Raw genomic sequence first — 144,179 nt, 5'->3', positions numbered from 1 at the left:
TGGTGCTCATTATTTCGATCATTTACAGTTTTTTAAAGTACAAGTAGTATTTAGAGTGTTATTTTCGGGGTGTATATAGTATATTTGATGTCTGGGTGTGTAGTGTGTTTATTAAGTTATTTTGTAAACCAAAAGGCTTGGTGTTCAAGTAGAACGAATAGAATTGGGGGATGTAATTGGGAATTTTTAATAGTATTTATTGGTTGGTTTATTACCTTATGTAGTGGGCTACAAATTATTTTTGGGGGTGTTGAAATTTATAATACTTGGAACCCCAGATGTATGTATTTTTACTAAATATATCTTGAATACCAGCTAGAATAGTAAATTAGAACCCCTCTGAACACAATACTCTTTCTGCAATGTTTTTGGTACATCAGTTAGATTAGTACACCTAACCATCCCCAATTTAAGCACAAAGGGGCATTTTTAAGATCGCCCACGCCATTCCAATGCCACGTTAACATTGTTTATTTTTATGCTAATGTGGCATTAAAAGGCAAAAAGCGCTGCACCATATTTACAAGGTGGCCCAATGCATTCATTGTACCACTTTGTAACCCTTTGCGTTACATTATGCCTGAGTCAGACATAATGTATGCAAAGGGGGCGTTCCCCCTTTAGGGGGGCCCAAAAAATGGTGCAAGGAAATCTAAGTAATTTCCATGAGCCATTTTTTGGGCACTTTTAATGCCTGCTCAGAGGGGGCGTTAAATGGAGGCTTCCATTGGTTACAATGGGCCTCTGGGGGTTCCAGGATTAGCATCAGAATTTTTTAGGCTAATCCTGCAAAACGCCGGACTAGCATAAACAATTCTGGTGTTACTCCCCTATCTACCACAATGGTGCATCATATTTGAAATACAGCGCACACATGGTGGCATTTGGAGGCGCTAAGGGGCTCAAGTAAAGTTGCGCTGCCTTGTGTGCAGCACCATTTTTCTTAAATATGCCCCCTAATTTTTCTAGGCCTGGAGTTAGAAAAGTAATATCGCTAGGGATGGGAGAATATCAATTTTATGAAAAGTAGAAGGTTGTAGCATGTTTCAAAGCATCTGAGGGTCATAGCTATGACCAAAAGAAAGTACCCTATACTGATCTTTCACTTTAAGTTGTACATTTTCCAAGTTCACTGCAACCAGTTCAACATCTGTTAGGGCAATAAACCGGTTAAGGAAACCCTACATGTCTTGAACCTACAATCACAGGAAACCCATAGGAATACAGAATGAGTTCAAGTCCTGTCAGGGAAAGGGTCCTATGCAAGGTATGCAGCGGATAATGACCATGTTCCAAAAAGGAAATACTGACAATCTGACAAGCGTCATGTTCAACTTCTGGCCATCAATCAGAAGCAGGGAGGTCTGGCAGCAAGTGATATAAACCATAGGATGAAGATGTATTAGAAATATATGGTTGAGCCAGGTTTCCTTAGAGCTAAGGGTTGATTCCTGCAACCAAAATGCAGGTATTTGTTTATCCGTTTACGACATCAGAGCACTGTGAACAGTGGGGCACACCCTCATTCTCACAACACAGGGATGCACCATTTTAAACCCAATTTGGTGCATCACTGTATTGTCATGAATATGAAGGACTGGGCCGGCAATTGTCCCCCAGCATGGCGCTCCATATTTTGCACTCCATGTACATAACACTTATGTGGAATGTAATTGGTGTGCATGCAGATCAAGGACAAACGTGTGCTGGCATGGAAGTGGTGTGTAAGGAATAGTATTGGCAGATTAGGTATTGATGGGTGTCTACACCTGGACACATGAATGTAGATGTGGCAGACCTATGGATACCAGCTTCCTAGTTGTCAGCCCTCCTAACATACGGTCCTCTCCCTGACTCCATGGATAAGTGGGCATGGCTTGGCGGGTGACCGGGACAGTTGAGATAATGGATTGCATGTCCATCCCCCCTTAGGCACGGGGAGAGGAATACCGAATTTGTAGGTAGATCTGATGCTCACAGTGTAGGTGACAGTCATATTGATCAGGCTTGCATGTGTACCTATCAGCACTGACCCCTTATGGTTACAAGTAGCATACCATCCTCCCAATAACATGTTCAAGTTACTGGTGATGTATGGTTGAAAATTTACACAGATGATGAGGAAGACTGAGCCTGATCTATGTGAGGTTTACCCTGCCTTTGCATCATTAAATATAGCAGAAAAAAATGCAGACCTCATTTGGTTTGGTTCACAATCTTGCTGTGCGTTGCTTTAGTGTCAAAGAAATTATGCTACGGCAGCGTTGTCGTTGCATTTATCAGGGCCATTGTCTCTTCTGGAATGTGAGTTGGAGTGCATGTGTAATTGGATGTAGAGTGTAAGCCAATAATCTGTACAAACTCAACACAATTCTGACACTAATGGTTGCCAGTCTCAATTTAACAGCTGCTAACATGAGCAATGAGGAACTGCATGCATCCCAAAAGAGACTTCTACCAACATTTCCTGGTAGTGGAATCTGGGTTCCAGAGAATGACATGCTGCTATTGTACTGAGAGATCAACCGGGGAATGTCAGGCATTCACACAATCGGGCCCCACACTGGCAGTGGCCACACAGAGGAGACCCAGCTCCACAGCAGTGCAGGGGGCACAGCTGCCTCCACAACAGCCACAAAGGAAACAGCTCCAAACTCGGTGCATCACCCTACACAACCTGCTGCCATGGACCAGAAATTGCTGCAGGATCTGCAGAGGGACGTCAGACTGGTATTGCAAAGGTTGGACAGTTTGGAGAAGGGGGTGGCAACCAATAATAAGAGACTTAAATACATAAAGAAAACCCTAAAGAAGGCTAAGCTATGATTGTCTTTGGAATTCTCATCTCCCTGTTCTGTCCCCTTCCTCCTCATTTGTATTCATGTTTTATAGTGGTTTAGGGGATTAGCGTTAGGTTAGAGTAGGTATGTAGTTTAGTTAGGATAAGTGGGTTTGGGGGTGTGATTTCTACTTTTACATGTTAATTTGTGGATGGGTTGGTGGGGGGTCATGTTGGGGTATATATATATGTTGAACAAAAATACAAAAAAATATATATTTGTATATATATAGTTAGTTTATTTGTAGTTTAGTATATGTTGTCCTGCATGTGTCTCTTAACTAATGTTTAGAGTGTGTTGTTAAATATGTTTGGCCCTCATTACAACCCTAGTGGTAAATGCCGCCTACCGCTGTGCTGACGGCTGCCAATATACGGTGACCGCGGCGGTATACTGCTACGGGTATTATTACCCACACAGAGAAATCCGCAACTATACAGACACCCACACAACTACTCCAGACCAAAGGTCAGTGATAAATTGGCAGTACCAAAACCCACACCATTACGCCAACAGGAATACGGCCACAGTATCTGGACCCATGAATCACCGCAGTGGTCTTTCAACCGCGGTAAACCATTGGCGGTACATACCGCCACTCTCAAAATACACAAACACACCAACAAAACTACACCACATTGGACAATTCAAACTATACACACCTGACACACTTACACACACCACACCCACATACTCAGGCCACTATAAAACACACACCCACATTACCCACAACCCTGTTAATGAAAAAAAAGATTGTCAACAGAGAGACACAAGCCAGGAGCACCCACCCAATCTGAGCCACAGAACACCATCACCCATACACCATCAACACACCTCACAGCACACACCACAGCACATCACCCCACACATCACCCCACACAACCTCACACATATCACTTACACCACATCCATGGCACCCGAAAGACACCCTATGTTTTTATGAGGAGGAGCTAAGGGTCATGGTGGAGGAAATTATCCCGGTAGAGCCACAGCTATTCTGATCACAGGTGCAGCAGACATCCACTGCAAGGAAGATGGAGCTATGGTGGAGAATCGTGGACAGGGTCAACGCCGTGGGACAGCACCCCAGTACAAGGGATGACATCAGGAAGAGGTGGAACGACCTACGGGGGAAGGTGCGTTCCATGGTTGCAAGACACCAGGTAGCTGTACAGAGGACTGGCGGTGGATCCCCACCTAGTCCCCCACAACTAACAGCATGGGAGGAGCAAGTTCGGGGGATCATGCATCCTGAGTGCCTCGCAGGAGTAGCAGGAGTACTGGACTCTGGTAAGTCAAAGCTTTACTATTATATCCCCCACCCTACCTGCATGCCATCACAAACTCCTACCCCTACCCTCACCTCCATCACTCCATCACCTCAAATATACCCCACTATCACAACACACCCATCCCAATACCAAGCCCTGCATGCCACACCAATCCATGGACCCCCATCACAGACCTGCATGGACACCCATCACCACAGCATGCACACTAGTGGCAATCACTTAGCCAACCAAATCACAACTCACACAAGCCAAAGCTGCCTTGGTAATAACAACCATAGAGGGGAACATACCCATGCACAAGATGGCACACACAGATACAGTACACTGCATTTGCATCCCCACTGGACCCGTACTCAATGTCACCAGAGAGGAGTTGCCAGCAACATCCAGTCCCCCCCAGAAGAGGCCCACAGTGATGACAGCAGCTCTGCATACCTGGATCATGATGACCAACCTGGCCCATCAGGGATCTCTGGACAGTCAGTTGCCCTGCCACAGTCCCATACCACCACAGACCCTTCCCCCTCAGGAAACACTACCACAGCACCCACCCAGCAGGCCCCAGGACACGTCAGTCAGCAGTGTGTCCACCACTACAGGGACCCCAGGCAACCCCACAAACCCAAGACAATCATGGACCTGGGGTCAGTGGCAGTGGGCACACGGTTCAGGGGACAGAGGCACAGGACTACAGGGAAGATGGGAGGACTGCTGTGTGACAGGAGGAGGAAAGGCCCAGGGAACCAACTCCCCTGGAGGCACTCACAAACATCCTGGCAGCATACCACCATTCCCAGGAGACGAAGGGCCAGATTCTGTCCAGGTTGCAGGAGACCCACCGGTTGCAGAAGGGACAGTACCTGGGGATCAGGTAGGACCTCAAACACATCTACACCATCCTGGTCACCATTGCAGGGGTCCTGGCTGACATGGCCAACACCATGAGGGAGGCAGTAGTACACCAACGGGCCCCTGACACTAGCCACACCGATGAACAGCCCTCCACCTCCGCCGGCGCTAGTGGACGGGAGGCCCTGCCACAGGACCAACAGGCCACCAGAACCCCACCCCCTGCAGAAGGAGAACCACCCCGCAAATGGTCTCTGCGATCCAGGCAGAAGCCAGAGAACATTGCTAAGACCCCGCCAGGAAATAAGACTCTCCTGATTGTCACCCTTGTGTCCCACTCTGTCACCCTGTCCACCTTGAACTGACATTACTCCCCTTCCTATGCCCCATTGGACAATGCACCTGTGATACCAAGAGACTGGACTCTAACTGGACAGTCCTCCACCATTACCCCAGCCCATTGCACATCCCCCTCTACTTATTAGCACTTAACTAAACACCCTTGGAACAAATACAAATCTGGAGTCTGTCAATTGAAATATGTATTAGTACAAAATTCTGAAAACATTGCAATTCATATGTACAGTAAATGATACATTGGTATGACCTTTAGTGGGCAGCAGTAAACATACCAGGAGCCAGAGTGGGCCACAGAGATCTGAAAATAGAGATGCCAAAGGGTACAGTAAGTGGCCATAGACATAGGGAAATCAGGTTGCCATGTACAATGTCCAACAGAAAACTGAAAAGTAAAGTGAAGTTACAGTGTCTTACCTGTGTGACACTGGAAGTACCACTGTATGATATTACTTCTGTTGACCACATCTTCTTCCTCTGCCTCCTCTTCCTCACTGTCCACAGGCTCCACTGCTGCCACAAGACCATCTCCAGGCTCATCCTCCTGCAGAAAAGGCACCTGGCGTCTCAAGACCAGGTTGTGCAACATGAAACATGCAATAATGATCTGGCACATCTTCTTAGGTGAGTAGTACAGGCATCCACCTGTCTGATGGAGGCACTGGAACCTGGCCTTCAGGAGGCCGAAGGTCCACTCAATAATCCTCCTTGTTCGCCCATGTGCCTCATTGTAACGTTCCTCTGCCCTTGTCCTGGCATTCCTCACTGGGGTCAGTAGCCATGAGAGGTTGGGGTAACCAGAGTCACCTGCAAACATCAAGGGACAACTGTTAGACACACACTAACCCTTAGGGACAACCTCATACCCAGACACCAACATGTATTGTGTAGGAACCTTGGGCTCACCTATTAGCCACACCCAGTGCCTCTGGAGTTGAGCCGTCACATATGGGATGTTGCTATTCCTCAAGATAAAGGCGTCATGCACAGAGCCAGGATACTTGGCATTCACATGGGAGATGTACTGGTCAGCCAAACACACCATCTGCACATTCATAGAGTGATAGCTTTTTCTATTCCTGAACACCTGTTCATTTCTCCGGGGGGGGGGGAGACAAATGCTACATGTGTACCATCAATGGCACCAATGATGTTGGGGATACGTCCCAGGGCATAAAAGTCAGCTTTCACTGTGGCCAAATCCTCCACCTGTGGGAATACGATATAGCTGTGCATGTGTTTCAGCAGGGCAGACAACACTCTGGTCAACACGTTTGAGAACATTGGCTGAGATATCCCTGATGCCATGGCCACTGTTGTTTGGAAGGAACCACTTGCCAGGAAATGGAGCACTGACAGGACCTGCACTAGAGGGGGGATACCTGTGGGCTGGCGGATAGCTGACAATAGGTCTGGCTCCAATTGTGCACACAGTTCTTGGATTGTGGCTCGATCAAGTCTGCAGGTTAGGATAATGTGTCTGTCGTCCATTGTCGCAAGGTCAACCAGGGGTCTGTACACTGGAGGATATCTCCATCTCATATTCATCCTCAGCGGTCGAAGCCTAGGGAGGAAAACGGTGAGCAGAGGGTGATATTCACACATCTATTGCAATAATAATGATGCGTCTCTTAATTTACAGAACCAGTATGTGAATCCGAGAGTCAGTTGATGTGCCAATGTCTACTGTGACGCAGTTAGGTGCCATGGCATTTGCCCCCCTGAAATGGCGGCTGCCTGACCTGTGTGGAGGGACAAGTGGAAATGAGGTAAGTCCGCTGGCGTCGTGCGCCATTGTGGTAGGCGGTCAATGACCGCCGCGCAACTTTGCATTGGTTATCATTTGACCCTATGGGTTCCAGGAGCCAATGGCGATGTACACCGGCGGTGACGGTATGCACCGCCGCGGACGTGACCGCCATTTTCTATCTGTTCACTCACTTGCTACCTGACCTTTCACAGGAGAGGACCTACACTGCAAGTGCTGCTGTGACCTGTGTCTGGAAGTGACAATGGCTCATGTGTCTGGGGAACGGACCCTTGCCTTCACTGCGGAGGAGTTGGAGAGACTTGTGGATGGGGTCCTACCCCAGTACACTTTACTCTATTGTCTTCCAGACAAACAGGTGAGGACACTGTGAGCATGATGCGTGGGCCATGAATGTATGAATTGCTGTATGTGGAAGACCCGTGTAGGGGTGGGTCTGAGGGGTCCTGGGCAGAGTGCTGCATGTATGGTGGTCAATGTATGTGCGATAGTGGATGGGAGGGATATGGTGGGCCATGAGTGTGATGGTCCGGACTGTATTACTAATCCCTTTTCTGCTTTATTTTTCCTGCAGGTCAGAGCCAATCAGAAAAAGGGTATTTGGTGTGCCATCACCAAGGAGGTGCGGACTCTGGGGGTCTTTGACAGGCGGGGCACCCACTACTGCAAACGGTGGGAGGACCTGCGCCGCTGGGCAAGGAAGACGGCGGGGGCCCAACTGTGGCTGGCCTCCCAACGAGGAAGGGGTGCCTGTCGTACCCTGACCCCCCTTGATGTTCCACATCCTGGCGGTGGCCTATCCGGGGTTGGATGGGCGCTTGAGGGCATCACAGCAGCCACAAGGGGGTGAGTACAAATTCAGAATCATGAATTGGCACGCGTTAAGGTTTTACCTGGGTGGGGGATGTGGACTGTGGGTGCCCCTAGGCCAGGGCGAACATGGCAGGGTTAGTCCATTGTTGGGAAGGCTCTGAAGCACTCCAAACCCAATGGTGTTAGTGGGCTTGTACTACTAGGCAGGGTCCTGTGGGTTTCAGGTGTGCAGCTGATGGCATTATGCCATGTCTCCCATGGGCTGGTGACTAGCATTGTAAATGGTAGTGCATGGCCTAGTGCATAGGGCAGCTCCTTGTGTGTTGCGTACACCAACGGTAGTGGTGTTACTGGCATTGACCAAGTGTATCCTCTTTCTCTCCCCCCCTTTTTGTTTTGTCACCCTGTCCTTGTGTGCATTAGCATAATCTGATGGAGGAGCAGAGGCCTCAGCGACAGAGGGAGCTGCATCCCACATGGGCCTGGAGGCCAAATCCACCGAGGGTGAGGGCACCAGTGAGATGGAGGGCGAGGGAAGCACCACGACGGAGACAGCGGGGTATGCAGCCACTTGTGTAGAGGCAGGATACAGCCTATTCAGGTGTAAGTGAGGCTGTGCCCAACTCCTCCCTCCCATCTTGCTTGTAATGGCCCATTCATGCACACATAGGCTCCTTAATTGTGTGGCTGAGGAATACACAAAGCTCAATTGTCAGCTATACACACTAATGTAACCAGAGACAGACTACATGCCCAAAATGCTAATTTTCTAAAAGTTTCATTTTCAGAATTGCAATTTAAAATCTGTCTTCTCCATAAGTAAAGATTTGCAATTGTGATTCCAGAGACTCCAAACATCAACAGTTGACAATTATAACATGTAATAAGGCACCTCCAATGTCATCCTATGGGATATATAGACCTTGCAGTAGTGAGAAACAAATTTGAGAGTTTGTCACCACCACCACATCTAAAGCTTAAAATTACAAGTCCTACGTTTTAAATACATGTCACCCTGGCCTCTGTGCTGTCCAGGTTCTACTATAGGGGTATCTATTATGTATTAAAACCGAAAGTTTGGGCCTTGCAAAAGCCTTATTTTGCCAGGTCAAAGTGGCGGTTTACACTGCACTCACGTGCACCAAAGTGGCAGGTCTGATACATGTTTAAAAGGGCCACTTAAGTCAGCAGTACTATCAGTAGTGATGGCTCACTAATATTATTTAATTTACAGGGCCTTGGCACATTTAGTGACATTTTACTAGGATGTAAATTAAATATGCCAGTTGGGTATAAGCCAATGTTACAATGTATAGAGGAGGGAACACAAGCACTTAAGCACTGGTTAGAAGGTGGAAAGATGACAGTCATAAGGTCAGCAAAAATGAGATCAGAAAAAAGGAGGAACAAGGCAAAAATGGGATATTAGGGAGGGATGCCACACTAAGGCTGACAGGTCTAAAATCTACACACCCACAACCCTCAGACCTCCAAGTTTGGTGAGGTTGATGACATTTGCAATCTTGAAAATGCTGTGGCACATGGCATTTTGGAACTGTTTGCAGTAAGGCAAATATGATCTACTGAAAAAGTGGGTAGGGTTGCCCCCAGGAACTTTTCAATGCATAGGTTAGAGAGTAGCAAGGATCACTCCCACCCACTAGTTAGTGTTGGGCAACAATGTGGTATCCTAATGCACCCCATGAGAAAACCTTGGGTCTGTGACCTATGAGGAGCTCAGCGGAACTGGACCTGCTCCTCTTTGCACCTAGGACAAATACGTGAAATTCAAGGATCAATTGGCTGCAATAACAAAAAATGTTGAATGAGCCTTTTTCTCTTCAATTCCCAGCTGGCCAGTGGTAACTGGAATTTTGAGTAGATTTTACTGGTGTACTCCGCTTGGCATTCTCAGAGTTTCTGTGTGTACCCTCCCAACCCCGAGCTTAAAAATATGGTTGATTGTGCATCTTGAAAAAGTTTGGGAACATTTCAAAACTGTTGCTCCAAAGTCAAGGGAACCCACCACAAAGGGTACTATTTGCAGTTCCACTGCAACACACTAACATTAGGATTTTTCCTCCTGAAAACCTCTAGCATATCTGAAAATACAACAAAGTCTCTGAAAATTGCATAATTATGTTAGTTGATGTAATTATGAGGAAAATGCCACAAAACATCAACTACAGGAACAACAAACTGAACAAGCGGCTGCTGACTGCTACTGTTTGTGGTCCTGTGCACATAGCACTATTTTGTTAATGCAAAATGCATCTTCTAGTACATTTCTGATGGGACTGTGCATTTTGTTCTAAGAAACTAGTGCTAAACACTGGGTTATGCTCCCCATGTTATCTCACATAATCTTACATACTTTTGATGTAGTTTCACATTATTATGTTGCAACAAATTACATGAGATTTGTCCACCCCTACTGAAATGCTGCAGAGCCTCACTGAAACCATTCTGTGGCAAATATTTGACCAGCAGCAATATTGTATTTGTCCCAAAGAGCGACAACCTTTTGTTAAAAAAATGACAAAATCTAATTTTGAATTTGGACTTTGAAAGTTTTTGAACTTTTAGACTTCCAGACTTTCACTAGGACTAATGTACTGGGTGTAGCCAATCAGGGCTCCATGATGGCTGGTCTCAAATCACACCTAGGCCCCAGTCCACTGCAGCCATTTTGATTACCATTGGTGCTTTGTACTTTTTGGCACTATTTTCACTTAAATATTTGAAAACTCATATCTAAGGTTCCCTTCATTAGATTTTTCTCATGTTGTTGTCATTTTGTTCATTGAGTGACTATCCATTTTTGTAATTGAGTTCTATTTATTAGTATTTTGACATTATTACTGTTCTCAAACTGCATAAATAGTTTACTGATTTTCTAAGGTAAACCTATCTGCTCTGTGAAATAGCTATGAGGGAGTTGATCTCAAGTTAATATAGTGACATTAAAGGTTCACCTTGACAAGAATTATGATTTTTCCATGAGGTGAAAGTAATCCACAATCCAGTAAAAAAAATCCAATTTCTTATCGGAGGTAGTAGGGATCTCGCATTGTGCAGAGATTGTTAGGTACATACACACTGCACACTCTAACTTTCGGATATGGAAAATTGAATTTTTCAAGAACTGCTTAAATTTGACACTGTCATTGAAAAGAAGCCTTGTGCTCTTAACCGGTAATAAAGTAAGTAGCTATAGTCCATAAGAGTATTAGCAGCAACTATCTTGACTGTTTGTGGTATGCCTTTACGTGATCTCAAAAAGTGAAAGATCAAGCCTGTCCTCCATGTAGTTGAATATCAATGCATTAACGCTATGGCATTATAACATGTCTTTTAATCAGCAGAATTAGCACACCCTCATCCCTTTCCATTTTGGTTTTATATATGAAACAATGTGAAATGTCAAGACTGACTCTAACTTAGCTTTTACCAGCCATCATGAACAATAATCAAAATAATCAGAATCAAAAGGGCCACCATATCAAATGCAGCATATATGTCTATGTGAATGATAAAGGATGACTAAACCTTGCCTGCTTGCAACAATACCCCTTCACAATTTTTTATTAATGTTCTCTAACTACCACACTAGAAGCATGATTGAAAAGTTAATAATACCTGGATTACTGAATTGGTATGCCCCTGCATATGAACATAGACTAACTTTTTTGTATTTTGCATAAATAATTGGTATAGCAGTTGCAGTTAATTAATGCCCCAGTTGGTTAAGATTAGGTGGTGGTTTTTTGGGAGAGGTTTGTCTCATTTAGTTTACAGTGAATTCATTATATTTACGGAAAGAAAGTAGGCTCCTAATGCGATTTGTTTGCTTTTAAAATTTGTATGTTTTTTCAAAAGGTTTTGAATCTGAGCTTGTTCGCACCAGGTGGGTAGGTAGTTTGCTAGGCTTACTTCAGAGATATGCGTTCAGTATTTTAATTGGGTTCCATTTTGTGATGCCATCTTTGGAACCGTATGCTCTAGTGGCTGGAACCTGCATGAAGTCTTTAGACTTCCCTTAGACATTTATTGCCTGGCTCCACTTGGGCATGCAGCGGAATGCAAGTAGGTGCTAAAGTCTTTTTAGTTGCTTTCAAATTTTCCAAAAATCTTTTTAAAAAGTTTTGAATCTGAACATGTTCACACAGGATGGGAGGGTTGTCGGCTAGACTTACTCTGGAAGTCTTCTCTCAGTGTTTTAGTTGTGGTCCATTTTCCAATGCCATTTTAGGAGTGTACGCTCTAGTGGGTAGAAATTGGTCTGGGTCATTATATCTCTCTCATACAGTTTTGGCCTGACTCATTGTGTGGGAGCCACCAGCGCACCACTGGTGTTCCAAAGGCAGTCCTGTCTGTGCCCATCAGTAACCTGAATGCAAACAGGACCAGCCATGCTGCCCCTTTTTACGTCAAGCATGGCAGTGCACAAGAGCTTCTTTTCAGACGTGTAGGTACATATCTGGGATTTTAACCATGCCCACCTCACGCCCATCAGTACTACTCGTTCGTGGGCTTGTCCTTCAAAAACCTTTTGATGACATTGGTAAATGGTTTACATTTGTCCCTTCTTGGGAGGTTTTGTTACAGACTTGGCCATTGCCCCTGTTATATGGCTAATTGCACTTTTGTGATAAGTTTGACTGTGAGCAAACTTCTTTTTTCTTTTGTGTGTCTCTTCATGATGGTGCTTATGGCGGTTGTAGTGCTGTGAATCGGCTCACTTATGTGAAACTGTTTTACTTTTCATTTTCAATTCATGTGGCAAGAAAAGTCTGGTTAAGAGGTTACAACGCTAATAGCTGTAACTGGAGCAATTGCGAGACCCATTGCATTGAAAATACTTGTTCTTCATGTAAGCCTCCAAGGTTAAATTGTGGTAACAAGACTTCATTGTCCCTCCGCCCACCTGGCTGTGAATATCTCCTACTTAAAACTTCTGAGTTAGGCATAAAGCAGCAATGTATTAAGTGTAGCTTTGAACTGCAAAAACGGGTAGAAACTCCTAAGGCAACTTACAGGGAGTATAACATTTTGTGCCCTAAGCCTTAGGATAGGGATTTTTAACAAGGGCTGCTTAGAGTTAAAAGCCTGTCTAAATAACTGCAGATCCTTAACTAAATACAAAACAGAGATCTGGGACATGCTCAACGACAATGAACTGAATGCTGTATTTTTAATCGAAACATTGGCATTGGCAATAGCAGAGGGTTGTGCTATCCCCCCTCTGGCCTGGAATGGTAGTGGCATTGCCATAATCTATTTGTCAATATTCATGCTCTCTTCTACAAGGTTAGAAGACCTTTAATTGTTTAAGGGATTTGTTTTTCCTTTAAAATGTTTCATCATTTTTCATTTCTAGGTGCTTTGCTCTACCATCACCCTAAATTGTCTCCTAAATTCAGCAAAGTATTAGCTAAAGTGCTTGCCCCTTTTTACCTACAATACTTTAATTTTACTGTAATAGGTGATTTTAATTTACACATGGAGGACTCAAATTTCAGATTGGCTGATGCTATAGCCATTCCTAAATTAGTGCAAACAGGCAGAGGCCCCACTCACAAAGGAGGTCACATGCATGACCTTATTACCTCTAACTGCCCTTATCTAGTTATGGAACAACCTTTCTTGTTAGTTTGGACTGATCATTTCTTAGTACCTTTTCACCGTTCCTATGCTACCACTAAGTTTGTTACAGCTAGACCAGAGGGAGTTTTTAGAGTTTGGCATTCTACTCCTGCCTACACTACAGCCAGCTGCAGGTCATTAATTCTGTGCTCATTTTATATACAGTTGATTTGCAATGGTTGTAGCTGTTTCAATCAATATGTATTTGCAATACATGAAATACTCGAAGTCAAATTTTATCCAAGGGTGTTTATTGTAGTGCTAATATATAAAAGGTAAAGTGCAATGGGATGGGGTGATGATGGAGGAAAGTCCAGGGTACTGTTCCAGTCTGTTTGTAATACAGGTGCTTTGTCCATGGGGACATAGGAAGGGGAGCACTGGCAGTTCAAGGTGGACAAGGTGACTTGTGGGACACCAGGGGGACAATCAGGAGAGTCTAATTTCCTGGCGGTGGTCCAGGCAAGTGTCTCTGGCTTTTGTCTGGTTCTCAGGGAACGTTTGCGGGGTGGTTTACCTTCAGTAGTGGGAGGGGTGCTGGTGGCCAGTTGATTCTGTTGCGGAGCCTCCTGGCCACTAGCGGCAGCAGCAATGGAGAGCTATTCAGATGACTGGCTAGTGGCAGGGGCCCGCTGGTGTGACACTGCCTCCCTCATAACATTGGCCATGTCTGCCAGCACCCCTGCTATGGAGATAAAGGTGCTGTTGATTGTAGGAGGCTGGCCTGGTTTGTACTGGGTACCTTGGGTACTTACACCTTACACCAGGTCCAGTTATCCCTTATTGGTGAAATGTGGTAGTGTTCTAGCAGCCTAGGCTGATAGAGGTAGCTATGGCAGAGCAGCTTAGGCTGAACTGGGAGACATGCAAAGCTCCTGCAATACCACTTATATTTACACAGTACTTATTCAAAAGTAAAGACAACACTTAGGCCCTCATTCTGACCCTGGCGGTCGGTGATAAAGCGGCGGCCAAGCCGCCAACAGGCCGGCGGTCTAAAATATGCAATTCTGACCCTGGCGGGAACCGCCAACACAGCCCGCCAACTTAACACTCCGACCGCCACAGCGGTACAAACAAACAGCGCGGCGGTTCCCGCCAACAGCCCGGCGGCAGACAAAGTACCGCCCACCCTATTACGACCCACCAATCTGCCACCTTTTCCGGGGCGGGAGCACCGCCGATAAGAACACGGCGGAAACAGACTACGAACGGGAAAACGCTCACCTCTACGCACTCCACGCGAGATTCCGGCAGTATGGAGCCAGAGTTGAAGGTCATCCCCGCACTCCTATTCCTGCTCATATACCAGGAGCACGCCCGGCGGCGCGGAAGACATCGGTGAGTACGGCACCTACGACACAGGGGAGGGAAAAGATTACCGGCACACACCCACCCACCCACACCCACTACAACACACACATCAATGCATTCCCACAGATCACTGTCACAACCCACAAACCACCCCCCTCCGAAATAATGCAAAGACCAAAAGAAGAGATCATAAACGGGCAGATATATTGAAATATGTACACCAGTAATCCCAATTAATAAATAAACTATGTACAAAATATATACAGCTACTAAATGTAGTCCAACCACTGTCCGTGGATCACAGGGGTCCTGTGCAAAGGGGCAAGGCCCAGTCCCACGACAAGAACTCCACGGAGAGAACACTGCAGGGGCATCAGAAAGAAAATAGGACAGGCACCTCAGGGGGAAGGGAAGGGGGGGCACCTCAGCCACTTGAGTACACGACGCCAGATCCACGAGGGGACTCCATGACCACTGGGCCATCCTGGGGAGAGCAAAGCCACAGTCCATACAGTCCATACAGTGGGTGGCCTGCCCAATGGGCCATCCTGGGGAGAGCAAAGCCACAGTCCATACAGTCCATACAGTGGGTGGCCTGCCCACTGGGCCATCCTGGGGAGAGCAAAGCCACAGTCCATACAGTCCATACAGTGGGTGGCCTGCCCACTGGGCCATCCTGGGGAGAGCAAAGCCACAGTCCATACAGTCCATACAGTGGGTGGCCTGCCCACTGGGCCATCCTGGGGAGAGCAAAGCCACAGTCCATACAGTCCATACAGTGGGTGGCCTGCCCACTGGGCCATCCTGGGGAGAGCAAAGCCACAGTCCATACAGTCCATACAGTGGGTGGCCTGCCCACTGGGCCATCCTGGGGAGAGCAAAGCCATAGTCCATACAGTCCATAACAGACCCCACTGCCACTGGAGGAGGCAAGTTGGCCAGAGGACATCCTGCAGCCCTGCCCGAGATAGATCCTGCCCTGCCACGTCTGCCAAAGGGCCAGCGGTTCTTGCCCTGAAGGGCCCAGTTCAGCGGTTCTTGAGACGGCGGGGCCCAGTTCAGCGGTTCTTGAGACGGCGGGGCCCAGTTCAGCGGTTCTTGAGACGGCGGGGCCCAGTTCAGCGCTTCTTGCCTTGAAGGGCCCAGTTCAGCGGTTCTTGAGACGGCGGGGCCCAGTTCAGCGCTTCTTGCCTTGAAGGGCCCAGTTCAGCGGTTCTTGAGACGGCGGGGCCCAGTTCAGCGGTTCTTGAGACGGCGGGGCCCAGTTCAGCGCTTCTTGAGACGGCGGGGCCCAGTTCAGCGCTTCTTGCCTTGAAGGGCCCAGTTCAGCGGTTCTTGAGACGGCGGGGCCCAGTTCAGCGGTTCTTGAGACGGCGGGGCCCAGTTCAGCGGTTCTTGAGACGGCGGGGCCCAGTTCAGCGGTTCTTGAGACGGCGGGGCCCAGTTCAGCGCTTCTTGCCTTGAAGGGCCCAGTTCAGCGGTTCTTGAGACGGCGGGGCCTAGTTCAGCGGTTCTTGAGACGGCGGGGCCCAGTTCAGCGCTTCTTGAGATGGCGGGGCCCAGTTCAGCGCTTCTTGCCTTGAAGGGCCCAGTTCAGCGGTTCTTGAGACGGCGGGGCCCAGTTCAGCGGTTCTTGAGACGGCGGGGCCCAGTTCAGCGGTTCTTGCCTTGAAGGGCCCAGTTCAGCGGTTCTTGAGACGGCGGGGCCCAGTTCAGCGGTCCTTGCCTTGAAGGGCCCAGTTCAGCGGTTCTTGAGACGGCGGACGGTCTATGGCCAACTGCTAATTGCCTGGTGGTGGCCTCCTGGGCAGCGGGGATGGTGCTCCTTCACTGCCCACCTGGGCTGTGGGTGGTGGGGCCCTCCTGGCCAGCTGGGCTGGGTCCTCCCTGGGCAGCGGCTATGGGGGTGGTGGGCTCTCCCGGGGCAGCTGTGCCGGTTCCTCCCGGGGCAGCGGCTATGGGGGTTGTGGGCTCCTCCTGGGCAGCAGGCCTGCTGCCTGACCTCTCCAACTTGCTGCCCTTGCCCTCCTTAGTCGTCGGCCTGTGGCCCTTTCCTCCCTTTGGAGCTGTGGCTGGTGACTGTCTCTGGGTGGTGTCCGGGGGGGATGTAGAAGGCGGGCTCCTGCGGCGGCCCTTCCGCCTTCTGCTCCTCTTCCCAGGGGGTGGGCTGGCTGTCCCCTTGCTGCTGGGCGAAGATCCAGACATGCGGGCTGGCGGGCTCCAATACCCCTGCACCCTTGTCAAGGGGGCTGCAGGGCTGGTGGTGGCTGAGGTGCTCTTCTTACCCCGACGGGAAGGAGGGGGGGGCTCAGGGTCAGGAAAGAAGTTAGTAGTGGCGAGGAAGAGCTTCTTGGGACAATGGAGAGTGGTAGGTACAGTGGGAATGGGAGTGGAGGGAGAGGATGTGGTTGTAGGTGAGTCACGTTTGCTGTCTTTGGGTGCAGGTGCAGGAGGGATAGGCTGTCGTGAGGTGGATGGCTGTTGGGTGGGTGGGTGGCTGCGTTTGTGTGGTGTGGAAGAGGGGGTGACAGACACAGTGGGAGAGGACACAGGGGACGTGTAAATGGCAGTGGGGGTGGTGACTGCACATGTGCGGACTGGAGTGGAGGGTGTGCTGGTGATGGAAACACTGGCTGATGGTGAGGTGAATGGAGGTGTGAGTGTAGACGTCACAGGGAGGGAGGAGGGAGACGAGGAGGTGGGGGTCACAGAGGTGGTAGTGACTGTTGGCATGTCTGCATCGGAATGTTGCGTGTGTGAATGTCTGCGTGATCTGTGGTGCTTATGTTTGGATGAGCTTCTCTTGGGTGTTGAGGTGTGTGCAGGCTGGTCTGATGGTGTGGGTGGGACAGGCAGAGGAACAGGAGACTGGGAGGAGGGAGTTAGTAGAGGCAGGCAGGAGACAGGGACAATGGCTGCCGTCAGTGCTGAGGCCAGAGCCTGGAACGATCGCTGATGGGCAGCCTGACCCGAATGAATGCCCTCCAGGTACGCATTGCTGCGATGAACCTCCCTCTCCACCCCCTGGATGGCATTCAAAAGGGTAGTCTGCCCAACAATGAGCGTTCGGAGGAGGTCAATGACCTCCTCACTGAGGGCAGCGGGGGTAACAGGGGCAGGGCCTGAGGTGCCTGGGGCGAAGGAGATGCCCGGCTTCCTGGCAGAGCGGGCACGGGGCGAACGCGGAGGGGCTTCTGGGTGGGCGGAGATGGTGCGCTGGGTGGCGGCTGTACCTGTAATGGCGGGGGGCACGGATGGTGCCACCCCCGCAAGGGAGCCCCCTTCCGAGGACGTGTCCGTGTCGCTGCAGGGTCCAGTCGTCCCCGTCGTGGAGCTCCCCTCGCCCTCCGTCTCACTGGTCCAGTCTGACTCTGTGGCATGGCCCTCCTGGGCCATGTGAGATGCAGCTCCATCCTGCCCCGATGCCACTTCTCCTCCGCCTGATGATGCTGATGCACACAAGCACAGAAAGACAAACAAAAAGGGGGGGGAGAGAGAAATAAAGGCATATTGAGTACATGGATCTCCGGTACAGTTAGCGGACATGACAGACACAGATGCCCCCTGCACTAAGTTGCGCACTTGGGGTACGCTACGCATTCCGTGGAACATGGCCTACACGCCTAGAGTTGACAACTGCACCCATGGATGACACGGCCCAGGGATGGCTGTACTGACAAACTACTGAGGGTGGTGGCTGGGGACACAGGGGCTTACGGGGGTGCCCAGCCTACAGATATCGCCCTGGCCTAGGGGGACCCCCAGCCCTCCTCCCCCACCCAGACACCTCCACTGCGCGACAACAGAGTAGATAATGCTTGGACTCACCCCCTTGTGTCTGCTGTGCTGCCCTCACGCGCCCATCCAATTCAGGGTAGGCCACCGCCAGGATCCGGAACATCAGGGGGCTCAGTTGACGGCAGGCACCCCGCCTACGTTGGGAGGCCATCCCCAGCAGAGACTCGGCGGTCTTCTTGGTCCCGCGGCGGATGTCCTCCCACCTCTTGCGGCAGTGGGTGCCCCGTCGATGGTGGACCCCCAGGGCCCGGACTTCCTTGGCGATGCCACGCAAAATCCCGATCTTCTCATGGGCGCGGACCTATGTGACACGTACAGGGAGGGAGAAATACCACATTCAAGTTTCTCAGCATTTTCCTTTCCAGTGGCCCAACGCCCCCCATCCCCGCCAGGCCCCCCGCCATGCCCAACATGCCCCCCATCCCCGCCAGGCCCCCCGCCAGGCCCCCCGCCATGCCCAACATGCCCCCCATCCCCGCCAGGCCCCCCGCCAGGCCCCCCGCCATGCCCAACATGACCCCCATCCCCGCCAGGCCCCCGCCATGCCCCCCGCCATGCCCAACATGCCCCCCATCCCCGCCAGGCCCCCCGCCATGCCCAACATGCCCCCCATCCCCGCCAGGCCCCCCGCCATGCCCCCCGCCATGCCCAACATGCCCCCCATCCCCGCCAGGCCCCCCGCCATGCCCAACATGCCCCCCATCCCCGCCAGGCCCCCCGCCATGCCCCCCGCCAGGCCCCCCGCCAGCCCCAACATGCCCCCCATCCCCGCCAGGCCCCCAAGCCAGCCAGTGGCCCCAAATCCATATTGAATTAAACTCACTTGTTGGTCTGGAGGACCGTAGAGTAGCACATACTGGGGGAGGACCCCATCCACAAGTTTCTCCAACTCCTCTCCAGTGAAGGCAGGGGCCCTTTCCCCATTCGCAGCAGCCATTGTCCCTTCCAGACCGAGGTCACAGCAACACTTGCAGTATAGGTCCTCTCCTGTGAAAGTTCAAGTCGCAAGTGGATAACTAGATAGAAAATGGCGGTCACGTCCGCGGAGGTGCGTACCGCGGCGGTGCTTCCCGCCACCGCCGGCGCCCTTCGCCATTGGCTCCTGAAACCCATAGGCTTCAATGTTAACCAATGTGGCTTCGCGCCGCGGTCTTCGCCCGCCGCCCGCCGCCCGCCGCGGTGTGCCACGCCAGCGCATTGACCTCACATCCCATTGTCACACTTCACAGGTCAGGCAGCCGCCATTTCCAGGGCCCACATGGCTCAATTTCAACTGCGTCACACAGGCCTAGGCCTTGCATAGCCACTCAGACACGCCATTTACTGCATAGAGAATCGTATACTGTGCTAGCTGTGAGTACGTACCTGTGGGTTGCTTGACTGTGTGCTCCATGTTGTCCTTCCTAGGCACCGTCCGCTGGGTTGGGCGAGGAGACGGATGAATCCTCCCGTGTACCGACCGCTGGTGGACCTGTCGACAATGGAAGAACGCCACATTATCCTGACCTACCGTCTTAACCGTGCCACTATCCATGAACTGTGTGCCCAGCTGGAGCCCGACCTGATGTCCCCCATCCGCCAACCCACAGGGATTCCCCCTCTGGTGCAGGTCATGTCAGTACTACATTTCTTGGCAAGTGGGTCATTTCAGACAACCGTGGGAATTGCTTCCGGAATGTCTCAGCCCATGTTTTCGAAGGTGTTATCCAGAGTGTTGTCTGCCCTGATGAAATCCGTGAGGAACTACATCATTTTCCCTGAGGTGGGCGAATTGGCTACAGTGAAGGGTGATTTCTACGCCCTTGGACATATTCCCAACGTAATTGGTGCCATTGATGGGACCCATGTGGCTTTGGTTCCCCCAAGAGACAGGGAGCAGGTGTACAGGAACAGAAAAAATTACCATTCAATGAACATTCAGGTGGTGTGTTTGGCTGACCAGTACATCTCGCATGTAAATGCCAAATTCCCAGGGTCAGTGCATGACGCCTACATCCTCAGGAATAGCAGCATCCCTTACGTGATGGAACAGCTACAGAGACACCGTGTATGGCTAGTGGGGGACTCTGGGTACCCCAACCTGTCGTGGCTACTGACCCCAGTAAGGAATCCCCGGACCAGGGCAGAGGAACGGTACAATGAGGCCCATGGGCGTACTAGGAGGGTGATCGAACGCACCTTTGGCCTCCTAAAGGCCAGGTTTAGGTGCCTGCATATGACCGGTGGATCCCTAATGTACTCACCTAAGAAGGTGTGTCACATCATCGTGGCCTGCTGCATGCTTCACAACCTGGCTTTGCGCCGCCAGGTGCCTTTCCTGCAGGAGGATGGTCGAGACGGTGGTGTTGTGGCAGCGGTGGAACCTGAGGAGAGTGACGAGGAGGAAGACGACGGGGCTGAAACAGACACCAGGGACAGAATCATTGAACAGTACTTCCAATAGGACACAGGTAACATTTCAAAGATAATTTAGTAAATGTTAACTACTCTGCAGCATCTCTGCTGCCTGTCTATTTGCCCCAGTGTATGATGACTGAGTTTTGGCTTTTCCCTCCCTATTTCAGATCTGGGGTCCCCACTACGAGTCCTGTGCTTCTTTTCCCCATGGACTACAGCTTTGTGGCAGCTGTTTGTTGACTTCACCATGTACAAGGACATATTTGCACTGTCATGTCAATTACAATCTATTGAAATCACAGCCAGACTCCTGATATTTTGGTGCAAAATAGGTGTTTATTGAAGTGCTCAAAATGGGATGGGTGGTTTCAAGTGGGTGGGGGCTATGGTGAAGGAATGTCCATGGCAGAGTCCAGAGTAACAGTCACACAGGTGCATTGTCCAGAGGCCTGTGGAGAGATGGAGCATGGGCAGTTCAAGGATGGACAGGGTGACAATGTGGGACAGTGGGATGACATCAGGTGGTATCCTTTGCTGGCGGGGGTCTTGACATCCTACTCTGTCTTCTTGCGAGATCTCAGGGCCCTCTTGCGGGGTGGTTCTTCTCCTGCAGGAGGTGGGGGTCTGGTGGGCTGCTGCTGTGCGGGGGCCTCCTGTCCACTAGCGCCGGCGGAGGTGGATGGCTGTTCTTGGTCCAGGCTAGTGGCAGGGGCCCTTGGGTGTTGTTCAGTGTCCGCCCTGCTGTTTACGAGGTCCTGCAGCAGCCCTACCATGGTAACCAGGGTGGTGTTGATGGCTCTGATGTCCTCCCTGTACCCCCGATAGTGTTCCTCCTGCAGCACCTGGATCTCCTGGAACCGGGCCAGTACCGTCGCCATCGTCTCCTGGGAGCGGTTGTATGCTCCCATGATGGTGGTGAGGACCTCGTGGAGAGTGGGTTCCCTGGGCCTCTCCTCCCCCCCCTGTCGCACAGCTGCCCGCCGAGTTGCCCTGTTTCCCTGGGCCTCTGCCCCCTGGCCGGTGTGCCCACTACCACTGCCCCCAGGTCCCTGTTGTTGTTGGGGTGGTGGGTTATCCTGGGTGCCCTGTAGTGGTAGACACACCGCAGATTGACGCGCCCTGGAGACAGAGGCATGGGCCCGCTGGGTGGGAGCTGTGCTGGTGTTCCCAGAGGGGTTTGGGTCTGTAGTGGCCTGGGCCTGTGTGAGGGGAACCGACTGTCCAGAGGTCCCCGATGGTCCGGGCTGGTCATCGGTGTCCAGGTCGACAGAGCTGCTGTCATCGCTGACGGCCTCTTGGGTGGGGGGTGTGGAGAATTCTGGCCCCTCCGCCGCGGTGTGTTGACGGTCGGGTCCTGCAGGGGTATAGAGGTATGGTTATAGTTTAAATGTGTCGCATATGGGTGTATCTGTGGGTTTCCGTGTCCCCAAGTGCTGGCATTCGTGTGTGGGGGCTTTGGTGAGGGTGGCTTGTGGGGGGGATGTGTATATGCATTGGGCATGCTTTGGTGATGGGTGTCCATGCTTAGTGGACGCATGCAGGCCTAGGTTTTGGGATGTGTGGGTTGTGATGGTGAGACATTGGCGGGGAATAGGTGTGCTGGGGGTGGGGGTGAGGATGGTGGTGGGGGTGAGGATGGTGGTGGGGGTGAGGGTGGGGGTGACGATGGGGGTGGGGGTGAGGGTGGGGTTCGAGGATGGGGGTGAGGTTTGGGGTCTGATTTGGCATGCAGGTGGGGGGGAAGCAGCATTGAAGCTTCAACTTACCAGTATCCATTCCTCCGCCGACTCCTGCGAGGCCATCAGGATGCAGGATGTTCAAGACTTCCTCCTCCCATGATGTGAATTGTGGGGGTTGAGGTGGGGGTCCTCCGCCAGTCTTCTGCACGGCGATGTTGTGCCTGGATACCATGGAACGCACCTTCCCCCGTAGGTCGTTCCATCGCTTCCTGATGTCTTCCCGATTTCTGAGGTGCTGTCCCACTGCGTTCACCCTGTCGACAATCCTCTGCCATAGCTCCGTCCTCCGGGCAATGCTGGTGTATTGTATCTGTGTGCCGAACAGCTGGGGCTCTACCCGAACGATTTCCTCCACCATGACCCTGAGTTCTTCGTCTGTGAAGCGGGGTTGTCTTTGGGGTGCCATGGGGTGGTGTGTATGATGTGTGGGGTGGAGTATGTGTATTTAAGTGAGTTGAGTGTGGTGGTGTGTGTTGTTTTGTGTGTGGATAGTGTGTGGGTGATGGTGTTGAGTGGCTGTGGCTGTTATGTTTTGGATGCTGGTGTCTCGCTCTTGTCTTCTTTACGAATTTTTAAGCGTAGGGGTTTGTGGGTGATGTGGGTGGGTGTTTTATATTGTATTGTGTGTGTGGGAGTGGTGTGTGTATGTGTATCAGGTGTGTGGGATTCAAACCGTCCAATGTGGCTGAGTTTTGTTCGTTTGTGTGTATTCTGACCGCGCCGGTGTGTCCCGCCAATGGAATACCGCGTTTGAATGACCGCCGCGTGGATTCGTGGGTCGTAATGGGATGGACGTATTTCTGTTGGCGTGGCGGTGGAGGTTTGGTCACCTCCACCTTTCCGCCGACCGCTGGTCTGGCGGTCTGTTGTGGCGGTCGGATTTTCGGAGGTTTGCCTTCTGCGGGTCAGAATGACCGTGGCGGGTTTCCGCGACCGCGGCGGGATTATGGAGGATTTCTGACCGGCGGTAGGCGCCTTTTACCGCCGAGGTCAGAATGACCACCTTAGTGTTACGAAAAATAAAGTTAGCTTATTTGGGTGAGACAGTACCAAAAATATCTTAGAGGCAAATCTCCTTCTGAAGGTAAGTATTATACACAATATATACTCTAGACACCAAAATAAGGTAAGTAATTAGACATAGGATAGTGCAAACAATAGGAAATTCTATAGAATACAATGGGAGAAAATAGGTCTAGGGGCAACACAAACCATATACTAAGAAAGTGGAATGCGAATCACGAATTCCCCTCTAGACAAGTGTAGTGTGTGCAGAATTGCTGGGAGAGTAAGAATACAGCAAAGGTAAGTAAAATATCCCACCCCAGAGCCCGGAAAAGCAGGAGTAAAGTACTGCAAGATTCCTTAGGACACACTACAAGTCGTGATTATAGTTATTGCAAGAACCAAGCAAGATTGCAAACAACAAATAGTGGATTCCTGGACCTGATGACTTGCAAAAGAAGGAGACCAAGTCCAGAAGTCGAAAGAAATTCCAGGAAGGACAGGAGCCCCTGCCAACCCAGAAGAGGGTGAAAAAGAAGAGTCCCTGGTTAGACAAAGACTGCAGAAATGCACCCTAGGAAGATGTCAGCAGGTTCTTGCATGATGCACTGGATGTCCAACGGAGAGAAGTTGTATGCAGGTGATTTGGCACTGGATTCTTCAAACAAGCCTTGGTTCCAGCAAAGTCGCGTTTTGCATAAAATAGGTGCTATCTGGATCCAGGTGGGGCCTGGGGCCTCAGCTCTGAGTGAGGAGGAAGAGGGGGCTCTCAGTACTTCAGAGAGCCCTCAGAGCACTCGATAGTACCAACGGGAGTCCCAGGACACAGGGACAAAGGAGGTGCAAAATGCAGTTTGTGCAGCACTACAAAGGAAGGTCCCATGCCACCTGAGAACAACTCAGTGAGTTGAGCATCGCTGAATAGAGCGCTGGGGACCTGGGCCAGGCTGTGTACAAAGGAATTTTGCAAATAGAGCACAGAGGCCTCAGAAGGTGAAAAAGACGTGGTGCACAGGGGTACTGTCGTTCTTGGGGAAAGCAAAGTCTTACCTCCTCCACATTTGGACAGCAGGACCTCAGGACGGTCTGTGTCGATGGGGTCCACCCTCTGTGTTCCAAGGAGCAAGCTCATCACCAGGAGAAGAGTCCAAGAGAACCAGTTGTTGACTTAGAAGGTGCCTGCTTCAGCAGGGGAGTGACTCCGTCACCCCACAGGAGATTTCTTCGGTCCTTCTGGTGCAGGGTAAAGACTGGGAGTCCTCAGAGCGTGCACAACGTGGAAACTGCTGCAATTGTTGGCTGAAGCTGAAGTTGCAGAGGAAAAGTATCCTTCTGGATACTTTGTTGATGTTACAGCGGTTGCTGGAACCGGCTGCGGTTGATCCAAGGTCAGAGGATGAAGTAGTAGTTGCAGAGGATTCCTGCTGGAAACTTGCAAGTAGAATCTCAAGAGAACCCACATGAGAGACCCTCAATAGCCCTGAGATGGGGATTGACTACCTTATCAAGTATGGACCTATTAGGAGGGGTCTCTGACTTCACCTGCTGGCACTGGCCACTCAGAGGACTCCAGAGTGTCCCCACACCTTGGGAAACAAGATGGCTGAAGTCTGGGGCACACTGGAGGAGCTCTGGGCACCACCCCTGGGGTGGTGATGGACAGGGGAGTGGTCACTCCCCTTTCCTTTTTCCAGTTTCACGCCAGAGCAGGAACAAGGGGTCCCTGAACCGGTGTAGACTGGCTTATGCAAGGAGGGCACCATCTGTGCCCTTCAAAGCATTTTCTGAGGCTGGGGGAGGCTACCCCTCCCCAGCCTTTAGCACCTATTTCTAAAGGGGCAGGGTGTAACACTCTACTCCCAAAGGAAATGCTTTGTTCTGCCTTCCTGAGACTGAGCTGCTCAGACCCCAGGAGGGCAGAACTCTGTCTGTGAGGTGGCAGAAGCTGTAGCTTCATTGCAAGCCTCAGATAGCTGGTTTGGCAGTACTGAGGGTCCATGGTGGAGCCCACAGGATGCATGGAATTGTCTCCTCAATAGAAGATTTGGAATGGGGGAACAATTCAATGATCTTAGACACCTTACATGACCATATTCAGGGTTAACATTGTGAAGTTAAATATAGGTATTGACATATATGTAGTGCACGTGTGTAATAGCGTCCCTCACTCTCACAAAGTTCCAGAAATTGGCCCTGAACTATGTGGGGGCACCTTTGCTTGTACATGGGTGCCCTTACACTTAGTAACTGTGCACCTAGGCTTCATTAAATGAAGGTTAGACATACAGGTGACTTATAAGTTACTTAAGTGCAGTGAAAATGGCTGTTAAATAATGTGTGCACTATTTCACACAGGCTGCAATGGCAGGCCTGTGGAAGGGTTTGTCTGAGCTCCTTTTGGGTGCCAAAAGAAATGCTGCAGTCCATATGGATCTCCAGGAGCCCCAATGCCCTGGGTACCTAGTACCATATACTAGGGACTTATGGGGGGGCAGTGTGCCAATTGAAATTGGTAAATGAAGTCACTATCCCATAGTGACAATTTTAAAAGCAGAGAGAGCATAAGCACTGAGGTTCTGGTTAGCAGAGCCTCAGTGAGACAGATAAGCACTACTGACAACACACACATTAGGCCACAAACTATTAACACTGGGGCCCTGGCTAGCAGGATCCCAGTGAGACAGGCAAAGCACAGTGACATATAGGTTTTTATGTATGAGCACTGGGCTCCTGGCTAGCAGGATCCCAGTGACACAGTAAAAACACACTGACACACACTCACAAACAGGCCAAAAGTGGGGGTAACCATGCTAGAAAGAGGCTACTTTCTCACATAACCCTCCCCCCCCAAATGAAGGACAATAAGGCAAACCTTGGCCAGTTGAGATTTTATTGTCTAAGTGGTGATAAGTGGAGAGTATAACTGCAATAGAGTGGTTACTCCCTTTATCATCCACTGTACAGTTAATTCCCTGTGGGGATGTAAACTGCCCTGTTTGGAGATTTTTACCCAATCAACCGTGTGAATGCAAATTCTCAGAGTTCCTATTAGTATGTTTTAAAGTTGGGCAGTGGGATTGGTCCACTGGGCCTTTGTCAAAGGCAGGAAATGCTAGACAGGGATGCTGTCTCAATAAAGCCATAGCCGGGCAAAAACGTTGTCCATATCACTGTAAGAGAGAACAGGGTTGCTATTTCTCTTGAGTTGGAGCAGGGCAGGGCTGCTGTCCTGTAAGCTCCACACTAGGACAGGGCTGCTGTCCTAAGTGTTTAGAGGTAGTGCAGGGCTGATGCACTAAAGTTTCTCTGAGAGGGCTGGAGGGATGGTCTATATTTACTAAAGTAGTGAAATTTTGCACATCTGGATTAGTAGTTCCACAGATAGGTACTTTTACCTCTGTGAGTCTAGTTGTGGTAGCCGAGGGCTCATTTGGTACAGGATCCATCCCAGGAGAGGTTTCTCCCACCACAGGAATGGTATCCTCAGTGGCAGGGTGGGGAAGGGATACTTTGATACCCTTCTTACCTGTTGGTGGAGAGGGATCCTGAGATTTCAGGCCTTTTTCTCTCATTTGCTATTTCTTTTCACCAGAAATGAGAGGAAGCAATTCCTCAGGGATACCCAGCATGGATGCATGGGTCCTACACCACACTACCTCAGCCCAATCTGAGGCCTCTAGGTCATTCCCTAAGAGACAATCTACAGGTAAGCTAGGTGATACCACCACCTGCTTAGGGCCAGTAACTACACCCCAACTAATATGAACTACAGCTAAGGGGAGAGACTGAGTGGAGTTATTGACATCAGTAACCTAGTACTTCGGTCCAAGGATGTGTTGTGCAGGTGACACCAAGTTTTCAGTCACCAAAGTGGTACTGACACCTGTGTCCATGTAGGGCTGGGACTCAACACCATTTATTAAGATTGACTGCCTGTACTTATCCACTTATCCATGTTAGGCGACAGCAGCCAAGGTGGCAAGGCCAATGCCACCAGGTGTGAGAGAAACTGTCTTGGGACTGTCTACCCCAGTTTCTATTATGGCCCCAAAAGTGAACCCAACTACACCTTTAGTTTGACTATTGCCAGTAGTCTCGCCACTATTACCACTACTGCCAGGGGCACTAGAGTTTGATGTATTAGTGGTGGTAGGCTCAGGGGCTTTACCTGGGCAGGACTTGCCCCCTGGCCAATGGCCTTTACCTCTACACACATAGCATCAAGGCTTTTTCTGATTGTGTGAAGAGTGAGAAGAAGATGAAGAAGTTTTATACCCACCCCCAGAGGAGTTTGATGGACCTGGAGAAGGATCTTTGTGTTTACCTGTATCCCCATGCTTGTCCTGAGATTTTTCACCATCTTTCTTTTTGCTGTCTTTGTCACCCCCTGTATGAGCTTTTATGCTCACCCTTGTTCTGGCCCATTTGTCAGCCTTCTTTCCCAATTCTTGAGGAATGGTCAGATCTGAGTCCACAAGATAGTGATGCAACAAATCAGACACACAATTATTCAATATATGCTCTCTCAGAATTAAGTTATACAGGCTTTCATAGTCAGTCACCTTACTGCCATTTAAACAACCTTCTAGGGCCTTCACTGAACAGTCTACAAAATCTAACCAATCCTGTGATGACTCCTTTCTGGTCTCTCTGAACTTTATCATGTATTGTTCAATGGTTAAGCCCAGAACATCTAAGAGTACACTTTTAAGAATTTGGTAATTATTTGCATCATTCTCTCTAAAAATAAGGAGTCTGTCTCTCCCCTTGCCAGAGAAGGATAGCCACAGGATAGCAGCCCCCTGAACATGAAGGACCCTCTGAACTTTACAGGCCCTCTTAAGTGCAGCAAACCACCTATATATGTCATCTCTATCCTTGTAAGGAGGGACAACTTTATGCAGATTCCTAGAGTCAAATGAGGGTTCCCTAACATTTGAAATCCTGAAACTGCTGCTGCCACCATGGGGAACTAACTCCAAACCCTGCCTTTCCTTTCCACAGCTAGGGATTCCCTGTATAAGGCCAACTGTTGCTGCAATAGACTCAGTCTGGCCTCCTCTAACCTCAGCTTTCTGAGTTCCCTGTCTAGAGACTGGTCCTCACGGTTAGATGGGTGGGATACCTCTGAAACAGAGGTAACAAGGGAATATGCAGAGGCTGATCTTTTTCTAACTGGAGTCACTCTATTGACCTGGCCTGTAGGGGTAAAGGGAGCCCTATGAGTGTGGGAACCCTTCCGACTCCCAGTGATACTAGGGGGGCTGTTAACAGAAACATCCGTGGAAGGACCCTCCCCAGGATTATCAGTTTGCTCCTCCAAGTCTGCCTGGTTGGAATCATCCTCTAGACCCACCCTCCTTTCTTATCTGGACCGGGGGAGGGCCCTGGTCATCTTGGAGGAGAAGATTAAGGAGGAATTCCTTATTGGGGTTCTTCCCAATCCCTAAACTTCTTTCAGTACAGAGACCCCTCAAACTTTTCAAGTTTAAACTCTCATAGGTATTTTTTACAACTCTAGGAGTAACTTCTACAGAAGACATATTGAAAGAGAAAAAGTTTAGGAAAGTGAGTAAAGGTTAGTTGACTAACAGAGCTAACTTTTTAGAGAAAAGAAGAAAAACTTTCAGAAACTTTATAAAACACTTGCAAAGTTTAAATAACTTTTTAGAAAGTTATACAAATACTTCTAGGTATATATTATATATGCTTTAAGTATTTGAGCAAGCTTTTTTTTGTGAAAAGCACTAGTAACAAAATGGTAAAGAAATTGCAAGTACTTATCCCACCGCTGTCACCAATGTAGGAGGCTGGCCTACTTTGTAGTGGGTACCTTGGGTACTTATACCTTACACCAGGTCCAGTTATCCATTATTAGTGAAATGTAGTAGTGTTCTAGCAGCTTAGGCTGATAGAGGTAGCTATAGCAGAGCAGCTTAGGCTGAACTAGGAGACATGCAAAGCTCCTGCAATACCACTTATAGTTACACAGTACTTATACACAAGTAAAGACAATACTCAGTGTTACCAAAAATAAAGGTAGCTTATTTGGGTAACACAGTACCAAAACAATCTTAGAGGAAATACTCCTTCTGGAGGTAAGTATCATATACAATATATTCACTAGACACCAAAATAAGGTAAGTAATTAGACATAGGATAGTGCAAACAATAGGAAATACTATAGAATGCAATGGGAGAAAATAGATCTAGGAGCAACAAAAACCATATGCTAAGAAAGTGGAATGCAAATCACGAAATCCCCCCTAGACAAGTGTAGTGTGTGCAGAATCGCTGGGAGAGTGAGAATACAGCAAAGGTAAGTAAATTTCCCCACTGCACAGCCCAGAAAAGCAGGAGTAAAGTACTGCAAGTTTCCTTAGGACACACTACAAGTCGTGATTATAGTTATTGCAAGAACCAAGGAAGGCTGCAAACAACAAATGGTGGATTCCTGGACCTGAAGACCTGCAAAGGAAGGAGACCAAGTCCAGAAGTCGAAAGAAGTTCCAGGAAGGACAGGAGCCCCTGCCAACCCAGAAGAGGGTGCAAAAGAAGAGCCCCAAGTTGGATGAAGACTGCAGAAATGCACCCTAGGAAGTTGTCAGCAGGTTCCTGTATGATGCACTGGATGTCCCACGGAGAGAAGTTGTATGCAGGCAAATTTTGGCACTGGAGCCCTCCAACAAGCCTTGGTTCCGGCAAAGTCGCATTTTGCATGAAGTAGGTGCTATCTGGTCCTAGGAGGGACCTGGGGGCCTCAACTCTGTGTGAGGAGGAATAGGGGCCTCCCACTACTTCAGGGAGCCCTCAGAGTACCAGATAGCACCCATTGGAGTCCCAGGACACAGGGACAAAGAGGTGCAAAATGAGGTTGGTGCAGCACTACAAAAAAGGTCCCACACCGCCAGAGAACAACTCAGTGAGTTGCGCATAGCAGGATAGAGTGCTGGGGACCTGGGCCAGGCTGTGCACAAAGGAAGTTTGCAAATAGTGCACAGAGGCCTCAGGAGGTGAAGAAGACGCTGTGCACAGGGGTACTGCCGTTCTTAGGGAAGGCAAGGTCTTACCTCCTCCAAATTGGGACAGCAAGACCTCAGGATAGCCTCTGTCAAGGGGTCCACCCTCTGTGTTCCAAGGAGCACGCTCGTCGCCAGGAGAGGAGTCCAAGAGAACCAATCGTCGACTTAGAAGGTTCCTGCTTCAGCAGGGGATTGACTCCGTCACCCCACAGGAGATTTATTCAGTCCTTCTGGTGCATGGTGAAGACAGGGGGTCCTCTGAACGTGCACACCATGGAAACTGTTGCACTTGCTGGCTGGAGCTGAAGTTGCAGAGGAAAAGTATCCCTTCTGGATACTTTGTTGCTGTTACAGCGATTCCTGGAGCAGGCTGCGGTTGATCTGAGGTCAGAGGATGAAGTATCAGTTGCAGAGGATTCCTTCTGGAAACTTGCAAGTAGAATCTGAAGAGAACCCACAGGAGAGACCCTAAATAGCCCTGAGAGTGGGATTGGCTACCTTATCAGGTAAGGACTTATCAGGAGGGGTCTCTGACGTAACCTGCTGGCACTGGCCACTCAGAGTCCTCCAGAGTGCCCCCAAACCTTGCAAAGCAAGATGGTTGAAGTCTGGGACACACTGGAGGAGCTCTGGGCACCACACCTAGGGTGACGATGGACAGGGGAGTGGTCACTCCCCTTTCCTTTGTCCAGTTTCACTCCAGAGCAGGGATAAGGGGTAACTGAACCAGTGTAGACTGGTTTATGCAAGGAGAGCACCATCTGTGCTCTTCAAAGCATTTCCAGAGGCTGAGGGAGTCTACCCCTCCCCAGCGTGTAACACCTATTTCTAAACGGAGCTGGTGTAACACCCTGCTCCTAGAGGAAATGCTTTGTTCTGCCTTCCTGGGACTGAGCTGCTCAGACCCCAGGAGGGCAGAACCCTGTCTGTGAGGTGGCAGCATTGCAAGCCTCAGAGAACTGGTTTGCCAGTACTGGGAGTCCACTGTGGAGCCCCAGGATGCATGGAATTGGCTCCCCAATACCAGATTTGGAATGCGGTGGACAATTCCATGATCTTAGACGGCTTACATGGCCATATTCGGGGTTACCATTGTGAAGTTACATATGGTATTGACCTATATGTAGTGCACACGTGTAATGGTGTCCCCGCACTCACAAAGTTCTGGGAATTGCAAGTGCAAGGGTGCCCTCACACTTAGGCCCTCATTACAACCCTGGCGATCAGTGATATAGTGGCGGTAATACCGCCAACAGGCCGGCGGTAATAAATATGAAATTGTGACCACAGATGAAACCGGTCTGACATACAGCCACTTTAACATACTGACCGCCAGGGTGAAATCAACAGGCACCACATTGGTAACCGCCTACAGCAAGGCGGAAGACAACGTTCCACCTACTGTATTATGACACACTAATCCACCACCTTTTCCTGGGTGGTACCAACGACATCAAAAGCCTGGCCGAACAATGCACAGAAGGGAAACTACTCACCTCTGGAGACTCAAGGAAGAACCACGCTGCCATGGAGCCCGAGTTGCATGTGTTCCTCATGCTCTTCTACGTTCTGCTCCACTACGAACACCAACGCCGGCAAGGACGATCACAGTGAGTACTGCCACCTAGCACACAGGGGAGGTGGGGAGGAAAAAGAGAGTCACACACACACACACGCAACACAAAACATGCCCACTCGCAATACCATACACACAAGCAGATGCAGTAACATTACATATTCACACCGCACCCCTCAGGAATAATGAAAGGACAACCAAATTAGAGTAAAAAAATTGTAATAAGATAAATATAGTAGTAATACGTACATCTAAATCAAAAAGTATATACATATTCACTAATCAAGGGACACTGCCCAGTCCTCAATGTTCGTGGGCCACAGGGCCACATCACACAGTCCAAGACCCCACCTCACTCTTGCAACAACACATAGAGAACACTGCAGGGACATCAGGTTGAAAATAGCCAGGTACCTCAGGGGGTCGGGGAATGGGGGGGCACCTCAGCTGGAAGATGGCACAACACCATTGGTCCTGGAGGGGGCATCATGCCCATCACTCTGTCCTGGGGAGTGCAAGGCCACAGTCTCTCAAGTGGGTGACTTGCCCACATGCTCTCGAGGGGGGGCAACATGCCCTGTGCTTGGTCCGGGGGAGTGCAAGGCCACAGTCCCTCAAGTGGGTGACTTGCCCACATGCTCTGGAGGGGGCAACATGCCCATTACCCTGTCCTGGGGAGTGCACGGCCACAGTCTCTCAAGTTGCTGACTTGCCCACATGCTCTGGAGGGGGCAACATGCCCTGTGCTTGGTCCTGGGGAGTGCAAGGCCACAGTATCTCAAGTGGGTAACTTGCCCACATGCTCTGGAGGGGGTAACATGCCCATCACTCTGTCCTGGGGAGTGCAAGGCCACACTCTCTCAAGTGAGTGACTTGCCCACATGATCTGGAGGAGTCAACAGGCCAGTTACTCTGTCCTGGGGAGTGCAAGGCCGCAGTCTGTCAAGTGGATGGCTTCTCCACTGGTTCTGGAGGGGGCATTGTGCCCAGTGAGCTTCATCCTGGGGAGGATGGGGTGAGTGGATAGCTTCTCCACTGGTTCTGGAGGGGGCATTGTGCCCTGTGATGCAGATCTTGGGGAGTGTAAGGTTACAATCTCTCAGCTGGGTGTCATACCCACAGGATTTGCAGGGGTCAGGCCGCACAACAGCCCATGGACGCAGGACTACACACTGTCTGCCGGCAGGGACGGCTGCTCAGTGGTGGCAGTGGTGCTGCCGCTGGTGGAGCTGGCAGTGGTGGGGGGAGGCTCCAGCCCATCCCCTGCACCCTCGGACGGCTGCCCAGTGGGACTGCTGCTGCTGGTGGCGGTGTTGGTGGCGGTGCTGGCAATGGTGTGGGGAGGCTCAAGCCCATCCCCTGTAGCCTCGGACGGCTGCCCACTGGAGCTGCTGGTGCTGGTGGCGGTGCTGTCAGTGGTGGGGGGAGGCTCCAGCCCATTCCAAGCAGCCTCGGATGGCTGCACAACCATTGTTGGTGTTAGGGGCTCCCATCACCAGGACCCTTGTATCTACTGCCTTTGTATACCTTGGGAGGAGGCAGCACAGACACAGTGGGAGAGGACACAGGGGACGTGTGCATGGATGTTGGGGTGATGATTGTCAGTAAGGGCGGTGTTCTTATAGGTGTGCTGGTGATGGTGGTAATGGATGAGGATGTGGTGCATGCAGGTGTGAGTGTAGCGCAACTGGAAGGGAGGTGGAAGACGAGGAGGAGGTGTTGTAATTTAGTAGTGATTAGATTAAGCATTAGCGGAAGACATCTTGTATTTAGCAACTATTGTGAACAGTTAGCTGAAAACATTTTGTATTCATGGCAGCCATTATCTCTGCCACATGCTGCCATGTGCTCGCTATGTGCTCTGTCCTACCTTCCTGCTAACTACTCTTGAAAATCTGTCTAGTGACAAGTTATATTTAGCATCTCCCACTTTGCACATGCCCAGTAAGGTCTGCAGCTGTTAGTAATTAGTAACCAATAGTAATGTGTCTACTAGCCCTTGAAAATTGTTAGTCCCGCCTACCTGTTGACTGTGCATTTCCATATGTCCTTATATGTATACAAGTCTTACTTCTATAACTGTACCACCTTCTTTTTAGCCCCTGCGTGGGTATAAAAGGACCATGCTCTCTTAGTTCAGTGTGCTACTTCAAACATTACCGAAGGGTGCTGTTTGAACTGTAGTACCACCTCATGAGGTTTAATAAACTTTGTCTTTTATTTCAGTTTCTGTGCCAACTTCTTCCTATATGGTCTGAGGACTTTGTGCAGAGAAGGGCAAACCCCTTGCACTGGTAGGCCTTGCTGAGGCTTACTTCGACAAATTGGCGCCCGAACAGGGACTCATCGGTGACTCGGACGCACAACGGATGGGTCGCGACAAACGTTTGGGATCTCGCTGCGGATGATCAATGCCTGAGGAGACCCGAGTCTTGGCAACCACAGCGCTTTTCCCTTCTTTCTGATTTGACCATCCAGGTGGCGCGGTCCTCGACTGAGATCATTTTTGTTAATTCATCATGCAGTGACCATTTGGTCGATTTTAGAACTTGTCAGTTGGAACCTGGACGCCCTGTGATTGGTAAGAGCTGTTTTACGTCACTTGCTGTGGGTTTTGGTGCCTTTGTTTCACCACTTACTGTGGCTCTCGTGTTTTGGGTGACTAGTCAATTTGTGTCCTTTGAATTGATATATAAATTGCAATTTATATAGGCAGGAAATGAGGAGAATTTTCTCCAATTTAATTTTGATCTGAACGGCACCTTAAGTGCTACTTTGATTATAATATTGCATATTCTGCACTATTTTTGGCATGCCTGTTTTTAGCGCACTTCGTAGGATGTGTTGCTTTTGTAATGGTACCAATTTGAGACTGGAAGAATCGCAACCGGCACCCCCAGAGGGGACGCCCAATAGAGATATGTATGTTAAACATGGTCTTTCTTCTATAATGTTCAGCACATTAAGGAATAAATACACTTGTGCGGATCCTGAGTTACGTTGGCCTATGCATGGGTCACTTTATTTGCGAAAGATTGAGTATGTGGAACAATGTATGTGTAAGCGAAGGTCTAGGCAAGATATGTTTGACTGTGTACGAATGTGGGAGAAAGAAGTGCGTGGAAGAGTGAAGCGTGAGCAAGCCTTGCTTGAGAAAGAGCAGCGGAAGAATGTATTTGTGAAAGCATTGGAAATGAGAAAGAAAGAAATAAATGACTTAAAAGAGATAGAAGAGAAAGAACGTAAATTACAGGTAACTGGCCAATACACTGTTCGGCAACCTCTCTATCCTATCCTTAATAAACCGCATGATAATTTTTTGTTACTAGATCACCCTCCACCTCCGTATGTCGTTCCTTCTGCCCCTCATGAGTTAGCTGAGGTCTCCGGTACGGAGCAACAGAAGATACGAGACAGTTTCTCTATGTTGCCTGCTGACCGTGCGTCTGAGCTTAGATCTATTGCTCGTAAAGCAATACGTAGCGTTGTCTCTGCTTCTGAACTTTTAGACAACATGAAAGGGTGGACGGAAAAGGAGAAGCTATATTTTACTGAGGCATTTGGCACAGAAGTTATTGAACTATTTCGGAAATGTTCTAATGAGTTAGAGCCCGATGATGTAGCAGCTGATCGTAAGCAAATGCGTGATGGTCTTTTTGTTTTCTCCAAGGTGGCTGATGCAATCAGGCGTTTGGTGAAATTATGTGTTGCAGCAGACCGTTTGCGAGAGGAGAAAAGGGGCGTGGACGTAGTTGCATGGACATCTCAGACCGGCGGGTGCAAGCTTCCATCTTTGGAACAGATAAGGCTATGATAGTTCACACGAAACCAATGCGGAAAGCCGCGCCTTTGTATGTTACTCCTAAAGGATTGGGGACAAGTGATGATAAAACTTCTGTTGATGGTAAGGGTTATTTTATTTATAATTGGGTGTATACTCTTTGGAATAGGGCAGATGTAATGGCACTTAAAACAGCATTACCTGACCCGCATAAAAATCCAGCTGCCTTTTATGAGGAAGTTGAGAGAGCAATTAGTTCTTGTACTATGACTTTGGCTGACATTGATTTATTTTTCGGATTGATATTACCGCCAGATATGTGGGGAACTGTTCGTAAAGTTGATGATCGTGTAGTTTTTGGGGCGTCATGGAAAGAATTAGAACAGATGGACGGGGATAGGGAACCTGCGAAAAAGCTGTATCAGTTGATTCTAGATCTTCCCGCAGCCATATTAGTTAAGTTAAAAATGATTATTCCCCCTAAAAAGATAGATTGGACTGTTTTAGCGTCTTGTAAGCAAATGGCAGATGAATCTGTTTCTGATTTCTTTACACGCTTTGAAGAAGCATTTCATGATGTTAGCGGCCAGTTATTGTCAGATGATACGGGCAGACATTTGTTCGTCGATAAATATGTAGCAAATCTGTTACCAGGAACAGCTAGTCGTCTAAAAGCTAGTGAAAGTTCATGGACTACCTCTACTCCGGTTTCTCTTTTGACTATGGCTCAGTATTATGAACATCAGGAATTAGAAGCAAAAGGTAGCGAGGATAAAAAGATTAAAGAATTAAAGGCAAAGGTTATGTTGGCTCAAGCTTATGGTCCGCCTTTTAGAGGTAGTGATAGAGGTGGACGTGGATCTCATGGTTCTTCTTACACTCGTTCGAATTTGTCTGTTGATCAGTGTGCGTATTGTAAGACATTTGGGCATTGGGCTGCTGATTGTCCAGCACTATGTGTTCAGCAGTGTTCACTTGGTCGGGGACAAATGAGAAATCGCTCAGGATATTCAGGGCCTAGAAGAAGCACGAATGATCATGCTAGGTTTGATGCTAATGTACGAGGGCAGGATGGGTTTAACTTTGATAGACGGAACCAATACCAGATGTCTAACTATGTGCAGCCTGATTTCCAAGATTCTGCTTATGCATAGGTTTGCCTAGGATGGGGTAAGGAATCAGTTGAAGTTCCAGTAGATCAGAGGGGTCCCTATGTCACAGCACATGTTTTGGGTTCTACTGATCAGTTTCTGGTTGATACAGGAGCTACTCGTAGCGCCTTGCCTAAACAATTGATTCCAAGGGCTCCCCTGTCTGGCTTAACCATTACATCGATAGGTTTCGATGGAACACCTTCCCCTAGCCCACTGTCACAACCACTTGCATTCCATGTTGATAAATTTACTGCTCCATGTCCGTTTTTGCTTTCTCCAAATACACCAGACAATAATGTGGGTCTTGATATGCTCAAGTATTTCAGGGCTACAATGCGATGCTCTCCTGAAGGGGTGCGTGTTATTTTGAATGATAATCATACTGTGATGGAAAGAGTTTTTCTTGTTAAAGAGGATATTGCATTAGCTTCACTCCCTAGTACTTTGTGGGCTACTTCAGATAGTGATGTGGGACAAATGATTATTCCACCAATACATATTAGTGTCAAGGAGGGAGCTGTATTGCCATGTTTGCCTCAATACAAAATTTCACAGGAGGGCGAAGAAGCACTCACACGAATTGTGCATGATTTTATTGCAGTTGGAGTTGTTGAGGAAGTTCCGTATAATGTTTGTAACAATCCGTTTCTTCCTATTGTGAAAAAGGATACTGATACTAGGATTTAACGATTCATTATTGATTTACGAGAAGTGAATACGATTGTGGTACCACAATATCCTGTGGTATCTAACATCACAACACTTCTTACTTTGGTTCCCCGACAGCAACTACGTTTTCTGTGATAGACTTGAAGAATGCTTCCTTTTCGATCCCTATTCATCCTGATAGCCAATATTTGTTTGGTTTTACTTTAAATAAACGATCATTTAGATTTTGCAGAGTTCCTCAAGGCTATACTGAGAGTCCTAGTATTTATAGTCAAGCGTTAAAACGACAACTTGATTCTTTTGTTTTGCCTGAAGGTGTGGCTCTCATGCAATATGTCGATGATATTTTGTAGGCAGCTGATAACCCTAAGCAATGTGAAAAGTGCACTTCGTCCTTACTTTCTTTTCTTGCTTCACACCATCATAAAGTGCCACGAAAGAAATTGCAATATTGTAGACCAAAGGTAACCTATTTAGGTCACCTTTTGTCTAAGGAGGGCCGTGCACTTACATCAGATCGTATTCAAGCAATTTTAGACACACCAGTACCCTCTACTCAAAAAGATGTTCGTGCATTCCTTGGTCTTACTTCTTTTTGTAGGCAATGGATATTAGGGTTTTCATACATTGTGAAACCTTTGCTAGCACTTTTGACTAAAGATACCCCAATGCCCCTCCCATGGACAGATGAATGTGAGACTGCTTTCCGCCAGCTACGACAAGCCCTTTGTTCAGCACCAGTGTTAGGTACTCCAGATTACATGAAGCCTTTTGCGCTTTACGTACATGAGAAAGATGGATGTGCATTGTCAGTTTTAGTACAGACACATGGCGATAAGCAGCGTCCCTGTGCATATTTTTCAGCAGTACTTGATCCTGTCGCTCAAGCGTTGCCTGGGTGTTTTCGTTCAGTTGCAGAAACAGCTGTGTCAATACGTCAGAGTGAAGGGATAGTTTTTTCACATAAGCTGTTGGTGTTAGTACCCCATGCTATTGATTCTCTTTTAAATCAAACAAAGACGCAACATTTAACTAGCGCTCGCCTGACAGGATATGAATTGACATTGCTGGCTCCTCACATTACACTGAAGAGATGTGCAACACTAAATCCAGCCACTTTGTTGCCATATCCGGTGACTCAGTCTCAGTCACAAGAAACACATGATTGTATATTCCTTACCGAAGAACAGACAATGGGTTGTATTGATTTGCAAGATACGCCCCTTCCAGATGTAGACGGGGAATTGTGGGTTGATGGGTCTTGTTTGAAGTTGCCAGACAGTACGACCTCAGCTGCATATGCAATCAACACAATACACACGGTAGTGGAGACAGCTCGTATACCACAGAAGTCAGCTCAAGCAGCTGAACTAATAGCTTTGGCACGAGCATGTGAGCTTAGTACTGACTTATATGTGAACATTTATACAGACAACCGCTATGCTTTTGGAGTGGCTCATGATTTTGGTTTGCTTTGGAAGGAGAGAGGTTTTCTCACATCCCATGGGATGCAGATAATGCACGGAGAATTAGTGCATAACCTCTTGACTGCATTGACATATCCAAAGAAAATAGCTATTGTGAAATTTAGTGCACACAAGAAAGTGACTGATAAGATAGGGCAAGGTAATGCCCTTGTGGACCGCGTAGCACATGAGACTGCGATGCAGCGAAGTACTACTTCTATGTATGTAGTGAAGTCACAAGCTGAATGTTGGCATAATGCTAGACAAGATGTATTAAATATACAGAAATCTGCTTCTGTGAAAGAACGTGAGCAATGGTCTGAAGAAGGAGAATTGGATGATGAGGGCTGTTGGCGGAATAAGCAGATGGATAAATGGAAATTGCCTATAGCTTTTGTACAACCTATGGTTCAGATGGCACATGGGCTGGCACATGTTGGAGCTTCAACAATAACGAAGTTGTTTACGCAAGTTTGGGAGCATTCAGAAATTTCCAGTACAGCTAAGAGAGTAGTACAGTCTTGTTTGATCTGTTTACAATACAATCCTGGAAAAGGGACATGAACTCCTGTGGGAGGGTTTGCTACACCAACTGCACCTTTCGAAGTTCTACAAATGGATGATATTCAGCTTCAACGCTGCAACAATTTAAAGTATGTCTTGGTGGTGGTATGTGCCTTCAGTAAATGGATAGAGACATACCCCACAAAGGATAATACTGCCATTACCACAGTGAAGGTGCTTTTGAAATAATTTTTCCCTAGGTTTGGTGTTTGCAGACTTTTATGGAATGATAACGGACCTCATTTTGTTGGGGAAGTTATTAAGTATGTCCTGAAAGGATTAGGGATCAAACAGAATTTCCATGCGGTTTTCCACCCACAATCAGCAGGGTTGGTGGAAAGGTATAATGCTACTATGAAGCTCAAGTTAGCGAAGATACAGGCTTCCACATCTTTAACTTGGCCGGATGCAATACCATTGGCATTATTGTCTATAAGTCAGTGCCACACTCTCGAAAAGGCCTTATCTCCTATGAAATAGTATTTGGAAGACCAATGAATATTTGGGGAGTTCCTAAGCCAAATTCTGTATATGATGTACCTTGTGTCCTGATGAATGATTATTTGGCACAGTTAACCGACAATTTGGTTTCTATTCATCAACAGGTTCGAGAAGTACTTCCTGACAGATCTACAGGTGAAGGCTAAGAACTCCGACCTGGTGACCCCGGGATGATTAAGTCCTTTGAAAGATAAAGCAGCTTGGAACCAAGGTGGCGAGGCCCAGAGCAGGTGCTCCTTACGACAAGGACAGCAGTGTGAGTGACGAACCAAAAGAATTGGGTCCATAGTACTCACTGCAAGAGAGTGCTATCTACCTTGGTGGAACCTGCTGTGCTGACCGATCATCGAGAGATCTTGACTATGGAGAAAGGCCGTGTTATATCACCTGACGAATCTGCGGAGTTCTTCCCGGACCATATGATTTCTGGAGTGTCGCGATATAATTTGAGACCGAGGAAAGAATCTGTTTTTTTTTTTTTTAAACTGGTTGAGCTACCACCCTGGGTTAGTGAAATGGAGAGCCAATGTGGCATCAGCGGCTGCCCAGGGATGAGAGCTCCAACGATTGTTTTGAATTAATTTCTGGAAGGGTCGCTTATCACTGTTGCTAAAATGAATAACAAAGTGATCATTAGTACTATGGGGTTTGTTGTTGTTTTGGTGGTTACAGCAATAATCACCTGGTTTGTTGAAAAGATGGATCCTGCTCGTGAGTTTTTTGTTGCCACTACTCCAGTACCAGAGGATCACTATTACTTTACGCTTCCCTGTCAGGAGCAGAAGCACCTTCAATCGTACTTCAATAATACTTTCATTCAGATGTTGCATCATACCCATAATGCTACAAATACTACTAACTGTTGGGTATGTGGAATGATACCTGTGGATCAAAAGAAAGGAGGAACACCTTTCATTCCTCTTCCTTTTTCACACAATGGTTCTTGTCAAGCTTGGTATACGCTTTTGTTTGCATGTGGAAAACATACAGAGGGCGGGCTTCTTTATTGCCTTAATAAAGTATGCTACCAAGACAAAGATGGGTATCCCCAAGCCAAAGGAACTAAATGGGAATGGGAAGAGTATCAACCGGACAATGTTTCAATACCATATGTCTTCACAAATATAAGAGACTCTGACAAGAAAGAGCAATTTGTGATTTCTGTTACAAAAACTAAAGCAGATTTATGTATACGTAGCATTGGGGGAATTCCAGTGGGGACAAGCGATTGCACCTTGATTTTAACTATTGAGGGTGTAAATAATAGTAGTTTTACAGCTTCACATAATACATATTTTGTTTGTAGTAACTATGGATATTACCAACTACCTGTTGGGTGGTCAGGTGTGTGTTATGTATCTTTTCTATTACCCCCTGTGATTTTGGCACCTGCATCATATCACCAAGACTTTAAACTGTTCAATGACATCATTAAAAATAGATATAAAAGGACAATAAGTACAAATGAGGTAGACCAAACGGACACTAGCCTGCAACAATATATTGTTTTTAATTTAGGGTTGTTCTCCTTTGTGGGTGCTGCGTTAAACAGTAGGAAAGTGAGACGATTGACTAGGGTTGTGGAAGATGTTACCAATCAGGCAGCTCTGGCACTTGGGAATATTACAGAGGAGCTCCAAATTGCGAGGATTGTAGCGCTCCAAAATCGTAGAGTACTAGATGTGATATTAGCTGATCGAGGTGGTGCATGTCACATCATCGGTAGTAGTTGCTGCGTTTTCATTCCAGATCACTCACCTTCAGTATAAGATGCAATATCTAAATTGCATAAAATTGCTGCAGAAATCCACACAGAGACTGGTACTTGGACTTTTTCTGGATGGTTTTGGGCTCTTGTTTCCGCCTGGGGCTGGAAACTACTGACTATCCTGTGTGTAATGATTGCAATATTTTTCACATGCTGTATCTGTATTCAGTGTGGTCCAATGTTCTGCTCTATGTGTTTTACTGCTTGTATGCCTACCAAAAGAGATACAGAAATGAAGCACAACACATGTTAGATAAGGAAATAGCTGAAATGATGAGCATAAATATACAAGATGAATATTTGGATTATCCCAGAAAGACGAATGTCTTTAGCTGATGCTGAAAGGGTCGTCTGTTGTAATTTAGTAGCGATTAGATTAAGACATCTTGTATTTAGCAACTATTGTGAACATTTCGCGGAATATCATTTTGTATTCATGGAAGCCATTATCTCTGCCACATGCTGCCATGTGCTTGCCATGTGCTCTGTCCTACCTTCCTGTTAACTAGTCTTGAAAATCTGTCTAGTGACAAGTTATATTTAGCATTTCCCACTTTGCACATGCCCAGTATGGTCTGCAGCTGTTAGTAATTAGTAACCGACAGTAATGTGTCTACTAGTCCTTAAAAACTGTTAGCCCCTTCTACCTGTCGACTGTGCATTTCCAGATGACCTTATATGTATACAAGTCTCGCTTCTATAACTGTACCACCTTCTTTTTAGCCCCTGCGTGGGTATAAAAGGACCATGCTCTCTTAGTTCAGTGTGCTACTTCAAACTTTACCGAAGGGTGCTGTTTGAACTGTAGTACCACCTCATGAGGTTTAATAAAATTTGGTGGTCATTACAACCCTGGTGGTTGGTGTTAAAGCGGAGGTAAGACCGCCAAAAGGCCGGCGGTAAAAAATTTGCAACTACGACCGTGGCGGAAACTGCCAACAAAGACAGCCACTTTAACACTCCGACCGCCACAGCGGTACAAACAAACAGCACAGTGGTCACCGCCAACAGACAGGCGTGAGACAATGTACTGCCCACACTATTATGACAGGCCAATCCGCCCCCTTTTGCGGGGCGGATTCACCGCGGATAAAAACATGGCGGAAACAGGAACCCCGAAGGAAAAACGCTCACCTCTACACACCCCATGAGGAACGAGGACGCCATGGACCCAGAACTCCAAATTCTACCTGCAATAGTCTTCCTGCTCCTCAACCAGGAGTATGAACGTCGGCGGCGAAGACCACGGTGAGTACTGCTCCTACGACACAGGGGAGGAGGGAGGTAAAAAACAGGGACACACACACGCAACACCCCCACACTCAACCACTACAACACACACACTAATGCATATCAATACATCACAGTTACACCCCCAAACCCCCCGGAAGAATGCAAAGACAATAGACAATGAGTGTAACCATTGTAATATATTAAAAGCAAGTAGGCAGAAATATATATATATATATATATATATATATATACACCATGTACATAATATATACCAAGCATAGTAGTCCAGGTAGTGCTCTAAGAAAGTCTGTGGAACACTGGGACCACACGGTATGGGCGAGGCCCACACAAGATCCCTGACCATGATGGAGAGAACACTGCAGAGGCATCAGACAGCAACTAAACAGGCACCTCAGGGGGAGGGAAAGGGGGGGCACCTCAGCCGCTTGAGTGCACGACGCCAAATCCACGAGGGGGCCACATGCCCACTGTTCAACCCTGGGGAGTGCAAAGCCACAGTCTCTCAAGTCTCTACAGTGGGTGGTTTGCCCACTGTTCAATCCTGGGGAGTGCAAAGCCACAGTCTCTCAAGTCTCTACAGTGGGTGGTTTGCCCCCTGTTCCATCCTGGGGAGTGCAAAGCCACAGTCTGTCAAGTCTCTACAGCGGGTGGGTTGCCCACTGTTCAATCCTGGGGAGTGCAAAGCCACAGTCTCTCAAGTCTCTACAGTGGATGGTTTGCCCACTGTTCAATCCTGGGGAGTGCAAAGCCACAGTCTCTCAATTCTCTACAGTGGGTGGCTTGCCCTTTGTTCCATCCTGGGGAGTGCAAAGCCACAGTCTCTCAAGTCTCCCCAGTGGGTGGGTTGCCCACTCTTCATCCTGGGGAGTGCAAAGTCACAGTCTCACAAGTGGATAACAGTCTCCACTGGTTCTGGAGGGGGCATGGTGCCCAGAGTGCTTCATCCTGCTAAGGACAGAGGTAGTGGATGACAGTCTCCACTGGTTCTGGATGGGGCATGGTGCCCAGAGTGCTTCATCCTGCCAAGGATTGGGGTAGTGGATGCTTTTCTCCACTGGTTCCGGAGGGGGCACGGTGCCCAGAGTGCATCATTCACCCCGTGACGGACTCAGTTGCGTCAGTGCCCTTTCCGTTCATGGGCCAGCGGTGCCCTGTTCAGCGGTGCTTGAGATCCTTGAGTTGGCGGTGCCATGTTCAGCGGTGCTTGAGACGGCGGTGCCCTGTTCAACGGTGCTTTAGATGGCGATGTCCTGTTCAGCAGTGCTTGAGACGGTGGTGCCCTGTTCAGCGGTGCTTGAGATGGCGGTGCCCTGTTCAGCGGTACTTGAGACGGCGGTGCCCTGTTCAGCGGTGCTTGAGACGGCGGTGCCCTGTTCAGCGGTGCTTGAGACGGTGGTGCCCTGTTCAGCGGTGCTTGAGTTGGCGTTGCCCTGTTAAGCGGTGCTTTAGTTGGCGGTGCTCTGTTCAGCGGTGCTTGCGATGGCGGTCTCCATTACAGGGTCTCAGCTGCTGGCGGTCCTTCATGGCCCAGCGGGGCTTGTGCTGGTGGTCCTTCATGGCCCAGCAGGGCTTTTGTTGGCGGTCCTTCATGGCCCAGCGGGGGCTGGTGCTGGCGGTGGCCTCCTGGGCAGCTGGGCTGGTGCTGGCGGTGGCATCCTGGGCAGGTGGGCTTGTGCTGGCGGTGGACTCCTGGGCAGGCGGGCTGGTGCTGGCGGCGGCCTCCTGGGCAGCTGGGCTAGTGCTGGTGTGCCCCTCCTGGGCAGGTGGGCTTGTGCTGGATGTGGGCTCAGGGCCATCGAGGATGATGGCGGTCTGCTCTTCCCAGACTTTCTGGGTTTCTTGTGGCCCTTCCCCACCTTGGAAGGTGTCACAGCTGACTCCATACTCCCACCAGGACCCCTGGGAGCGGGTTTGGTGGCTGGAGTCTTCCCCCTCTCCCGCCGGGCACTGGCCAACTTCTGATGCTTCACATGTGGGGGACTGTCTGTGCTGTGGCTCTGTGCCACACTGGCTGCCCTGGTGGCTGATGCACTCCAGATTCCGGTGACTACAGGCACCACTGGTCCCGGAGATGTTGTGGCTGAGGTGCTAGTTCGGGACCTAGGAGATGGACGGGGTGGGGGAGGTGTGGGAAATAGGTCAAGGGTGGACAGGAAAAGTATTTTGGAGATACTGGGACGGGTAGCTGGAGGGGGTTTGGGAGTTGAGGAAGAGGTGGTGGTTGCAGGAGGTGTACGTTTGGTGACTTTGGGTGAAGGTGCATGCGCTCGAGGCTGTCGTGAGGTGGACGGCTGTTGGGTGGGTGTGTACCTGCGTTTGTGTATCTTGGGAGGGGGTGTCACAGACACACTGGGAGAGGACACAGGGGACGTGTGAATGGTAGTGGGGGTGGTGACTGCACGTGAGCGGGGTGTGGTGGTGGGTGTGCTGGAGAGGGACGTAGTGGCTGTAGAGGTAGTGCCTGCAGGTGTGAGTATAGACGAGACTGGGAGGGAGGAGGGAGACGAGGAGGAGTGGGACACAGTGGAGGCAGTGGATGTTGGTGTGTCTGCATGTGTGTGATGCTTGAGTGAGTGCCTGTGGGATGTGTGGTGCTTATGTTTGACAGACCTTCCCTTGTGTGTTGATGTGTGTGCATGCTGGTCTGTAGGTGTGCTTGGGATAGGCGGAGGTACAGGGGATTGGGTCTGGGTGGAGGAAGTTGGAGGGGGGAGGCTAGAGACGGGGACAATGGCCCCATCAGTGCTGAGGCCAGAGTCTGAAAAGCTCGCTGAAGGGCCGCCTGACCAGAATGGATGCCCTCCAGAAATGCATTTGTTTGTTGCAACTGCCCCTCTACACCCTGGATGGCATTCAAAATGGTAGACTGCCCAACAGTGAGGGACCTGAGGAGGTCAATGGCCTCCTCACTGAGGGCAGCAGGGGTGACTGGGGCAGGGCCTGAGGTGCCTGGGGCGAAGGTGATGCCCACCCTCCTGGGTGAGCGGGCACGTGGCAAAGGCTGAGGGGCTGCTGGGAGGGCAGTGCTGGTAGGGGGGTGGCGGCTGTACCTGTAGATGCGGGGGGCACAGATGTTGCCACCACCACAAGGGAGCTCCCATCGGAGGACTAGTCTGTGTCGCTGGTGTCATCTCCTGTCCCCGCCGTGGAGCTCCACTCGCCCTCCGTCCCACTGGTGAACTCTGAGTCCGTAGTCTCGCCCTCCAGGGCCATGTGGGATGCAGCTCCCTCGTGCTCCCGTACCACTGCTCTTCTGCCTGATGATGCTAATGCACACAAGAACAGGGAGACTACAAAAAGGGGGGGATGACAGAAGAAAGACATGTTGAGTGCATGCATTACTGCTACTGTTGCCGGACACAACAGTCACAGAAGCCCCCTGCACTACGCCACGCTCTTGGGGTCCACTGTTCAATTCCTGGGAAATGGCCTACAAGGCTATGGATGACATCTGCACACATAGATGACACAGGGGCATGACTAGGTGTACTTGGCATTCTACGGAGGTGGGGTGGGGTGCCACATGGCCTGCCTTACTGAGGGACCTTGCCTATGGAACTCGCCCTGGCCTAGGGAAACCCATAGCCCACCTCCCCCACCCAGACACCTCCACTGCACACAAAGTCAGCAGAATGAGAGTGTACTCACCCCCTTGTGGCTTTTGTGATGCCCTCAAGCACCCATCCAACTCCGGGTAGGCCACCGCCAGGATCCTGAACATCAGGGAAGTCATGGTGCGACGGGCACCCCTCCCACGTTGGGAGGCTTTCCCCAGCTGAGTCTCCGCCATCTTCTTGCTCCAGCGGCGAATGTCCTCCCATCTTTTATGGCAGTGGGTGCTCAGTCTGTGGTAGACCCCCAGGGTCCGGACGTCCCTGCCGCTGGCACGCCAAATATCTTTTTTCTGGTGGGCGCTGACCTACATGAAATGTACAGGGGAAAAAGAGAAGTTATTACCAACTGCACCGTCAAACTGATTGGCCCCCATCCCTACCCTTGCCATGTGGCACATGCATTCACCGTATTTCATGCACGCAGCACTCTCCCCCCTTCCTTCTCACATCCAGCCCTCTCCACACAGGCATAGCCCATACAACATGCTCCCTGTGTACCTACCTGTTTGTCTGGAGGACCGTAGAGTGGCATGTACTGGGGGAGGACCCCATCCATGAGCTTCTCAAACTCCTTCGATGTGAAGGCAGGGGCCCTTTCCCCAGACACTCGAGCCATTGTCTCTTCCAGACCGAGGCCACAGCAGCACTTGCAGTGTAGGTCCTCTCCTGTCGAAGATCAGGTATCGAGTGATTGAACAGATAGAAAATCGCGGTCGTGTCCGCAGTGGTGCATACCGTCACCGCCGGCGTACATCGTCATTGGCTTCTGGGACCCATAGGGTCCAATGTTAACCAATGCAGCATTGCGCCACGGTCTTTGACCGCCTACCGCGACGGTGTACAACGCCAGTGCAGTTACCTCACATCCCATTGTCCCACTTTACAGGTCAGGCAGCCGCCATTTCAGGGGCGTCACATATACCTAGTCCTAGACTCTACACACATACAGGCCATCTTTTGTGTATGAATGGTGTTCTGTGTAAACTGTGGGTACGTACCTCTGAGTTGTTTGACTCTGTGCTCACTGTTGTCCTTCATAGGCACCGTCCGCTGGGACACGTGAGGAGATGGCGGCATCCTCCGGTGTACCGACCATTGGTGGACCTGTCGACAATGGAGGAGCGACATGTGATAATCACATACAGGCTTAACCGTGCCACAATCCAGGAACTGTGTACTCAGTTGGAGCCAGACCTGATGTCAGCAATCCGACATCCCACAGGAATCCCCCCTCAAGTGCAGGTGCTGTCAGTGCTCCATTTCCTTTCAAGTGGGTCTTTTCAAACAACAGTGGCCATAGCATCAGGCATGTCCCAGCATATGTTTTCCAACGTATTGTCCGGAGTGTTGTCTGCCCTTCTGAAACACATGCAGAGCTACATTGTTTTTCCTCAGGTGGAGGATTTGCCTACAGTGAAAGGTGATTTCTATGCCCTGGGACACATCCCCAACATCATAGGTGCCATTGATGGGACCCATGTGGCTTTCGTTCCCCCACAGGAGTGAACAGGTGTACAGAAACCGGAAGAGTTATCATTAGATGAATGTACAGATGGTATGTTTGGCAGACCAGTACATCTCCCATGTGAATGCCATGTTCCCTGGCTCAGTGCATAACGCCTACATCCTGCGGAATAGCAGCATCCCTTATGTGATGGGTCAACTCCAGAGGCACCGTGTGTGGCTATTAGGTGAGCACCTGGAAGCAAGTCAGTGGGAATGGTTGTCTGGGTCTGGGGATATCCCTCCAGGTTAGTGCGTGTCTAACAGTTGTCCCTCACCATTTGCAGGTAACTCTGGTTACCCCAACCTGTCATGGCTACTGACCCCAGTGAGGAATCCCAGGACAAGGGCAAAGGAACGCTACAATGAGGCCCATGGGCAAACTAGGAGGGTGATCGAGCGGACCTTCGGCCTCCTGAAGGCCAGGTTCAGGTGCCTCCATATGACAGGTGGATCCTTATTCTACTCACCAAAGAAGGTGTGCCAGATCATCGTGGCCTGCTGTATGCTTCACAACTTGGGTTTGCGACGACAGGTGCCTTTTCTGCAGGAGGATGGTCCAGATGGCGGTGTTGTGGCAGCTGTGGAGCCTGTGGACAGTGAACACGAGGAAGCAGAGGAAGAAGACATGAACAACAGGGACTCGGTGATCCAGCAATATTTCCAGTGAGACACAGATAAGAGTGCAGACCTGCCTACTACATGTACTTTAACACTACTACCTCTCTACTGTCTGTCGTTTTCACCCAGTGTATGGTCACTGAGTTGTCACTTTCCCTTACGATTTCACAGATGTGGTTCCCACTGTGTGACATCTGCTTAGATTCCTCATGGACTAGAGCTGTGTGACATAGGTATGTTGACATTACAATTGAAAGAACATTTTGTCACTGTAATTGCTAATACACTAATTCGAAATCACAGACAGACTCCAGATTGTTTTGTGCTTTAAGTGTGTTTATTTAAGTGCTCAATATTGAAGGGGGTAGTGAAATGGTGAGGGGTGATGGCGGAGGAATGTCCATGGCAGAGTCCAGTCTATTAGTCTCACAGGTGCATTGCCCATATGGGCATAGGAAGTGGAGCTGGGGCAGTTTAAGTATGGACAGGGTTACAAAGTGGGACAGTAGGATGACAATCAGGGTGGTCTAATTTCTTGGCGGGGGTCTTGGCATCGTGCTCTGACTTTGTCCTGGATCTCAGGGACCGTTTGTGGGGTGGTTCTCCCTCTGCATGGGGTGGGGTGCTGGTGTGGTGGTCCTGTGGCGGGCGTCCTGTCCACTAGCGCCGGCGGAGGTGGTGGGCAGTTCATTGTCCATGCTAGTGTCAGGGGCCCCTAGTAGTGCCACAGTGTCCCTCCTGGTGTTGAGTACTTCCTTCAGCACCCCTACGATGGTGCCCAGGGTGGAGCTGATGGTTCTGAGTTCCTCCCTGAACCCCATATACTGTTCCTCCTACAGGCGCTGGGTCCCCTGAAACTTGGCCAGTACTGTTGCCATTGTCTCCTGGGAGTGGTGGTAGGCTCCCATGATGGAGGAGAGGGGCTCGTGGAGTGGGTTCCCTTGGCCTGTCCACCCCCTGTCGCACAGCAGCCCTCCCAGTTCCACTGTGTTCCTGGGTCTCCGTTCCCCTGGACCGTGTGCCCACTGCCACTGCCTCCAGGTCCCTGTTGTTGTTGGGGTGGTGGGTTATCCTGGGTTTCCTGTAGTGGTGGACACACAGCTGATTGACGTGTCCTGGGGACAGAGGTATGGGCCCGCTGGGTGGGTGCTGTGCTGGTGTTTCCAGAGGGTGGAAGGTCTGTGGTGGCCTGTGACTGGGTGAGGGGAACCGACTGTCCCGAGTTCCCCGATGGGCCGGGCTGGTCATCTAGATCCAGTTGGACAGAGCTGCTGGCATCACTTTGGGCCTCTTCTGTTGGTGGTGTGGACATGTGTGGATCCTCCTGTCCGGTGACGTTGGATAGGGGTCCTGCAGTGGTACAAAAGGATGGTTATTACATCTGTGTGTGTCATGATGTGCAATGGGTGGGTGACCGTGTACCCCAGTGCTTGCATTCCTGTGTGGGACCTTGTGTGATGATGGTTTAGGGGGTTGTATGGGTTTGTGCAGTGGGCATGCTTTAGTGATGGGTGTCCATGCTTTGTTGTTGCATGCAGGGCTTGGTGTTGGGATGGGTGGTTTGTGATGTTGGGACATATGCGAGGAGCTGGGGTGCTGGGGGTGAGGGTGAGGGTGGGGGTATGTGCTGGCATGCAGGTAGGGTGGGGGATGTAATAATTAAGATTTGTCTTACCAAAGTCCATTCCTCCAGCTACTCCTGCGAGGCCCTCAGGATGCAGAATCGCCAAGACTTGCTCCTCCCATGTTGTTAGTTGTGGGGGAGGAGGTGTGGGTCCGCCTCCAGTCCACTGATCCACCAGGTGGTGTCTTGAGACCACGGAACGTACCTTCCCCTGTAGGTCGTTTCACCTCTTCCTGATTTCCTCCCGATTTCCTGGATGCTGTCCCACTGCGTTGACCCTGTCCACTATTCTTCGCCATAGCTCCATCTTCCTTGCTATTGAGGTGTGCTGCACCTGTGATCCGAATAGCTGTGGCTCTACCCAGACGATTTCCTCCACCATGACCCTGAGCTCCTCCTCCGAGAACCTGGGGTGTCTTTGCCGTGCCAAGGGGTGGTGAGGTGATGTGTGGGGTGGAGTGTGTGGTGATAAGTGTGCTGATATGTAATGCGGTGTTGTGTGAGATGCGTGGAAGTTCTGAGGGTGATGGTGTTGTGTGCCTGTGGATGCTGTTGTTCTTGCTGGTGCTGTCTCTCTCTGGCCTTCTTTTGGAATTTTTGGTTGTAGGGGTTTGTGGGTGATGTGGGTGTGCGTTTTATATTGTATTGTGTGTGTGGGAGTGGTGTGTGTATGTGTATTACGTGTGTGTATTTCGAATTGTCCAATGTGGCTGTGTTTTGTAAGAGTGTGTGTATTTTGTGCGCGGCGGTGTGTACTGCCAATGAAATACCGTGGTTGAAAGACCGCCGGGTGGATTCGTGTGTCGTGATAGTGTGGGCGTTTTTCTGTTGGCGTGACGCTGGAGGATTTGTTTTTGCCAGTTTATCACTGACCTTTGGTGTGGCGGACTTGTGTGGGTGTCTGAATTTTGGTGGATTTCGAAATGTGGGTCAAAATAGCTGTGGTGGAATTCCACAGCCGCGGCAGTGTGTTGGCGGTCTTCTGCACGGCGGTATGTGGCTTTTACCGCCAATGTTGTAATGAGGTCCTTTGTCTTTTATTTCATTTTCTGTGCCAACTTCTTCCTATATGGTCTGAGGACTTTGTGCAGAGAAGGGTGAACCCCTTGCATAGTAGGCCTTGCTGAGGCTTACTTCGACAGAGGGGGACACAGTGGACGCAGTGGATATTGGTATGTCTGATTCTGGATGATGTTTGTGTGAATGCTTGTAGGATGAAGTGTGCTGCTTGTGTTTGCCGTGTCCACTTTTGTGTGGTGTCCTTGTTGCCTTCTCGTCTGCCTGTGTGCTTGGGATAGGTTGGGATTGAGGGGAATGGGATTGGGTGAAGGACGTTGGGGGGGAGGGTGGAACAGGGACAATGGCTGCCATCAGAGAGGAGGCCAGAGCCTGGATTGATCTATGTTGGGCCTCCAAGCCAGTGCGAATGCCCTCCAGAAATGCATTGGACTGTTGCATTTGGGCTGCCAGCCCCTGGATGGCCTTCACAATGGTTGACTGCCCAACAGAGATGGATTGCAGGAGGTCAATAGCCTCCTCACTAAGAGCAGCAGGGCTAACTTGGGCAGGGCCTGAGGTGCCTGGGGCAAAGGAGATGCCCACCCTCCTGGGTGAGCGGGCTGGGATGGGGGTGGCGGCTGTTCCTGTAGCTGGGGTGGGCAGAGAGGTGTCCGTCACCACCAGGGAGCTTCCATCGGAGGAGGAATCCATGTCCGAACTGTCCCCTCAGTCTCCACTGTGGTGCTCCCCTCACCCTCTGTCCCACTGGTGCCCTCACTGTCAGTGGATTCAGCCTCCTTGGTCCTGTGGGATGCAGTTCCCTCCATCGCCAGTGCCTGTGCTCCTCTGCCAGATGATGCTAATGCACATAAGGACAGGGTGACAAAACAAAAAGGGGGGTAGAGACAAAGGATACACTTGGTCAATGGCGGCACCAACACCACCGTTGGCGAACCCACCACACGCACACACAGGGAACAGCCCTGTGAATTAGGCAATGAACTACCAGCCCCATTGCTAGTCACCAGCCCATGGATAGGGACATCCAACGCAAATTGTAGCATACCTGAGACCCACAGACCCTGCCCAGTATTGGATGCCTACTAGCTTGGTTGGAGGACTTTCACATCAGAATCCTGTACAACCTGGGACCTACTCTGCAATGCAAGGCCTGGCCTAGGGGTACCCACAGGGCCCACACACCCCCCGGATAACACCCAACCAGGTGTAAGTTGTAAATTAGGGCAATGTACTCACTCCCTTGTGGCTGCTGTGATGCCCCCAAGCACCCAACTAGCTCCAGATAGGCCACTGCCAGTATGCGGGCCATCAGGGAGGTCAGGGTTCAATGGGCACCCCTTCCTCGTTGGGAGGCCATCCCCAGCTGGGCCTCTGCCATCTACTGTGCCCAGCGTCTCAGGTCCTCCCACCGTTTCTGACAGTGGGTGCTCTGCCTGCCGTAGAACTCCAGGGTCTGCACCTCCTTGGCGATGGCACACCATGTACTCTTCTTTTGATGGGTGCTAACCTGCAGGGAAATAGACACAGGGAAAGGTATTAGTCTGACTGTCCTGACTGGTGCACTCATCGCCCACCATGCCACTTCCCATCCCCATTAGCACAGACATGGCCCACCATACATCCTCTACACTGCCCAGGGCCCATCCACCAACCCCCCTACATGAGGCCTTCAAACACAGCACTCCATGCACTCATGTCCCCACATATCGTACTCAAGGTGTACTCACCTGTTGGTCTGGAGGCCCATACAGCAGTCGGTACTGGGGTAGGACCCTATCCACCAGTCGCTCCAACTCCTCTGAGGTGAAGACAGGGGCCCTTGCCCCAGTAACATGAGCCATGGTCGGTTCCAGACACAGGTCACAGCAGCCTACTCTGACAGTGTAGGTCCTCTCCTGTTAAAGGTCAGGTAGTGCGCAGATAGAAAATGTCTGTCACATCCGCGGCGGTGCATACCGCCACTGCTGGCATACATCACCATCGGCCACTGGGCCCCATAGGGCCCAATGATAACCAATGAGGAGTTGCACATTGGTTTTCGAGCGCTTCCCAAAACGGCACACCACGTCAGCAGAATTACCTCATTTACACCTGTCCTTCCATACAGGACAGGATGACGCCATTTCAGAGTGGGTGCAGGGCATTGATCCTAGCTGCGAAACAGTAAACAAATGCACTATTTGAACATCTCCAACAAATGAATGATACAATCACAATATACATTGATCTGTAGTGGTTGGAATGTAGAGATAATAACCAGCTGCTCACTCTTTTGCCTCATAGATTGAAACCGCTGCGGATGAATAGGAGATGGAGACATCACCCCTGTACAGACCCCTGGTGAACTTGGCAACAATAGAGGATAGGCATATTATCCTCACCAATAGACTTGAAAGGGTCACAATCACAGAGCTGTGTGCCCAATTGGAGCCTGACATAATATCTGCTATCCGTCACCCCATCGGGATCCCCCCTCCTGTGCAAGTCCTATCAGTGATCCATTTCCTTGCAAGTGGCTCCTTCCAAGTGACAGTGGGCTTGGCATGAGGAATATCACAGCCAATGCTCTCAATAATGCTGACCAGAGTGTTGTCTGCCCTGATTAAACACATGTGCAGCTACATCGTTTTCCCCCAGGTGGAGGATTTGGCCACAGTGAAAGCTGACTTCTATGCAATGGGACATATCCCCACCATCATTGGGGCAATAGATGGAACACATATTGCATTTGTTCCCCCCGGCAAAATGAGCAGGTGTTCAGAAATCGAAAAAGTTTTCACTCCATGAATGCCCAGATGGTGTGCCTGGTGGACCAGTACATCTCCCACGTCAATGCAAAGTATCCTCGGTCTGTGCATGATGCCTTAATCCTGATAAATAGCAGCATCCCAAATGTGATTTCCCAACTCCAGAGGCACAGGGTGTAGCTAATAGGTGAGCCCTGGTTCCCACCCAGTGGATGTTGGTGTATGGGTATGGTGTGGGCCCTAAGGATGAGTGTGTGGCTAACAGTTGTCCCTCAATATTTGCAGGTCACTCTGGTTACCCCAACCTCTCATGGCTACTGATCCCTTTGAGGAATGCCAGGACAAGGGCAGAGGAACATTACGATGAGGCACATGGGAACGGAGAGCAAGATGGCGGCCGCGTAACGCAGCCGCGAAGCGTCTGCTCCGACCAGGGAAACCTCCCAGTGCTGCGGCAGCTCTCCCGCGGATCGGAGCCTCCTTCGGCAGCGGTTACATGAAACAATGTAGCGACATTGTAGCGGCATTGGGTTGACTCGCGTTGCTTTACCTGCTCCTTCTCTCTCTTAGGGGACGACTGTCCCAGGGCTGTCAGGAGGGACGGCACAGGGGAAAATATTGCGGATGGTGTCGTTTGTGGAAGGACTGCTCTTCAAGTGAGGATTGTTTAGGCTACTTGGCTCCTGGTCTTCTGCGGGCTTTTTTGCTCTCTGGAGAAGCAAAACTACGAGGATTTGTTGACGGAGGCTAAAAGGATTGCAAAAGTGCCTCCCCCGGGATGCGGCCTGGACTGCTCCTGTTCCTACCTGGAGAAAACTACAGGTCTGAGATCACGGGTGCTGATTGGGGGCAATTTTTGACGTGGACTCAAAAAACGGTCAGAGTTTCTTTATTCTATTACAAATATTTGACATTGGGCGTATATTACAATAACGCATTTTGTATCAAAAAACAAAAAAAAGTAAAAATGCCACCTAAGGGAGTGAAAAATGTGACTCTGTCTGGACGAGGCAAGCCGGTAAGAGTAAGCTTGTCAGCTCGGCAGGGGGGGGGTACGGATATAAAACAAGGCTTAGGTGAGAAGGTTGTCTCCAAAAACAAGAGTGCTTCACTGGACAGGTATTTTGAGAAAGGGAAGGACATATTGGTGGGGGGTACAGATACCCACCCCGCCGCCGTGGAGGAGGCCGATCCTCTGGTAACCGAGGAGATAGTGGCTATAGATGGGCCCCCCCCGTATGAAGGTGGGCAGAGTGATGTTGTTGATGTGGCAACTTTACAAGTCACCGGGAGTCAGATGGAGCAGAAAGAGCAGAGGGAGCAGAGGGAGCAGAGGGAGGGCGCACAAAGCGCTAGGACATTATCACAGGTGGAGCGGAGGCCGGTGGAATTACGTGATAATGAGATAATACAAGGAGACAAGTTTTTCTCACTATCAGATCATTCAAGTTGGTCAAGTAACGAGCAGCTGGATTTGGAGGCGGATAAAACTTCTTCTGAATTTGAATCTGAGGTATCCTCCTTGGCACTGGGAAAGGAATTACAGGAGAGTAGCAGGAGTGCTACCGTTAGGAAAAAACAGAGGAAGAGAAGTGAGCAAGTAGGACTTAATAAGCACTCCACTAACCCATTGGACAATAAGGGTCTTCAGGGGCTTCAGTGGGAGTATTCCAAAGATGATTTAACTCTATATGATGATGGTGAAAAACAGCCTAATCCTGTGTCAATGGAAACCATATATCAAAGCATTATGGAACACCGAGAGGAATCTAAATTAGAGAGCCGTAGGACTCAAATGGCTTGCCGCAAGATGCAAATCCAAATTCGTCGAGTAGCCAAGACATGTTCAGAGTTTACTACACGGATGGAAGAAGCAGAGACCCGGATCTCGCGTCTGGAGGATGAGGCTGGAGCCCACCAGTCATCTCGAGAAGTGATGGAGAAACAACTTGAGGACACTCAGTGGAAATTGACAGATTTAGAAGACAGAATGAGGAGGAATAATTTGCGCGTCCTGGGTGTACCAGAAGGACTTGAAGGATCAGACACACATAGCTTTATGGTCGCACTTTTTAAGGAAGCTTTTCCGGATTTACACCAGTGGGATTGGGACAAAGAGGTTCAAAGAGCCCATCGATTTCCTTTTAGCAAAATAGGACCAAACTCAGAAGGAGGAAGTGGTAGACCTAGAGTAATATTAATTTCTTTGCTTAATTATCAGGCAAGGCAGGCTATATACGATCGAGCTCGACCCAATGCTAGAAGTAAGGCTAAGGGATGTGAGTTTTTTGTGAGACCAGACTATTGCCATAATACTGTTGAAAAAAGGTGGAGGCTCCGGCAGCTAATTCAGCCACTTCAAAGTAAGGGGGCACAGGTTTTTTTATTAAATCCGGCTAAACTGAAAGTAGTAATGGATAATAGGACTCATTACTTCACGACAGAGGAGAAAGCAAGGGCTTTTTTGGGTGGACTTAACAGTCTGGTTTCCTAAGATAGGTTTTCTGGATTGGGGCATAGGGGTAGGGGTAAAGTAGAGAGGGTTAGGAGTTAAGCCCTGAGAAGTTAAGCCAGGGGTAAGAAAGAAGCCTTTTAGGATTAATCCCCCCTTTAGGGATTTTTTTTTTTTTGTAGTTGGCTAAAACAGGGTTAGATAGAGAGAGATAAAGGCAAAGAAAGGGAGAAAAGGTAAAAAGGAAAAAAAAAAGAGAAAAAAAAAAAGCACGCACTGGGTAGGGGTGGTCGGAGCGGAAGCTTTACCATCATTAGGGACAGTGAGATCCCATATTCTCTATAAATTGGGTGTAAGGGTAGGGGTAGGGTTGCAGGGGGGTGGGGGGGTGGTTGGTAGTAGGATTGGGGTGCAAGGGGTGGGAGGATGGGAGAGGGGGGAGAGGGGTGGTGGGGAGTGGGGGGGGTACTAATATAGGCAGAAACGTTCAGAACAATTTAAAGAAGAGGATGTATAGGATTCAATATCAACAAGATGGCTCCTTTAAGGGAGAAAGTATTGACGTGAGATTAGTATATCAAACTGAGTGATATGGCAAATAGATTAAGGATTTGTACATTGAACATTTGCGGTCTAAATAGCCCTCAGAAAAGGAAACGAGTGGCAGCTGGTCTTAAACTAATTAAATCAGATTTATATTGTTTGCAGGAAACACACATTGCATGGAGTAAGCGAGAGCTCATACGAGAGCTTGGGCTGACGCCTCTTGTTTGTACCAGACAGGAGGTATCGACACGTGGGGTGACGATACTTTCCAGAAATAACAATGTACAAGTTTGTAGATCTCGAGCAAGTAATGATGGGCGGTGGGCTCTCTTAGAATTATCCGTGAATACATTTAAATTTACCCTGCACTATATATGGATCAGTCTTGGACGAGGCTGAGCCTCTGGATACGTTGAATATGGAACTAGTTGGATGGCCCTTACCAATAATCATTTGTGGCGATTTAAATATACACTTAGAGGTAGGTAGTAGGAGCATGGGCACTCAGAGTTTATATCAGGGACGAAAGCCTAAAGTATGGAAAGCTCTAAGGAGGTTAGTAAGGGAGCAAGGGTTGAGAGATGTCTGGGAAAATATTAAAACTTTAGATCCAGGGTATACCTATTACTCGTTCCCACATGCCAAATTGGTAAGGTTGGATTATTTTTTTGTATCACAAAACTTAATTCATGGGGCTGAAATAGAATGCAAACCCAGATTCTTATCAGATCATAATCCATTAATATTGTCTATAACAATTAAGGGACCATCTAATCCACGTCGTGTATGGACATTTGATAGGAAATTGTTGGTTGACCCAGGATATATATCCCATATGAAAGAGTGGATTCACCACTTTTTTGATATTAATAGGAATACGGCAGATCCGGGGATGGTATGGGACTCATTTAAAGCTGCAGTGAGAGGTGAAACTCTTAGCTATAGTTTGGGAATACAGAAAATTAGGGGGAAGGAAATTGTAGAACTTCAAGAAAGATTAATAATAAAAGAGAGGGAATTAGCTAGTAAAATTACTGGTAGAGAAGACATTACTCTCACTCAGACCCAAATGGCGATTCTTAAGGCTAAAATAAATGCTTATTTGAATAAAATAGTGGCAGCCGTTTATCAAAGTCACCGATTGGAGTACTATGAATATGGTGAATCCACAGGAAAAGTCCTAGCTAGACGGGTCAGACAAAAGGCAGTTAAACAGAACGTTTTGAGTATAATTGATGGCAATGGGCGGAAACATACAGAGTTAGAAGGAATTCTAGAGGTCTTTAAGGATTACTATCAGGAGTTGTATAGTGAAGATATAGTGTATTCTGAACAGCTACAAAAAAAGGTTAGTGAATTTCTGGGGGAATTAAAAAGTGTAAGGCTCTCTTCTGAAGAACAAATTACATTAGATGCACCAATTTGTATTGATGAGATAATTGAGGCAGTAAGCTCCCTGGCAACAGGGAAAGCTGCTGGGCCGGATGCAATACCACTTGAATTTTACAAGACCTTCCTGATAGACATTAAAAAGGATATGCATAGCATTTTTTGTATAGCACAGGCAGGTCAGGCACCTCTATCATGGGAATGTGCAAGTATTATAGTGCTAAAAAAAAGGATAAATCAACAGAGTTCCCCAGTTCATATAGACCCATATCCTTGCTAAACGTAGATGGAAAGATTTATGCAAAGATTTTGGCCAGTAGATTGGCAAATGTGATAGTCAGGCTGGTTAGAAAACAACAACATGGGTTTATTCCGTGTAGAGATACAATAGATCATATAAGAAGAATAATAGCCATGTTTGACCTTGCAGAACTATATCAAACAAATCTAGGATTATTACTTTTGGATGCCGAGAAGGCATTTGATCGTGTATCGTGGAAGTTTCTATGGGAAGTTATGTGCTGGAAAGGTATAGGGAGCGGATATATTACAGCTATAAAAACTTTATATGTAGCCCCAAAAGCTAGAATAAGCATTGCTGGTTTGGATTCAGATATTATCTTAATTTCTAGGGGGACTAGACAAGGGTGCCCATGCTCCCCCTTGCTCTTTGCGCTATATATTGATTCTTTCTTGTCGAGATTAGAAGAATGTAAAAATATTCAACCTCTATTATATCATGGAGAAACATATAAGGTGTTTGCATATGCTGATGATGTAGCTATAGTGACAAGCAATACGGAGGAAGCTATTAAGGCAATAGAAATAGAGGCAAGAGAGTTTGGAAGATACTCCGGATATAAGCTGAATTCAGATAAAACACAAATAGTATGTTCTGGGCACGTTTCACTAGTAGATAGACGATTAGTATCTGAAGCAGTATATTTGGGGGTGAAGATTACATCAGTGGTTAATCGGTTGGTGGAAATCAATTTTACCCCACTATTAAATAGAATAAAGAGGGATTTAGACCGAATGCATAATTTGCACTTATCGCTAGAGGGTCGTTGTAATGTATTGAAAATGATGGTTCTGCCAAAAATCCTATATTTATTTCGGGCTATTCCCCTTGAGGTTGATAAAAAATGGCTCAAAAGATTGGAAAAGATGGGGAATAATTTTTTATGGGGATATGCTAAAACGAGAAGGGCAATGAAGTATATGACACTTCCCAAAGATCGAGGCGGGTGGTCAGTCCCTAATTTTACACTGTATTACTACGCCTGTTGTCTTCAACATATGGATGAACTTATAAGGGGAAGGTTTAAGGGTAATGAAGAAGTAAAATCAACCCCTATGTATACTATGATGGCGGGTGGGGAGGCAAGTGGTTGGTTATCAAAATTTGAGGAGCCAGGTTACTTCAAAAAAGTAAGATTTAAGCCTTTTTTGTCCGCCTTTAAGGTTTGGGCTCAGATAAAAACGGAGTATGGGACTGGGAAAGATTACGGCTTATACACCAGTGAAATTCTCAGCTATCCCAAATCATATTTTTAGGGATCCCATACTAGATTTTTGGCGTTCTAGGGGAATAAATAAAGTCGGAGACTTGTATTGTATATCCGGTTGTAAGTCATTTACGGAGTTGCAGTCTCAATTTGGCTTACCTAAGACCCATTTTTTTTAATTTTTGCAAATACGAAATTTTTTACAGTGTCAGAAGTACGGAAGGGTACAGTTGTCAGAGATCCCGGTAGTTGAGGCTGTAAAAAATGGGGCAAAGATTGGTAAGCTATATAAGCTACTAACAGAGCTACAAGTAGATGATATGGCACAACAGAATGAGCGATGGATTGCACGATTGGGGGTGGCTGGAGAGTGGGTGGACCAATCCCTAGCCATGGCTGAGACAACATTCCTATCAGCTAATTTGAAAACCCAGCATTACAAAACACTGATGGACTTATATTATACTCCAGCAAAACTGAAAAAGTGGGGAATATCCTCTGGAAGCTGCAATCGATGTGGGGAAGTTGAAGCTGAGATAACGCATATGTTTTTTGTATGCCCAATGTTGCAGGGAATATTAAATCAATCAAACATTCACCCCCAGTCACAGATCTGAGTATAAATCCATCGTTTTTTTGCTGCCCATGCCATTCCAGTTTGGACCCAGCCATATGCAAATCAGTCTTGACCCTATTCCCCATGGGAACAGTCCAGCCCGAACTGCCAGGCCAGGTCTTCCCTGGACTCGAAACAAGCATCCTGGGACTGGTTTCGGGGTTTCACCCCTCATCAGCCAGGCTAGCTTGAATCCAGTGGCATGGGAAGCACGGGACCCACGTCTGGGCATACCCTTCCCACTTAGGGCGACATTAGAAACACAAAAGGATGATGGACGGAGTGCTGACAATGCAAACACTCACCCCCAGTCACAGATCTGGGTTTAATCCATCGTTTTTTTGCTGCCCATGCCATTCCAGTTTGGACCCAACCATATGCAAATCAGTCTTGACCCTATTCCCCATGGGAACAGTCCAGCCCGGACTGCCAGGCCAGGTCTTCTGGGCATACCCTTCCCACTTAGGGCAACATTAGCAACACAAAACGATGATGGACGGAGTGCTGACAATGCAAACACTCACCCACAGTCACAAATCTGGGTTTAATCCATCATTTTTTTTGCTGCCCATGCCATTCCAGTTTGGAACCAGCCAGATGAAAATCAGTCTTGACCCTATTCCCATGGGAACAGTCCAGCCCGAACTGCCAGGCCAGGTCTTTCCTGGACTGGAAACAAGCATCCTGGGACCGATTTCGGGGTTTTACCCCTCATCAGACAGGCTAGCTTGAATCCAGTGGAATGGGAAGCACGGGACCCACGTCTGGGCATACCCTTCCCACTTAGGGCGACATTAGCAACACAAAAGGATGATGGACGGAGTGCTGACAATGCAAACACTCACCCCCAGTCACAGATCTGGGTTTAATCCATTGTTTTTTTGCTGCCCATGCCATTCCAGTTTGGACCCAGCCATATGCAAATCAGTCTTGACCCTATTCCCCATGGGAACAGTCCAGCCCGAACTGCCAGGCTTGTTTCCGGTCCAGGGAGAACCTAGCCTGGCAGTTCGGGCTGGACTGTTCCCATGAGGAACAGGGTCAAGACTGATTTGCATATGGCTGGATTCAAACTGGGGTGGCATGGTGAGCAAAATAATGGATGGATTAAACCCAGATCTGTGACTGGGGGTGAATGTTTGATTGGTTCTGCATTCCGTCCATCCAGTTACGCTATCCCACAGCGTTTGTGTTTTGCTTTGCATTTGCCACCCTAAGTGCGCCGGGTAGGCCCAGACGTGGGTCCCGGGCTCAATGTGCCACTGGATTCAAGCTAGCCTGGCTGATGAGGGGTGAAACCCCGAAACCGGTTCCAGGATGCTTGTTTCCGTTCCAGGGAGAACCTGGCCTGGCAGTTTGGGCTGGACTGTTTCCATGAGGAACAGGGTCAAGACTGATTTGTATATGGCTGGGTTCAAACTGGGGTGGCATGGGGAGAAAAATAATGGATGGATTAAACCCAGATCTGTGACTGGGGGTGAATGTTTAATTGGTTCTGCATTCCGTCCATCCAGTTACGCTATCCCACAGCATTTGTGTTTTGCTTTGCTTTTGCTGCCCTAAGTGCGCCGGGTATGCCCAGATGTGGGTCCCAGGCTCACTGTGCCACTGGATTCAAGCTAGCCTGGCTGATGAGGGGTGAAACCCCGAAACTGGTTCCAGGATGCTTGTTTCCGGTCCAGGGAGAACCTGGCCTGGCAGTTCGGGCTGGACTTTTCCCATGAGGAACAGGGTCAAGACTGATTTGCATATGGCTGGGTTCAAACTGGGGTGGCATGTTGAGCAAAATAATGGATGGATTAAACCCAGATCTGTGACTGGGGGTGAATGTTTGATTGGTTCCGCATTCCGTCCATCCAGTTACGCTATCCCACAGCGTTTGTGTTTTGCTTTGTCTCTGTAGTGGTGGACACACTGCTGATTGACGTGTCCTGGGGACAGTGGTAATGGCCCGCCAGGTAGATACGGTTCTAGTGTTTCCTGAGGGGGAGGCTCTGTGGTAGAATGGGACTGTGTCTGGGTTACCGACTATCCGGAGATCCCTGATTGGCCTGGTTGGTCATCCAAATCCAGGCGTCCAGAGCTGCTGTCATCAGTGTGGGCCTCTTCTGGTGGTGGACTGGAAGTTGCTGGTACCTCCTCCCCAGTGCAATGGGTGGGGGACCTGTGGGGATATAAATGCAGTGTTATTGTTTCTATGTGTGTCATCTTGTGCATGGGTGTGTTGCCCTGTATGGTTGTTATTGGACTGGCAGCTTTGCCTTGTGTGAGTAGTGATTTTGTGGGCTAGGTAATTCTTTCTAATGTGCATGCTTTGGTGATGGGTGTCCATGCAAGTCTGAAAGGGGTGTCCATGCATTGGTGTTGCATACAGGGCTTGGTATTGGGATGAGTGGGTTGTGATGGTGGGGTGTGTGTGAGGTTGTGGAGTGAGGGTAAGGGTGGGGGTTTGTGATGGCATGCAGGTAGATGGGATAATAGTAATCGAGATTTGACTTACCAGAGTCCAGTCCTCCTCCTACTCTTGCAAGGCCCTCAGGATGCATGATTGCCAAGACTTGCTGCTCCCATGTTGTTGGTTGTGGGGGAGGAAATGGGGGTCCACCGCCAGTCCTCTGTACATTTATTTGGTGTCTGGCTGCTGTGGAAGGTACCTACCCCCGTAGGTCATTCCACCTCTTCCTAATGTCATCCCTTGTTCTGGGGTGATGTCCCAAGGCGTTGACCCAGTCCACGTTTCTCCACCATAGCTCCATCTTCCTTGCAATGGATGTCTGCTGCACCTGTGATCCGAATAGCTGTGGCTCTACCCGGATGATTTCCTCCACCATGACCCTAAGCTCCTCCTCAGAGAAGCTGGGGTGTTGTTGTGGTGCCATGAGTGTGGTGTGAGTGTTGTGGGTGAGGGTGTGTAGGGTGATGTGTTGGGGTGTGTGTTGTGAGGTGTGTGGGTGGGGTATAGGTGATGGTGGTATGTGGCTCTGGTTGTGTTGGGGTCTTGCTGTCTCTCATTCTGTTGGTAATGGTTAGTAGTCGTAAAGGGTTGTGGATAATATGGGTGTGTGTTTTATAGTGGTGTGGGTGTGGTGTGTGTATAGGTGTTAGGTGTGTGTTGTTTGAATAGACCAATGTAGTGTTGTTTTGTTAGGTTGTGTGTATTTTAAGCGCAGCGGTATGGAGCGCCAATGGTTTACTGCCATTGAATGTCCGCCACAGTGATTCGTGGGTCATACTGTTGTGGGCATAGTTCTGTTGGCATAACGTGTGGGTTTGGATCCTGCCAGTTTATCACTGACCTTTGGGCTGGCGGACTTGTGTATGTGGCTGTATAGTGATGGATTGGTATGTGTGGGTCATAACATGGATGGAGGATATCCGCAGTGGGCTGTTAGCGGCAGTCGGCATGGCGGTAAGTGGGATTTACCACCAATGTCATAATGAGGGCCTTAGTAACTTTGCACCTAGCCTTCATTAAATGGAGGTTAGACTTCTAAGTTACTTAAGTGCAGTGAAAATGGCTGTCAAATAAGTGTGCACTATTTCACGCAGGCTGCAATGGCAGGCCTGTGGAAGGGTTTGTCTGAGCTCCTTATGGCTCGCAAAATAAATGCTGCAGCCCATATGGATCTCATGGAACCACAATGCCCTGGGTACCTAGGTACCATATACTAGGGACTTATAAGGGGGATCCAGTGTGCCAATTGAAATTGGTAAATGAAGTCACTAGCCTATAGTGACAAATTTAAAAGAAGAGAGAGCATAAGCACTGAGGTTCTGGTTAGCAGAGCCTCAGTGACACAGTTAAGCACTACTGACAACACACACATTAGGCCACAAACTATGAGCACTGGGGTCCTGGCTAGCAGGATCCCAGTGAGACAGGCAAAACACACTGACATATAGGTTTTTATGTATGAGCACTGGGGTCCTGGCTAGCAGGATCCCAGTGACACCGTAAAAGCACACTGACACACAATCACAAACAGGCCAAAGTGGGGGTAACCATGCTAGAAAGAGCCTACTTTCTCACATTGATGGCCTGCAAGTCCTCCCTGATCCCCTGATACTGTCCCTCCTGCAGCCGCTTGTTCTCCTGCACATTATCTAGGATCTGGCCCATTGTGTTCTGGGAATGTTGGTAGGCTCACAGGATCTCGGAGAGTGCCTCTTGGAGAGTCGGTTCCCTGGTCCTGTACTCCCCCTGGAGCGCAGCAGTCCTCCCAGTGTCCCTGATGTCCTGTGCCTCTGTCCCCTGAATGGTGTGCCCGCTGCTACTGACCCCATGTACCTGATTGTCTTGTGTGCAAGGTGTGGTCTGGGATCCCTGTATCGGTGGGCACACTGCTGATTGACGTGTCCTGGGGACAGAGGCTTGGGTACGCTTGGTGGGTGCTGTGGTGTTGGTTCCTGATGGCGGAGGCTCTGTGGTGGTCTGTGACTGTGCTTGGGTGACCGACTTCCAGTGGTCCCTGATGGGCCAGGTAGATCGTCCAAATCATGAAGTCCAGAGCTACTTTCATCACTGTGGGCCTTTTCTGTTGGGGCACTGGATAGTGATGGCACCTCCTCTGCAGTGACATTGGCTGGGGTACCTGTGGGGATGTAAATGATGTATTATGCTTCATGTGTATGACATTTGTACATCCCTGGATTCCCCTCTATGGTTGGTGTTGTCCTGCTATTTTTTACTTGTGTATGTTGGTGTATGGTGGGGTCGTTAGTTTCCCTATGCTGTGCATGCTTTGGTGATGAGTGTCTATGCAGTGCTGTAAGGGGTGTCCATGCATTGGTACAGCATGCAGGGCTTGGCATTGGGATTAGTGTGATGTGATGGTGGAGTGTGTGGGATGGAGTGGAGTTTAGGAGTTAGGGTGAGGGTGTGTGATAGCATGCAGGTATGGGGGTGATAATTGTTGAAAGTTGACTTATCAGAGTCCAGTCCTCCTCCAACTCCGGCAAGGCCTGCAGGATGCAGTATTGCCAAGACTTGCTCCTCCCATCCTGTGAGTTGTGGGGGAGGGGGTGGGGGTGCACCGCCAGTCCTGTGTATAGCGACCTGGTGTCTTGCTGCTATGGAATGTACTTTCCCCCATAGGTCGTTCCACCGCTTCCTGATGTTATCCCTTGTTCTGAGGTGCTGTCCCATGGCGTTGACCCTGTCCACGATTATCCGCCATAGCTCCATCTTCCTTGCTATTGATATCTGCTGCACCTGTGCTCCAAATAGATGCAGCTCTATCCTGACAATTTCCTCACCATGACCCTTAACTCCTCAGTGGAACGGGGGTGCCTTTGTGGTGCCATGGGTGTTGTGTGATGTGTGGTGGATGCTGGTGTGTTAGGTAATATGTTGGGCTGTGTGATGTGGAGTGTGTGAGGGGTGTATGGGTGTGAGTGGTGTGTGTGTCTAGCTTACGCAGTGGTCTTGGTGTCAGTCTGGTGGCAATGATTTATATTCGTAAAGGGTTGTGAGCACTGTATGTGTGAGTTTTATAGTGGTGTGGGTGTGCTGTGTGTATGGGTGTCAGGTGTGTGTTGTTTGAATTGTCCAATGTGGTTTTGTTTTGTATGTGGAAGTCCATTGTGAGCGCGGCGTTCTATACCGCCAATGGTTTACCACAGTTGATTGTCTGCTGTGGTGATTCGTGGGTGATAATGTGGCGGGCGTTGTTCTGTTGGTATAACGGTGTGGGTTTTGATACCGGCAGTTTATCACTGACCTTTGGTCTGGCGGATTTGTGTGTGTGGATGTATTCTCTCGGATTTTTGTGTGTGTGTTATAATACGGTGAAGGAATATCCACCACTGCGGCGGTAATTTGGCAGCCGTCAGCGTGGCGGTAAGTGGGATTTACCACCAGTGTCATAATGAGGGACATAGAACTGTTCACCAATACCTGCACCATGTACATTCCATTGATGCCAGACAAACTGTAACAACAGGGCCACAAGAAGTCCAGCTGGCACACGGGGGTACATTGTAGCCTATGATGAGGGAATGGATTGTGTTGAATAGAGTCAATTATGCAAATGAGGTACTGACCTGCTCCTCTGGTGAGCCATAGAGCTGTAGGCATGGGGAAATACCTCATTTACAGGCCTCCCCAGCTCCTCTGTTAAGAAAGCTAGGGCCCTATCACGTGCTGGACATGGCATGATTGCTCCAAGAGGCAGCACACAGCAACTAAAGTAGCGGAGGTGTGGCTGACAGCAGTGTCAGGAGTCAAGTGAGTAAATTTGCACAACATGGCGGTCGAATCCGTCATATTTGTGATCATCACACATTGGGCTTTGACCGTCTCAGGCAACCACGTTAGCCTATGGCTGTTTGCATGTTGTGGGGGCAGTTGATGGCACACATGTTGACTTGGTGCCATCAGAGGCCAGTGAACAAGTCTATAACAACAGAAAGAATTTCAATTCCATCAGCATGCAAGTTGTCTGTTTGATGGATCTCTACATCTCAAATGTGGCACTTCAGGCACTACAATCATGAAGTTGGTGACTCGTTGTTGCACTAATGTCCCAATCCTTAACAGGAGACTAGGCATATCCAAATCGTCCTTGGTTATTGATGTTGCTGAGGAATCCAACTACTCCAGGGGAATTCCACTTCAAGGAGGCCCATAGAAGAACACGGAGGCGAGTGGAGATGGCTTTTGAGCTCCTAAAGGCAAGATACAGCTGTCTAGACAGTACTGGTGGAGCCCCCTTCTACTCAGCCAGAAAAGTGGTCCAGATCACTGCAGCATGCTCCACAACATTGCCCTGCAGAGGAATATCCCGTACACTCCAGAGGAGGAGGAAACTGCAGTGTCACCTGGTGAGAATCTTGAAATGCCAACTGAGGATGACAGTGGTGAAGAGGAAGGAGCTGACTTGAGAGAAGATCTCATCCACAGCTACTTCTCATGAGTGCAAGTATCTCATTTGATGTCATGACTGTGACTGTACAATGAACTGCAGTTGGGAGAATGTGTAAAGTTGAGTGCTTTGGAATAAGCTAGAGAGATGATACTCTTCAATATTCAGCCAAAGGCTCCATGATAAGATAGCTTTTGACACATTCCCACCTTGATGATGTTGCTTTATGTCAGTTTCCTTCCAATATAACTTGTTTTCCAAATGCTTGCTTTGAAACTTGAATCTCCTTGTTTCATTCTTTGTACAGATACCTTCACCATGACATCTTCCTGTGTGCATTTCAGAGTAACAGTTTGTCCTGCTTGCGTTCAACATGGCCAATTGCAGGTATTTGATAGTGTTCTGACATACAAAGTGGACATTTATTGTTCCAGGTAATGTAGGTCGTAGAGTTTGGGTGTATGAGACCTGTACCAAGAAAGTTTGCACAGTGTTTGGGCTGAGGTTCAGAAGTGCCCATTGTATTTCTTTTGTCTCTTGTGGTGGGCATGATGTGTCATGTATGTCATCATGTGGTCATCACATATGTACTCCTAGCTTATGACCTTGTCATTGCTTCTTCACATCGGCAAAATACTTTTTGTATGGCCTGTATGTGGTTGTTGACGTGTTTCATCATTGTAGGCCAAGGTACCTGTGCAACTACACAGACATATGTTTTTGTCATACCACCAGATGAACTGGAATTGGATTATGATGGCCCTGTGATCAGAGACTATCATATTGCCATCTGTATGTATCTTGGATTAAGTGATGTTGAATTACTTTGGTGTGGTATGTGGTAAGGCTCAAGCTGCTGACATCAACCACATTCATCTTTGCCTCTTCCACAGGACCGTGTCTGACAAATTCCTTCCTTCCATGCTCTGGGAGTCTGTACCTGTCAATATGTTAGTTTAATCAGTATGAGTCAATCATCCTTGATGTCCAGTAGTTCAGACATATTGTTAGCCTATGTGCTGAATACTGTGATAAAAATCTTGGTTTGACCAGACACTTGTATGTATGTGTTTGTGTGGGAGGCCTGTAATCCTGAGCTGGGCACTGTGTACTTGCAACTTATCCAATCTTGAACAAGCACCTTAGATCATCATTGTATGGTTCACATGGTCTAACATACCTACATGGCTAAATATGAAATCAAAATCAGCACATAAAGAGTCAGTTAAGCAGCCACCACCACCCCAACGTGGCCCCCAAAGGCAACGGAGAAGGCAGGAGAGCGTATTCAGGAACAGGACATTCCTCCAATGCCTCAGTGAACAGGACATCATCCCGAGGTATAGATTTAATTGAGAAGCCATACAGCAGCTACTGCGCCAAATTGAGCCACAAATAACAGCTAGCCTGCTGACATCACACAATGTACCACTGGAGACCAAGCTGCTAGCTGTCATGCATATGTTGGCAAGTGGCTCCTTCCAAACAACAGGTGCCCTGGTCTCTGGGGTATCACAGCCCTCATTCTTCACCTTCCTTCTCAAGGTCCTAGATGCCATCATCTCCCTCACACCCGCCGCATCAGCTTCCTTAACACCCAGCAGCAGGAGATAAAACAGGGGTTTTATCAAATCCATGGTTTCCTGCATGTTCTTGGTGCAATTGACTGCACCCATGTCCAGATTGTACCATCTGTAGCAACAGAACATCTATTCCGGAACAGAAAGCGCACACACACTCCATCAATGTGCATGCCATAGTTGACCACTAGGGATTGTTCACCAACATCTTGGCCAGGTATCCTTCATATTCCGCCACAGCACGATCAATCAGTACTTCCAGGATGGACAATATGGCAATGGCCTTCTTGACGGTAAGTCCATAAACCTAGCAAAATACACACAGCACAGCAACCCTGTAGGACACACAAAACATACACCATTACATTTAAACGTAGGCAGGAAGACACTGATGTGTGACATAGGTAGTTATGTTGTACACCCTGACCCAATGGGATACACACCTATGGACAAATGAGAGCTGCCACAAACATTAGCTGCCACTCTAGAGCTACAAGGGACCAATGTCAAAGCACACAGTGACAATGACATGTCCTGCACTAGAAGTACAACTTGGAAGATTAACCATTTACAATTACATTAGGCCACATAGTCAATCTGACACTCTCCCAAGCAATATGTAGCGAGGAAGGGGTGGGCAATGTGTGTTGCTGCAGGTCTAACACCATGAGACACATAGTATGATAATGCTGACTCACATGTAGGTGACACTGAAATACTGAGGCAGTCCCAACATCATACATCACTCCTGGGTGCCGTTGCCAGGTAGCAAAAAGGAAGTGGACTGTGCTATGAACACATATTGATGTGCCCACCAAAATACCATATGTACAGGGAGATGGCCTTTCCTGCACAGATACATCTACCTCCACAAGGCAGTTAGCCAGGTTACCTGGAGCAAGTTTGGTAGTGTAAGCGCACAGTTGCACATGAGCCATTGGCAGATGGAACAACAAAGGTTTGCCTAGAACCAAGTCACACATGGGACAATTGTGCATTGTCAATACTGAACACCTCAGTGCTGCCAACTGATGTGGATATGTTGTGCATTGTCAACAAGCCAAATCAAAGGGCCTCACTGTTGCATTTCATCTGCAATTACATATGTCTAATTGGATGGGATGACCAGGCCATGTAGTGCAACCATGTTACCACCACATTGGAATCTATTGTGTGTATGGAGGTATTATGTCCCCTCCAGGTAAAGCACACTACAACATGTTGGACACTATACAACGCATGGTACATACATACTGACCAGCAGTTTGGAAACAAAATCATAGATCCCAGGTCAATGACCCAAACAGAAGTTGTCAGGTCAAACAACTCACTGCAGAAAAAAACTTCACAGAAGCCCAGGATCTCACACAATACCACAAACACATATGAGTCACATACGACACAAGATATCAGCTGCCATGCTACATGACATTCCTGTTGCAAGCACTAACAAAATACTCACTCCTATTATCTTTAGCAGCAGATTAGGGTTATGGGATCCAGCCATGGATCATGACCCCGTTCCCCAACCCAAGCGCAGCAAACAGAGATGCCTATAATGAGGCACATCAGAGGACATGCACCGGTGTAGAAAGGACCTTTGGCATCCTGAGGTCCAGATTCAGGTGCCTGGCCATCACAGGAGGTAGCCTCCTATACGTCCCATACATTGTTTGCAAAATCATACTTACATGCGCTATCCTGCACAACATTTGTGTGAGTAGGAGCATCCCCCTATATGAGCCTGAGCAAGAACTGCCAGAGGAGAAGGAGGAGGAGGAGGATGGTGCCAGGGAAAATGAGGGGAAACATGAAAACACAGCTGCAGGAATGCGCCGCAGACAGCAAATTGCTCAAAATTATTTCAACCAATAGTCACTCTACATACCTTGTTAGGATATGTTTTTAAGAACCTTATTGATCACACAATCCTACTCTGGTTTCTTCTTTCTCTATAACATGTTCTTTAGGAATGTGAGTATTACCTTAGGGAGCATGTTACAGAGACAAATCAGACTACTTCTGATGCAACATGTGATGTATATGATTGTACAGCAAACATCACACACATATAAAAAATACTAATCTTTGGAATTTCACTTGTGAAGGACAAAATCAGTGGACCATAGCATATGATACACATTCACGTTGCCAACAATGGTTTACTGTAGCACATGACACAACTATGACATCTTCAATCATAAGGTAAATAAGCGCACCTTACATGATGCAGTGGATGTGAATTATCAGTGGAAACAGGAATGTATGAATATATGAACAGACCCCTGACATTAGTAAGTGTGACATTTGCAATCTCTGCAAGGAACTTGTTTGACAAGGGGGCATCATTTCTGTAAATGGATGGAATGAGTGTCCCAGGTATGACAAGCAATGTTCACAACACATGCCCTGTGCAGTTCATCCCTGGAAATAAGTCCTGCCACTGACATGTGTTAAGTCTCTGCCGTCCCATCTCTAGGGGCCCTGTAAATGGACTATCTGTACCCTGGGAATCATCATTAACACTCATCCAGAGTCCCTTTCTGACTCCTGTTTGCCTCCCTTTTCCATATAGCATGCTATAGAAGAACTACATTAGCTTGCATGGACTTCAGGTCCCATAATGCACTGCCTGGTAGTCGGTAAGACCTGTAATCGTCTCTCCATTGCTCCCTATGGGAAAAGTTCAGTTGTCCCTTTTATACTGGATTCTCTCCTCCAGGACTTGTGAGAGATTGAAGCTGCACACACCTGTGACCTCTCTTGTGCAGCCCTGCAATGTGATTCTTCCCTGGCCTTGCTGTTGCCTGGAACTGCTCAGAAGCTGCCATTCCCTGAAGCTCCTTGCCGTGCATTGGAGTACAATTTCTTTGTGTTCCAGACCCCTTGTAGGATTGTATTACAGTCCTGATTACACCTGAACGTGCTCTCTGTTTACCCAGCCCTGTTGCTGCTTGTTCCAGGCAGAGTCTGCTCCCTGATTCTCAGCCTTGTTCATGTTTGTTTCTGCTAGAGCCTGCTTTCTGTTTCCCAGATCTGTTCCAGCCTTTGTGTCACCCTGACCCTGTTCCCTGTGCCTGGCTTTGCCTCCTAGTTGGTTACCTCATTTTCTGTTTCCTCTTGGGTTATCATGCCTGGTAAGTGTCCTAACAGTCCTCACCTGTCTATTAGTGTTTTCCTTTGTATTTGGTTTGGCACCTGGTTTCCAGGAGCCAAATCCAACCCCCATCCTTTGTCTAAAGTTGCACGTAGTCATTAGTGCCCAACAGTGACAGTGTGTTATGGCTGTTTTCCAGGAATTGCCACTGTGTCTTTAGCCGGACTCACAAGGGCTAGTCTGTTGTATGTAAGTACAATCTTTGTTTGTGCCCTACGGGTCCAGACACAGAATCAGTTCTGCTGCCTCCTTTCTATGGGGCTTGCGTGGTGACCAGCTGTAAGATTAATCTGCACAGAGGCACTGACGTTCCCTGTTGCTGTGGAAAGTTCTGAGCCCTACCCTGTGTACAATCTTAGTGGTAAGCCCTGCATGTATGCCCATTACTGACCTGTTCCATATTTGTTCACACTAAGGTTGCTCTGCCTTCAGATTTCTGTTTTCTCTACCTTACCATACCTGGCTTTTCCCCTTCTATGCCTTTAGCTGCTCTTCTGCTTTGGTACACTACTTCCTTGCGAGATACTCTGTGAACTCAAGGGGTGGCCTTCAAAGACTTCTGACTAGATCCGCACAAAACCGTAACACCATGGAGCCCATTCCTGACACCAGAGTACACATACCCACACACTTGAACTGGACACTTCTGTGGGATGCACATCTGAATATATGTGAACACACGCAGCCAGGGCAGCAGGTCCACCACAGCAACATAAGTAACATAGGTAATTCTCACAAGTCAAACTGACGTGTACCTAACATTTTATAGGTGGAATTAAGGCAAAGTGTCTCAAACGCTGTATGTACCAAACATGTACACATGGCCAACATATGGGTAGTTCACACACAAGTCATCATGAAGCCGTAACCAACAATTAATGATATATGAGGGGTAACATATCCGACATAGCTCTCATCAGCCATCCTCATTCATCCCTGAGTTTTGTTTGTTGTGTGAAATGTAATGTCCCCGAAGTTAAACAACTACATGCATCAAATGAGTCAACACATATTACAAACACAGAACATCACTGTTGTAGACGACTGATTTCCATCAGATGTAGATACCCATTTGTAACACATTCATACATGAGCATTACGTCCAATGTATTGCATGTCGTTCCATCAGGAACACACATATTGTTGTCACAGATCATTCACAAGCAAAACACACAGTTGCATGCTCTACCAAATGTGACCAACCACTATACCACACACTGCAGGCCATACCATCCTATCTGCATCTTGATACAGGGTGCATTCTTGTTAAATAATTGAGAATCACACAGTCACAGTTTGAGTAAAAAAAAATTGACGAAAATGCTTTGAAAAATCACGCAAACGTTAACTAAACATTCATGGGCCCTTACCGTTAATTCCACCTGCATACCACACGCATGCGGATAGCCATTGAAATTGAAGTTTGCAGGAAATGTGTGGTACTTCGCTGCACGTGTAGGTTTTGCGTCACAAATATTCACGCAAACATTGTATGCGTCAAAAAAATACACGCATGATGGAAAACGGGCCACAAAGGGGACAGGAAGTGATGTAATAGGAAATCCTGTTTACAGGCATGGTACAGTGGGTGTTCTTTTACTTTACAGTCTGTGCTTTTTGTTCAATATTTGGCTGTGTCTCAGTGTTGCTGGTGTCTGGATTGCGTTTCTTGTATCTTGTGGAGTCTGTCTTGTTTCTTTTGTTTATTGTACCTGTGTATGTATTTTTGTGTAGTTTAGTGTATTTTGGATTGTATTTGTACTGTTGGGTGTCTGTTTGGGGGTTAGATTAGTTGAGTTAGTTGGGGTTCTTAGGTTTGGTCTGTAAGTTTCCTTTTTTTAGATTTATTTTCTTTCCTTTTTACACTTTTTCTGTTTTGCTTTGTTGTGCAAGGACATGTCGGGAAGGGAGAGGCTGACCGGCATGGGGGAGGAGGAGCTTGGGGGCTTTGTGTGGCTGGTGTGCCACTTTCTGCCATTGATACTGGAAATGGGTGGGCGTGTGATACAGCGGTTTTACACAGAGGTAAGGCGGCTGCGGTGGGGCTAGGTGCTCTACCACCTCAAACGAGTATTCCACACTAGCAGGAATGAGCACCAGCTGAAGCATTGCTGGGATGACCAGGTGGCCAGAGAGCAGGATCTGCTGGACTACATGGGTGTGGTGATTGATAAACCTGTTGGTAAGTATCACAATGACAAATCTGTACAGTAGAATGCTCCTGAGTGACTGTAGCAGACATCTTGACATGCTGCATTAATGTTTGTGGCCATGTTGAACGCAAGCAGGACAAACTGTTACTGAAATGTAGTCCACATGTCTATACATGTTAACAATGCAGTCCTGAGGTTTGTTGATTTATGTACGACTATCACTTAGGGCCACATGTACCAAGCTATTTTTAAGTGTCATAAACAGCCTAGTTTTCTGATTTTGGCCCTCATTACGACCTTGGCGGGCGGCTGAAGCCGTCCGCCAAGATCGGACTTCTGGGCGGCCGCCAATTTGGCCGCACTCCCACCACGGGCATTAGGAGATCCCTGCAGGCCCAGTGGGGATCCTGGCCGCAACACAGGAGCCGGCTCCAAATGGAGCCGGAGGTGATGCGGCCGTGCGACGGGTGCAGTTGCACCCATCACGCTTTTCACTGTCTGCATGGCAAACAGTGAAAAGCTGCACGGGGACCTGTCAGGGGGCCCGCGACTCCCCGTACCCCAGCCTTTTCCTGGTGGTTCAAACCGCCAGGAAAAGGCTGGCGTTAGGGGGACTCGTAATCATCTGGGAAGCGCTGCTAGCAGCGCTGCCCTGGCGGATTAAATCCGCCAGGACCAACGTGGTGGTAAAACGCTGGTCCCGGCGGTGTGACCGCGGCGCTTCCGCTGCGGTCGTGATACCATGGGAAGCACCGCCAGCTTGTTGGCTGTGCTGCCGTCAGAACAGCCCTGGCGGTCTTGGACCGCCAGGGTTGTAATGACCCCCTTTGTGTGTTTCTGTCAAGAAAAAATGTTTATTCCAATGCACATCCCCAAATTTGCCATTCTGCAATCACATTGCAGAATCACAAAATAGGGTTTATTAGTGGCATTTAGGAAGGGGCGTTCCCTTCCTATTAGTGAGTTGCAGTCCGCTGATTGATTGTTTGGTGACCGTGAATGGTGGCACTAAACATTAGCAGTTACCACCAGTTTCAAGTTGGTGCTAACCCATTTGCAAAAGGGGAGGGGTCCCCTTGAGATCCCTTCTCCTTTGTGAATGCATGCCAAAAAAAAATTCAGAGCAGGGAGTGGTCCCACGGACCACTGACTGCTTTAAAAAAAATATTCAAGTCATAATATTCATTTTTGAAATGCTTTCTGTTTACCCTTGATGAAATAAAGCTGCATTTGTTAAAAAAAATACACATCTCAATTTGAAAGCAGTCACAGACAAGGTGGTCTGCTGAGCCCAGCAGGCCAGCCTCCCTGTGAGTGCCGCCATTCCCAAGGGGTTTGCAAAATGAGACCTGCCTCATAAAAATTCATGAGGTAGGTCATTTGCTACCCCAATTGTGATTTGCAAGCAGAGTCATTGACAGTGTTGTACCTCAGATCATCCTACTTGCAAATTGTGAGTTGCTAAGTCTCGCAATTTGTGACTCACAAAACCTGATCTTCGTACATTTGGCCCCTAGTCACACATTTCAGGTGCAATGACAAAACCTGTGCCCATGCATTCTGTCAGTGATGATCAGGTACGACACTGTCAGCATACCACTTTTTACTGTATCAGGACAGCAGAGGGCAATCCATGTTTAGTGCTACATTGTCATCAGCACACACACGTGATCCCTGCCATTATGTTGCCAAAGGGGGCATAAACGGCTTAGGGGACACTGCCAATGGGGCATTTGTTACCTACATAAACTGTGCCACATCTGTTATGGACCATTGAATGCATGATAATTGCAGACTGAAAATTGAGCCACATGTCCATCACACAGTAACTCAGTGTCCCTTGATGCACAAGTCACAATACCTGAGTCACTTGTATTGCAGTGCGCCAGGGACTTGACATTGACATTGTCACCCAAATACAAATCATGACATGGAGTACCATCTGAAATGGATTGGCCACAAATGTTTGTTGTCGGGTTTAGCATCACATGATTGTTAGGCCCAGTGCATGTGTGCAGATGTGTGACTATCACTCACTGGAGTGTCAGTGCCAAAGTGAGTTTGCAGTGGGATGTCTGCTGGTGTGTCTAGATGCAGGATTACCAGCTCACTCATAAAATGTTACACACTGTGATATGTTGTCCACACGTTTGTACAGTGATCTGATATTGAGCATATATTTCCTTTCCATGTCTTACAGGTGGACTTGCCCCCTATACCATCGGGAAGTGGCTCGATTTCAAGACCCAGACTTATCCAGTAAGTGTGATAATGTCTGTCCTGTGTAGTGATTGCAGCTGTTGTGTGAGTGACTCTTGTGTGTTGCACTCATTGTAAGATATGATGAGCTGGCACGTGATCTGATATATTACTTGACTGAATGTTGACATAGTGTTCCGTGCAAGGGTTAGACATTCACAGGCAGAGAGTCATATCTTGGGAGTCTTGTGCTGCACACTAAGCAGCAGCGTGTGGACAAGGTGATTACTAGCCACATGTAGGCCCACATGTGACTTGGAAGTGCTCCAGTATCAGTATATTGTCATTGATTCATACCATCATTCTCACAAGACAGTGATGCATCAGTTTTCCATAAAAAATTGCTCATCCCAGTATTGTAATGTACACGCATGGCTGTATGGGTAACTGTCCCCCAGCATCTAGCCCCATAAGTTGTACTCCATTTATGTGACACTTATGTGGTATGCAATAGGCGTGCATGCAGGTCAAGGCCAGACGTGTGCTGGCATCAGTGCGGGTGTTTTGGAAATTGTGTTGGCAGATCAGGTGTTGATGTTTGTCCACAACTGGACACATAAATGTAGATATGAATGACCTATGTGGCAACCATCCTCACATGTGTTCCACCCACTAAATCCATGTACAAGTGGACATGCCTTTGTGGTTGTCCTCAACAGTTGTAATGATGTATTGCATGCCCTGCCCCACTGAGGCACAGGGGTAGGGGAACAACATATATGTAGGTAGATGTGATGGTCACATTGTAAATGACAGTCATCTCATTCAAGCATGCATGTGTCCCAAACAACACTTACCCCTTATAATTAGAAAATGCATACCATCTTGCCAATTGCATCTACAAATCACTGATCTTGGGTGCCTTGAAGTTGACTCAGATGATAAAGATTAGTCGGCCTGGCCCATGTGAAGTAGTTGCTGCCTTTGCATTGTGACACATTGCACAGATCACTTTATTTGGCCCAACTCTCATTGTGCTTTGCTGTGGTGTAAAAGACAATGGGTAGGAAGCATTGCCATTTCATTCATCAGGGACATTATATCATCTGGACTGTGATTTGGACTGCATTTGCAAATTGAGGCAGAGTGTTAGATTATCATCTGTACATCCATCACACAATGATGACACTGATGGATGCCTATCTAACTTTTACAGCTGCCAACATGGATGTAGCAAAGATCAGGGCTTTCCAGAAGCAGGCAGTGAGATACAGACGCATGTTGGATGTCGAGTCTGGGTACCGAAGGATGGCAGGTGCTATCAGAGAGACCGAGCCACAGGAGAATAGCGGGCTTTTAGCCAAGGGGGACCGGCATTGGCCACAAAGGTTGTAGCCACCACCAGAACTGCAGCCAGTACCACAGCAGCCACCGTCACATCAGCCCCACCTGCTGCACCATCAACCTCAGCACCATCAAACACCACACCTGCTGCACCTTCAATGTCTGCACCACCGACCACCACACCTGCTGGACCATCAACCTTGGCAACATAGACCAACACATCTGCTGCAATGCACATGGACACAATTGCTGAGCTCCAGAGGGACATGAGGAAAGTGTTGAAAAAGCTTGACACAATACAGAGTGATGTGGACAAAAATTTTGTTTCATACATAGTAATTAAAGATATAGGTACTCCCTTACTGCAATTGTCATATGCTTGGGGCTCATGATCTTTACATGAGTGTACAGTGCCAATTGTCTGTTGGCCTGTGTATTCCGTACTGCATCCTCATCCCTCTTATGACATGTTAATTCCCACTTCCAACTGAGCTGTCACATTGGCAGCTACAACAAATCTAAATCTCAAATCATCTGCCATCCATTGTACCCACCACTCAAGGTGACTATGGTTCCCATGTACTGGACAGGTAGGTGTGCTTTTTAAGCTGTAATAGTTTTGATCTTGTGTTGTGATGTTTGGCACTGTGGGACGTCTGCCTGCAACCTGAAGTTCATGTCAACACTGCTAAAAGAGAATAGTGCCAATTTCAGATTAGGTCAAGTATTTAAATTTCACGCCTATGTGTTTTTCTTGTACTCCCAGGTGAGGTTATTGGCCAAACACTCTTACACAAGCATTCCTGCTGTATGTTGTGAGTGAGGCATGTATGTTTTAAAGCAAATGTCACATACACAATGACTTGCTTGTAGGGGATGCGGCCAGCATTGACTTTCATCTTGTAGATACCTTGGCCCTGATTTATACTTATTTAGCGCTTCATGTGCGTCATTTTTACATTCATCTTCTGGCCTATCTCCCTGCTCCCCTTCCCGGCAAAAGTAATCGAGAAGGCTGTGAACAGACAAATAACCCACTTCCTAGAGGAGAACCACACCCTGGACCCTTCCCAATCTGGATTCTGCAGCAACCACTGCACCGAAACCACCCTCATCGCCGCCACTGGTGACATCAGAACCATGCTGGACAGCGGCGAAACCGCAGCCCTCATCCTCCTGGACCTCTCAGCTGCGTTCAACACCATCTGCCATCACACCCAACGCTCATTCCTCAGCAATGCTGGAATCCACGACAGAGACGTGGACTGGGTCACTTCATTCTCACCCGCAGAACCCAGAGAGTCTGCCTCCCCCCATTCTGCTCGGAGGCCATCGAAATCATCTGCAGCATACCCCAGGGTTCGTCCCTCAGCCCGACCCTCTTTAACGACTACATGGCGCCACTCACTAACATCGCCCGATCCCACAACCTCATCATCATCTCATATGCCGACGACACCCAGCTGATCCTCTCCCTCACCAAGGACTCCACCAAGACCTACCTCCACAAACGGATTAAAGCCATCGTCGAATGGATGAAGAGCAGCTGCCTCAAACTCAATTCGGACAAGACAGAAGTCCTTATCTTTGGCTCCACCCCCTCCGCATGAGATGACTCCTGGTGGCCTCCCACTCTCAGAACTGCTCCTGACTCCCACCGATCACGCACGCAACCTAGGATTCATCTTGGACCCCTCACTATCCATGACCCAGCAAGTCAATGCCATCTCCTCCTCCTGCTTCAAAACCCTTTGCATGCTCCAAAAGATCTACAAATGGATACCCACCAAAACCAGAAGAACAGTCACCCAAGTCCTTGTAAGCAGCAAACTGGACTACGGCAATGTCCTCTATGCAGGAACCACGGCCAAACTCCAGGAGAGGCTGCAACGCATCCAGAAAACCTCTGCAAGCCTCATCATGGACATCCCCCGCTACTGCCACATCACAGACCACCTGAAAGACCTGTACTGGCTACCAGTCAACAAGAGAATCACCTTCAAACTCCTCACCCATGCTCACAAAGCACTGCACAACACCGTACCAGAATACGTCAACAAACAACTCTCCTTCTACACCCTGACCCGGCATCGCTGCTCCGCTGACCTCGCCCTCTCACCGTCCCACGCTTCCGCCGAACTACACTCGGTGGTAGATCTTTTTCACACCTCGCTGCCAATACGTCGAACACCCTTCCCACCCACCTGCGCCAAAGACCTCCTTACCGTCAGGAAACTTCTCAAGACCTGGCTGTTCGAGCAGTAGCAGCGACTCCCCCCTCCCTTCTTCTCCCCCTGCCCTCCTCAGCACCTTGAGACCCTCACGGGTGAGTAGTGTGCTTTACAAATCCCCTGATTGATTGATTTTTTGACAATGATATTTTGTAAGTTTGCACCGATTTGCGTAAAAAAGTATGCTTATCCAGCGTCAAATAACTGTAATTCAGGGCCCTTGTGTCTAGATATCTTCCCACATTATTTCTGCACTCTGGTATTGACACTCAGTGACCATAGACATATTGCATTCATCACAAATCTCCAGCAAAGTAGATGTTTAACATTACACAGAGACAAAGTGGGTGTGTAGGTGCTGTTTATTTAAAAGTGCTGTAGTGCAATATTTACATAGTCCAGGTCTGTGACCCCATTAGTGTAAATCATTCTATTGTGATGCAACACAAGTGCAAGGTTGAGTGACATGTCATTGGACATGCTGAGATGAAGTGTCTTTGATGAAACATGATTTGCCAATGGAGTAGTGAGAGACAATTGCAGTCCGTAGTGGAAAGGTTAACAGTGTGTCAGTGAAGAGTGCATGTCACCAACTGCAGCAACACTGGCATGTTGTCAAGCACAGGACAAAGGAAAATCAGTGCCCATGTGGCATGGGCTGGTGCTAACAGGTACTTCTATGGGTGAAGATGATCTGTTCCACATCTTCATCCCTTGATGTGTGTGTCCTCTCCTTTGCCCTTGATTGTGGTTCTGGTAGGTTTGAGGGGGCAACACACACTTCAGTGGTGGGAGAAGTGGACCCCAAATTCCCGACAGCTGCCATCTGTGGAGCTACATATGGCATAACTGCAGCAAGGAGGAGCTGCTGATTATTAAGTATGACAGCAACATCCCTGTGATAGGCAGCCATGTCTGCCCTGAGGGAGTCCAGTTCCCAGTCCAGCTTGTTGTCATGCATGCAGCAGCAAGATTGGGAGGGTGGGTGTTGTGGAAACTCCCTCACAGCAGTGGTTAGGTTTCTCACACACTGCTGGATTTCCTTGCAGTATGGATTGTGTGACTTGTATGGCTGCTGACTGTTCTGCGGATGTGACCATGCACATGCGCATCCCCTGCCATAGTTTGCATCCCCACCCACACCTCCTTGGCCAGCTCCCGCTGTACTCCCACTACTGTCCTCTCAACGGTGGTCCCTGTGTCATCACAGTCCTCAGTTGTGCTAGAGCTGGAAGGTCGTACTATTGAGGTGGTGGGTGGGTCCTCTGGGATGGCTGCTCCATGTGTGCACCTCCCTGGGACTGGAGGTGGTGTCTGGAGGGTTCCCAGGACATCTTGGAGGGTTTCCTGGCTGATGGCTGTCGGCTGGTCAATCAGGTCATCAGGGTAGTCCAGGACAGACAGATCCACAGGAGAGCCATCGTCCCCTGCAATGAGATATTGTACAATTAGTGTGTCTGTGTTGTGCCAGTTGTAATGTGACATCACGGATTCCTATTGGTGGCACATTGTGATGTTGGTTCCCATGAATTCTTCCTGTCATTAATGTTTGCAGTCCCTATGCCCCACCTGGATGTCATATGTAGTGGGGGCAGTTTGGGCAATTCTCTGCGTCACATCTTCTAGGTGTGGGTTCTGTCAAAATTGTGGCTTGCCACTATCTTGTGCTCATCAACCCTCCCTCTGCTTCCATTAGAATGGTGGGGCCTTGCCACAGCACCACACATAACAATATGGCCCTGTCCCAGTCTATCATTTTTCACATACACCATGAGGTGCTGAGACCTAGCACCATACCATGTATAGCATTTCCATGAGATAATACAGGTGTTACCATTGGTAGTTTCTCATGTTTGTGTATGTGTGCTACATTGCATTGCACTGATGGGCCTGGCAGAGTTCCATTTCCTATTGTGACTGTGTGGGTGTGTTTGCCTTCCTACTCACATATGTCCTCCCCCTCAATGCAGTTGTCTTAGCACTATTATACCTGAGATGTTGCATGATGAGATTGCAGCTATTGTGACACAGGCACAGGGGTAAACCCGGGAATGGGCAGCATGGGTATGAGATTACTGCTATGTACTGAAGAACCAGAACCTTATGGGCCTGGCGGCGCAGGGTACGCCTGAAATCTCCTTGGATTCACCTGCCTCAACTAACAGAGACACGGGACACTCTGTCAGGCGTAAAAGATCAGATTTTATTAGCTGCAGCTAGTACAGTTGTCCAAGAAGTACACAAGGTATGTTCTCAGGAGACTGCCACTTTACTTTGTGGCGCACAATCTTATATACCGTATAAAAACCATTTATTAACTACATACACTCCCAGAACACATAGAAAGGAGCCAGTAAGAATAATGTAAAGATAGAACAGAGCCAATAGAAATGTCGGAAAACAAGACAGCACCAATAGAAGGAATTGGAAAACAAAGTATCAAGTGACTTAAGGTTGCCTCCCCTCCAGCTGTGTTTGTCACCCCTCCCTTGAACTAATTCATTAACCGATCCACAACGAAGTTGCATGTGGTGTGATAAGTTTGTGTGCGTTTGGAGAACAGTTGTGAAATGAGAGATTACTAGCAAAGGACAGCGAAGGCCAGACGATAAGATAAGATCGGCGGAGAATAGTGTGAGCCTACAGATAGTTGAAACAAGGATTAGAAAACCAGACAGGGATTAGTGTACTCGGTCAGACCTTAATACCAGCCTTGTAAAGATAGAGGCAGAAGGCTGTTTTGAACACCATGTTGCAGAATAAGCAGAAAAGGCAGAATGGACTTCGTTCGCTGTGCTGCCTGAGTGAAGGCAACATAAAATGGCGGCGGGCCACAAAATGGCGGGTCGATACGATCGTATTAAAAATCGAATTTCCTCAGACCCCCCTTTTGCCAGAACTCAGGCAAGATACACAAACTCATGTTAATCTGAGTCGATGTCTATGGCCATGAGGTCATCAAGCTGTTGCTGTACCATCATTTTGATATTCTCTGCTCTTTGTGACTTGGGTTTGGGAATACATGCAGTAGCACATAGGTTGCAGATGGCAGGACCGCAGTGCATACAAAGACAACAAGAGAATATAAAAGCTAAAATTACTCCAAAGAATGTCAATACCTTCCAACCCCATTTGGACAGTAATCCCCAAAACCACTCTGAAAAGGACCAATCTCCTTCGTCCTGATGAATCGATTTGGAGATTATGTGTAACTTAGAGATAGCTTGGTATACTGTCGGAGCGTCATTAGGTATGAAAATACAGCAACTTGATCCGATCAATTTGCATACTCCACCACGGTCCGCAAGAACAAAGTCTAAGGCAACACGGTTCTGCAAGGTCATAAGACGATCAGCCTGTAGTTCAGCTGTAATGTTACTTAAAGCTCCTACAGTGATGTCTATGGTGGTTTCTACGACACGAACCAATTGCCTTATATTTCTGCTGTTGGCCATTGGACCCCAGAAGGGAAGAAATCCTTTGAGGAAATCTCCTCCCTCTTGTCCTGCTGTGTCTTTCGAATCCACAATCCCTCTGCCATATCTATTTTTATGATGGTTCGCAGAAGCGGTGTATGTAGGGGGAAGAAGAAAGGCTATATAACAAGTACCAGAGAAATCAGCTGGCAACCATGTATAAGCCCTATCGTGGCAAACGAAGTATGTACCTTGAGATGGTACTAACGGCAGTGAATTCAGGGCTGAATAAACATATGTATGGGAACATAAACTTTCTCTTTGTCCGGTGTTTGGAGTTCTACCATTTATTTGCAGACAGAAATTTCCTTGTTGGGGTATGACCCGTATTGGAGGAGATTTTCCTTGCTCAACCTTATCATTGAGGCTGGAAATGTAATTAGTTATGTTCCAATTGGTATATGCTTTTCTTTCATCTATGGAAGCTTCACTTTTTTCCATGATTTTAGCCATAGCTACCATTCCCTTTATCAATAAACTATGACTGAAATCTGAACCAACACTATGTGAACTGACAGGTTGTTTAATTTTACTTTGATATGCATTATTGAAAATGACAAAATAAGCCCAAGCGGAACCTTCATAGGAGAATGGAAGAACTAAATATGGCATTCCTTTTTCTACCGTATGTGGTATGAGTCCACACACCCAACAGTCAGTTGTATTGATCACTAACTGATGTTGATGTAACAACTGGACGAAGGAATTGTTAAAGTATTCAGTTCTTCTGATGAGTTCATGCTGGGGAAGAGTGTGAAATAGGTGCGGAGAGATAGTAGAAGAAGATGTAGAGGTAGGAGAAGAGACAACTTTTTGCTGCAGAGTAATAATGATCCAGTTTACAGATGCCAAAAGAATACACGACAATATAATGACGCATAGAGCAATACTACAACGACTACATATTTCTTTACAATTATTCTTTACATTTTTACTTTCTCTTTTATCTAATGTAGCCTCCATCTTTCTAAGTGGATGCTCACGGCAATCTTCCTCAATCACTGTAGTCACGATTATCTACCGTCCTATGACACTGTGAGGTCCTGCAGGCCTATTGCCACTTACTCAGGTCGTAACTAAGACTCCTACCGTGACCCTGCAACCGGGATAGAGTACTACATAGGAGAGAAATTTACAAGTTCTTTGGTCTTGGTCTCAAATTATAGCGTTCCTGTCCAGAGGCAGTCTGGTTTTGAAACAATGTTCCTGGATTTGTCGTGTTCAAGCGTCGATGCGATGGTATTGCTTCTTGAAGGATGTCGTCGTCCTCTTTCTCAGAAAGTGTTCCAATTAGACGCGCATCACTGAATGGTACAAATTGCGGAACTTTCTCACTTTCAGAGTCACTGATGCCTCTACGGACCCACTGATCGAAAGGCAAGGGCAAAGGCACTTTCTTGCAGTGCACGGCATGCACCCAGTTTTTCTTTCCTTCGACTTTAACTGCTGTTCTTGTGGTCAAAAGAACCAGGCGTGGCTCTCTCCATCTGGGCTCCAAATTTCTCTGTCGTTGGAAATTTTTCGTGCAGACCCAGTCACCTGGTCGGATGGAATGACCTGGGTCTGTGGAAGCCTCTGGTAGAGCACTCTGAACCTGTTGATGAAGAACACGCAATTTAGTTGTAAGGTCATGCAAGTAGTCAATCAACATCGGGTATGGCAAGTCTGAGTATTTCTTAGGGCGAGGAACTCCCCATACATTAGCTGGGCGACCAAATATCACTTCGTAAGGGCTAAGCCCCAAACGAGAGTGTACTGCTGTTCTGGTGGACAGAAGAGCCAATGGTAAAGCATCAGGCCAATTAAGTCCTGTGCTAGCTTGCACTTTAGCAATTTTAAGCTTCAAGGTTCCATTGTAGCATTCTACTAAACCAGCCGACTGTGGGTGATTCGCCGCGTGGAACTTCTGTTTTATGCCAAGACCTGCACAAACTTTTTGCATGACTTGACCCACAAATTCGCTCCCATTGTCACTCCAGACAATGCGCGGCAAACCAAACCTAGGGAAGAATTCTTTCAAAAGTATTTTGGCAGTTGATAAAGCAGTATTGTCCTTCAGAGGGTAGGCTTCTACCCATCTAGAAAAAGCACATACTACCACCAGAACATATTTGAGGTTGTTGCATCGTTCCATGTGAATATAATCGATCTGCAACACCTCAAATGGATATGTTGGAGGAGCAAAATGACCTGCTGGAGTTGGGGTTCCCTTTCCCGGATTGTACATCAAGCAAACAATACAATGTTTTACTACATTATTTGCACACTTTGGGATCCCCTCATTTTGCCACACTGGAGCCAGAAGTTTACATATTCCTTTTGCACTTAGGTGAGCTGGACCATGTGCCATAGTAACTACAGGTAGTACATAAGCATCTGGTAACAGCCAACGTTGATGTTCTGATAATTCAACCCAACATCCCATCTCATCTAACATTCCTGTACTTTCCTTCCACTTTCTCAACTCATTCTCCGTAGCCTCTCCTTGAATTGATTTCACACTCTCTACTGTATCTTCACACATTCCCTTTTCTCTTACGCAGTTTGCGGGACCTGCAACATACATTCGACTTGTGTTGTCTCTGGCTGTCTTTTTCGCTACCTCATCTGCAAATGCATTTCCTCGACCAACATCGTCCACAATCTTTTTGTGTGCACTACACTTCACGATCGCTATCTGAGTAGGCATTGTAAGTGACTCAAGAAGTTCAGTCACTAATTGACCATGTTGTATCTTAGTACCATGGGAAGTAAAGAATCCTCTTTCCTTCCATAAGCGCCCAAAGTTAAACGCTACACCAAAAGCGTATTGGCTATCAGTGTACACGTTTACTCTTTTTCCTTTGGATAACACACACGCTCTAGTTAAGGCTATCAATTCAGCTGCCTGAGCTGAATTATGTCTAATGCGTGCTGTCTCCACAATCGTATGCAAAGTAGTAATAGCGTAGGCTGAAACTGTATCTCCATTCGGGAGCTTGAAACAAGAACCATCTACCCATAGTGTTCCATCTGGATTCACTAATGGCGTGTCTTTTAGGTCAATTCTACCCTTAGTCTCTTCTTCAGTACGGAGAAAACAATCATGCTGTTCAGAGACATCTCTCTCTTCTGGAAGAGGCAACAAAGTAGCTGGATTCAGGGTATTACATCGTTTGATGTGTATGTGACTAGCCAAAAGCGTCAGCTCATATCCGGACAACCGAGCACTCGTAAGATGCTGCGTTTTTGTCCTATTTAGTAAAGTATCCACTGCATGTGGCACCATAACAATGAGAGTATTATCTAGCACTACTCCAGCAGACTGTCGAATAGAAATTGCTGCTGCCGCTGTCGCCTTAAGACAACTAGGCAATGCTTTAGCTACTGGATCTAACGTAGCTGAGAAATATGCGCATGGTCGCTGTTGATCTCCAAAACGCTGCGTTAAGACTGACAATGCACAACCCTCTCTTTCGTGGACATAGAGCGTAAAGGGCTTACTGTAATCAGGAGTACCCAATACAGGAGCAGAACACAAAGCAATACGCAAATCAGTAAAACTCTTCTGACACTCGTCAGTCCACGGAAGAGGCTGAGGCGTATCTTTTAAAGTTAGCGCCAACAGCGGTTTAGCCAATAAAGAGAAACTCGGAATCCACTGTCTACAATAAGAAGTAATGCCCAAAAAGGCACGTACCTCTTTTTGTGTGGATGGCACTGACATTTGTGCAATTGCCTGAATTCGTTCGGGGGTCAATCGTCGTCCCTCCTTTGACAAGAGATGACCCAAATAAGTCACCTCGCGACAGACATATTGTAATTTAGAAGGAGAAACCTTGTGATTTAGATCAAACAAATGACGCAACAGTGCAACGGTCACGTTTTTGCAAATCTCCTCTGAATCAGCGGCAACTAATAAGTCATCCATGTACTGAATGAGAGCGGCACCGGACGGTAAGGAAAAGGCATCAAGATGACATTTTAGAGCTTGACTGTAAACAGAGGGACTTTCACAATAACCTTGAGGTGCGCGTTTAAACCGGAAGCTTCGGCCTCCGAGGGAAAAACCAAAAATATCTCTACTCTCTTCGGCGATGGGAATACTAAAGAAAGCATTCTTTAGATCAATAACTGAAAACCAAGTCGCTGTAGAAGGTATCATCGTCAACAGAGCAGTGATATCTGGGACTACAGGAAACTGCGGTACGACAATCTTGTTTACCTCCCGAAGATCAATTACAAAACGATAAACAGGAGGCTGAGAAGGATCAGTGCGTTTAAGAACCGGAAGAACAGGACTGTTACATGTATTTCCTCTCGTTTCCTCAACCACATCCTTCTGAATCAAATCATGGACAATTTCCAGAAGTGCTTTCTCACCTTCAGTAGAGATTCTGTATTGCGGAATACGTGGCATTTCAGCATTGGGCTTAAGAGTAACAACATAAGGTGGGATCTCAAGACAACCAACGTCATTCGGACCCGTAGCCCAAAGCGTTTCGGGAAGAGAAAGCAATTCAGGTGGGAATTGATCTTTTGATAAGTACATTGGACTAGTCATTTTCTGTCCTAGAGTGAGGTATACACCAGAAGGTGAACAATATATCGTAGCATGCATTCTTTTTAATAGATCTAAACCCAACAGATTTTCACCACAACCATTCGTCAGAAGAAGCGGAGCTTCTAAATCATAAGGGCCTATTGAACAGGCAAAGGGCAAGAAACTGGATTGCGAACAGGGGCGCCAGAAAATCCTACAGATACATTCGTTAAGCCAGACAAAGGTGCGCCAGGGAGTTTAGAATGAATGATAGAGCTTCTCATGGCACCAGTATCTAAAAGAAATGGCTCTGAAACACCCGTTGTAGTGACATTAACATAAGGTCCATTCTGATCCACTGGAATTGACGTAACCCCCTTACTTTGTCCATGGCTGTCCTATTCAAAATGAAGACTTTCATTCCCTCCTTCAATATACTGATCCTCACTGTAATACTGTGTAGACCTAACATTTTGCTGGTCAAAGTAATTTCCGGAATTTGGAGGAACAAAAGAACGCTGCCCTTGGGTTAACACACCTCGACCTCTACCTCTATTTGCTGACTGAGAACCACCACGACCTCGTGAAGCAGATGTTGCTCCATTACGCTGCAACAATGCCGGACAACTGTTCTTAAAATGACCTTCCTCCCTACAATAAGCACATTGATTGGGACCTAGCAAAGGACTTGGAATGAATGGTTCAGGCTTTTGATACAACCTCTGAAACTGCGGAGGCTGTTGAAACTGAGGCTGAACATAACGAGGAGGATAAGCCTGTTGCAAGAGAACTTTAGTTTTTAATTCTTTCGTCTTTTTCTCTTGTTTTTCCCTTTCTTCTTTGTCTCTATTTTCATAATATTGTGCAGTAGCCAATATCTGGGCGGAAGAAGAAACTGCCCATGAACTCTCGGAGTCTTTTAGCTTGTGTGATAGTTCAGGAAGCAAGTTATATACGAACTTATCCACAAATAATCGCTGTCCCCCTTCTGTAGCCATATCTTGACCACTGTGATCAATGAATGTCTCCTCGAATCGGGTAAAGAAATCGGAAACACTTTCATCTTTCTTTTGTTTACATGCTGCTAGCTTATCCCAATTAACTCTCAAAGCAGGCATCATTGTTTTCATTAATGTAATAATCCTACCAGGGAGTTCTGAGATCAAAGCGTCGGGCTTTGCACCACCTACTTGACCTCTATCTGCGGCAATAATAGCGTTCCAATCGCCGCCTAATTCTTGAGCGTGATCCTCTCTACGAATTTTAGCCCATATTGTCTGTGGAACTACATTTCCCATCAACATGTCAATATCTGCTAGATTCATAGTACATGCATCAACTGTTTGCGACAACTCTTTATAGTAACCAGCAGGATTTTTGCGTGAATCTGGTAGTGACTGTTTAAGTGCTAAAACTTCAGACCTTTTCCAGGGGACATGTATCCATATGCGCTGAAAATGCGCAGGAATAGCTGGATTAGCACCTGCTGCTGCAACTTCTTCCTTCCATATTGGAGAAACCTCTCTCATGGGATAGTTTTTCAGTGCTGTCCTAACTGAAGGATCAGAATCAGGAAAAGTCTGTGAGAACAATAGGGATCTGAAAGAAATAAGTGTTCTGACAGCGTTTTCAACCTTAGGACCCACAATAAGTCCTTTGTCAAAGTCAGCCTGAACATCTAACAGATCCTGTGGGACCGAACCCAAATTCATATCCTCCCATTCTTTAGCGAGAGTATCGCACATAACTTTAAAAACATATCTCTGCGTAGGTGCATTCCATTGCAGAAAGGTGGACATAATATCAGACGTACTATATTGGGGACCCTTCTTGATCCATCTACAAGCAAGTGAGTCCAATTTTTCTCGCTCTTCGGAGTCTGGGAATTGACTACGAGACTGTCTTCGAGAAAAAGCTGGAGACACATTTAAAGCTTCAAAGAAAGGTGATAAGAGACCAGAGACAGTATCTGCAAATCGCTTACGCATAGATGGAGAATTTGACATAAGGATAGGGGACAAGGTATTAGGTGAATTAACTAAAGGAGCATTAGGAATTGCCAAAGGAGCAGAAGGCAAAGGAGTTAAAGGCAAAGCTGGCATAGGCAATACTTGAGGAGGCAAATGTGGAAAAGCTGGAGCAGGCGGAAGCACAACTGGCGGCTGAACAGGCTGTAACATCGGGGGTGCATTAGCACCTTGTACATAGGGCGGAGGCAATTTCAATAAGTGGGACATTAAGGAATCTTCCTCAAAATCTTTTTTTTTATCAAGGGAAGAGATAGGCAACGTCGGATAGCATTTATCTATTGCCATTCGATGCTGTCTGTCTGAAATTTCCATTGCATTATCTATTTCATCATCTTTGAATTGCTGAGCAGCCTGTATAATCGTCATTCTCTGTGTTTTCCTATCTCGTTTCGCTTGTTTAATTTCTCTCTGTTTGGCTTCCTTACGCCAAAGGCGAAAAGAGTCAAACATTGCCGGCCGGGCTTTTCTTTTAAATAACGTTGCTTCTAAATTATCTAGCACATCAGTTTCGAAACTACCATTTTCTGGCCATTTTAAAACACCATCTTTCTTTGTATATCGGGTCCATGTCTTATTAAAGGCAATAGGACCAACACCATGTTTAGAATAGAGCTCATATGTGGGAGTTCCAACCGAAGGAATCGGACAGGAGTCCTCAAGCTGGGAGTCCCTATTACAACCAAAGCAACAAAGTTTTCCAAACTTAGTCAGACCAGACATCTCACGATTTTTACTGGCTGTTCACAAACATCAAGGGGGTAAAACTTTCAGTTTACACAGCACAAATGCACTTACCCCTCGGCTTTGGCCACTGCAATGGCCAAATCTAAGGACCTAAGGACAAAACAAAGACCAAAAATTTGTGGGCGCGACCCACCAAATACTTAACTAAGGATGTCTTCTTACACCAACAGAGGCCCGTCTATCGTCTCGCTTTACCATACATCATCAAAGAAAGGGCCAAGGCAGGGCGGCAGTCAGGGCAGCAGTCATCAGTAGCCGTCAGGAAGGAGTAACCGCGCTGAAAAAGACCTTCGGACCACTTCGACATACAGGGGTCGCTTGACGTGGCTCGCGATTCCTCCAGAATTTTCTTGCGGGGTTCCTCACGACCTTCAGGCAGAACCGGTACCGCTGAAGCCGCCCCACGTTGGGCGCCAGTTGAAGAACCAGAACCTTATGGGCCTGGCGGCGCAGGGTACGCCTGAAATCTCCTTGGATTCACCTGCCTCAACTAACAGAGACACGGGACACTCTGTCAGGCGTAAAAGATCAGATTTTATTAGCTGCAGCTAGTACAGTTGTCCAAGAAGTACACAAGGTATGTTCTCAGGAGACTGCCACTTTACTTTGTGGCGCACAATCTTATATACCGTATAAAAACCATTTATTAACTACATACACTCCCAGAACACATAGAAAGGAGCCAGTAAGAATAATGTAAAGATAGAACAGAGCCAATAGAAATGTCGGAAAACAAGACAGCACCAATAGAAGGAATTGGAAAACAAAGTATCAAGTGACTTAAGGTTGCCTCCCCTCCAGCTGTGTTTGTCACCCCTCCCTTGAACTAATTCATTAACCGATCCACAACGAAGTTGCATGTGGTGTGATAAGTTTGTGTGCGTTTGGAGGACAGTTGTGAAATGAGAGATTACTAGCAAAGGACAGCGAAGGCCAGACGATAAGATAAGATCGGCGGAGAATAGTGTGAGCCTACAGATAGTTGAAACAAGGATTAGAAAACCAGACAGGGATTAGTGTACTCGGTCAGACCTTAATACCAGCCTTGTAAAGATAGAGGCAGAAGGCTGTTTTGAACACCATGTTGCAGAATAAGCAGAAAAGGCAGAATGGACTTCGTTCGCTGTGCTGCCTGAGTGAAGGCAACATAAAATGGCGGCGGGCCACAAAATGGCGGGTCGATACGATCGTATTAAAAATCGAATTTCCTCAGTACATCATTATGTATGTGACACTGCCAGATGGTTATTGAGTCTAGGGACATGAGCAGTTGACAGGAGTTGCACTTGGATAGGGTTTGGTGGGGATTGATCAGGTAGTCACACTGAACCCTCATTTTGAGTGTGTTTGTGCATTGGGCACCTAACTGTCATTTCCTAATCGAGCAGTGCACACAGCACAGGTAGTAGTGGCAACTGATGTCAATGGTAAATGGCACTTGAGCCAATGGCTTGAGACTGGGGATTATAGACCAGTTTTACCTTCTACCCTACCCTCCTCGTCTGCTTCAGCATTTCCAGCAGCCTTGGCATGGTGGGGTAACCTCATGCAAAGGTTGCTGGTGTTGTGATGTGTTGTGCCCCTGGATGCCCCTGCACAGCCCATGCACCTGGCAGTGCAAGGAGTCCGTTAACATGTAGGCATTTTTGTCCCCCATGCAACTTACCCTGCATATGTGTTGTTTCCTGGTAGTCTGTGCTGTCCTGTCCTGTGATACCAGTGTCGATTTCCTCCGGGATGATGGCTACAACCATCTACTCCAAGTCCTCTTGTGGTGCTGGACTCCCACCTCCGGTCTGCACTGCTGCCTTTCTGTACCTCGCCATTTTTTCCTTTGTCCTCCGCTTGAGGTCATGCCAGCGTTTCTTGCACTCAGTGACAGTTCTGCTGACCTCTGTCACACTGTTAATCTTTTCCACAATCTGTTGCCAAATTGCCTCTCTCCTCCCAATTGGCAATTTCGAGGTGATGGCGAGTTGATGCTGGTGCTCCTTCACCTCTCTCACCAGAATGTCATGCTCCTCTGCACTGAAGCGACACTTCCTCTTCTTCTTGTCTCTCCCCTGGGTCTTGTCTGTGGCCTTCTGGTTGGTTCCTGGTTGTCTTGGGTGTCCCTGGGGTCTCTCCTGGCTTCTGGGTTCCATTTTGGGGCTCCTTAGCACTGTTTGCTATTTTTGCGTCGCTTTTGATGCTATTGCGTGGAAAAATGGCACATATCAGTTTTGTGACATTTTTCTATGTCTTAAACCGGATTAAAGTCATTTTTTCTATATTAACGTCATTTTGCCTCTGACAGGGCGCAATAGTTAGCGTCAGGAAAAATGACTCTAACCTATTCTTAGCGCCAGCCAGAGCCAAGGTATAAAATTGACGCACGGTGGAGTTAAGAAATTGCGCTAGCCAGCGCTAACATTTTTGACGCAAAACTGTCTTAGAGCAGTTTTGCGTCAAAATGCATAAATCTGGCCCGTAATTCCTGGTGGGTCTACTTAGCCTTTCAGTCTTCTGAGATCAATAAAACAGGTACCTTTGGGTAGCAATAAATGTCCGCTAATTAGCACCTAGATGGGGAGTGTTTCCCAGGGCAAATTTGGATATGGACATATATCCACAACTAATATGCACTTTACGGATGCCTGCCAGGGATTCAGAAATGGATTCCTGGCAGAAGTGAGTCCATTCATATGTATAACTCATTTTAAGGTTTATATGGTATATGACCTCCATATATTTACTACCCCCATATATTTGTTGTCACATTCAAGCTAAATATCGAGTTCAAAAGAGAAGGCTTACGAGCAGCAAAAATACACCCCAGCATGCTGTAACCTATCCCACCTCAATCTATTTACATCTCTGTTATGAGGTAGATACAAAGAAATGCCTGTTTTAGTTGGTGTTAATAGTGTTCCATCTGTTTCCCCGTGCAATGGAAAGTGCAAAAAAGAAGGATACTGGAGACATGCCAGGACTCTAGTAAAACTAATGATATATATTTTCTTCATAAATAAACTTCATGCTACAGTATATTTCAGAGTTTAAAATTTTTTGCTGGTAACTTTAGACCTGTATGTTACATCACGGGTCTTTCTTGTCTGCTGTTAGATTTAGTTTTCATGGTTTGTATTCATTATAATAGTTATACGTCCTACTTTTAAGAAGTAGACTCATCGATAGAACCCCACTGGCTAGGTTGTTCTGCAAGATTGCAAAAGGAGATATTTTGTCATGTGTTATTGATTCTCCTCTTAGCTTTCTTTGTTAAAGAAGAATGAATTCATATTGTGGTATTCAGCAGGCCTGCTTTGAACTTGTAGCTGGCCTACATATTGATTATTTCCTTGAGGTTTCTAAGCAGCACCAGAAAATGATTTGTTGACATTTCCTTTCGTTCATCCAAGAGGACCGCTGCAGCTTTGGTACTAAGGGGCATATTTCCAAGCTCTTTGTGCCACCTTGCGTCGCCCTAGCATCATTTTGTTTATGCTAAGGCAGCCCTAAGGTGGCCTTTTCCCTGCACCAGATTTGCAAAGTGGTGCAGTGCTTGCATTGCACCACTTTGTAAACCCTTGCTCTACATTATGCCTGTGTCAGGCATAATGTATGCAGGGGGGGTGTTCCAATGCAGGGAGGCCCAAAAAATGGTGCAGTGAAATTTACAAGACTTTACTGCACCATTTTTTGTGTCATTTCCATTGCCTACACAGGACAGGTGTTAAAATTATGCACCCATAGTAACCTATGGGCCTCCTTGTGCTTTGCTGTACTACCGTCAACATTTTTGACACTAGTGAAGCAAAGTGCCACAATAGCATCATATCTTTTGATGCTATTGTGTTAACGACTGTCATGGTGCTCTGTATTATAAATACGGCGCAACCATTGTGTCGTTAAGTGGCAGTAGGGGGTGCGAAACAAGTGCCACATCGGTACCAATGCGCCACTTTCTTGTAAATCTGACCCTAAGTCTATATTATCTTGAGCTGTAGTGAAATAGTAATACATATCCAAATTCTACTTTGGCATTAACATTTGTCCCTGTAGTGATTTTTTTATTTGTTTTTAAAGTCGCTGAGGCTAAGCCGCACATTTTTGTTCTGTTTTTGGGTTTGTTGTTATTAAAGACTCCATTTTAAGAGTGTTACACGTCAAGGTCATGGCTTACAAAGATAAAAACAGTCGCTCAATTAGAATTTGGCAGAGTGAGAGCCCCATTGTTAGATGCTGGTGAAGTGCAAGGTTTCCAACAATAGTGCTTCAGGTGCTTCTGCCATCAGAAATGATCATCATGCCACAAGTCCATCAGATCACAGCAACAGCAATCCAGCACTATTTAGAGTGTGAAAATTGCCACTAGATGTCCCAGTCTGAGTCTGTCATGCAAAGCATTGTGGTCCTGGAAAGGAAAGTCATCAATGGCTCCCATAAGCAGTGTGAAAACTCCCTGTGACTCAACATCATTTGTGTTTTTTATTTATTCAAGAACAAACACCCAGGGCCTGATTCACAAAGGTAAACTTAAACTTTTGGTCTAAGTTTAGACCAAAAGTTTAAGTTTAGATTTGTGGATCGGGCCCCCAGACTGGGAAATTATTCTTCACAAAAGACTGCTCTGGAGGCTTAGAGAGTCTTGCCGTTAGATGAAGATTTATAAATATGAGGTGAGGCCCTTTACCATGGGCATGATGTTAGCCTGTCTGGGTCTAAATAACCCTGAAAGTCTATAGTTTAGCTAACCTGAAAAAGTCATAAGCTCTACACTGGAAACTGGAAAATATTTATGCACTCTATGCATGCACACCCATGAGTATATTACACACATGGAGGCATATTTGTCAATGTTTTTTCGTACTCTTAGCCATGCAAGCCCGTGTAAGGGTAATGTAAAACCTAAGTGAGGTTCATCACACCATACACGGCCACCTGGATTAAATCTGGAACAATGAAATGCAGCGCAAATCCATGCCTTGCATAACTCTGGAGGCTTTCCATGGGTGGAGTGTGGGCCTTCCACTACATCCACTCATGGAGTTTTGCACATTCCAAGATTTACCAGCACAGGTAACCCTTGGAATGCATTAAAATGCTTCAACTTCACAGGGGAGTTGCTACGCAGTGAACACCTTTATTTCTCCTCGATGTTTCTTCTTTCAAAGCACCTAGAGGAAAACACCTTCGAAGATTGTTTTTCTGCAGGAAGGTACCCCTTCTTGCACTAAAATAATCTGGACTACAAAGCAGGCATTCTTGCACGTTGGTGCAAGGGTGCCTGCATTTGTGAAGGCAGCTAAAAGGGCACCAGGGCAAGAAAAGGGCAAGTATGCATTGTATTCCTGCCCTTTGCATTTCCTGCAGCACAGTGCAGCATGATGACTTGCTGCACAGTGCTGCGTTAAAGTTGTGGCCCATAGTGTTTGAATTAAAGTAGATAAGGTGAGTAGCCATTGACCTGGAGTAGTTACAAATGTGGTGAACATCAACAAAATGTTATGCCTTGCTATTACACGATGTGAGCGTCGCTGAAAGTGAGGAAATGTCCAGTATGTACACAGTGTGCTTAAGATGGAAAAACACTCAAAGGAAATAAAATATAGCAAGCAAAAAAAGAATCTTAAATTCTACAACTTGCCTAAACCTAAAGCAACATCCGTCAGCTACAAAAGTGCATATACCTGATAAAAAATCTAGCTGAGCGAACAAAAGCACCCCATACACCAGCACTGAGCAAGTGTCTGTACATAAAACAAGGAGTTGCAGAGAATGCAAGTTGCTCCAAGCTGTATCCATTCTTTATATCGCTGCGCATAGCTGGAAGGTATAGAAGAGAAGGCATGATCATGAAACTGAAAATCCCATTTGAAATGAACAATCACAACAATCCTGCATCTCATCAAAAATCCAAAGTAATGATTCCGAAAGCAGTACACATGAAAACATTCCATTAAAGAAAAAGATGCACCCTAATACTCTGAAGAAAATAATCTACCCAAACATAAATTACTAAAGCTAAAGTGACTTGCTCCATTAGGATTTATCTAAGATCTCACAATTTCTCGCTCACAACCCAAAATAACCCCAGGAAACCTACTTCTATAGGATATGCATCAAACAAATTTCCTAATGAAATACTAGAACATGCTCTGACGTTATTCATATGAAGATATACTTCACTGATGAGTCTATGATATATGTGTATGTCAGCGTAGGCTCCCATGTCATGTCCTCCCATCTTGCCATCATCTGGGGGTCAGCAGCTTCATTTTCTCCAAGGTATTTTTTGGTTCTACTACTCCATGTCACCTTGCGTCACTGGCGCTTATTGGACCTGTTGAGAACATCCTCTGTTTAACTCACCAGTCAGCATGGGAAACATTAACCAAAGAACAAGCTTGACTTAATTAAAATTCTTTCTTTGTTCACCTTCCTGATATCAGATGTCCATAGGTTACTTGATTCTTGGTTGACCTCCGTACTTTCTTCTATTAATTGCACTTGCAGATTCCCCCATGCCATCACAAACGTCTATGATATGTGTTCTCAATTCCTGTTGCAATCCATTTTTCCAGCCATCTTAGCTTCAGTTAAAAATTGTGATTTCTTGCCTTCAAATATATTTTATTTGATCTTTGCTGAAGATAAATGCATTTAAGATCTTATGCATGCAGTTTTGTCTTGACTTTGAGGAATAAGCTATGTTTATATTACACTACTTGTGAACAATTAGGATTGATAGAAAGTTTTCTCTGATGTTGAGAAGACAGGACATGGTGAGAAATATCAGTCATAACTTGGTCACTTAGGACATAATCGCTCTCCTAACAGTGAAGTAATTCAACAATCCTTTAGTACAATCACTTTATTGAGGCAGTGCTCCAGAAAGAGCCCTATGCGTAACACAACTGCCCTCTCTAGTAGCTCCATCATTTGCACCACTATTCTGTGTCCTCAGATCTAAATTCCAGAAAATGTACTCATTCTCTGAGGTCTGCCTTCTGAATTTTCAAGTCAGCGACTGTAGGAAATTGGGCTATTAGTTGCGTAGCATACACAAATAATGTATCCACAATTGCTCTTACTGGGAACCAAACACCCCATTGTAGCTCTTGACTCTCACAGGGTAGCAGAGCTGAGCAGTTGAATGCCTACTCAAGGGAGGTGGTTGAAGATGGAGCCAGGAGCTGTAGCAGGAGTGCTGGAAGTCTGTTGTGTCCCTGAGACTTCCAAAAACAGGAGGTAAGCCAGCAAGCTCTTGGAGTTACTTTGGTTCTGGAATGTAGGGATGCAGGTCCGGTCCTTCTCACTCCTAGGCAAGAGGGAAGCAGGCAGCAGATCTGTGGAGTGGCAGTCCATGTAGCAGCAGAGCAGTCCTTATTCCTGGCAGAGTATCCACAGGTCCAGAAGTGTACTGAGTTGGTGGTGTCAGAGGTTCAGAACGTATCCAGTTGTGTCTTTGAAGTGGGGTAAACTTCAAAGAAATGTCTTGGAAAAGCACAAAAGTCCTCCCTTCCTACCCTGGCCCCAGTCTCAATACAGGTGGGTATTCAGCCCTTTGTGTGTGGCAGGACACTGCCTAATCAGGTATGTGTCATCCCTTCCCTCCCATCCTGCCCAGTATGACCCATCAGGATGTTGATGGCCTATCAGTCACAACTAAGTTCCCTTTGTTTGTGGCTGTCTAGAGGGAATGCACAAGCACAGCTGTCACCCCAACCCAGGCTTGTATTAGAGACAGGCAGTAGGCACCAAATGGCTAAAGTAAGACAATGCCAACTTTCTAAAAATGTCCTTTTCAGAACTGCAATTCAAAATCTGACTTCACCATAAGTTGTGATTTTAAATTGTGAGTTCAGAGACAGGTGTGTGAGTGTGTTCCACCATGGGCGGATCTGAGCCAGCAGTGTCCCATTCCTGACCCACAGAGAGGTCTGCAATCTGCCTTTCGGGCTACCGCAGGCTGCTTGTTTGGCTGCAGCGAGGTTGGGTGGGCCAAGATCAGACTGCGGATCTCGCCACAGTTAGCACGTGGCTCACTGTTGCGTTGCGGGTGCCCGCCGCATCCCCCTTATGATTTTCTTACCTTCTGGGGTCCTTGGGGACTTATTTTCACCTTCTTTTTCTTCTTTTCTTTTTCTTCTAGACTTTGGGGCCATATTTTATTTTACCTAGAATGCAATCACCTTCCAGCATGCACTGGTAGTGTTTCTCCTTCCTCTTTCAAGATGGAGTCATTTTCATTTTTTTCTGTGGCATGTTCCCAATTCAAGATGGCATTTTTCTCTTTTCCTGTTTGTCATTTCCTGTTCATCTGTATATAAGGAGCATGGATTATTTCTCCCTTGTGTTGCAAACACTTCCTGTTGGTGGTGCTCTCGCTCCTGCTCGCTTATTCCCTGTGGACTATTCCGAGTTATTTCTTCTGCAGTTCCTGTTGTTCTGGTCCTTACAGTCCTGGTTTTTAACTTTTCAGTTTTTCCTCTGGGACTCCTTCTGGTGGGCATGGACTGCATTGGTGTCTACCTTGTCAGCAGCACCATGGCTACCGAAAGGGGTCGTCCTTATCTTGGCCAGACCAGAATGTGCAGAACCCGGAATTGCACCCCTGTTCATTCTGGCAAGGGTGGTAAGAGAAGAACGTAACGTGACAGATTGCAATGTTAAAAACTCTGTCTAGTTTCAAGAACAATGGAAGATCCATTGGAGGCCATAGTGGAAACAGCCCAGTCGTTACTGCACACTGTGCAACAAAAGGCTCAAGAGGTGCAATAGCTATATGTGGAAAATACAGCACTATGACAAGCCTTGACTTCAAGAATCACAGGGGTTCCTACCATCTCTGCTACTACACCACGTTTTTCCAGGTTCACAAAAGGTTAAAAGAATTCCTTGAATCATTGACAGTTTTTTTTGCATTTCGGCCATCTCAATTTACTCAGGATAAGACCAAGGTGGGATACCTAATCAGCGCCTTGCCAGGTCCAGCTCTGGCTTTGGTGACTTCCTTGGTAGCTGTGCATGATCACAGATTGTCCAATTATACCACCTTTGTCATTGCCTTTAAATAAATGTTCAAATGACCTGGACTGGAATCCTCTGCAGAATAATCACTGTGTGACATCCAGCAAGGGAACCAGGATGTCTTGCAATACTAACATGTTTCAGACTAGTGGCAGCAGAAACCTCTTGGGTGGAACGCACCCTTGTCACTCTATTTCTTAGGGGGTTGCATGAAGATATAAAAGACAGATTGATACAGTCTCCTTGAGTAGATGACTTGAAAGGCCTAATGGACTTAGCATTGTCTATAGAATACGTCTCCGTAAATGCTGACTGGAGAAACGGAAAGGTAGTTTCCAATCACACACAGGAACTGTGCGTACAGTTGTTCACTGTCAAGAGGAAGCCTGATCTGATTCTCAAGTGACCTCCGAAGATGAACCCATGCAAATAGATATGGCCCGTGGACCGCTGTCAGAAGCCACACGTGAAAACAGATGAAGGAAGGGCCTTTGCTTCTATTGTGGCAATTCTGATTTGTACCTTCCCTACTGGTCCCATGAGGGCGATGGGATACACCAACTTCCATCCTCTATAAGAAGGGAGGGAATGTGACAATCAGAGATACCTTCTACATGTTCCTCCAAATAAGGCTCATAGTCTATTTTCCTGTTACCCATGATATTACAGCTAACTGATTAGAGAGAAGAAAGAGTACTTGCTTTATTGGATTGTGGTGTCAGTGGAATATACCTTGATGAGGAATGGGCAAAGGCTAAAAGAATACTTTGAATACCCAAGGGAACAACAAAGCAAGACCATACTGTTGACTGTACTCCTCTTACATCAGGACTGGTTACAGAAGCAACCCCAACCTTATGGCTAAGGTTCGGAAAACATCAAGAATATTTCACCTTCAATCTGATTGCTTCACCCAATCACATGATAATATTGGGTATACCCTGGCTGACACAGCATAATCCCTATTTTAATTGGGAAACCAGAACTATTTCCTTGTCCTCACAGGTCTGCCAACATACTTGTTACTCTTTAGAAAAGTATTGGTCATCTAGACGTATAAACTCACTGGAGAAAGAGGTAAGTTGCTCCATCAACACCGTAAAGGAGTACAGAGTTATTTTCTAGAGTTTGCGGATGCCTTCCAAAAACCAGAGAGACCAGTTTTGCCACCGCATAGAAGATACAATTGTGCCATTCTTTTAGAGGCTGGAGCTGTGTTTCCTTTTGGGAGAATGCACTCACTTACTGAACTCTAAAAAGAGACGTGTAAAACATACCTAGAGGAGAATTTGTGAAGTGGGCTAATAACACAAGCTTCCTCACCTGCCCGGGCCCCTCCTTTCTTCGTACCTAAGAAGAGGAAAGATTTACATCCCTGCATAAACTTGAGTGGGATGAAAAGGATTATCATAAAGGACCTTAACCCTCTGCCCCTCATTAAGGATATCCTAGAATCAAATAGAGGAGCACAGATGTTCACCAAGTTAGATCTCAAGGGAGCCTATCACCTCCCCTGAATCAAAGAGGGAGACAAATGGAAGCCCACCTTTCAGAGACCCTTAGGTCATTTTGAATATTGGATAATTCCCTTTGGTCCGACAAATGCTCCATCTATTTTCGAAGGATCCATACACTATGGGGGTCATTACAACTTTGGCGGACGGCTACCGCCTCCCGCCAAGCAGTAACCGCCAGGCAGCCGCCAATGCCGCCGCACTCCCGCGGTGCCCATTTGGACATCCCCGCTGGGCTGGCGGGCAGAAACCAAGTTTCCGCCCGCCTGCCCAGCAGGGATGTGGGCTGCAACATGGGAGCCGGCTCCAAATGGAGCCGGCGGTGTTGCGGCCGTGCGACGGGTGCAGTTGCACCCGTTGCGCTTTTCACTGTTTGCATAGCAGACAGTGAAAAGCCGCATGGGGCCCTGTCAGGGGGACCCTGCACTTCCCATGGGTAAACATCCTTTTTTACGACTTTTTTATTACGAAAGTCGTGGTTAACGAAAGCGTAACAACGCTTTTTTTAACCACGACTTCGTATTTTTGTGCCTTAACTACGTATGTTCTGAACAACAAACATACGTGGTTAAGGTACAAAGAAGGGAGTTGGCGAAGGTAAGTGGTGGGTTTAGGTTTTGGGGTGGGGTTGGGGGGGTGGGGCGTTTTTGGTTTTGGGGAGGGGGTGGGGGGTCAGGGGGTTTTAGGTTTTGGGGTGGGGTTGGGGGGGTGGGGTGTTTTTGGTTTTGGGGAGGGGGTGGGGGGTTAGGGGGTTTTAGGTTTTGGGGTGGGGTTGGGGGGTGGGGCATTTTTGGTTTTGGAGAGGGGGTGGGGGTTAGGGGGTTTTAGGTTTTGGGGTGGGGTTGGGGGGGTGGGGCGTTTTTGGTTTTGGGGAGTGGGTGGGGGTCAGGGGGTTTTAGGTTTTAGGGTGGGGTTGGGGGGGTGGGGCGTTTTTGGTTTTGGGGAGTGGGTGGGGGGTCAGAGGGTTTTAGGTTTTGGGGTGGGGTTGGGGGGGTGGGGCATTTTTGGTTTTGGGGAGTGGGTGGGGGGTCAGGGGGTTTTAGGTTTTGGGGTGGGTTTGGGGGGGTGGGGTGAGGGATGTAGGGTGAATGGTGCCTATTGCTAATGATTTTATCAGGAATGCCTTTACAACGAAATATCGTTGTTAAGGCATTCGTGGTAAAATCATTAGTAGTAAGGACGAGGTCGGTGTTCCGACCTCATTGTTAAGGTTAGTAGTTGTTTTTAATTCGGTGTTCCATCATATAATCCTTCCCATGCCAGTGGCATGGGCAGTGCAGGGGCCCCAGGGGCCCCATGACTCCCCGTACCGCCAACCTTTTCCTGGCGGTTCATACCGCCAGAAAAAGGCTGGCGGTCGGGGACTCGTAATTCCCTGGACAGTGCTGCGAGCAGCGCTGCCCAGGCGGATTATCACCGCTGGGGCAAATCTGGCAGAATACCGCTGGCCCCGGCGGTGCGACCGCGGCACTTCCGCCGGGGTCATAATAGGCCAGGAAGCACCGCCAGCCTGTTGGCGGTGCTTCTGTCATTTTAGCCCTGGCGGTCTCGTACCGCCAGTGTCAACATTACCCCCTATGTGTTTTCAGATCTTCTAAATCAAATTGTTGTGATATACCTAAATGACATCCTAGTCTATTCCACTCAGCCAAAGCAACATACAACTTATGTTTCTAAAGTTCTAGAATGACTCCAACAACACCAACTGTTTTGTAAACCGGAAAAATGTGAGTTCAACAAAACCTAGGTAGAGTATCTGGGCTATTGTATTAGCAAGACCAGCATTGCTATGGATCCTGAGAAAGTCCAAGCTATCCTAGATTGGCCATCTCCTTCAATTATAAGAGTTTCAATGTTTCCTGGTCTTGGCCAATTTTTACCGACAATTCATAAAAAACTTTGTTAAGCAAACAAGTGGCATTACCAAGACCCTAAATAAAGAGAGTCTCTGGGGCAGATATTGCTGGACAAAGACCACTGAAACAGCTTTCCAGAATCGTAAGCATGCTTTACTCAAGCAGCTATCCTGTGGCATCCAGTCACCACAGAGAAGTTCATAGTAGAGACTGATGCTTCAGACAGAGCAATAGGAGCCGTTCCTTTACAAAGACAAGATGATGATCGGTTAGAACATCCAGTCTTCTACTTAATCCACATCTGGATGGATTCTGAACCCAATTATTCTGTAGTGGAAGAAGAACTGCTTACCTTAAAAGCAGCTTGTGGGAAATTGGAGACAGTTCTTAATGTTAGGACTCATCATCGAAATTTGGAGTGTCTCCGAAATTTCCAGTGCTGAAATAGTCGACAAGCTCAGTGGGCCTTCTTCTTTAGTCAATTCGACTTTGCCATTACCTATATACCTGGGTCACTGAATATTGTGGCAGATGCCCTATCTCATAATTATCCAGAAGGTGTCACAGCAAATCATAGAACCACATCAGATCATTGGTCTAGTGCAATCCTTCCTGGACAAGGTATAGTCGGAATATGACTCCCTTTCCATGGAAGAGTGGAATACATTAAAACCTCCACTATGAAAGGAATATTACTATCATGGAAATGGTTTGTTCATTCCTACGAAGGAATTCCAACTAGAAGCAGTACAGATGTGTCATGCCTCGCTTATTGCGGGTCATGGTGGAGTGAAGTCAACCCAAGAACTAACTCTCCATTCCTTCTGATGGCCCACTATCAAAGTGGACACTGAGACCTATGTTTCTGCTCATCCTGTGTGCACAGTCAGATATACCGTACAAAACCAGCAGGGCTACTCCAACCCTTACCCATTCCTCTAGCCCCATGGCATACTGTATCTATTGATTTTGTTATGTTCATTACCACCTTCTGCAGGAAACCGCAATCATGGTAACTGTGGATTCTTTTTCCAAGATGGCCCATTTCATGGCGCTACAGAATCTACCCACTGCTAAGGAACTGAGCCTTATTATTATACAGGAGTTCTTTTGCCTTCATGGTCTCCTGCAAGTCGTAGTTTCTGACTGAAGCCCCCATTATTTATCACTTTTTTAGATACATTTTTGTAAATTCCTGCATACTGACAAAGCGTTATTGTCTGTTTTTTTTATCTCAAACTAATGGACAAACAGAATGCCTAAACCAAGGACTCAAACAATATCTACGCTGCTTTTGTGACACAACACAGAGCAACTGGTCAACTTACTTACCTGTAGCTCAGTTCTCTTATACAATACAGTACACAGTGCATCAAGAGTCACTCCTTTTTTCTGTATGTATGGTTGCCATCCCACAGACTTTCCTACAGTCATCTGTGAGTCACCTGCCATTCCAGCAATAACCTCATTTTCTCGTTGACTCTGTAATATCAGACAGATTATACACTCCAACTTACTGGTGCAAAATGATACATGTTAATAGACAATGTTCAGCTCCATCATACCAAGTACAAGACAAAGTCTGGCTTTCTTTTAAGTTTTTGCCTCTTCATCCATTCCTGAACAAGTTCAAGCCTCGCTTCTATAATCCTTTTAGGAAAACTCAAGTGGTGAATCCAGTAAACTTCCGCTTACAATTAGCTCAGACTTGGAAAATACATCCAGTGTTTGATGTATCCCACTTGAAACCTTATGTTTCCGATCCTTTCCAGAGACATCTTTCTTGTCTCCCTCCCCTTTTGGTGGGAAGTGAACCCGCGGTGCAAGAAATATGTGATTCCTGGTTCTTTCAGAACCGTCTCCAGTACCTCATTCATTCACTGGAAAGGTTATCCCCCTATTGAATGTTCTTGGGAAGATGCTTCTTTTGTTCATGCTCCCATTCCTATCTAAAAGTTTTACCACCTTTTTCTGGACACGCCTGGTGCTTCGGTGAGGGGACCTCCTGTTACACTGTGGGAGGCTTCTGAAACTGCGGCGTCCCATTACTGACCTGTGGGGAGGACTGTGCTCAGCTTCTTGGGCTGTCAGACTCGCTGCAGGCTGCTGATTTGGCTGCGGCGAGGATGGGCGGACGGGGATCGGACTTTAGATCTCGCCGCTGTTAGCACAAGGCTCACTATTATGTCTAGGGTGCCCCCGGGGCCCTATTCCTATGATTTACTTACCTTCTGGGCTATCAGGGGACTTGTTTTCACCTTTTCTTTTTCTTCTAGACTTTGGGGCCATATTTCCTTCTACCCAGTATGCAATCACCTCTCAGCATGCACCAGTAGTTTTTCTCCTTCCTCTTTCAGGATTGTGTCATTTTCAGGTTTCTCTATGGTGTGTTCCCAATTCAAGATGGCATTTTTCTCTTTTCCTGTTTGTCACTTCCTGTTCATCTGTATATAAGGAGCATGGATTCTTTCTTCCTTGCGTTGAAAACACTTCCTGTTGGTGGTGATCTCGCTCCTATTCTCTTATTCCATGTGGACTATTTCTTCTGTTGTTCCTGTTGTTGTAGCCCTTCGAGTCCTGCTGTCCAGCTGCTCTCTCTCTATCCAGCTTACCAGAGTTCCTGCGCAAATAGGTTTTTTCCTTTTGGGTTTTTCTTCTGGGACTCTTTCTGGAGGGCACGGACTGCATTGGTGTCTACCTTGTCAGCAGCACTGTGGCTACTGGAGGGGATCCCTCCTATCTTTGCCAGACCAGAACATGCAGAACCCGAAGTCACACCACTGTTCCATCTGACAAGGGTGGTAAGAGAAGGACTGAACGTGACTGAACGGGTTGGTGAGTGGGAGTCTGAGTGAATGAATGGGTGTGTGAGTGGGTGTGCGTGAATAGGTATATGAGTGGATGTTGTAGTGGTTTTATGGGTAAGTGTGTCTTTTACATTGGGCTCTGGATCTACAAATCTGTTGGAGATTGACAGATGAGGCTGTTCTGAGCATAATGGAGGATCTGCAGAACCCCCCCAACTCAAAAAAATGGTTTGGGCAAATTTCCTGCCATGGGGTGTCCCTCTGAGACCGGATACTGCTATACTGATCCCTTATATCCTATTACATTTTTATCCCCTCCCCTCAGTAACCGTGTCCCAATTCTTAAAAATGGCAGATTTGCTGTGGGTCCATATCTCTAGATATACATAAATCATTTCACTTTAATAAATCCAAATATTAAATTGAAAACTACTAAACAGAGTTACATCAAGTTACAAAAATAGATCTTTCTGGACCAAGATCTAACCTTTCTGCCAAATATGGGGTAATTCCATTCAGCAGTTTGGGCTGCAGTCATGTCTAAAATCCATATAGTAAATTGCATGGGAAAAACATGTTTTGGGAACACACTTTTTCTCAACCTCCACTTGTAAATTACCCAAAATCTTTCCAGACTGCTGCAAGCTGAGTGTAACTAGGTTTTATAATTTCTTGAAGATTCGTCAAAAAATGACAAAATAATATTAGCAACATAAAAAATACTTTTCCTATGGCAGCTAGGTCATAACACTCTCTCTCTCTCTCTATATATATATATATATTTTATTTTTTGAACATTAAAAACCAAGGTTGCAGGGAAGTTATAGTTAGGCTCACATTTTAAACATACAAAACCATAGAAATTTTGCAGTTATAGCAGTTATAGTTAGAGTTAGTTCAAGTAACCAGAACTTGTGCTCTAAGGTAACTGTAACTCCAGCCCCCACCATGCACAGTTTTCTCCCAACAGTTTCACTGCAAATATTGCATTAAAGTTATCAATGATGTTATCAAAGATGTCATGAGTGTTGCAATATGTGGGGTAATTAGCAGTTCATGGTCAGGGTGCAAGGTATGCTTGAAATAACTTTCACTATAACTGCTAAATTTCAATGGGTTTGTGCATTTAAAATGTAAGCCTAACTATGATGGTCCTGCACCCTTTGTTTTTTTTAAAGTGAAGTTCTATTTTAAAAAAAAAATCTGTTTCCTAACTATAACGTCCCTTTATCTTTGTATTTTTAAGTCAATTTCTATTTTTTTTAATGTAAAGTAATTTTAGTTAATATCTATGTTAATCCAACCACCGGCATGTACGGCCTGCGGCCACGCCTGGTCAACCCACTATAACCCCCAACCACATGCCACACACGCAACAGGTTGGTGACAGAGCCTGCCCTGTGGCCAGGCCCTGCTGACAACCCCCTGTTACCACCCAACCCTGCACAACACATGGCCTTCAGCTGTACTCAGCGGGAGTCTGCCCTGTGGACAAACCCCTTCAAGCTCCAAACCTCACGGTCATGTGGCCCCTATACCAAGACTGTTTTCACTCCCAGAAACCCCATTCCCAGGGGCCCAGCCACATGTTAATGGGTGCACTGACCCCACATAGGGCATTCACCTGTCTAAGGATATGGGGGCCATGGGGGAAGCTTCAAGGCTCCCGCAGTCCCACAAGCTACCATCTCCTGCGGGAGTCTGCATTGCTCCTGCACACAAGGAACTGCCGTAAATAGCAGCTCCCTGTGTGCGGGAGCGATGTTTTCATCTCTTTCCCTGTATGCATGTTTGCATGCAAGGAAAGAGATGAAAACTCTGCTTCCAGCAAGTAGGAGCTGTTTGATAGCTCCTGCTTGCTGAAAGCAGATTTATGTTTGCTTTTGCTTGGCAGGAGCTGTCAGCTCCCACCAAATAAAAGCAAACAGCTGCCTTTTGAGCGTGGGCACCTTCAGAGGTAGCTGGCCCTGGGGTGTGGTGGCCCCCAGGGACATACATGGCTCCAAGCGGGACTGCACTGCCCTGCCATATATTCTATTTGTCCCAGGGAGTGGCAGTACCCAGGTCCTGGGGGTTCTGCGTGGCACCCCCGCATACTTTAGTTGGGCATATTGCCCTGGAGAGGTGGCAGCCTCTGGGGTGCAGGGGGTTGCTGTGTGGCACCCCAACAGACTTTAATTTATTTGGCATACTGCCCTGGGGTGGGGGTGGTCCCCAGGGCATGGGGGTTGTCAACACAGCTCCCCTGCATATTTAATTATTTGGGCATACTGCCCTGAGGAGGTACTGGTCCATGGGACATGGGGTGTTGCCTTGCAGCACCCCCGCATACTTTAATTAATTGGGCCAAGTGCCCTTGGGAGGTGGCACTCCCCAGGGCTTCTGAAAGCCCTAGGAGGTGGGCCCTGTGCCTCCACCTCCTATTTTAACCCCGCAGTGTTCCCTGGACCTGGCCTACCTGGGGGCGAAAGCAGTTTTAAATGCCAGAGACAGCATTTTTTATTTTTAAATCATGAAAAACTCTTCAGATCCAGCTGCAGACTTTTCCATGATTCAAACACAAAAATGTTTATAACCCTTGGAGGGATCCAGGGGGATGTATATACCCTGCACCCTTTTCCTTTTTTATGTTTTTTGGGGACTTGGCTGAAGCCAAGTCCAAAATGGCTGCCAACACTTCTTGTTTGAAGTGTCTGTCAAATCTCAGCAGACTCCCTGGATCCACTGCCCTAGATATGCAAATCTCTTTCACCTTTAATATCTCAAAACCCCCTGAATGGATTTACACCAAATAAAACAAACAGTGATCTGCAGACCAAAACCTACCCTTTTGCAGCCAATAATGCTGTGCCTGCAAAGACAAACAACTTCCACTCCGGGGTGCCAGATGTCAGAATTTTTTTATTGCTGACACGTTTCGACCCACTGGTCAGCTTCAAAGGAAGACCAGTGTGTTGAAACGCATCAGCAATAAACAGTTAGCTATAGTTAGGAGCTTGAGACAGATGTATGACTGCTATAATTAGCAACTCGCAATGTATGACAATTAGCAACTCACTAATTAAGAGTCCATTAATCTAATGTGTGTACAGAACTGGCCACTAAAAACCAACTCACAAATGAGTCACATCACTATTACTGATTTTGCATTTGCAATTAGTGACCGCAGTTTTAAAAATCACCTTTTCACTTCCTGGGACAGCTGAAGGATCCAAAACAGGAAGTGGTGTCCCTAGAGAATCCTGCTCAGCAGTCAGAGCACACTGGGAGGTCCTGCAGCACAGACCTGCAGTGCATCCAGGCTCCAAACCAATTACTGCAGCTGCCAGACAACAGAGTGAGAAGGCAATAGAGGAGCATCACCACAAACTAACGTTTTCTGAGATGGTATCCGAACAGAAGAATTCTGTAACCACCACATGGAGCTATTTGGGTGTCAATCTCAGACTATCCCAGAGACTGAGAAGAGCAAAATATGGAGGGAGATGCATCTGTGAATCAGTGCCCTGGGTGTGGCACACAGGTCCATTGAGGAGATTCAAAAAAGGTGTCATGACCTGTGCTCTTGGGCCAAGGAGAGGGTGACAGCACGGCTGTGGGATGCCCAGGGAGCTTGAGGAAGACAATTGGATGTCCCCCCACCCTTATCTTTGAAGGCAATGGTGGAAACAACACTGAAACTAGAGGCAGTGTGTGGCTTTGGGTCCCTCAACATGTCTGCATCGCCACCAAGAAATATTTCTACTATTCCATTCCTGCCCAAACACTTCTGTCCACATGCATGCAACACAGCCTCACCAAGATATACCTAGGTGACCCATGTAGACGAACAAACTTTCACACCTGGTGCATTATGGGACATGTAGTCATGTATATGACTAGCAGTGTTACTCTCGGGCATAAGCTAAATAAGAAGTACAACCAATGGGTCAGTGTTTCACACTTGCATTTTATTCATTTCCCCATTACCACAAAGGTACACATGGTGAACTAAAGGAAAGGGATGATGATGAGGGAGAAGACCAGGACCAGTCCCAAATGGTGGAAGAGCAGGGTGAGGTGTCCTTGAATCTGCAGGGAACTTTCCAGTGCTGCATCTAGCTCCCCACAGCTAGCTGCATTTGAGGTCCCGGATGTCCAGCATCCAGCCACACCTCAAGGCATTCCATTCCCCAGGGTCCTCCTGCTGTGCCTTATTCAGCAGGTACGTAGAAGCCAGAAGGCTAGGCAGGCCTCTCGCTCCAAGGCAGCATCCAGCAACCAGGCAAAGTTTGGCAAAGTTTGGCAGTCTTCAACAGGCCATGCTGCAAGTTCAGAGTCTGCAGCAGAAACAAATCATGTTGATAAACCACAAACTTACACAGGACTTTACCAACACTACATTGAACTGAGAACATAACATTCCAGTAACTAGTAGGTATCCTTCATCAAGTTCCCTCTTTCTGGTCACTGGTATATGCCACTGTACCTAAATATATAGAAGTCATGTGTGCAACCCTAGGTATTTTGCCACAATGTCTGTGATGATGTTCTGTGCATTGCAGACAACTCGAATGTTGATGGAATGGGTGTTCTTGCAGTTCTGGAATATGTATTTCAGGCGATATGGGGGACATATGGGCACATGGGTCCCGCCTATACAGTCGAAGACCTGTGGGAATCTGTGGGAATCTGGCTATCGAGCAGCATTGTGTTTTTATATTTTGCATTAACAAATCATCCCTGGGCACGTAGATGTGTTGTTGTATGTGGTGGATCATAGGAAACTGCAGAAGAAATATGACAGCGCACTCTGCGACACCCCTCGAGCCACTGCTAAGAATTGTTGGTACCACTGACCAAAAGGTGGAGGGAGCACAGGATCTGGACATGGGTGGTGTAGGAACGTAGCCTCTTTCTAGCATAGTTAACCCCACTTTTGGCCTGTTTGTGAGTGTGTGTCAGTGTGTTTTTACTGTGTCACTGGGATCCTGCTAGCCAGGACCCCAGTGCTCATAGATAAAAACCTATATGTCAGTATGTTATGCCTGTCTCACTGGGATCCTGCTATCCAGGACCCCAGTGCTCATAGTTTGTGGCCTAATGTGTATGCATGTGTAGTGCCTAACTGTGTCACTGAGGCTCTGCTAATCAGAACCTCAGTGCTTATGCTCTCTCTGCTTTTAAAATTGTCACTGTAGGCCAGTGACTTCATTTACCAATTTCAATTGGCACACTGGACCCCCCTTATAAGTCCCTAGTGTATGGTACCTAGGTACCAAGGGCATTGAGGTTCCAGGAGATCCTTATGGGCTGCAGCATTTCTTTTGCCACCCATAGGGAGCTCAGACAAACCCTTCCACTGACTGCCATTGTAGCCTGTGTGAAATAGTGCACACACTATTTCAAATCCATTTTCACTTCACTTAAGTAACTTATAAGTCACCTATATGTCTAATCTTCACTTGCTGAAGGTTAGGTGCAAAGTTACTAAGTGTGAGGGCGCCCTTACACTAGCAAAGGTTCCCACACATAGTTTAATGCCATTTCATCTGAGTTTGTGAGTGCGGGGACGTGCTCACAAATACTTTATATGTAGCTTCACAATGGTAACCCTGAATATGGTCGTATAACAAGATCATGGAATTGTCCCCCAGTACTGCCAAACCAGCTCTCTGAGGCTTACACTGCAGCTACAGCTGCTGCCACCTCACAGGCAGGGTTCTGCCCTCCTGGGGTCTGGGCAGCCGAGTCCCAGGAAGGCAGAACAAAGCATTTCCTCTGAGAGCAGTGTGTTACACCATTTCCCTTTGGAAATAGGTGTTACAGGCTGGGGAGGGGTAGCTTCCCCCAGCCTCTGGCAATGCTTTGAAGGGCACAGATGGTGCCCTCCTTGCATAAACCAGTCTACACCAGTTCAGGAACCCCTTCTCCCCTGCTCTGGTGGGAAACTGGACAAAGGAAAGGGGAGCGACCACTCCCCTGTCCATCACCACCCCAGGGATGGTGCCCACAGCTCCTCCAGTGTGTCCCAGACTTCAGCCATCTTGCTTTGCAAGGTGTGGGGGCACTCTGGAGGGCTCTGAGCGGCCAGTGCCAGCAGGGGATGTCAGAGACCTCTCCTGATAGGTCCATACCTGATAAGGTAGCCAATTCCCTTCTCAGGGCTATATAGGGTCTCTCCTGTGGGTTATCTTCAGATTCTGCTCGTAAGTTTCCATCAGGAATCCTTTGCAACAACTTCAGACTCTTCTGACCTTGGATCAACCACAGCCTGCTCCAAGAAATGCTGTAACTGCAACAAAGTGTCTACAAGAGACACTTTTCTTCAGCAACCTCAGCTCCAAGTCAGCAACTGCAATAGTTTCCATGGTGTGCATGCTCTGGGGACTCCCTGTCTTCATCCTGCACCAGAAGGACCAAAGAAATCTCCTATGGAGTGACGGAGTCACTCCCCTGCTCCAAGCAGTCACCTTCCAGGGCGACAACCAGTACCCTGGGACTCCTCTCACACCAATGAGCATGCTCCTAAGGATGCAGAGGGTGGACATCATCAACATAGACTGTCCTGAGGCCCTGCTGACGCAATTTGGAGGAGGTAAGACATTGCCTTCCCCGAGAACGATGGTACCCACGTGTATTGTGTCTTCTTCACCTCCTGAGGCCTCTGTGCACTCTTTGCAAAATTCCTTCATGCTCAGCCTGGCCCTGGTCCCCAGCACTCCACCCTGTGACACTCAACTTGCTGAGTTGTTCTCCGGTGGTGTGGGACCTTCTTTTGTTGTGCTGCATCAACTGCGTTTTGCACCTCCTTTGAACCTGGATCCTGCACCTTCTGGGGGTGCTGGCTGGCATCCTGAGGGCTCTCTAAAGTGATGAGAGACCCCTCTTCCTCCTCACACAGAGTTGAGGCCCCTGGGTCCCTCCTGTGTCTATCCAGCACCATTTTGTTGCAAAATGTACTTTTGTTATAGCCAAGGCTTGTTGGCACCTTCCAACACGAAATGTCTTCTGCAACAATCTTCATGCCGTGGGGCATCTTTTGCATCATGCAGAAACTGGCTGGCATCTTCCTACAGTGCATTTCTGCAGACTTCTACTAACTCAGGACTCTTCTTTTGCATCCTCTTCTGGGTTGGCATGGGCTCCTGTCCTTCTTGGAAATTCTTTCCACTTCTGGACTTGGTCCCCTTCCTTTGCAAGTCTTCAGGTCCAACAATCCAGCAGTTGTTCTTTGCAGACCTGGTTGGCTGCTGCAAAATCCCCAAAACAAGGTGTATTGTGTCCTAAGGAAACTTGCAGAAGCCGGTATCCACATTCTTCTCACTTTAAGGTATAGGGCAACAGGCAGTGTGAAAGTCCCTGATGCATTCTGGAGCTGTTTTTATAGGTTGGGCCCAGTTACCACCTGTTTGGAATTGGTGGGGAATTGGATGTGCGAATGGGCCATTTTGCAACTATTTGCAAATTGCAACTCGTAAATGCAGTTTTGCAACTCGCAATTAGAGATACTCAAATTGCGACTCACAAAATACACTTGTAATTTTTTGTGAGTTGCTCGCATCACTATTTTGGATTTGCAAATGCTTATTGTACATCGTGTACTGCCATTTTAGCATTCCCAAAATGGATTGTGGCCAATTTGCGGTTTGCAAAATGGTCGTACATCGGGCGCCTAGTTTCCATTGGGAAAGCATTTTTTGACTTGGCTATCTCTTTTGCACCGTTTGACGAATCCTCAGAAAACTTTCTAAAAAAATTGTGCCTGAGAATTTTGTTGTGCATGGGAAGTTTTGAGGTGATCTGTCAAGCAGGGGTTAAAAAAAGAGAGGGTGAAAAAAGTGCATTTCCAATGTGAATTCCTGTAGGGAGTTTGAACATGACTACAGCCCTAACTGCTGAATGGAATTACACCAAATTTGACAGAAATGTAGCATTTGATCCAGAAAGAAGCTTTTTTGTTATATGGTGTAAATCCGTTCAGTAGTTTTTCAAATATTAAAAGAAAAGCAAATTTGTATATCTGGAGGCTTGAAGGATTCACAAATACTCCCGATCTCATGCAGAAATCTGTTTGTCTGCCAATACTTCAACCAGAAAGTGTTGGCTGCCATTTTGAGATTCAACTTTAGCCAAGTCTAAAAAAAAACAAAAAGAAAGAAAAAAGAGGGCAGGGTACTGTTATTCTACCCCCTAGCCTTGATACAGAGGTCCCCCAAGGAGCCCCCAGGGTACCCCCCACGGCATAAAAGCTTTTTATTTTAAATCCCACCAAATTCACAGCTAAATTGCAAATTTCACTGTGATTTGAAAAAAAACAAGCATGGTCTCCCATGCTACCTTTTAACATTACCCTAGGGTGGGCCAGATCCCAGAGGCATTGCCATAATATATGAGGGGGTGCAGGGCTTATCAAAGCCCTGGCAACCCCCACCTCCCCAGGGCTCTGTATATTAAGTTTTTAGGGGGCCCACAGGCCACACCCCTGCACCCCAGGGACCACCACCACCCTGGTGCAATAGTTTTGTATGATTGGCCTGCCCACACACAGGGGTCCACCCCCTCCCTGGGGAAAATGCTGTTAAATATATGCTGAGAGGCTCACATGGCCACCTCCTGCACCCCAGTGACCACCACCTCCCTGGGGCAATCAATGCAGTGTATTTGGGCATGCAACCCTGGGGACCACAACCTCCCTGGAGCTCAAATAACTCAAGGTAGGACGTGCCTCACAGACCCTGACCCTGGGAACCACTACCTCCATGAAGCAAATATATTTAAATGAATGTGGACTGCAACCTCTCCAGGGCAAATATAATAAAATAAATAGGGGGGCCCACATGCCCCCCACAGCCCTAGGGGGTCACCACCTCCATGGGGCAAACTTGAGTAAAAGATGGGAGTAATTTGGCCCCCCCTTGTGGAGCCATAGAAGGCCCTGGGGACCACCACCTCCCAGGACAGGCCCCTACTACGCCCTGGCATGCCCACCCTCAGGACATAGCTGTTTGCTTTTGCTTTGTGGGATCTTACAGCTCCCACCAAGTAAAAACAAACATAACACTGTTAACTCCTGCTGCCTGAAAACAGAGTTTTCAAGTCTTTTTCTGCATGCACACAGGTGTCTATGTATCTACATATTGTAATTTAGAAGGAGAAACCTTGTGATTTAGATCAAACAAATGACGCAACAGTGCAACGGTCACGTTTTTGCAAATCTCCTCTGAATCAGCGGCAACTAATAAGTCATCCATGTACTGAATGAGAGCGGCACCGGACGGTAAGGAAAAGGCATCAAGATGACATTTTAGAGCTTGACTGTAAACAGAGGGACTTTCACAATAACCTTGAGGTGCGCGTTTAAACCGGAAGCTTCGGCCTCCGAGGGAAAAACCAAAAATATCTCTACTCTCTTCGGCGATGGGAATACTAAAGAAAGCATTCTTTAGATCAATAACTGAAAACCAAGTCGCTGTAGAAGGTATCATCGTCAACAGAGCAGTGATATCTGGGACTACAGGAAACTGCGGTACGACAATCTTGTTTACATCCCGAAGATCAATTACAAAACGATAAACAGGAGGCTGAGAAGGATCAGTGCGTTTAAGAACCGGAAGAACAGGACTGTTACATGTATTTCCTCTCGTTTCCTCAACCACATCCTTCTGAATCAAATCATGGACAATTTCCAGAAGTGCTTTCTCACCTTCAGTAGAGATTCTGTATTGCGGAATACGTGGCATTTCAGCATTGGGCTTAAGAGTAACAACATAAGGTGGGATCTCAAGACAACCAACGTCATTCGGACCCGTAGCCCAAAGCGTTTCGGGAAGAGAAAGCAATTCAGGTGGGAATTGATCTTTTGATAAGTACATTGGACTAGTCATTTTCTGTCCTAGAGTGAGGTATACACCAGAAGGTGAACAATATATCGTAGCATGCATTCTTTTTAATAGATCTAAACCCAACAGATTTTCACCACAACCATTCGTCAGAAGAAGCGGAGCTTCTAAATCATAAGGGCCTATTGAACAGGCAAAGGGCAAGAAACTGGATTGCGAACAGGGGCGCCAGAAAATCCTACAGATACATTCGTTAAGCCAGACAAAGGTGCGCCAGGGAGTTTAGAATGAATGATAGAGCTTCTCATGGCACCAGTATCTAAAAGAAATGGCTCTGAAACACCCGTTGTAGTGACATTAACATAAGGTCCATTCTGATCCACTGGAATTGACGTAACCCCCTTACTTTGTCCATGGCTGTCCTATTCAAAATGAAGACTTTCATTCCCTCCTTCAATATACTGATCCTCACTGTAATACTGTGTAGACCTAACATTTTGCTGGTCAAAGTAATTTCCGGAATTTGGAGGAACAAAAGAACGCTGCCCTTGGGTTAACACACCTCGACCTCTACCTCTATTTGCTGACTGAGAACCACCACGACCTCGTGAAGCAGATGTTGCTCCATTACGCTGCAACAATGCCGGACAACTGTTCTTAAAATGACCTTCCTCCCTACAATAAGCACATTGATTGGGACCTAGCAAAGGACTTGGAATGAATGGTTCAGGCTTTTGATACAACCTCTGAAACTGCGGAGGCTGTTGAAACTGAGGCTGAACATAACGAGGAGGATAAGCCTGTTGCAAGAGAACTTTAGTTTTTAATTCTTTCGTCTTTTTCTCTTGTTTTTCCCTTTCTTCTTTGTCTCTATTTTCATAATATTGTGCAGTAGCCAATATCTGGGCGGAAGAAGAAACTGCCCATGAACTCTCGGAGTCTTTTAGCTTGTGTGATAGTTCAGGAAGCAAGTTATATACGAACTTATCCACAAATAATCGCTGTCCCCCTTCTGTAGCCATATCTTGACCACTGTGATCAATGAATGTCTCCTCGAATCGGGTAAAGAAATCGGAAACACTTTCATCTTTCTTTTGTTTACATGCTGCTAGCTTATCCCAATTAACTCTCAAAGCAGGCATCATTGTTTTCATTAATGTAATAATCCTACCAGGGAGTTCTGAGATCAAAGCGTCGGGCTTTGCACCACCTACTTGACCTCTATCTGCGGCAATAATAGCGTTCCAATCGCCGCCTAATTCTTGAGCGTGATCCTCTCTACGAATTTTAGCCCATATTGTCTGTGGAACTACATTTCCCATCAACATGTCAATATCTGCTAGATTCATAGTACATGCATCAACTGTTTGCGACAACTCTTTATAGTAACCAGCAGGATTTTTGCGTGAATCTGGTAGTGACTGTTTAAGTGCTAAAACTTCAGACCTTTTCCAGGGGACATGTATCCATATGCGCTGAAAATGCGCAGGAATAGCTGGATTAGCACCTGCTGCTGCAACTTCTTCCTTCCATATTGGAGAAACCTCTCTCATGGGATAGTTTTTCAGTGCTGTCCTAACTGAAGGATCAGAATCAGGAAAAGTCTGTGAGAACAATAGGGATCTGAAAGAAATAAGTGTTCTGACAGCGTTTTCAACCTTAGGACCCACAATAAGTCCTTTGTCAAAGTCAGCCTGAACATCTAACAGATCCTGTGGGACCGAACCCAAATTCATATCCTCCCATTCTTTAGCGAGAGTATCGCACATAACTTTAAAAACATATCTCTGCGTAGGTGCATTCCATTGCAGAAAGGTGGACATAATATCAGACGTACTATATTGGGGACCCTTCTTGATCCATCTACAAGCAAGTGAGTCCAATTTTTCTCGCTCTTCGGAGTCTGGGAATTGACTACGAGACTGTCTTCGAGAAAAAGCTGGAGACACATTTAAAGCTTCAAAGAAAGGTGATAAGAGACCAGAGACAGTATCTGCAAATCGCTTACGCATAGATGGAGAATTTGACATAAGGATAGGGGACAAGGTATTAGGTGAATTAACTAAAGGAGCATTAGGAATTGCCAAAGGAGCAGAAGGCAAAGGAGTTAAAGGCAAAGCTGGCATAGGCAATACTTGAGGAGGCAAATGTGGAAAAGCTGGAGCAGGCGGAAGCACAACTGGCGGCTGAACAGGCTGTAACATCGGGGGTGCATTAGCACCTTGTACATAGGGCGGAGGCAATTTCAATAAGTGGGACATTAAGGAATCTTCCTCAAAATCTTTTTTTTTATCAAGGGAAGAGATAGGCAACGTCGGATAGCATTTATCTATTGCCATTCGATGCTGTCTGTCTGAAATTTCCATTGCATTATCTATTTCATCATCTTTGAATTGCTGAGCAGCCTGTATAATCGTCATTCTCTGTGTTTTCCTATCTCGTTTCGCTTGTTTAATTTCTCTCTGTTTGGCTTCCTTACGCCAAAGGCGAAAAGAGTCAAACATTGCCGGCCGGGCTTTTCTTTTAAATAACGTTGCTTCTAAATTATCTAGCACATCAGTTTCGAAACTACCATTTTCTGGCCATTTTAAAACACCATCTTTCTTTGTATATCGGGTCCATGTCTTATTAAAGGCAATAGGACCAACACCATGTTTAGAATAGAGCTCATATGTGGGAGTTCCAACCGAAGGAATCGGACAGGAGTCCTCAAGCTGGGAGTCCCTATTACAACCAAAGCAACAAAGTTTTCCAAACTTAGTCAGACCAGACATCTCACGATTTTTACTGGCTGTTCACAAACATCAAGGGGGTAAAACTTTCAGTTTACACAGCACAAATGCACTTACCCCTCGGCTTTGGCCACTGCAATGGCCAAATCTAAGGACCTAAGGACAAAACAAAGACCAAAAATTTGTGGGCGCGACCCACCAAATACTTAACTAAGGATGTCTTCTTACACCAACAGAGGCCCGTCTATCGTCTCGCTTTACCATACATCATCAAAGAAAGGGCCAAGGCAGGGCGGCAGTCAGGGCAGCAGTCATCAGTAGCCGTCAGGAAGGAGTAACCGCGCTGAAAAAGACCTTCGGACCACTTCGACATACAGGGGTCGCTTGACGTGGCTCGCGATTCCTCCAGAATTTTCTTGCGGGGTTCCTCACGACCTTCAGGCAGAACCGGTACCGCTGAAGCCGCCCCACGTTGGGCGCCAGTTGAAGAACCAGAACCTTATGGGCCTGGCGGCGCAGGGTACGCCTGAAATCTCCTTGGATTCACCTGCCTCAACTAACAGAGACACGGGACACTCTGTCAGGCGTAAAAGATCAGATTTTATTAGCTGCAGCTAGTACAGTTGTCCAAGAAGTACACAAGGTATGTTCTCAGGAGACTGCCACTTTACTTTGTGGCGCACAATCTTATATACCGTATAAAAACCATTTATTAACTACATACACTCCCAGAACACATAGAAAGGAGCCAGTAAGAATAATGTAAAGATAGAACAGAGCCAATAGAAATGTCGGAAAACAAGACAGCACCAATAGAAGGAATTGGAAAACAAAGTATCAAGTGACTTAAGGTTGCCTCCCCTCCAGCTGTGTTTGTCACCCCTCCCTTGAACTAATTCATTAACCGATCCACAACGAAGTTGCATGTGGTGTGATAAGTTTGTGTGCGTTTGGAGGACAGTTGTGAAATGAGAGATTACTAGCAAAGGACAGCGAAGGCCAGACGATAAGATAAGATCGGCGGAGAATAGTGTGAGCCTACAGATAGTTGAAACAAGGATTAGAAAACCAGACAGGGATTAGTGTACTCGGTCAGACCTTAATACCAGCCTTGTAAAGATAGAGGCAGAAGGCTGTTTTGAACACCATGTTGCAGAATAAGCAGAAAAGGCAGAATGGACTTCGTTCGCTGTGCTGCCTGAGTGAAGGCAACATAAAATGGCGGCGGGCCACAAAATGGCGGGTCGATACGATCGTATTAAAAATCGAATTTCCTCAGTACATCATTATGTATGTGACACTGCCAGATGGTTATTGAGTCTAGGGACATGAGCAGTTGACAGGAGTTGCACTTGGATAGGGTTTGGTGGGGATTGATCAGGTAGTCACACTGAACCCTCATTTTGAGTGTGTTTGTGCATTGGGCACCTAACTGTCATTTCCTAATCGAGCAGTGCACACAGCACAGGTAGTAGTGGCAACTGATGTCAATGGTAAATGGCACTTGAGCCAATGGCTTGAGACTGGGGATTATAGACCAGTTTTACCTTCTACCCTACCCTCCTCGTCTGCTTCAGCATTTCCAGCAGCCTTGGCATGGTGGGGTAACCTCATGCAAAGGTTGCTGGTGTTGTGATGTGTTGTGCCCCTGGATGCCCCTGCACAGCCCATGCACCTGGCAGTGCAAGGAGTCCGTTAACATGTAGGCATTTTTGTCCCCCATGCAACTTACCCTGCATATGTGTTGTTTCCTGGTAGTCTGTGCTGTCCTGTCCTGTGATACCAGTGTCGATTTCCTCCGGGATGATGGCTACAACCATCTACTCCAAGTCCTCTTGTGGTGCTGGACTCCCACCTCCGGTCTGCACTGCTGCCTTTCTGTACCTCGCCATTTTTTCCTTTGTCCTCCGCTTGAGGTCATGCCAGCGTTTCTTGCACTCAGTGACAGTTCTGCTGACCTCTGTCACACTGTTAATCTTTTCCACAATCTGTTGCCAAATTGCCTCTCTCCTCCCAATTGGCAATTTCGAGGTGATGGCGAGTTGATGCTGGTGCTCCTTCACCTCTCTCACCAGAATGTCATGCTCCTCTGCACTGAAGCGACACTTCCTCTTCTTCTTGTCTCTCCCCTGGGTCTTGTCTGTGGCCTTCTGGTTGGTTCCTGGTTGTCTTGGGTGTCCCTGGGGTCTCTCCTGGCTTCTGGGTTCCATTTTGGGGCTCCTTAGCACTGTTTGCTATTTTTGCGTCGCTTTTGATGCTATTGCGTGGAAAAATGGCACATATCAGTTTTGTGACATTTTTCTATGTCTTAAACCGGATTAAAGTCATTTTTTCTATATTAACGTCATTTTGCCTCTGACAGGGCGCAATAGTTAGCGTCAGGAAAAATGACTCTAACCTATTCTTAGCGCCAGCCAGAGCCAAGGTATAAAATTGACGCACGGTGGAGTTAAGAAATTGCGCTAGCCAGCGCTAACATTTTTGACGCAAAACTGTCTTAGAGCAGTTTTGCGTCAAAATGCATAAATCTGGCCCGTAATTCCTGGTGGGTCTACTTAGCCTTTCAGTCTTCTGAGATCAATAAAACAGGTACCTTTGGGTAGCAATAAATGTCCGCTAATTAGCACCTAGATGGGGAGTGTTTCCCAGGGCAAATTTGGATATGGACATATATCCACAACTAATATGCACTTTACGGATGCCTGCCAGGGATTCAGAAATGGATTCCTGGCAGAAGTGAGTCCATTCATATGTATAACTCATTTTAAGGTTTATATGGTATATGACCTCCATATATTTACTACCCCCATATATTTGTTGTCACATTCAAGCTAAATATCGAGTTCAAAAGAGAAGGCTTACGAGCAGCAAAAATACACCCCAGCATGCTGTAACCTATCCCACCTCAATCTATTTACATCTCTGTTATGAGGTAGATACAAAGAAATGCCTGTTTTAGTTGGTGTTAATAGTGTTCCATCTGTTTCCCCGTGCAATGGAAAGTGCAAAAAAGAAGGATACTGGAGACATGCCAGGACTCTAGTAAAACTAATGATATATATTTTCTTCATAAATAAACTTCATGCTACAGTATATTTCAGAGTTTAAAATTTTTTGCTGGTAACTTTAGACCTGTATGTTACATCACGGGTCTTTCTTGTCTGCTGTTAGATTTAGTTTTCATGGTTTGTATTCATTATAATAGTTATACGTCCTACTTTTAAGAAGTAGACTCATCGATAGAACCCCACTGGCTAGGTTGTTCTGCAAGATTGCAAAAGGAGATATTTTGTCATGTGTTATTGATTCTCCTCTTAGCTTTCTTTGTTAAAGAAGAATGAATTCATATTGTGGTATTCAGCAGGCCTGCTTTGAACTTGTAGCTGGCCTACATATTGATTATTTCCTTGAGGTTTCTAAGCAGCACCAGAAAATGATTTGTTGACATTTCCTTTCGTTCATCCAAGAGGACCGCTGCAGCTTTGGTACTAAGGGGCATATTTCCAAGCTCTTTGTGCCACCTTGCGTCGCCCTAGCATCATTTTGTTTATGCTAAGGCAGCCCTAAGGTGGCCTTTTCCCTGCACCAGATTTGCAAAGTGGTGCAGTGCTTGCATTGCACCACTTTGTAAACCCTTGCTCTACATTATGCCTGTGTCAGGCATAATGTATGCAGGGGGGGTGTTCCAATGCAGGGAGGCCCAAAAAATGGTGCAGTGAAATTTACAAGACTTTACTGCACCATTTTTTGTGTCATTTCCATTGCCTACACAGGACAGGTGTTAAAATTATGCACCCATAGTAACCTATGGGCCTCCTTGTGCTTTGCTGTACTACCGTCAACATTTTTGACACTAGTGAAGCAAAGTGCCACAATAGCATCATATCTTTTGATGCTATTGTGTTAACGACTGTCATGGTGCTCTGTATTATAAATACGGCGCAACCATTGTGTCGTTAAGTGGCAGTAGGGGGTGCGAAACAAGTGCCACATCGGTACCAATGCGCCACTTTCTTGTAAATCTGACCCTAAGTCTATATTATCTTGAGCTGTAGTGAAATAGTAATACATATCCAAATTCTACTTTGGCATTAACATTTGTCCCTGTAGTGATTTTTTTATTTGTTTTTAAAGTCGCTGAGGCTAAGCCGCACATTTTTGTTCTGTTTTTGGGTTTGTTGTTATTAAAGACTCCATTTTAAGAGTGTTACACGTCAAGGTCATGGCTTACAAAGATAAAAACAGTCGCTCAATTAGAATTTGGCAGAGTGAGAGCCCCATTGTTAGATGCTGGTGAAGTGCAAGGTTTCCAACAATAGTGCTTCAGGTGCTTCTGCCATCAGAAATGATCATCATGCCACAAGTCCATCAGATCACAGCAACAGCAATCCAGCACTATTTAGAGTGTGAAAATTGCCACTAGATGTCCCAGTCTGAGTCTGTCATGCAAAGCATTGTGGTCCTGGAAAGGAAAGTCATCAATGGCTCCCATAAGCAGTGTGAAAACTCCCTGTGACTCAACATCATTTGTGTTTTTTATTTATTCAAGAACAAACACCCAGGGCCTGATTCACAAAGGTAAACTTAAACTTTTGGTCTAAGTTTAGACCAAAAGTTTAAGTTTAGATTTGTGGATCGGGCCCCCAGACTGGGAAATTATTCTTCACAAAAGACTGCTCTGGAGGCTTAGAGAGTCTTGCCGTTAGATGAAGATTTATAAATATGAGGTGAGGCCCTTTACCATGGGCATGATGTTAGCCTGTCTGGGTCTAAATAACCCTGAAAGTCTATAGTTTAGCTAACCTGAAAAAGTCATAAGCTCTACACTGGAAACTGGAAAATATTTATGCACTCTATGCATGCACACCCATGAGTATATTACACACATGGAGGCATATTTGTCAATGTTTTTTCGTACTCTTAGCCATGCAAGCCCGTGTAAGGGTAATGTAAAACCTAAGTGAGGTTCATCACACCATACACGGCCACCTGGATTAAATCTGGAACAATGAAATGCAGCGCAAATCCATGCCTTGCATAACTCTGGAGGCTTTCCATGGGTGGAGTGTGGGCCTTCCACTACATCCACTCATGGAGTTTTGCACATTCCAAGATTTACCAGCACAGGTAACCCTTGGAATGCATTAAAATGCTTCAACTTCACAGGGGAGTTGCTACGCAGTGAACACCTTTATTTCTCCTCGATGTTTCTTCTTTCAAAGCACCTAGAGGAAAACACCTTCGAAGATTGTTTTTCTGCAGGAAGGTACCCCTTCTTGCACTAAAATAATCTGGACTACAAAGCAGGCATTCTTGCACGTTGGTGCAAGGGTGCCTGCATTTGTGAAGGCAGCTAAAAGGGCACCAGGGCAAGAAAAGGGCAAGTATGCATTGTATTCCTGCCCTTTGCATTTCCTGCAGCACAGTGCAGCATGATGACTTGCTGCACAGTGCTGCGTTAAAGTTGTGGCCCATAGTGTTTGAATTAAAGTAGATAAGGTGAGTAGCCATTGACCTGGAGTAGTTACAAATGTGGTGAACATCAACAAAATGTTATGCCTTGCTATTACACGATGTGAGCGTCGCTGAAAGTGAGGAAATGTCCAGTATGTACACAGTGTGCTTAAGATGGAAAAACACTCAAAGGAAATAAAATATAGCAAGCAAAAAAAGAATCTTAAATTCTACAACTTGCCTAAACCTAAAGCAACATCCGTCAGCTACAAAAGTGCATATACCTGATAAAAAATCTAGCTGAGCGAACAAAAGCACCCCATACACCAGCACTGAGCAAGTGTCTGTACATAAAACAAGGAGTTGCAGAGAATGCAAGTTGCTCCAAGCTGTATCCATTCTTTATATCGCTGCGCATAGCTGGAAGGTATAGAAGAGAAGGCATGATCATGAAACTGAAAATCCCATTTGAAATGAACAATCACAACAATCCTGCATCTCATCAAAAATCCAAAGTAATGATTCCGAAAGCAGTACACATGAAAACATTCCATTAAAGAAAAAGATGCACCCTAATACTCTGAAGAAAATAATCTACCCAAACATAAATTACTAAAGCTAAAGTGACTTGCTCCATTAGGATTTATCTAAGATCTCACAATTTCTCGCTCACAACCCAAAATAACCCCAGGAAACCTACTTCTATAGGATATGCATCAAACAAATTTCCTAATGAAATACTAGAACATGCTCTGACGTTATTCATATGAAGATATACTTCACTGATGAGTCTATGATATATGTGTATGTCAGCGTAGGCTCCCATGTCATGTCCTCCCATCTTGCCATCATCTGGGGGTCAGCAGCTTCATTTTCTCCAAGGTATTTTTTGGTTCTACTACTCCATGTCACCTTGCGTCACTGGCGCTTATTGGACCTGTTGAGAACATCCTCTGTTTAACTCACCAGTCAGCATGGGAAACATTAACCAAAGAACAAGCTTGACTTAATTAAAATTCTTTCTTTGTTCACCTTCCTGATATCAGATGTCCATAGGTTACTTGATTCTTGGTTGACCTCCGTACTTTCTTCTATTAATTGCACTTGCAGATTCCCCCATGCCATCACAAACGTCTATGATATGTGTTCTCAATTCCTGTTGCAATCCATTTTTCCAGCCATCTTAGCTTCAGTTAAAAATTGTGATTTCTTGCCTTCAAATATATTTTATTTGATCTTTGCTGAAGATAAATGCATTTAAGATCTTATGCATGCAGTTTTGTCTTGACTTTGAGGAATAAGCTATGTTTATATTACACTACTTGTGAACAATTAGGATTGATAGAAAGTTTTCTCTGATGTTGAGAAGACAGGACATGGTGAGAAATATCAGTCATAACTTGGTCACTTAGGACATAATCGCTCTCCTAACAGTGAAGTAATTCAACAATCCTTTAGTACAATCACTTTATTGAGGCAGTGCTCCAGAAAGAGCCCTATGCGTAACACAACTGCCCTCTCTAGTAGCTCCATCATTTGCACCACTATTCTGTGTCCTCAGATCTAAATTCCAGAAAATGTACTCATTCTCTGAGGTCTGCCTTCTGAATTTTCAAGTCAGCGACTGTAGGAAATTGGGCTATTAGTTGCGTAGCATACACAAATAATGTATCCACAATTGCTCTTACTGGGAACCAAACACCCCATTGTAGCTCTTGACTCTCACAGGGTAGCAGAGCTGAGCAGTTGAATGCCTACTCAAGGGAGGTGGTTGAAGATGGAGCCAGGAGCTGTAGCAGGAGTGCTGGAAGTCTGTTGTGTCCCTGAGACTTCCAAAAACAGGAGGTAAGCCAGCAAGCTCTTGGAGTTACTTTGGTTCTGGAATGTAGGGATGCAGGTCCGGTCCTTCTCACTCCTAGGCAAGAGGGAAGCAGGCAGCAGATCTGTGGAGTGGCAGTCCATGTAGCAGCAGAGCAGTCCTTATTCCTGGCAGAGTATCCACAGGTCCAGAAGTGTACTGAGTTGGTGGTGTCAGAGGTTCAGAACGTATCCAGTTGTGTCTTTGAAGTGGGGTAAACTTCAAAGAAATGTCTTGGAAAAGCACAAAAGTCCTCCCTTCCTACCCTGGCCCCAGTCTCAATACAGGTGGGTATTCAGCCCTTTGTGTGTGGCAGGACACTGCCTAATCAGGTATGTGTCATCCCTTCCCTCCCATCCTGCCCAGTATGACCCATCAGGATGTTGATGGCCTATCAGTCACAACTAAGTTCCCTTTGTTTGTGGCTGTCTAGAGGGAATGCACAAGCACAGCTGTCACCCCAACCCAGGCTTGTATTAGAGACAGGCAGTAGGCACCAAATGGCTAAAGTAAGACAATGCCAACTTTCTAAAAATGTCCTTTTCAGAACTGCAATTCAAAATCTGACTTCACCATAAGTTGTGATTTTAAATTGTGAGTTCAGAGACAGGTGTGTGAGTGTGTTCCACCATGGGCGGATCTGAGCCAGCAGTGTCCCATTCCTGACCCACAGAGAGGTCTGCAATCTGCCTTTCGGGCTACCGCAGGCTGCTTGTTTGGCTGCAGCGAGGTTGGGTGGGCCAAGATCAGACTGCGGATCTCGCCACAGTTAGCACGTGGCTCACTGTTGCGTTGCGGGTGCCCGCCGCATCCCCCTTATGATTTTCTTACCTTCTGGGGTCCTTGGGGACTTATTTTCACCTTCTTTTTCTTCTTTTCTTTTTCTTCTAGACTTTGGGGCCATATTTTATTTTACCTAGAATGCAATCACCTTCCAGCATGCACTGGTAGTGTTTCTCCTTCCTCTTTCAAGATGGAGTCATTTTCATTTTTTTCTGTGGCATGTTCCCAATTCAAGATGGCATTTTTCTCTTTTCCTGTTTGTCATTTCCTGTTCATCTGTATATAAGGAGCATGGATTATTTCTCCCTTGTGTTGCAAACACTTCCTGTTGGTGGTGCTCTCGCTCCTGCTCGCTTATTCCCTGTGGACTATTCCGAGTTATTTCTTCTGCAGTTCCTGTTGTTCTGGTCCTTACAGTCCTGGTTTTTAACTTTTCAGTTTTTCCTCTGGGACTCCTTCTGGTGGGCATGGACTGCATTGGTGTCTACCTTGTCAGCAGCACCATGGCTACCGAAAGGGGTCGTCCTTATCTTGGCCAGACCAGAATGTGCAGAACCCGGAATTGCACCCCTGTTCATTCTGGCAAGGGTGGTAAGAGAAGAACGTAACGTGACAGATTGCAATGTTAAAAACTCTGTCTAGTTTCAAGAACAATGGAAGATCCATTGGAGGCCATAGTGGAAACAGCCCAGTCGTTACTGCACACTGTGCAACAAAAGGCTCAAGAGGTGCAATAGCTATATGTGGAAAATACAGCACTATGACAAGCCTTGACTTCAAGAATCACAGGGGTTCCTACCATCTCTGCTACTACACCACGTTTTTCCAGGTTCACAAAAGGTTAAAAGAATTCCTTGAATCATTGACAGTTTTTTTTGCATTTCGGCCATCTCAATTTACTCAGGATAAGACCAAGGTGGGATACCTAATCAGCGCCTTGCCAGGTCCAGCTCTGGCTTTGGTGACTTCCTTGGTAGCTGTGCATGATCACAGATTGTCCAATTATACCACCTTTGTCATTGCCTTTAAATAAATGTTCAAATGACCTGGACTGGAATCCTCTGCAGAATAATCACTGTGTGACATCCAGCAAGGGAACCAGGATGTCTTGCAATACTAACATGTTTCAGACTAGTGGCAGCAGAAACCTCTTGGGTGGAACGCACCCTTGTCACTCTATTTCTTAGGGGGTTGCATGAAGATATAAAAGACAGATTGATACAGTCTCCTTGAGTAGATGACTTGAAAGGCCTAATGGACTTAGCATTGTCTATAGAATACGTCTCCGTAAATGCTGACTGGAGAAACGGAAAGGTAGTTTCCAATCACACACAGGAACTGTGCGTACAGTTGTTCACTGTCAAGAGGAAGCCTGATCTGATTCTCAAGTGACCTCCGAAGATGAACCCATGCAAATAGATATGGCCCGTGGACCGCTGTCAGAAGCCACACGTGAAAACAGATGAAGGAAGGGCCTTTGCTTCTATTGTGGCAATTCTGATTTGTACCTTCCCTACTGGTCCCATGAGGGCGATGGGATACACCAACTTCCATCCTCTATAAGAAGGGAGGGAATGTGACAATCAGAGATACCTTCTACATGTTCCTCCAAATAAGGCTCATAGTCTATTTTCCTGTTACCCATGATATTACAGCTAACTGATTAGAGAGAAGAAAGAGTACTTGCTTTATTGGATTGTGGTGTCAGTGGAATATACCTTGATGAGGAATGGGCAAAGGCTAAAAGAATACTTTGAATACCCAAGGGAACAACAAAGCAAGACCATACTGTTGACTGTACTCCTCTTACATCAGGACTGGTTACAGAAGCAACCCCAACCTTATGGCTAAGGTTCGGAAAACATCAAGAATATTTCACCTTCAATCTGATTGCTTCACCCAATCACATGATAATATTGGGTATACCCTGGCTGACACAGCATAATCCCTATTTTAATTGGGAAACCAGAACTATTTCCTTGTCCTCACAGGTCTGCCAACATACTTGTTACTCTTTAGAAAAGTATTGGTCATCTAGACGTATAAACTCACTGGAGAAAGAGGTAAGTTGCTCCATCAACACCGTAAAGGAGTACAGAGTTATTTTCTAGAGTTTGCGGATGCCTTCCAAAAACCAGAGAGACCAGTTTTGCCACCGCATAGAAGATACAATTGTGCCATTCTTTTAGAGGCTGGAGCTGTGTTTCCTTTTGGGAGAATGCACTCACTTACTGAACTCTAAAAAGAGACGTGTAAAACATACCTAGAGGAGAATTTGTGAAGTGGGCTAATAACACAAGCTTCCTCACCTGCCCGGGCCCCTCCTTTCTTCGTACCTAAGAAGAGGAAAGATTTACATCCCTGCATAAACTTGAGTGGGATGAAAAGGATTATCATAAAGGACCTTAACCCTCTGCCCCTCATTAAGGATATCCTAGAATCAAATAGAGGAGCACAGATGTTCACCAAGTTAGATCTCAAGGGAGCCTATCACCTCCCCTGAATCAAAGAGGGAGACAAATGGAAGCCCACCTTTCAGAGACCCTTAGGTCATTTTGAATATTGGATAATTCCCTTTGGTCCGACAAATGCTCCATCTATTTTCGAAGGATCCATACACTATGGGGGTCATTACAACTTTGGCGGACGGCTACCGCCTCCCGCCAAGCAGTAACCGCCAGGCAGCCGCCAATGCCGCCGCACTCCCGCGGTGCCCATTTGGACATCCCCGCTGGGCTGGCGGGCAGAAACCAAGTTTCCGCCCGCCTGCCCAGCAGGGATGTGGGCTGCAACATGGGAGCCGGCTCCAAATGGAGCCGGCGGTGTTGCGGCCGTGCGACGGGTGCAGTTGCACCCGTTGCGCTTTTCACTGTTTGCATAGCAGACAGTGAAAAGCCGCATGGGGCCCTGTCAGGGGGACCCTGCACTTCCCATGGGTAAACATCCTTTTTTACGACTTTTTTATTACGAAAGTCGTGGTTAACGAAAGCGTAACAACGCTTTTTTTAACCACGACTTCGTATTTTTGTGCCTTAACTACGTATGTTCTGAACAACAAACATACGTGGTTAAGGTACAAAGAAGGGAGTTGGCGAAGGTAAGTGGTGGGTTTAGGTTTTGGGGTGGGGTTGGGGGGGTGGGGCGTTTTTGGTTTTGGGGAGGGGGTGGGGGGTCAGGGGGTTTTAGGTTTTGGGGTGGGGTTGGGGGGGTGGGGTGTTTTTGGTTTTGGGGAGGGGGTGGGGGGTTAGGGGGTTTTAGGTTTTGGGGTGGGGTTGGGGGGTGGGGCATTTTTGGTTTTGGAGAGGGGGTGGGGGTTAGGGGGTTTTAGGTTTTGGGGTGGGGTTGGGGGGGTGGGGCGTTTTTGGTTTTGGGGAGTGGGTGGGGGTCAGGGGGTTTTAGGTTTTAGGGTGGGGTTGGGGGGGTGGGGCGTTTTTGGTTTTGGGGAGTGGGTGGGGGGTCAGAGGGTTTTAGGTTTTGGGGTGGGGTTGGGGGGGTGGGGCATTTTTGGTTTTGGGGAGTGGGTGGGGGGTCAGGGGGTTTTAGGTTTTGGGGTGGGTTTGGGGGGGTGGGGTGAGGGATGTAGGGTGAATGGTGCCTATTGCTAATGATTTTATCAGGAATGCCTTTACAACGAAATATCGTTGTTAAGGCATTCGTGGTAAAATCATTAGTAGTAAGGACGAGGTCGGTGTTCCGACCTCATTGTTAAGGTTAGTAGTTGTTTTTAATTCGGTGTTCCATCATATAATCCTTCCCATGCCAGTGGCATGGGCAGTGCAGGGGCCCCAGGGGCCCCATGACTCCCCGTACCGCCAACCTTTTCCTGGCGGTTCATACCGCCAGAAAAAGGCTGGCGGTCGGGGACTCGTAATTCCCTGGACAGTGCTGCGAGCAGCGCTGCCCAGGCGGATTATCACCGCTGGGGCAAATCTGGCAGAATACCGCTGGCCCCGGCGGTGCGACCGCGGCACTTCCGCCGGGGTCATAATAGGCCAGGAAGCACCGCCAGCCTGTTGGCGGTGCTTCTGTCATTTTAGCCCTGGCGGTCTCGTACCGCCAGTGTCAACATTACCCCCTATGTGTTTTCAGATCTTCTAAATCAAATTGTTGTGATATACCTAAATGACATCCTAGTCTATTCCACTCAGCCAAAGCAACATACAACTTATGTTTCTAAAGTTCTAGAATGACTCCAACAACACCAACTGTTTTGTAAACCGGAAAAATGTGAGTTCAACAAAACCTAGGTAGAGTATCTGGGCTATTGTATTAGCAAGACCAGCATTGCTATGGATCCTGAGAAAGTCCAAGCTATCCTAGATTGGCCATCTCCTTCAATTATAAGAGTTTCAATGTTTCCTGGTCTTGGCCAATTTTTACCGACAATTCATAAAAAACTTTGTTAAGCAAACAAGTGGCATTACCAAGACCCTAAATAAAGAGAGTCTCTGGGGCAGATATTGCTGGACAAAGACCACTGAAACAGCTTTCCAGAATCGTAAGCATGCTTTACTCAAGCAGCTATCCTGTGGCATCCAGTCACCACAGAGAAGTTCATAGTAGAGACTGATGCTTCAGACAGAGCAATAGGAGCCGTTCCTTTACAAAGACAAGATGATGATCGGTTAGAACATCCAGTCTTCTACTTAATCCACATCTGGATGGATTCTGAACCCAATTATTCTGTAGTGGAAGAAGAACTGCTTACCTTAAAAGCAGCTTGTGGGAAATTGGAGACAGTTCTTAATGTTAGGACTCATCATCGAAATTTGGAGTGTCTCCGAAATTTCCAGTGCTGAAATAGTCGACAAGCTCAGTGGGCCTTCTTCTTTAGTCAATTCGACTTTGCCATTACCTATATACCTGGGTCACTGAATATTGTGGCAGATGCCCTATCTCATAATTATCCAGAAGGTGTCACAGCAAATCATAGAACCACATCAGATCATTGGTCTAGTGCAATCCTTCCTGGACAAGGTATAGTCGGAATATGACTCCCTTTCCATGGAAGAGTGGAATACATTAAAACCTCCACTATGAAAGGAATATTACTATCATGGAAATGGTTTGTTCATTCCTACGAAGGAATTCCAACTAGAAGCAGTACAGATGTGTCATGCCTCGCTTATTGCGGGTCATGGTGGAGTGAAGTCAACCCAAGAACTAACTCTCCATTCCTTCTGATGGCCCACTATCAAAGTGGACACTGAGACCTATGTTTCTGCTCATCCTGTGTGCACAGTCAGATATACCGTACAAAACCAGCAGGGCTACTCCAACCCTTACCCATTCCTCTAGCCCCATGGCATACTGTATCTATTGATTTTGTTATGTTCATTACCACCTTCTGCAGGAAACCGCAATCATGGTAACTGTGGATTCTTTTTCCAAGATGGCCCATTTCATGGCGCTACAGAATCTACCCACTGCTAAGGAACTGAGCCTTATTATTATACAGGAGTTCTTTTGCCTTCATGGTCTCCTGCAAGTCGTAGTTTCTGACTGAAGCCCCCATTATTTATCACTTTTTTAGATACATTTTTGTAAATTCCTGCATACTGACAAAGCGTTATTGTCTGTTTTTTTTATCTCAAACTAATGGACAAACAGAATGCCTAAACCAAGGACTCAAACAATATCTACGCTGCTTTTGTGACACAACACAGAGCAACTGGTCAACTTACTTACCTGTAGCTCAGTTCTCTTATACAATACAGTACACAGTGCATCAAGAGTCACTCCTTTTTTCTGTATGTATGGTTGCCATCCCACAGACTTTCCTACAGTCATCTGTGAGTCACCTGCCATTCCAGCAATAACCTCATTTTCTCGTTGACTCTGTAATATCAGACAGATTATACACTCCAACTTACTGGTGCAAAATGATACATGTTAATAGACAATGTTCAGCTCCATCATACCAAGTACAAGACAAAGTCTGGCTTTCTTTTAAGTTTTTGCCTCTTCATCCATTCCTGAACAAGTTCAAGCCTCGCTTCTATAATCCTTTTAGGAAAACTCAAGTGGTGAATCCAGTAAACTTCCGCTTACAATTAGCTCAGACTTGGAAAATACATCCAGTGTTTGATGTATCCCACTTGAAACCTTATGTTTCCGATCCTTTCCAGAGACATCTTTCTTGTCTCCCTCCCCTTTTGGTGGGAAGTGAACCCGCGGTGCAAGAAATATGTGATTCCTGGTTCTTTCAGAACCGTCTCCAGTACCTCATTCATTCACTGGAAAGGTTATCCCCCTATTGAATGTTCTTGGGAAGATGCTTCTTTTGTTCATGCTCCCATTCCTATCTAAAAGTTTTACCACCTTTTTCTGGACACGCCTGGTGCTTCGGTGAGGGGACCTCCTGTTACACTGTGGGAGGCTTCTGAAACTGCGGCGTCCCATTACTGACCTGTGGGGAGGACTGTGCTCAGCTTCTTGGGCTGTCAGACTCGCTGCAGGCTGCTGATTTGGCTGCGGCGAGGATGGGCGGACGGGGATCGGACTTTAGATCTCGCCGCTGTTAGCACAAGGCTCACTATTATGTCTAGGGTGCCCCCGGGGCCCTATTCCTATGATTTACTTACCTTCTGGGCTATCAGGGGACTTGTTTTCACCTTTTCTTTTTCTTCTAGACTTTGGGGCCATATTTCCTTCTACCCAGTATGCAATCACCTCTCAGCATGCACCAGTAGTTTTTCTCCTTCCTCTTTCAGGATTGTGTCATTTTCAGGTTTCTCTATGGTGTGTTCCCAATTCAAGATGGCATTTTTCTCTTTTCCTGTTTGTCACTTCCTGTTCATCTGTATATAAGGAGCATGGATTCTTTCTTCCTTGCGTTGAAAACACTTCCTGTTGGTGGTGATCTCGCTCCTATTCTCTTATTCCATGTGGACTATTTCTTCTGTTGTTCCTGTTGTTGTAGCCCTTCGAGTCCTGCTGTCCAGCTGCTCTCTCTCTATCCAGCTTACCAGAGTTCCTGCGCAAATAGGTTTTTTCCTTTTGGGTTTTTCTTCTGGGACTCTTTCTGGAGGGCACGGACTGCATTGGTGTCTACCTTGTCAGCAGCACTGTGGCTACTGGAGGGGATCCCTCCTATCTTTGCCAGACCAGAACATGCAGAACCCGAAGTCACACCACTGTTCCATCTGACAAGGGTGGTAAGAGAAGGACTGAACGTGACTGAACGGGTTGGTGAGTGGGAGTCTGAGTGAATGAATGGGTGTGTGAGTGGGTGTGCGTGAATAGGTATATGAGTGGATGTTGTAGTGGTTTTATGGGTAAGTGTGTCTTTTACATTGGGCTCTGGATCTACAAATCTGTTGGAGATTGACAGATGAGGCTGTTCTGAGCATAATGGAGGATCTGCAGAACCCCCCCAACTCAAAAAAATGGTTTGGGCAAATTTCCTGCCATGGGGTGTCCCTCTGAGACCGGATACTGCTATACTGATCCCTTATATCCTATTACATTTTTATCCCCTCCCCTCAGTAACCGTGTCCCAATTCTTAAAAATGGCAGATTTGCTGTGGGTCCATATCTCTAGATATACATAAATCATTTCACTTTAATAAATCCAAATATTAAATTGAAAACTACTAAACAGAGTTACATCAAGTTACAAAAATAGATCTTTCTGGACCAAGATCTAACCTTTCTGCCAAATATGGGGTAATTCCATTCAGCAGTTTGGGCTGCAGTCATGTCTAAAATCCATATAGTAAATTGCATGGGAAAAACATGTTTTGGGAACACACTTTTTCTCAACCTCCACTTGTAAATTACCCAAAATCTTTCCAGACTGCTGCAAGCTGAGTGTAACTAGGTTTTATAATTTCTTGAAGATTCGTCAAAAAATGACAAAATAATATTAGCAACATAAAAAATACTTTTCCTATGGCAGCTAGGTCATAACACTCTCTCTCTCTCTCTATATATATATATATATTTTATTTTTTGAACATTAAAAACCAAGGTTGCAGGGAAGTTATAGTTAGGCTCACATTTTAAACATACAAAACCATAGAAATTTTGCAGTTATAGCAGTTATAGTTAGAGTTAGTTCAAGTAACCAGAACTTGTGCTCTAAGGTAACTGTAACTCCAGCCCCCACCATGCACAGTTTTCTCCCAACAGTTTCACTGCAAATATTGCATTAAAGTTATCAATGATGTTATCAAAGATGTCATGAGTGTTGCAATATGTGGGGTAATTAGCAGTTCATGGTCAGGGTGCAAGGTATGCTTGAAATAACTTTCACTATAACTGCTAAATTTCAATGGGTTTGTGCATTTAAAATGTAAGCCTAACTATGATGGTCCTGCACCCTTTGTTTTTTTTAAAGTGAAGTTCTATTTTAAAAAAAAAATCTGTTTCCTAACTATAACGTCCCTTTATCTTTGTATTTTTAAGTCAATTTCTATTTTTTTTAATGTAAAGTAATTTTAGTTAATATCTATGTTAATCCAACCACCGGCATGTACGGCCTGCGGCCACGCCTGGTCAACCCACTATAACCCCCAACCACATGCCACACACGCAACAGGTTGGTGACAGAGCCTGCCCTGTGGCCAGGCCCTGCTGACAACCCCCTGTTACCACCCAACCCTGCACAACACATGGCCTTCAGCTGTACTCAGCGGGAGTCTGCCCTGTGGACAAACCCCTTCAAGCTCCAAACCTCACGGTCATGTGGCCCCTATACCAAGACTGTTTTCACTCCCAGAAACCCCATTCCCAGGGGCCCAGCCACATGTTAATGGGTGCACTGACCCCACATAGGGCATTCACCTGTCTAAGGATATGGGGGCCATGGGGGAAGCTTCAAGGCTCCCGCAGTCCCACAAGCTACCATCTCCTGCGGGAGTCTGCATTGCTCCTGCACACAAGGAACTGCCGTAAATAGCAGCTCCCTGTGTGCGGGAGCGATGTTTTCATCTCTTTCCCTGTATGCATGTTTGCATGCAAGGAAAGAGATGAAAACTCTGCTTCCAGCAAGTAGGAGCTGTTTGATAGCTCCTGCTTGCTGAAAGCAGATTTATGTTTGCTTTTGCTTGGCAGGAGCTGTCAGCTCCCACCAAATAAAAGCAAACAGCTGCCTTTTGAGCGTGGGCACCTTCAGAGGTAGCTGGCCCTGGGGTGTGGTGGCCCCCAGGGACATACATGGCTCCAAGCGGGACTGCACTGCCCTGCCATATATTCTATTTGTCCCAGGGAGTGGCAGTACCCAGGTCCTGGGGGTTCTGCGTGGCACCCCCGCATACTTTAGTTGGGCATATTGCCCTGGAGAGGTGGCAGCCTCTGGGGTGCAGGGGGTTGCTGTGTGGCACCCCAACAGACTTTAATTTATTTGGCATACTGCCCTGGGGTGGGGGTGGTCCCCAGGGCATGGGGGTTGTCAACACAGCTCCCCTGCATATTTAATTATTTAGGCATACTGCCCTGAGGAGGTACTGGTCCATGGGACATGGGGTGTTGCCTTGCAGCACCCCCGCATACTTTAATTAATTGGGCCGAGTGCCCTTGGGAGGTGGCACTCCCCAGGGCTTCTGAAAGCCCTAGGAGGTGGGCCCTGTGCCTCCACCTCCTATTTTAACCCCGCAGTGTTCCCTGGACCTGGCCTACCTGGGGGCGAAAGCAGTTTTAAATGCCAGAGACAGCATTTTTTATTTTTAAATCATGAAAAACTCTTCAGATCCAGCTGCAGACTTTTCCATGATTCAAACACAAAAATGTTTATAACCCTTGGAGGGATCCAGGGGGATGTATATACCCTGCACCCTTTTCCTTTTTTATGTTTTTTGGGGACTTGGCTGAAGCCAAGTCCAAAATGGCTGCCAACACTTCTTGTTTGAAGTGTCTGTCAAATCTCAGCAGACTCCCTGGATCCACTGCCCTAGATATGCAAATCTCTTTCACCTTTAATATCTCAAAACCCCCTGAATGGATTTACACCAAATAAAACAAACAGTGATCTGCAGACCAAAACCTACCCTTTTGCAGCCAATAATGCTGTGCCTGCAAAGACAAACAACTTCCACTCCGGGGTGCCAGATGTCAGAATTTTTTTATTGCTGACACGTTTCGACCCACTGGTCAGCTTCAAAGGAAGACCAGTGTGTTGAAACGCATCAGCAATAAACAGTTAGCTATAGTTAGGAGCTTGAGACAGATGTATGACTGCTATAATTAGCAACTCGCAATGTATGACAATTAGCAACTCACTAATTAAGAGTCCATTAATCTAATGTGTGTACAGAACTGGCCACTAAAAACCAACTCACAAATGAGTCACATCACTATTACTGATTTTGCATTTGCAATTAGTGACCGCAGTTTTAAAAATCACCTTTTCACTTCCTGGGACAGCTGAAGGATCCAAAACAGGAAGTGGTGTCCCTAGAGAATCCTGCTCAGCAGTCAGAGCACACTGGGAGGTCCTGCAGCACAGACCTGCAGTGCATCCAGGCTCCAAACCAATTACTGCAGCTGCCAGACAACAGAGTGAGAAGGCAATAGAGGAGCATCACCACAAACTAACGTTTTCTGAGATGGTATCCGAACAGAAGAATTCTGTAACCACCACATGGAGCTATTTGGGTGTCAATCTCAGACTATCCCAGAGACTGAGAAGAGCAAAATATGGAGGGAGATGCATCTGTGAATCAGTGCCCTGGGTGTGGCACACAGGTCCATTGAGGAGATTCAAAAAAGGTGTCATGACCTGTGCTCTTGGGCCAAGGAGAGGGTGACAGCACGGCTGTGGGATGCCCAGGGAGCTTGAGGAAGACAATTGGATGTCCCCCCACCCTTATCTTTGAAGGCAATGGTGGAAACAACACTGAAACTAGAGGCAGTGTGTGGCTTTGGGTCCCTCAACATGTCTGCATCGCCACCAAGAAATATTTCTACTATTCCATTCCTGCCCAAACACTTCTGTCCACATGCATGCAACACAGCCTCACCAAGATATACCTAGGTGACCCATGTAGACGAACAAACTTTCACACCTGGTGCATTATGGGACATGTAGTCATGTATATGACTAGCAGTGTTACTCTCGGGCATAAGCTAAATAAGAAGTACAACCAATGGGTCAGTGTTTCACACTTGCATTTTATTCATTTCCCCATTACCACAAAGGTACACATGGTGAACTAAAGGAAAGGGATGATGATGAGGGAGAAGACCAGGACCAGTCCCAAATGGTGGAAGAGCAGGGTGAGGTGTCCTTGAATCTGCAGGGAACTTTCCAGTGCTGCATCTAGCTCCCCACAGCTAGCTGCATTTGAGGTCCCGGATGTCCAGCATCCAGCCACACCTCAAGGCATTCCATTCCCCAGGGTCCTCCTGCTGTGCCTTATTCAGCAGGTACGTAGAAGCCAGAAGGCTAGGCAGGCCTCTCGCTCCAAGGCAGCATCCAGCAACCAGGCAAAGTTTGGCAAAGTTTGGCAGTCTTCAACAGGCCATGCTGCAAGTTCAGAGTCTGCAGCAGAAACAAATCATGTTGATAAACCACAAACTTACACAGGACTTTACCAACACTACATTGAACTGAGAACATAACATTCCAGTAACTAGTAGGTATCCTTCATCAAGTTCCCTCTTTCTGGTCACTGGTATATGCCACTGTACCTAAATATATAGAAGTCATGTGTGCAACCCTAGGTATTTTGCCACAATGTCTGTGATGATGTTCTGTGCATTGCAGACAACTCGAATGTTGATGGAATGGGTGTTCTTGCAGTTCTGGAATATGTATTTCAGGCGATATGGGGGACATATGGGCACATGGGTCCCGCCTATACAGTCGAAGACCTGTGGGAATCTGTGGGAATCTGGCTATCGAGCAGCATTGTGTTTTTATATTTTGCATTAACAAATCATCCCTGGGCACGTAGATGTGTTGTTGTATGTGGTGGATCATAGGAAACTGCAGAAGAAATATGACAGCGCACTCTGCGACACCCCTCGAGCCACTGCTAAGAATTGTTGGTACCACTGACCAAAAGGTGGAGGGAGCACAGGATCTGGACATGGGTGGTGTAGGAACGTAGCCTCTTTCTAGCATAGTTAACCCCACTTTTGGCCTGTTTGTGAGTGTGTGTCAGTGTGTTTTTACTGTGTCACTGGGATCCTGCTAGCCAGGACCCCAGTGCTCATAGATAAAAACCTATATGTCAGTATGTTATGCCTGTCTCACTGGGATCCTGCTATCCAGGACCCCAGTGCTCATAGTTTGTGGCCTAATGTGTATGCATGTGTAGTGCCTAACTGTGTCACTGAGGCTCTGCTAATCAGAACCTCAGTGCTTATGCTCTCTCTGCTTTTAAAATTGTCACTGTAGGCCAGTGACTTCATTTACCAATTTCAATTGGCACACTGGACCCCCCTTATAAGTCCCTAGTGTATGGTACCTAGGTACCAAGGGCATTGAGGTTCCAGGAGATCCTTATGGGCTGCAGCATTTCTTTTGCCACCCATAGGGAGCTCAGACAAACCCTTCCACTGACTGCCATTGTAGCCTGTGTGAAATAGTGCACACACTATTTCAAATCCATTTTCACTTCACTTAAGTAACTTATAAGTCACCTATATGTCTAATCTTCACTTGCTGAAGGTTAGGTGCAAAGTTACTAAGTGTGAGGGCGCCCTTACACTAGCAAAGGTTCCCACACATAGTTTAATGCCATTTCATCTGAGTTTGTGAGTGCGGGGGACGTGCTCACAAATACTTTATATGTAGCTTCACAATGGTAACCCTGAATATGGTCGTATAACAAGATCATGGAATTGTCCCCCAGTACTGCCAAACCAGCTCTCTGAGGCTTACACTGCAGCTACAGCTGCTGCCACCTCACAGGCAGGGTTCTGCCCTCCTGGGGTCTGGGCAGCCGAGTCCCAGGAAGGCAGAACAAAGCATTTCCTCTGAGAGCAGTGTGTTACACCATTTCCCTTTGGAAATAGGTGTTACAGGCTGGGGAGGGGTAGCTTCCCCCAGCCTCTGGCAATGCTTTGAAGGGCACAGATGGTGCCCTCCTTGCATAAACCAGTCTACACCAGTTCTGGAACCCCTTCTCCCCTGCTCTGGTGGGAAACTGGACAAAGGAAAGGGGAGCGACCACTCCCCTGTCCATCACCACCCCAGGGATGGTGCCCACAGCTCCTCCAGTGTGTCCCAGACTTCAGCCATCTTGCTTTGCAAGGTGTGGGGGCACTCTGGAGGGCTCTGAGCGGCCAGTGCCAGCAGGGGATGTCAGAGACCTCTCCTGATAGGTCCATACCTGATAAGGTAGCCAATTCCCTTCTCAGGGCTATATAGGGTCTCTCCTGTGGGTTATCTTCAGATTCTGCTCGTAAGTTTCCATCAGGAATCCTTTGCAACAACTTCAGACTCTTCTGACCTTGGATCAACCACAGCCTGCTCCAAGAAATGCTGTAACTGCAACAAAGTGTCTACAAGAGACACTTTTCTTCAGCAACCTCAGCTCCAAGTCAGCAACTGCAATAGTTTCCATGGTGTGCATGCTCTGGGGACTCCCTGTCTTCATCCTGCACCAGAAGGACCAAAGAAATCTCCTATGGAGTGACGGAGTCACTCCCCTGCTCCAAGCAGTCACCTTCCAGGGCGACAACCAGTACCCTGGGACTCCTCTCACACCAATGAGCATGCTCCTAAGGATGCAGAGGGTGGACATCATCAACATAGACTGTCCTGAGGCCCTGCTGACGCAATTTGGAGGAGGTAAGACATTGCCTTCCCCGAGAACGATGGTACCCACGTGTATTGTGTCTTCTTCACCTCCTGAGGCCTCTGTGCACTCTTTGCAAAATTCCTTCATGCTCAGCCTGGCCCTGGTCCCCAGCACTCCACCCTGTGACACTCAACTTGCTGAGTTGTTCTCCGGTGGTGTGGGACCTTCTTTTGTTGTGCTGCATCAACTGCGTTTTGCACCTCCTTTGAACCTGGATCCTGCACCTTCTGGGGGTGCTGGCTGGCATCCTGAGGGCTCTCTAAAGTGATGAGAGACCCCTCTTCCTCCTCACACAGAGTTGAGGCCCCTGGGTCCCTCCTGTGTCTATCCAGCACCATTTTGTTGCAAAATGTACTTTTGTTATAGCCAAGGCTTGTTGGCACCTTCCAACACGAAATGTCTTCTGCAACAATCTTCATGCCGTGGGGCATCTTTTGCATCATGCAGAAACTGGCTGGCATCTTCCTACAGTGCATTTCTGCAGACTTCTACTAACTCAGGACTCTTCTTTTGCATCCTCTTCTGGGTTGGCATGGGCTCCTGTCCTTCTTGGAAATTCTTTCCACTTCTGGACTTGGTCCCCTTCCTTTGCAAGTCTTCAGGTCCAACAATCCAGCAGTTGTTCTTTGCAGACCTGGTTGGCTGCTGCAAAATCCCCAAAACAAGGTGTATTGTGTCCTAAGGAAACTTGCAGAAGCCGGTATCCACATTCTTCTCACTTTAAGGTATAGGGCAACAGGCAGTGTGAAAGTCCCTGATGCATTCTGGAGCTGTTTTTATAGGTTGGGCCCAGTTACCACCTGTTTGGAATTGGTGGGGAATTGGATGTGCGAATGGGCCATTTTGCAACTATTTGCAAATTGCAACTCGTAAATGCAGTTTTGCAACTCGCAATTAGAGATACTCAAATTGCGACTCACAAAATACACTTGTAATTTTTTGTGAGTTGCTCGCATCACTATTTTGGATTTGCAAATGCTTATTGTACATCGTGTACTGCCATTTTAGCATTCCCAAAATGGATTGTGGCCAATTTGCGGTTTGCAAAATGGTCGTACATCGGGCGCCTAGTTTCCATTGGGAAAGCATTTTTTGACTTGGCTATCTCTTTTGCACCGTTTGACGAATCCTCAGAAAACTTTCTAAAAAAATTGTGCCTGAGAATTTTGTTGTGCATGGGAAGTTTTGAGGTGATCTGTCAAGCAGGGGTTAAAAAAAGAGAGGGTGAAAAAAGTGCATTTCCAATGTGAATTCCTGTAGGGAGTTTGAACATGACTACAGCCCTAACTGCTGAATGGAATTACACCAAATTTGACAGAAATGTAGCATTTGATCCAGAAAGAAGCTTTTTTGTTATATGGTGTAAATCCGTTCAGTAGTTTTTCAAATATTAAAAGAAAAGCAAATTTGTATATCTGGAGGCTTGAAGGATTCACAAATACTCCCGATCTCATGCAGAAATCTGTTTGTCTGCCAATACTTCAACCAGAAAGTGTTGGCTGCCATTTTGAGATTCAACTTTAGCCAAGTCTAAAAAAAAACAAAAAGAAAGAAAAAAGAGGGCAGGGTACTGTTATTCTACCCCCTAGCCTTGATACAGAGGTCCCCCAAGGAGCCCCCAGGGTACCCCCCACGGCATAAAAGCTTTTTATTTTAAATCCCACCAAATTCACAGCTAAATTGCAAATTTCACTGTGATTTGAAAAAAAACAAGCATGGTCTCCCATGCTACCTTTTAACATTACCCTAGGGTGGGCCAGATCCCAGAGGCATTGCCATAATATATGAGGGGGTGCAGGGCTTATCAAAGCCCTGGCAACCCCCACCTCCCCAGGGCTCTGTATATTAAGTTTTTAGGGGGCCCACAGGCCACACCCCTGCACCCCAGGGACCACCACCACCCTGGTGCAATAGTTTTGTATGATTGGCCTGCCCACACACAGGGGTCCACCCCCTCCCTGGGGAAAATGCTGTTAAATATATGCTGAGAGGCTCACATGGCCACCTCCTGCACCCCAGTGACCACCACCTCCCTGGGGCAATCAATGCAGTGTATTTGGGCATGCAACCCTGGGGACCACAACCTCCCTGGAGCTCAAATAACTCAAGGTAGGACGTGCCTCACAGACCCTGACCCTGGGAACCACTACCTCCATGAAGCAAATATATTTAAATGAATGTGGACTGCAACCTCTCCAGGGCAAATATAATAAAATAAATAGGGGGGCCCACATGCCCCCCACAGCCCTAGGGGGTCACCACCTCCATGGGGCAAACTTGAGTAAAAGATGGGAGTAATTTGGCCCCCCCTTGTGGAGCCATAGAAGGCCCTGGGGACCACCACCTCCCAGGACAGGCCCCTACTACGCCCTGGCATGCCCACCCTCAGGACATAGCTGTTTGCTTTTGCTTTGTGGGATCTTACAGCTCCCACCAAGTAAAAACAAACATAACACTGTTAACTCCTGCTGCCTGAAAACAGAGTTTTCAAGTCTTTTTCTGCATGCACACAGGTGTCTATGGAAAGAGATTAACACATTGCTCCTGCAAGCAGGGAGCTGATATATAAAGCAATTGTTACATAAGGTTATTTTCACTATATATGGGCCTCTGTTTTTCATACTGGTATGAGGGTGCATCTATATATAAGTATAGATGTTACTCTATGTTAGAAATGGGGACTTTGGTTGGCAGTCAGGTTACCCCCTGTCCAAGCAAGGACCCTCACTCTAGTCAGGGTAAGTCACACACAATCAAAATTATCCTGTGCCCACCCTCTGGTAGCTTGGCACTTAGCAGTCAAGCTTAACTCAGAAGGCAATGTGTAAAATATTTGTGCAATAAATCATACAATAACACAATATAGCACCACAAAAAGGCACCACACAGTGTTTAGAAAAATACATAATATTTATCTGGTTATTTGCAGGTCAAAACGATCAAAGATGCAATAAGTAAATGTAGAGATATCACTGAAAAGTGATATGAAGTGTCTTAAGTCTTTTTAAAGCAAACAAAGTCTCTTTTTAGCACAAAGTACCGGGTTTGCAGGAAAAATCTCTGCAATGGGCCGCAG

The sequence above is a fragment of the Pleurodeles waltl genome, chromosome 2_2 (genome assembly GCF_031143425.1).
Source record: "Pleurodeles waltl isolate 20211129_DDA chromosome 2_2, aPleWal1.hap1.20221129, whole genome shotgun sequence".
NCBI lineage: Eukaryota > Metazoa > Chordata > Amphibia > Caudata > Salamandridae > Pleurodeles > Pleurodeles waltl.
Note: the sequence above shows the minus strand (reverse complement) of the source record.